General features: G+C 35.0%; 20 protein-coding genes, 2 long non-coding RNA genes and 1 other non-coding gene across 30 annotated transcripts; 8 read left to right on the top strand and 15 right to left on the bottom strand.

Moving 5' to 3' along the window:
• Nucleotides 1-3,778: 3,778 nt before the first annotated feature.
• LOC106351680 lies at nt 3,779-5,739 on the bottom strand. 2 transcript variants are annotated; one of them, XR_007314291.1, is made up of 6 exons: nt 5,578-5,739; nt 5,357-5,473; nt 4,727-5,061; nt 4,577-4,632; nt 4,421-4,487; nt 3,779-4,043 (listed from the first exon to the last, which is right to left on the bottom strand). It is a non-coding gene; the product is annotated as an uncharacterized LOC106351680 (long non-coding RNA). The 2 variants fall into 2 exon arrangements; XR_001271361.3 differs by having other exon boundaries at nt 4,727-5,473.
• Nucleotides 5,740-9,354: 3,615 nt separating this feature from the next.
• LOC106351681 (putative respiratory burst oxidase homolog protein J) lies at nt 9,355-16,195 on the bottom strand. Its single transcript, XM_013791445.3, has 13 exons — nt 14,962-16,195; nt 14,713-14,875; nt 14,469-14,631; nt 12,383-13,192; nt 12,096-12,191; nt 11,864-11,979; nt 11,668-11,770; nt 11,217-11,320; nt 10,973-11,132; nt 10,711-10,878; nt 10,318-10,446; nt 10,123-10,201; nt 9,355-9,723 (listed from the first exon to the last, which is right to left on the bottom strand). Exons 1-13 carry the CDS (start codon nt 15,392-15,394, stop codon nt 9,614-9,616), a joined length of 2,634 nt encoding a protein of 877 aa, XP_013646899.1. The 5' UTR covers nt 15,395-16,195; the 3' UTR covers nt 9,355-9,613.
• A 4,089-nt stretch (nt 16,196-20,284) lies between these two features.
• Nucleotides 20,285-21,592, bottom strand: LOC125609939. Its single transcript, XM_048781563.1, has one exon. The coding sequence runs from the start codon at nt 21,590-21,592 to the stop codon at nt 20,285-20,287; it is 1,308 nt and encodes a 435-aa protein (XP_048637520.1).
• A 5,601-nt stretch (nt 21,593-27,193) lies between these two features.
• Nucleotides 27,194-31,242, top strand: LOC106347515. Of its 2 annotated transcripts, none has more exons than XM_022687459.2 (3): nt 27,194-27,319; nt 27,432-30,752; nt 30,940-31,242. In XM_022687459.2, the coding sequence occupies exon 2, from the start codon at nt 27,498-27,500 to the stop codon at nt 30,747-30,749; it is 3,252 nt and encodes a 1,083-aa protein (XP_022543180.2). In that variant the 5' UTR covers nt 27,194-27,319; nt 27,432-27,497; the 3' UTR covers nt 30,750-30,752; nt 30,940-31,242. The 2 variants fall into 2 exon arrangements, with proteins under 2 accessions (XP_022543180.2, XP_013642529.2); XM_013787075.3 differs by having other exon boundaries at nt 27,432-30,772.
• Nucleotides 31,243-44,687: 13,445 nt separating this feature from the next.
• On the top strand, nt 44,688-46,512 carry LOC106347516 (WAT1-related protein At3g45870). The gene is made up of 6 exons (XM_013787076.3): nt 44,688-44,997; nt 45,078-45,194; nt 45,286-45,565; nt 45,651-45,806; nt 45,879-46,030; nt 46,134-46,512. The coding sequence occupies exons 1-6, from the start codon at nt 44,756-44,758 to the stop codon at nt 46,333-46,335; spliced, it is 1,149 nt and encodes a 382-aa protein (XP_013642530.2). The 5' UTR covers nt 44,688-44,755; the 3' UTR covers nt 46,336-46,512.
• A 360-nt stretch (nt 46,513-46,872) lies between these two features.
• LOC106347518 (bifunctional peptidase and (3S)-lysyl hydroxylase JMJD7) lies at nt 46,873-48,629 on the bottom strand. The gene is made up of 4 exons (XM_013787080.3): nt 47,903-48,629; nt 47,652-47,827; nt 47,374-47,444; nt 46,873-47,265 (listed from the first exon to the last, which is right to left on the bottom strand). Exons 1-4 carry the CDS (start codon nt 48,560-48,562, stop codon nt 47,129-47,131), a joined length of 1,044 nt encoding a protein of 347 aa, XP_013642534.1. The 5' UTR covers nt 48,563-48,629; the 3' UTR covers nt 46,873-47,128.
• A 2,158-nt stretch (nt 48,630-50,787) lies between these two features.
• Nucleotides 50,788-53,311, top strand: LOC106347519 (protein root UVB sensitive 1, chloroplastic). The gene is made up of 7 exons (XM_013787081.3): nt 50,788-51,501; nt 51,574-51,849; nt 51,929-51,985; nt 52,063-52,261; nt 52,336-52,451; nt 52,571-52,747; nt 52,825-53,311. The coding sequence occupies exons 1-7, from the start codon at nt 50,833-50,835 to the stop codon at nt 53,122-53,124; spliced, it is 1,794 nt and encodes a 597-aa protein (XP_013642535.2). The 5' UTR covers nt 50,788-50,832; the 3' UTR covers nt 53,125-53,311.
• Nucleotides 53,312-53,371: 60 nt separating this feature from the next.
• On the bottom strand, nt 53,372-55,025 carry LOC106347520 (girdin-like). 3 transcript variants are annotated; one of them, XM_013787084.3, is made up of 4 exons: nt 54,260-55,025; nt 54,125-54,171; nt 53,868-54,060; nt 53,372-53,778 (listed from the first exon to the last, which is right to left on the bottom strand). In XM_013787084.3, the coding sequence occupies exons 1-4, from the start codon at nt 54,809-54,811 to the stop codon at nt 53,431-53,433; spliced, it is 1,140 nt and encodes a 379-aa protein (XP_013642538.1). In that variant the 5' UTR covers nt 54,812-55,025; the 3' UTR covers nt 53,372-53,430. The 3 variants fall into 3 exon arrangements, with proteins under 3 accessions (XP_013642538.1, XP_013642536.1, XP_013642537.1); XM_013787082.3 differs by having other exon boundaries at nt 53,372-53,781; nt 54,260-55,018; XM_013787083.3 differs by having other exon boundaries at nt 53,372-53,781; nt 53,868-54,057; nt 54,260-55,015.
• A 3,782-nt stretch (nt 55,026-58,807) lies between these two features.
• On the bottom strand, nt 58,808-60,990 carry LOC106350173. Its single transcript, XM_013790095.1, has 4 exons — nt 60,602-60,990; nt 59,920-60,259; nt 59,407-59,850; nt 58,808-59,221 (listed from the first exon to the last, which is right to left on the bottom strand). The coding sequence occupies exons 1-4, from the start codon at nt 60,988-60,990 to the stop codon at nt 58,808-58,810; spliced, it is 1,587 nt and encodes a 528-aa protein (XP_013645549.1).
• Nucleotides 60,991-70,151: 9,161 nt separating this feature from the next.
• LOC106347525 (histone H4) lies at nt 70,152-70,644 on the top strand. The gene has a single exon (XM_013787088.3). The coding sequence runs from the start codon at nt 70,218-70,220 to the stop codon at nt 70,527-70,529; it is 312 nt and encodes a 103-aa protein (XP_013642542.1). The 5' UTR covers nt 70,152-70,217; the 3' UTR covers nt 70,530-70,644.
• Nucleotides 70,645-71,559: 915 nt separating this feature from the next.
• Nucleotides 71,560-71,633, top strand: TRNAV-AAC. Its single transcript has one exon. It is a non-coding gene; the product is annotated as a tRNA-Val (tRNA).
• Nucleotides 71,634-71,732: 99 nt separating this feature from the next.
• On the bottom strand, nt 71,733-72,344 carry LOC106347524 (histone H2B.7). Its single transcript, XM_013787087.3, has one exon. It carries the CDS (start codon nt 72,257-72,259, stop codon nt 71,846-71,848), a length of 414 nt encoding a protein of 137 aa, XP_013642541.1. The 5' UTR covers nt 72,260-72,344; the 3' UTR covers nt 71,733-71,845.
• Nucleotides 72,345-72,792: 448 nt separating this feature from the next.
• LOC106347523 (actin-depolymerizing factor 2) lies at nt 72,793-74,413 on the bottom strand. Of its 2 annotated transcripts, XR_007314290.1 has the most exons (4): nt 74,210-74,413; nt 73,365-73,624; nt 72,883-73,254; nt 72,793-72,851 (listed from the first exon to the last, which is right to left on the bottom strand). XR_007314290.1 is itself a non-coding variant. In XM_013787086.3 (3 exons), exons 1-3 carry the CDS (start codon nt 74,369-74,371, stop codon nt 73,104-73,106), a joined length of 573 nt encoding a protein of 190 aa, XP_013642540.2. In that variant the 5' UTR covers nt 74,372-74,413; the 3' UTR covers nt 72,793-73,103. The 2 variants fall into 2 exon arrangements, 1 of the variants encoding a protein (XP_013642540.2); XM_013787086.3 differs by having other exon boundaries at nt 72,793-73,254.
• A 10,600-nt stretch (nt 74,414-85,013) lies between these two features.
• On the top strand, nt 85,014-86,862 carry LOC106350174 (40S ribosomal protein S15a-1-like). Its single transcript, XM_048734784.1, has 3 exons — nt 85,014-85,684; nt 85,772-85,932; nt 86,288-86,862. The coding sequence occupies exons 1-3, from the start codon at nt 85,549-85,551 to the stop codon at nt 86,411-86,413; spliced, it is 423 nt and encodes a 140-aa protein (XP_048590741.1). The 5' UTR covers nt 85,014-85,548; the 3' UTR covers nt 86,414-86,862.
• Nucleotides 86,863-87,969: 1,107 nt separating this feature from the next.
• On the top strand, nt 87,970-89,693 carry LOC106347527 (ras-related protein RABE1c-like). Of its 2 annotated transcripts, none has more exons than XM_013787091.3 (9): nt 87,970-88,158; nt 88,243-88,321; nt 88,487-88,559; nt 88,641-88,741; nt 88,831-88,896; nt 88,977-89,074; nt 89,157-89,219; nt 89,289-89,381; nt 89,462-89,693. In XM_013787091.3, the coding sequence occupies exons 2-9, from the start codon at nt 88,249-88,251 to the stop codon at nt 89,543-89,545; spliced, it is 651 nt and encodes a 216-aa protein (XP_013642545.1). In that variant the 5' UTR covers nt 87,970-88,158; nt 88,243-88,248; the 3' UTR covers nt 89,546-89,693. The 2 variants fall into 2 exon arrangements, with proteins under 2 accessions (XP_013642545.1, XP_013642544.1); XM_013787090.3 differs by having other exon boundaries at nt 87,988-88,149.
• Nucleotides 89,694-89,835: 142 nt separating this feature from the next.
• Nucleotides 89,836-91,410, bottom strand: LOC106347528 (zinc finger protein ZAT8-like). The gene has a single exon (XM_022687456.2). The coding sequence runs from the start codon at nt 90,713-90,715 to the stop codon at nt 90,095-90,097; it is 621 nt and encodes a 206-aa protein (XP_022543177.2). The 5' UTR covers nt 90,716-91,410; the 3' UTR covers nt 89,836-90,094.
• Nucleotides 91,411-92,928: 1,518 nt separating this feature from the next.
• Nucleotides 92,929-95,059, bottom strand: LOC106350176. The gene is made up of 4 exons (XR_007314289.1): nt 94,134-95,059; nt 93,807-94,066; nt 93,575-93,714; nt 92,929-93,495 (listed from the first exon to the last, which is right to left on the bottom strand). It is a non-coding gene; the product is annotated as an uncharacterized LOC106350176 (long non-coding RNA).
• Nucleotides 95,060-96,502: 1,443 nt separating this feature from the next.
• Nucleotides 96,503-98,209, bottom strand: LOC106454035. The gene is made up of 6 exons (XM_048781561.1): nt 97,968-98,209; nt 97,666-97,792; nt 97,304-97,591; nt 97,058-97,226; nt 96,907-96,938; nt 96,503-96,814 (listed from the first exon to the last, which is right to left on the bottom strand). Exons 1-6 carry the CDS (start codon nt 98,207-98,209, stop codon nt 96,503-96,505), a joined length of 1,170 nt encoding a protein of 389 aa, XP_048637518.1.
• Nucleotides 98,210-99,312: 1,103 nt separating this feature from the next.
• LOC106442352 lies at nt 99,313-103,036 on the bottom strand. The gene is made up of 5 exons (XM_013884049.2): nt 100,921-103,036; nt 100,324-100,846; nt 100,150-100,249; nt 99,693-100,068; nt 99,313-99,614 (listed from the first exon to the last, which is right to left on the bottom strand). The coding sequence occupies exons 1-5, from the start codon at nt 103,034-103,036 to the stop codon at nt 99,313-99,315; spliced, it is 3,417 nt and encodes a 1,138-aa protein (XP_013739503.2).
• A 1,152-nt stretch (nt 103,037-104,188) lies between these two features.
• LOC125575732 (zinc finger protein ZAT8-like) lies at nt 104,189-105,131 on the bottom strand. The gene has a single exon (XM_048734782.1). It carries the CDS (start codon nt 105,029-105,031, stop codon nt 104,453-104,455), a length of 579 nt encoding a protein of 192 aa, XP_048590739.1. The 5' UTR covers nt 105,032-105,131; the 3' UTR covers nt 104,189-104,452.
• A 4,843-nt stretch (nt 105,132-109,974) lies between these two features.
• Nucleotides 109,975-111,299, bottom strand: LOC125575731. The gene is made up of 5 exons (XM_048734781.1): nt 110,920-111,299; nt 110,589-110,852; nt 110,353-110,492; nt 110,195-110,275; nt 109,975-110,097 (listed from the first exon to the last, which is right to left on the bottom strand). Exons 1-5 carry the CDS (start codon nt 111,200-111,202, stop codon nt 109,990-109,992), a joined length of 876 nt encoding a protein of 291 aa, XP_048590738.1. The 5' UTR covers nt 111,203-111,299; the 3' UTR covers nt 109,975-109,989.
• Nucleotides 111,300-112,113: 814 nt separating this feature from the next.
• LOC125575730 (zinc finger protein ZAT8-like) lies at nt 112,114-113,046 on the bottom strand. Its single transcript, XM_048734780.1, has one exon. It carries the CDS (start codon nt 112,948-112,950, stop codon nt 112,372-112,374), a length of 579 nt encoding a protein of 192 aa, XP_048590737.1. The 5' UTR covers nt 112,951-113,046; the 3' UTR covers nt 112,114-112,371.
• A 24,261-nt stretch (nt 113,047-137,307) lies between these two features.
• LOC106347529 (transcription factor MYB48-like) lies at nt 137,308-138,959 on the top strand. 2 transcript variants are annotated; one of them, XM_048734778.1, is made up of 3 exons: nt 137,308-137,983; nt 138,052-138,181; nt 138,284-138,959. In XM_048734778.1, the coding sequence occupies exons 1-3, from the start codon at nt 137,785-137,787 to the stop codon at nt 138,789-138,791; spliced, it is 837 nt and encodes a 278-aa protein (XP_048590735.1). In that variant the 5' UTR covers nt 137,308-137,784; the 3' UTR covers nt 138,792-138,959. The 2 variants fall into 2 exon arrangements, with proteins under 2 accessions (XP_048590735.1, XP_048590736.1); XM_048734779.1 differs by having other exon boundaries at nt 137,732-137,925.
• The last annotated feature ends 979 nt before the right edge of the window (nt 138,960-139,938 follow it).

Raw genomic sequence — 139,938 nt, 5'->3', positions numbered from 1 at the left:
GAAGCAGACCACAAGACGAAGGAGAGAAGGGAGAGATCATCACCATCACTAATCCTCAGAGAACTGCAACTAGTCACCTGCTCCACCGGAGAACCAAAAAACCCCCACAACTCGCGTTTGATCAAGGACCTCACCCACGGATGAAGAATCGTTAGGAGCAAAAATTTGGAGCGAGGTGCCTCTCACGACGCCAAAAGCGCCAGAGAGGCAGAAAATAAAGTAAGTTGAACGGCAGCTAGGGTTTTAGTTTTTGATTCTAGAGAGATGAGAGAGTATTTTCTCTCCTTTTTTAATTACTCTACAAGAAAAAAAATCAGAAAATTGTCGACATGGTTAAAAATTCCAGATATCATTTCCATACTCACTTAATCACACCAGCTCTGACAATGAAAAATTGAACATCTTCGAGACATTGATACATTTGTTCTTTTTACTCTTGCAGCTCTAGTGAATTTTCTTATACCATTGGTCCATAATCCATTGTTAATCGATTGCACTCGGTCGTGAGAAACGCAAAAACATAATGCCAGTTCCAAAAACATAAAAACGGCCAAACTCGGCCGTGAGAAACGCAAAAACAACAAATACATAAAAAAAATTATCTCTTGAAAGAGACTGCAAACCATGATCGTCTTCGGGCTCTTACGCCTCACCTTCAACCACCACCTCGTCCAAACTCGGAACCGCTCCGCCCTCATCCTCTCCAGCTGCTGGATCATGTCCTTCGGGTTCACCCGGACACGGCAAGGAGCCACACTCCAACTTCGCGACAGTAAGGATTAACCCAAAGTCCCCGTCGACGGTAGCAAGCTCCTCCTTGCGAATCAACAGTCTAGCCTCTTCGGCCAATGGGGACAAAATCTCCTCGATCTTAAACAACTGAGCCTCGCTGATCCTAACATCTACATTCGCTAGGCCCAGGTCCCTGTCATGAACGGTCACCAAGGAATCGAGGAAAACGGTAATCTTCGCCAAACGGGCTTGAAACTCAGCACGGAGAACGTCAGCGGCCATCTCGGCATCACGACTCTTCGATCCCTCTTCGCTCTGGATTTGATTCTGGAGGCGACGAACCTCAGAAGGCTTAGCTTTCCGAGATTGCTTCTCCTTGAGTAGAGAACTTGCAGTTTTCCCAAGATCCCGCTCAAGACCCCCAATCTGAACCTCTAGCCGGGACACTTCAGCAGAATGAGTATCCTCGTTGTCTGTCAGCTTAGTTTCAAGTTGAGAAGACTTCTCTTGCGACTTCGACAACTCTTTTGAAAGGCGCTCAGCTTCCGACCCACACTCATTAATCAGCTCGTCGATCAAAGAGACAAACTGTACAAAGGCAACATAAGAATTTAAAAACTTTTACACCACTTTAAAAAAAAAAAAAAAAGGGTGGTAAAAACGTACCTTTGCGCGGTGTCCCGACACTAGACTCGATCCTCCTTGTTGAGAAGATTCTCCATTGTTGCCCCTGGTGCATCTCCTCTTCTGATCTTTCGGGGGAGCAACCGGAGTAGCACTGGGAGCACGTAGAGCCAGAAAAATCCCTCTTCTAGATGGAGGAGGAGGCACCGACTCGGTGGCTTGCTCCTTATCATCCGTCGGCACCGGCGTCGTAGACGAACCAGAAGGTTGCGCCAGAACGTCCACTCCTACCTGAGCTTCGGCGCTCGGTAAAACCTAGACATCGAGCTCGGGAGTTGGGACAACAGTTGGGGCAGAAAGAAACAAAATCTCAACGTCAGACCCCTTCTCAGCATTGCGCCACGCCACCTTATCTCTAAAAGAAAGGAAGCCGGCCGGTGCCCCGTTGGAAGGAAGCGGGTCTGGCGTGGTGGCAAGAGGGGCGGCGTTGCTCATCTCAACGTCACAATCTTTCTTTTCGCCTTGGGGAGAAGACATCTTGAGAATGAAAGCTTAAGAGAGAAGTCAGAGAGAATCAAGAGAGAGGTGAAGGTGTGAAGAAAATAAAGGATGAGAGCTCACTACTTATAGAAACATGAACAGGAAGCATCCTTTCAAAAAAAAAAAAGCATACATCCCTAACCATGGATTCCGATTTCTTAAAAATATGCAACTCGCGCGCAAGAATCGTCTCCGAAGCTTGCAGGCTAGGGGCTAACTGTTGAGGTCAAAAATGGTTATCTCGAAATCAATGGTTAAGGATACTATTTCGGGAAAGTTTTTCATAAAGATTTCGATTTTTAAATACTTGGAAAGACTTATCCGAAACACCAAAACGATCAGTCGTCTAAAAACATGCTCGGAGCAACCAGACCGAACTCACAGACAGCTCAACGATCGTCGAGTGGTCGGCCCAAGCAGGCCACTCGACGATCCATCGAATCACTCAACGATCGTCGAGTGGTCGACCCAAGCATGCCACTTGACGATCGTTGACTGATCCGACCATCGAACCACTCGACGATCGTCGAGTGGTCGGCCCAAGAAGGTCACTCCGACCATCGAACCACTAGACGATCGTCGAATGGTCTGTCCCGAAAAGCCGATCCAACCCGAAACTGTCGGGACGACACCAATTCATGCACTCTCTTCTAAACCTCGATAAGACCTCTTACGAACTACGGCTATACTGTCCCTTACTCCTAAGTGGAGTTGTCGTCGAGACATTACGATAAAAACTGCGGTAACTTATTCGAAAATCGTAATAAACGAGATAAGTCCAAAAACGGCCAAAAGAGACCTAAAATGGGTCTAAGAGCCCACTTACGATTTTATTCGGTAAAAGCCCATCAGTACTACGACTGTTTATATTTATTTATTTTTTTGTCATCGTTTATATTTTATCCGCGAGAATGGATAATTACGAAGATCGAGGAAAATAGAATATTTCCGAAAGATGCTAAAGTCGGCCAAAGGGCATAACAGTAAAGCTTAAACCGACCTTGGAGGGAGTATATAAGGAGTTCTAGGCGAGAGGCACAAGGAGATAACTTTTTTAGAGCAAACTTAGCACTTAGAGCATTTAGGCAACTTTCTGTTTTTGTTATTTCGAGCTGCGACTCAACTAGGTTTTGCAATCTTAGGTTGTTAGAACTAGGATTCTCGCCGGCAATTCTCATAGCCGAGGTTTCTACCTTATTTTAACACTCATACGCGAATTCGGAATAAGACTCTTCTTGCTCTTTTTTTACGATTTCTTATTTCTTTTCGTCTTTATTTTCGTGTTCTGATTGCTTGGCGTGTGGTTTAGCAGATATTCGGGATCTCTGGGAAATTAGGGTTTTCCTAACTTTTCTAATTTGAAAGGAAATCGACGGTGTGAATTTTGGTTCCTACATAATATATATATCCCGCAGTTACACTGTTTATTATACATGTCATCATTTATACTTTGTTTTGAACCACTTATCGTAGTTATTTCACAATATGTGTTTCTTTTATACAAACCGCAGTTAAACCGTACCATATTATCTAATCTGATTGTCTTGCACCGCTTGGTGTTACCATAGAGCCATAAGTGTGAAATCAGAAAGATATAACAAAATAAATAACATTTTGAGGATGTGAGTTTGTTTCATATTCTTCGAAGTAGGAATGGACAAACAGATGCGCTAGCAAAAGAAGCAAGACGAAAAAGATATATTTTTTTCCATATAGATCAAACACGGACATACGGAGATGCTCCTCGGATAATCAGCTCGTCTACCACCACTTGATCTAGTATAAATGGATAGTTGACAAAAGAAAAAAAACAAAAAATTACTTTCAACGAAAATCAGACTAAACATTTTTTTTAACTTTTTCACCTGATTGACAAGAGAAATCGATAATTGGAGTAAATGTCACGTTTTACTCTACAATCTAAATTATTAAAACAGAAGTTCGTAACCCTGATTTTTTCTAAATAATTATATTTCCATGCCGCTGATATTAACCCTATACATTCACTAATTTTTAGAAAAGGCTTTCACGCCATAATACATAATGATCGGACAAGCCCATTGACATTTGTTTGACCCAATAATTACAGTTGTATCTCTCTAACGATGAAATGGGATTCATCTTTCGTATCACCACAATTCCAGTATCTGCATGAAATGGTTTAAATAAATTAGAAAACTGAGATTGTTAAATCAAGTGCCAAAATATAATTGAATTAAAGATTACAAATCAGAACTTTTACAAAACCTAAGTAATGTATTTGTTGAACACATCACTAAACAGGATCTTATGTCTTACATGAATTAGATACAACTATAAAATCATTCGGTTTAGCAAATGAGGCGTTTTGATCTAAACTAATACCAAAACATATTATGTAGGGTGAAAATCCACGCTCCATGCAAAAGGCTGTCTTTCTACTGCATTTCTAATCCTATATGTTCTATATTAATTTCATCTCGTGGACTAATCATATAATAATTCATTATTATAAGAGTTAAAAATTGTATAGTAGTTTACTAACCTTGTGTTGTTGCTGTTGTTCAGTAAGTGTGTTGTTTTCTTGAAATTGCAGGCTGAGTATCTCAGGTCTACAAAAACCAAAGTAGACAATCTCATTATTTTGCATAACATATAGAGATGAAGCTGAGTTTGTTTTCAGGATTGCATAAAAACATACCAGTTTTCTTTTTATCTCCTTGACGGTATGATAATGATCAAACACATGTGTATTACCTCAAATGTGAACATAGTGTAAATAAATCAGAAGTTGTGAACTTAAAAAATATAAACAAGGACCTTTAATATTTGGCTATATGTTTTAACTCACTACTTTGGTCTCGCTATGTATCATCGCCTCTGAGCCTTTCTCTCTTTTCCTTGGATCTCATGAACAACAGTGAAATCATTTTAAAAAACTTATAGTTAGTACATTTATATGAAATGCACCATCCTATGTAATTCATCAACGTAAACACAAAAGCTGATACTAAAGAATATAGATAAGTAATATCATTCTAACTGACATATTCAAAAATAAAGTTGTCAGACTAACCAGCTTCGAGTCTAAGACAAACTATAGTCTGAAATTAATTAAGTCTCAGCCATCAGCTTTTAAGCGACCCAATACAGAGAAACAAGTGGTATTCCTTGAAGATAATAAACCTAAAATGAAACTATTTTAACTCAGAAAACTGTAATTGCACAATCAATCAAAGGTAAGCATAAACATTGATAACATAGAATACATGAGAAAACAGAACTCAATAGTAACCAATACCCACATAAACACTAATTCAAAACAAAACCATAAACACAGACATAAGCAGCTTCAAATAGGATATCCTAAACAAAATAATATAGACGACATGAAACAGAGAGTAGCTTCGCTCAAATCTATACCCGACATTGCTAAAAAGAACAGAGTAATAAAAACACTTTGCTTTGCTGGAGACCTTACTCTGATTTGAATCTTCTTAGAAGTGATTTGGTTGGCCTTCTCTGTCGAAATTAGTTTAACCCGACACAAATGTTATTACATCCCAGAAATTCCCAATTGACCATTGATTCCTAACATCTGAAAGTGAAGACCATGTTCATGAAATCCATCAGGCGCAGAAGAAAATATCAAATACAAACCGAACATAAGCTATAACATCAAAATAAAAACCAAATCCGTACCTTTTTAATACGATTTCGCCATGGATATCATCTTTGTGACTCGTGAAAGGACTTATAAGCCATTTCGATGGATCGTGAAGGAAAAAAAACTAAATTTCCCCTCTCGAATCGTTCTTTGACTCTTTTTTTTTTTTTGTAGAAACGTTAACCTAACAAATTTTTTTCTTACGCTAATTAGTTAACTTTCTAAATGGGCCGGCTGTTAGATATTCAGGCCATCAATCTATCATTCTATCTTTAGGCCCATTATCTTCATAAAATAGATTTTTGGAGGTTGAAATATGTTTTTTGCTGTTAAGAGTTAATATAATTATGAAAAGGAGTTAATATAATTATGAAAAGGAGTTAATATAATTATGTTATTTATATATATCACTTTTTCATAATTAATATAATTTTTAAATATATTTTCACATTAATAAGAAATAAAATTTTAATGTTAAAAATTACTTCAAATTAATAAACTTATGAGTGTTGTAATTTGAAATTTATTTGGCATATAAAAATGGTGAGACATTGATTTCCAATAATATAAATTAACAAAATATATAAATTTTTTTTTTAAAAATATATATTGTGGTAAATTTAAAAAGACTAATTTGCTAGGTTCATAAACAATATAATATAATTTTTTCCAAGCCAAATATTGTAAAAAAAAATAAAAAATGACCAAATTGAAGAATAAATAGCTTATATAATATCTAATATATTTTTGGATCTAACAACAATACAATATGAACAGGATAAAACATATACCAAAACATACTAACCAAAAAAATTATAAATATGCCTAAATCAAGGGATCTAAGCAGCTACAAGCAACAATAGCTACACCCACCTAGGGACAACTCGCAGAGAGAAAACATGCTTTTTCCTCTCACTTACATTACAAACTAAAATAACATCCACGTGGGTGCGAGAGTCAAAGTATAGTTTTACTTTAAAAAGGTTTTTACAGTGAGACCCATATATTACACGAGGCATTTAAGACATTCATAGTGTGAGGTTGCTTGAAGGAATATAAATAAGTAATCAACATAAAGATAAATATATTATAAAGATATTATATTTATACGGTTATTAACAAATGCTACCAGATTATATTTCATGACAATGGTTATAATTAAACTAAACCGAATAACAAATATTAAAACCAAACAGAGATATAGTTCAAGCTCTCCCTCGGCTTCCTAAGTTCAACTTCTTGTGTGTTGCGAGATTGCCAAGAATTTTGTTTTGGTAACCATAAAATACTGACCCAATTTTGTGGATCATTGTTGCTGTAAACGGGAAATCCATCTCTTCCATACTCAATGAAAATCTATATTCTAATAACTTACCAAAAATATAAATTAATATTAAATGCAAATGTTTATTCACAATTAGATTCATTCTATGTCATCATTTTTACTAAGATATATCTTTTTCTAATAAAAATAAATGTGGTGATGACATATATAGGCAAACTTTTAAAAATCACTTGGTAAATAATGTTTAAAGAATTAGTATTAGTATATATATATATAAATATATATATATATATATTAACTGGTGTGATGTATGATCGTTCGAGTACCCGTTCGGGTTCAGTTCGGGTCTATTCAGGTTTCGAGTATTTGGAGATACAGATTTCAGCTCAACAGGGTATTTATAAATTTTGGTTCGGATTCGATTTGGACTTTTGCGGGTTTTGTTCGGGTTCAGATAACCTGTTTTAAATTATTTTAAAATTTTTTAATTCATATATACTTTAAATTTTCCAAAATTTTAAAATAAAATCATATATTACATATAATTTTGAATAATGTTTGCAAAATACCTAAACTTAACATATAAAATGCTTTAGCTTGAATATTTTGATAAAAAGTTAATAGATATTTTTAATATTTTTAGTGTTTGAGTATTGTTTAGCTAGATCTCTGGTTTGTAAATGACTAATTAAATGGGTTGGAACAGGGTCATCTATTTCAGTTTGGAATGACCCATGGATCCCATCCACTCGCCCGAGACCAGCTAACAAAAACTTTCATAACAGTTACCCGGACCTCACAGTGGATTCTCTTATTAATCAGGAATCCCGAACATGGAATTAACAGGCAATTAGGACTTTGGTGGAATCACATGATGCAAAAATGATTGAAAGTATTCCTTTGAGTAGGAATCAGATGGAAGATAGGAATGGATGGCATTTCACTAATAATGAAAAATACACGGTTCAATCATGGTATCAAATAGAAAGGATATATCCTCACAAGGAAAAACTACCAGGATTTTATGAACCCAATGTGGATATACTTAAGACATTCTGCTGGAAAGTGAAGTGTCCTCTAAAGTTAAAACATTTTTATGGCAGCTGCTGACAGGTTGTATAGCGGTTACAAAAAATCTAAGAGCGAGAGGCATACAAGGAGATACATGTTGTGCAAGGTGCGGAGATCCGGAGGAATCAATAAATCATGTGTTCTTTGAGTCTCCCCCGGCACGGCAGGTGTGGACACTATCTAAGATCCCATCGAACCCAAACTTTTTTTCTATTGGCTCGCTTTTTGCTAATATGGACCATTTGTTTTGGAGAGTTACCCCAAAAATGGAGGATCATCAGTTTGCATGGAAATTATGATACATTTGGAAGGCCCGGAATAATAAAATTTTCAGTAACCTTGATATTGATCCGAGAGAAACGCTTAATTTAGCAGAATTGGAATCAACACTTTGGGCTGAGGCACATGTAATAAATACTCCCATGTTGGTACATGAGGCACAGAACATACCGAATTCAAGGACTACAGGAAGATGGTGTTACATAGACGGTTCTTGGAAGGATAAAAGATTTATTTTCAGGACAAGGCTGGTTCAGCACGCTACCGGGGTTTTAGGGTTTGTTAGGGGCCAGGAATGTAAGGGCATGTCTCTCACCTCTTCATGCGGAGATGGAGGCACTCATTTGGGCCATGGAAAGCATGAGAAATCTAAGACAATTTAGGGTTACGTTGCTATGGATTGTTCTCAATTGGTGAAGAAGGTTTCAGAACCATAAAAATGGCTCGTATTTGAAAGTTACCTGGAAGATATTAAGCTCTTGAGAAGAAGCTTCATCAACTCATATATCGTTCATGTTCCAAGGACGGAAAACATAAAGGCGGATCGCTTGGTACACAGTACTCGAACACAACCGTTTTTCGTCGTACACATGGATGTAGAGTTGTCACATTGGTTTACAGAGTCAACATGAGTCTGTGAATGTTTGATGTCCAAAAAAAAAAGAGTATTGTTTAGCTATTTTAGACATTTACTTATAACGATTTGTATATATTTTTTTATTATTTTGGACTTTAAAATATCTTATATATTTTGGATATTTTTATATATTAAATCTAAAAATAATTAATATATTTAAGTATATAAATCTATTTTGGATATATTCGGATACTTAAAATACTTCGGTTTGGTTCGGGCTCGATTCTGGTTCTCTAAATACCAAAATTTTGAACCCCTTCAAATATTTAACAAATTTTGGTTTGGGTTTGGTACTATTTTTGGATTGAATTCGGTTCGGTTCTTCGGATTCTGATTTATTGCCTAGCCCTAGATTTATCTATCTATATTTTTTATAAATGTCCCATCTGTGTATACTGACAACATTAGTCAACATTACATATCAAATTTGTTATGTTTATAGTCAATAATTAATACTATAATATCTCACTATAAACTCTTAGAAAATATGCATGTATATCAACTGTTTTCTTGTTTGTTATAGATAATTCATAATTACGTAAAAAGATCATAATATGTACATATATGTATATATACATTACTTAAGAAAATACTACGTACATGTCACATGTGATTTGAAATTTTGAACTATGGTATTGACGTCTGAAGGACAATTACTGTTAGAGTTGACTGAAACTAGTGCTATAGAGCATACTTCATTCAACCAACTAAACTACAACATGTCCTTATAACCAAATGAATAATTGAATTCAAAAATTTGTTGTTTTACTTAACCGAAAACATTTTAGGGGGAAAAATGTCAGAAATTCTCTTTGTGGAAAGTAAAGCGAGTGGACGACTCGAGACTAAACTCCTGACAAAGTGAATTCAATGGTCGGACAAGCGCTGGACTTCCACAGTAGAATACGCCTGAAACCATACAAATTCAGGTTTGTCATAAATAACTGCAACGAGAAAACTAGCTATTTTATAATCAAAACGTCTCGGATTTATACCCTAACTAAAGGCCAATTCTAGGTAGAAATGTTCAAAGAAAAATATGGCGAGATATTACTATTATTGATAGAGTTTTCTAGTTTATTTTAAACTTTAATTTTCTTTTGAATTTTTCTTAAGCAATTTTGCAAGAACGACCATACTAATTTTCATACAATGCAATTAATTGATTAATAAAATACAGCATAAAGGTAAAGACTTGAAAAATTCTCTAAGTTTCATACGTACATGGAATGATAGTTAATTAATGAGGGCCACACAAAACATTTTACCTGTAATACCAAAGAAAAAAAATAAGAGAACGCATATTACCTATGCGAGAAGTTTCGTGCTTGCTTGACAATTCAGAGAAAACCTTCCTCCAATTGGGTCTTGCAAAATGTGTTCGTATCTAAATCAGATTGTACTCATCCGTTTTAGTACCGATAAATTATAAGTATATAACTAAAGGTTAATAAAATTGTTAGTGGACAACAAAGAAAAAAAGAAAAGAAAAAGAAAACATACTCGGCTCTCAGAAACAATGTCAACACCGTTTTTGGCATGTTGAAGTTTTTGAACCATAGCGATTAGAGCAGATCTTGCATCTCCTGCTTCGTACATACTTGTTAAGTAGTTATGCATTTCTATCACATTCTGCCAATACAAATAGACAAACTCATTTAAATTAAGTAATAGATAACAAAAAAAACACATGTTCAATGTTCATAACATAATTAATATTTTTGGTCTAAGAATTAAGATGTTACTAATTACTACTTGAACTTATTAGTAGACTATCCGAAATATGTAAGATATTATATATAATATATGATATAAACAAAAATTATAAGAAGATCATATTTATGTGGTATTTTATGGTATTTGTGTAGTAAAGACTAAATTAACATAATAACTTACGTTTTTGTCATACACGGCGATATCATCCATAACTCCTTTGAACCATTCGAAAGAAGCTTGTTCTCTTGTCACCCAATAAAAATATGCTCTTTGTGGAAACTTCCTACCTCCATTTACACTAGATCCTCCTAAGCTCTCACTTCCTACACTTCCTTCGCCCCTTTGCCCCTACATTTTCAAATTTTCAAAACCACACCCCATTACTGATCTGTATGCTCTTCCTTTCTTCAAAAACTTTTTAATATGGTCATATATTACTTACGGGTTTTGGAGTACCAGGTTTGAGATTATTCAGCATGTCTTTTAGGATACTTATGAATGGGGTTGCACCAATCCCTAGCCCGATCAACAAAAGGATATCGAATTTCTCATAATTTTGTGCCGGAGCACCATATGGTCCTTTGATGAATATTTGTGGAAATCTGGTGAATCGGATGTTATTATGTTTCAATCATCTAATGCAAGAACAACCTCAATTGATCGGGTGATAAAAGATTTTTACTTACAAGATTTGCGATTCTTCAATGTGAGGATTTTCACCTCTTGCTCTTGTTTCCATCCTAACAAGATTATTTGGACCAGGTTTCGATGCTTGAGGTGGCTCGCATGTCTACAAGAAACAAGAGTTAACTCTTTAACCTTTAATTTGGGTTAAAAACCGTTATTGTTGTAAATTGATAAAAAGGGTAAAATATCTTTAGACGAAACAGACTAATTCAAATTGGCACGATTACATGAATAACTTGGTCAATGAGGCTCAAGTGCCCAAGTGAATCATACATGACGGGACCAATAACAGACTAACCGACAAGTTTGCTCAAATCGGACAAAAACAAACTTATCTATGTGTTATATACGTACATTCTATTTGTATTCACGAACTACTATTTCGAGGCCATGTTCATACAATCATACGTCATATGATTTACAAAATCAGATGTTAAAAATAGAAGTTACCTCGGCAAATCTGTTTCTAAGTTCACTTGTCCAATCTCCCAATGCTCTTATATGAACGCTCAAATATTCATCTCCGGGTGCAGAAGTGACAGAGAATGGATGCCTAGAACATTAAAATGATGGAAACATAATATTTATTTTGCGAAGTTATAATATAATGATTGGTTACATTTTCTTTAAGAAAAAGTATTCTTACCATTCGAATTTGGAGATGTCCGGGCACTTGACAAACATGTACATGCCACTTTTGTACTTGAACCCTTGAGGTTTTGTCATATAGAGTGCAAGAACATTACCTGAATATACGATAGCCTAGGCACAAAAAATCACGAGGAAAGCAAACACAATAAAAATAGCGATAGTTATACTTCATACATTTATAATTTAATAATGTTAAATGAAAACAATAACTTTCTTAATTAACTTACCTTGATAATGTGGACACGATGGTTGTGTTCTTGAACTCGCGAGAAAAGCCTTTCGCTCGCGTACAACACCATAGGTACAGCCACGTACATCCATGTCTAAATTCTTGCACACAACAAAAATGTTACTTAAACAGTTACAAAAAAAAAATGTTACTTAAAAAGAAAAAAAAATAACACACACAAAAGTCATTAACGTTTAGCTAATTTAAAAAAAAAGAGAGAGTATATGTTCAGTTTATACTTAATTAATACTAACGTACATTGGCTTTTGTATATAACAAACATACCGTCTTTTGGTACCACGGCTTCTCGATGATAAGAATGTAACCATGAATGATGAGAAGAGCGTAGACAACAACCAGCAAATGATGAGCATACCAAAATGAATTAAATCCAGCAAGAACATTAAACGGCTTAGGCAATTTCACAATGTTCCTTCTGAAGTAATGCATGGCGAGCGTGAAAGAGATACACATGAAGACGATCATCAGAAGTCCCGTAACCGTAACCGGGGTTAGCATTAGACCTAAATAGGTGGGTTGCTTGTGCCCCAAGAGTTTTCCTCCGTACTCAGAGTACACGTCGTAAGGACAAGTGCTTAGCCTGGGGTAGTTGCATAGCAAGTGTAGTGCCGTGTGTAGCAAGGAAGTGAGTGCGATCGCCACGGCTATCAACTTGTGGAAGTTGATATTATCGTCGAATGGGATCACGTGGCTCAAGAAAGAAGACCTGAGGAACGTTAGGGTTCTTCGTAAAACGGGGACCAAGACCAAAGCCATGTTGAATTTGAGCATTTCGGCGGTTCCTTTAGCGACGGAAACGCAACGCCCCGCAATGTTATAAAGAGGGTTCGATGAGAACTCGGTGTATTTCCAAGTGAAGAGGCAGGCGTTGACAACGAGCCACAATATAACGACCCAAATCTTCTTCCAGTGTTCGAGCATTAGCTCAGCGGTTACTGAAACGTACTTGCTCGTTGGCGTTCTGTAACGTTCAGGGATCATGGCTCGCGTTAGCGTTTCAGATTTCCTCACCATCTTTTTGTTGTCTGCAGGGTTTGCTACCATTCCTGTTAATAGCACCTCGAGTTGCCACATCTGGTTCATGTAAATTTATACAACTGTCAGAGTGAACATATATTTACTGCAATAGCCTTTATTTTACTTTTGAGTTTCAAAACAAATTATTGTTTATGTTTTTCAAAACCTATCTTATATATTAAAACATAAGTCACAACCTTGATTCATGTGTGATTTTTTAAAAAAATTGACAGACATATTCCTAGAAAGTATCTTACATTTAATCTCTAATTTTATCATTTAAATTTTGTGCATACCAGAAATTTTTATTAGGCTATCAATAATTGGATTTAAACAATAGATGATCCATTGAAATTATGGATTGTATAAATTAAATAGATATAATTTAATGTTGTAATATTATACTTCCATATGTTAATTATTTTAATATTTGTCGATGTTAACTTTTAAAATTATAAAGTTTTTTTTTAAAATAAGAAAACTCATATTATCTTACAATGATTAATATTTACTATATTAAACCAATGAAAACAAATTTAAAACTATATAGTTTATTTTAAAAATTAAACAAAAACTAAATGTTTAATTATTTACTCGATAATATAAATCTATGAAGCGAAAAGTTTAATTTTTTTTTAACTTTCTAAATTTGTAAAATATTATAATATCTTTGAATATGACAATAAAACAATATTTTACTAATCTTTATATATATAGTTACAATTTTAATAATGAAATAATAATCCAAATATATATAGATATAGAAAAAGATACAAATACATGTGAAAGTTTGAAAAAATCTATTCAATGAAAAAAATATACCGTAAACTTATTATGTTTCAAAATTTGATATACATATATATATATTATAATATATATCAATTTAGAATTGAAAAAAAAATTATATAAAAATAATTGAAAACAAAAACCCGTGCGGTTGCGCAGATCGAGATCTAGTTTTATATTAAAATGAAAATTTATTTTGTGGATTAAACCAAAACCAACCACTACAAAAAATAATGTAACAAATTCTTAGTAAAAATGATTTCTAATCAAAACATTAAATTTGGTTTAAATCTAAAACGGAAATAAAGTTGGTGAATGCTAATTTTTTTGGTCTAAAACATACATAGTTTGTTTTAGCTGGTCGATCAGGTTTCATAATTCTGTTAACTTAATTTTTATCATATGATTGATAACTTCGAATTGATTGATCAAAGCCTAGCTCCAAAACTATGAATGTGGATGTTAAAAGGGCTAATATATTATGAACCGTTAATCTCATTAGCCAGTTGATCTAGTTTGAGGATGAAAATGACAATAAGATGGAAACCTCAATGTAACCATGGTGATCAGGGTCAAGTTCCTCCATGATCAAAGAAGCATAAGACGCAGCGTTCTTCTTGAGATTCGCGAGCCTATTAGCCGATGCACTCAAGACCATCACCTCTTTAACCTCTTCTTCTGTTAGCTTCCCATCTCCGTCCTTGTCACACCTAAACCACAACTGTTAATTAATTCATTTGCTATATTTTTTTTTTTCATAATGAAGCCAAAAGAACAAAATTTGGTTTTACATGTCAAAGAAGATCTGGAGGCGACAATCTAGATCTTTCTTGATCATATCTTCCCAAAAGAGCTTCAATTGTTCTTTATCGATCCCATTTTCGGTGTTCATTTGTCTTCTCCTACTCAATGCTTCGTATACTTCTCCCGCAAACTCCAATGTATCTCCCATTCCTTACACACACACACACACACACATTATTATAAAATCCAAAATATTATATGGTCACGTGAAAAAATCAAAGTATCTATAGTTATACCGATGCAAATGCCAAATTTTTCCTTGGGAAGCTTTCCATCAACGGCGAACTGATTGAAACGGTTCTCGATGGATCTCCATGAGTCACGTTCCCGTCCTGTGACGGTCCGATCAAGGAACCGGAGACTCTGTAGTCCCCTAGCCGCACTAGACGTGGTCCTCTCAACTCTTTGTGGCCCTTGTTTCTTTTCTAGGGCAACAGGTAGCGTAGGCCCCAAGTTTCCGCTCTTCCTCGTGTTATGAAGACCGAGATTACCGCTCTTTTTAATCGATCTGATTATTGATCCCACACCGAGATTCCTCGACACATTTTTCAAGATCCCACCTCCACTACTCTCGGCATTATTGCTATTGGTTGTGTTTTCGCCATTTGGATCTATCTCGACGCCCTCTAACATCTGTTTCGAGGAATCTACGTTCCTGTTGTTTTTCATATTGGCTTATAGCTTCTTTTTCTCCGATGATTTACCTGTAAACGCTCATGAGGATATTCACTTCTACTACTTTTTGTTCTTCTGGCCGAATAGATCCTTGTTTTTTGGTTGGTAAAGTATCATGAGAGATCTTTATATTTTTCTCTCTCGTTCTCTCTTTGTTCTTGTGAATTCTTGCTCCTATTCTTTTTTGGAGATTTCGCGTAGGTAATTTTACGAGCTAAGACTAAGAATAGCCTCCTCATTTTGTGTTGTTTGTAGCATTATGCGTAGTCTATTTGGTTGGGAAGAGTGACACATCAAAAGTTACTAAATATAGAATTTCCCAAGGAAAGTTAAACTTTTAGGTCAATCACACAAAAGTCGCTACAAGTATAATGAAATATCGAACGAATGGAAACTTATACACACAATAGATCAATGTTTTCAAAACAAATTTAAGAAATAAACCCGTTATTAACTAAAGGTGTTAGACATAACACGAACCATATCTGATCTATAATATAATGAGACAGTTTTCTCTTTTTTGAAGCACCACGTCAGCAAGTTGTGGGACCCACGCTTTTTTTTGTTAAATATGTTCTGTTATGGGCTTCGTGTTTGTGTTGTGTTATGGGCCATTATAGATTTTCTTTTGTGGGCTTCACCGGCCGTAACCGGTCGTCGACAAAGAAATCTTTCAATTTTTCTTTGTAAGCAAAAAGATCTCGAAAATACGAGAGAAGACATAATAGTAAGTCGTCTAAAGTTCAAAAGTTAGTTTTGCAATTGACCGGATTGTGTCAGAAGTTTAACTTTATCTAGATGACTTACATGGAAGTCTTCCGGTGTAAGACTTCCATGTAAGTCTTCTGAACTCTCGGTGGAAGTTTTCTTACTGTTGGTGAAAGTCGTATCAGGTTACTTTTGCAATTGAAAAATAAAACTTAAATATTTAATTTTAATTAGATGACTTTCATATAAGTCATCCGGAAGATGAATTACACGGAAGCCTTCCAGAATTTTTTTCGAGATTCTGTTCAAACCTTGGTTATCACAGAAAACTTTCGTGTAAGTCTTCTGCCGGAAGACTTACATGGAATTCGTCTAATTAAAATTAAATATTTTAGTTTTATTTTTCAATTGCAAAAAGAACCTGAGAAGACTTCTATGTAAGTCGTATAGTTAATGTAATATTTAAGTTTAATTTTTTTTATGGAAGACTTCCATGTAAGTTTTCTAGAAAAAGTCAAATTTCTGACACAAATCGGTCAATTGCAAAACTAACATTTTTATCATAGACTACTTACCGGTAAGTCTTCTCTGGTATTTTGAGATTTTTTTCAAAAACAAAAGTAAGCCGATATTTATAAAGGAAGACTCCCAAAGAAATCTGTTGTAGAGTAGACTCCCAAAAAAGTCTGATGTAGAGTAGACTTTTATGGAAGTCTTCCTTTGTAAATTTTCAATTGGAAAAATGACCTAAATGTAAGACTTCTTGGAAGTCTTTTGTTGGACGACTTCTGTGGAAGTCTTCTACGTCAATGTTTAATAAACTTTCATTTTCTCTAAAATTATAAAGGGTTTTTAACATTTTCTTGTTAATTCATGTATATTACTCGATATTGGGGCTCCTGATTGAAATTCATAACTTAATTGATTTTAATTATGAGGTTAGCAATATACATTTTTATTAATGTTTCTAGCTAATTCGAGAAGATTTCCACTGAAGTCTTTTACGTTAGCTTTTTGTAAATTTGTTAAGTAACTTTAAGATATTTTTTAAACTTTCAAAAATGTTAACTAACTTCAAGATTATCAAGTTATATGGTTTAATATGTCTTCTTAGATCATAAGATATGCTTTTAAATTTTCATGAGATTTAAAATTTTAATTTTCACTTAAACTTTAAGTTTTCCGCCTAAATTTTAATTTCCCACTTATATTATATTTTCCCGCTTAAAATTAAAGTCTTCAGAGAAGACTTCCTGAAAGACTTCCCGGAAGAATTCCGAAGACTTTCCGGAAGATTTTTCGGAAGACTTCCGAAGGCTTCCGAGAAAACTTCCCAAAAGACTTCTATTGAAAGTTTTATATGTTTGAACTTATGTAATGTTTGATATTTTTTTAATTTGACTAAGTTTACTTAGAAATCTTCTCCCTTAGTTTTAGTAAATTTGATTAATTTTTTGTGTTATTTTGTTTTGCTATTGAAGTTGTATCAATAACTTAATTAAATTCAAATATTTTTGGCAAGATAATATTGTAAACATAAACATATTTACCACAAAAATCATTTATATAACTAAAAGAGTACAACTAAAAGAGTACACACATAAATCACAAAACATGCCATAAATAAAACTATTATACATGGAGTTAGAGATTATTCCTCCATAAAGATAAAGTTGGACTCCACTTGACATGGGAGAAGCTACATTAGAAGACTTCCAAAAAGTGTTCTAGGGAATATGTTTTAGAAGACTCTGTCTAGTAGAAGTCTTCTAGGGCTTATATTTTGGAAGACTTCCGAGAAGATTTCCAAAATCTGGCTCAGATCTCAAAACTTGCATATCCAAAAACGTTCAAATGACTCCAAAACAGAGAAAATGAGTAAAAATTAGATAGATTTATTTTTATAGAACACACAAAATTGATATATATATATATATATATATATATATCTTTAAAAGAGCAGAAGATGAGAACCATGTAATAAAAAACTTGCAAGAACAAGATAAATTAGTGAGAAAGACATGAGATAAAAAAATAAAAAATTGATATAAAGTTTGGTGTTCCCAAGTTCAAAAAGATTAGAGAGTGTTAGTATGAGAAAAAGGTAAGAGCTTTGTGCAACAAGAGGTTACCTAATGAAGAAAAATCACACATGGAAACTTACCAAAACGCTCAAATCTGTTATGATAGAAGAGACATGAGAGAAGACTCCACGAGAAGACTTCCAGCATGAAGTCAGTCTTCTGGTGTATAATATTTTAGAAGACTTCTAGAGTCTGACCCTGATCTGGAAAACTTGCATATCCAAATCCATATCTGAAAAAACCTGTATATCCAAAAACGTTCAAATACCCATATCTGAAAAACCTTTATAGAACAAAAAAAAAAATAGATATCCAAAATTTATAGATTTATGTTTAAAGAAGTGGAAGATGAGAACCATATGATATAAAATCTGCAAAAACAAGATAAATTAGTGAGATGAAACAAAAAAAAATGAAAAATTCATATAAGATTTGATGTTTTCAAGTTCAAAGAGATTAGAGAGAGGTTTGAGAGTTTTATTGGGAATCATTACATTTTTGTTGCAGCCATTTGAGAGGAAAATAGAGAATATGTACATTTTCCTTATATATGGAGATAAAAAAATTTCATTTACGTTACATATTTTCGATTCAGAAGACTTTTAAAGAAGTCTTCTACCTCTAAATATACTACTCGCCCAGAAGAAGTCTTATAGACCCTAAATTTATACACTAAACTGAAATAACTAACTAAATAAAAGAACACTTCACTAAACTTAAAATATATTTTGAAATTGTTTAATATACACGAAACTAGACATATATAGGTTAAATTTTAATTTTTCAAAAATGTTAAGCTTCCAAAATCTAACCTTAAAAAATACAAACAATACTACAACATATGTTACCAAGCCTTAAACCAAAGAATACTATGATTCACTACATTCACTTATATGTGTTGAAAACTTTTCAATTTTACTATATCATAATTTATATCATTTACAAATCTTTATAATACATGATTTAATTTTCCCCTATTAAAATAATTTTAATAAAATTTATAAATTATTTTTAAGATCAACAATATGAGAAGATTTTCTGCAGAAGACTTACAAAGCCTCCAAAAGACTTGTAATTTTAATTGTTTGGTCATAAGAGGTGACTTGTAATTTCACTAGCCTTTTGAGTTAGTTTTTCATTTGCTTCAAGTTAAGGTATACATTTGTGTTTAAAATCACGTTATGGTCATATTTGGCAATTTCTCCAATAAAAAAAATCTATGAATGTGTAGTCGATAAATTCATCTTACGGGAGACGACAACAATATGAAAAAAATATGATTAGTAAAAGTTTGTTTGGTAAAACCGTAAGTCATTGGTTATTGTCTATCAAATTTTCGATTTATTTACATAGTTTTCGGAATATCAGTAACTAACCATGGTTGATATATAGTAATAGGGTTATGTTATGAATATTGGTTGTATATAATAGGTTAAGTCTAATTAATAGGTCCAACAATTTTTTTATAGTAGATTTCTAGAATGATAAGTTTGAATCTTTTTATATTTTATTATGGATTATGTATATTTATTTTGTTAATTATTATGTTGTTGTATTTTATTGTTTAATATAAGTTATTAGTGCATTTAAATTTTCAGCTAATTTAATTATTAATTTTATGAATTTAATGATATTGAAAAGTATAAAGTTATAATATATAATTTTATTAAGGTAAAAATGAAAACTTGTAAAAGTGAGGGACCATTTATAAAAAAAATTCAACTTTAAAAATAGAGTAAATGAATAGTCTTACTCTTGTGGGCTTTTTTCTGTAATTTACTTTTGTTTTTGAGCTTTGTACTTGGTTTTGTTTAATATTAATAAAGATGGTAAAAAAAATAATGTACTCTATTTTTTTTTTAACTCTGAGAAACAAAAGAAGTAGCATAGAAGCAAAGACAATGATCAAAGATCAAAATAAAATAGAAACATAAACCGAGCCAAAAACTCATCCATGTCGACAGCTCCAACAAACCCCACCCATATCCTTATCATCATTCCATAGCTGGTAAACTCACAGTCTTCCCTCCATAACCCTGCTCCTTCACATACCCACGTAAGGAAAACGTAATTTCACACACCACACAGTTCCTCACCTCCTTGCCCTGTCTTCATCAAGAACCCGTCTCAACCATTCCGGCTCTCCTTGTGCCACATAAGACTGTAAGCGTTGCTCCTTTGTCACACTTCTCGCCATCAAGAAAGCACATTTATTTTCCTCTCTTGAAATAGACTGCAGCTCCCACTCACCTATCCTCTGTAACACCTCAAGAATCTCCGCACCATAGCCCCTGAAGGCAGGCCAAGCCCGAGGTCTCGTAATCGCACCCACCAAATCAGGAGCTTCTACTTCAAAAAACACCTTATTTATCTTATGAAAAGCCATGCTTTCAATCGCCCACACAAGAGCAAGATGTTTAGCTTCTACTAATGAGTCAATTCCACTAAAAGCTCTCCTGCTATGCAACTGAACCACCCCTCTGCTATCTCGAGCAAACCAAGCCGCCCCAGCTAGTTTAGTACTTTTAGTCCAGGCGACACCTACGTTGCACTTTAAAAAACCAGCACTAGGAGCTTTCCACTGCACCTTACTATTCCTTCTGCGACAAGTCTCCTCATTGTTCACCGTGGGGAGATGAACCTGAAACCATTGTCTTGCATCATCTTTAATTTTCTCCACTGTAGCCTCAACTGCGTACTCTTTACCTTCAAACTCAAAAGCATTCTTATTTTTCCATAGCATCCAGAGGACCCACGGGAAGATACGAGTAAGAGCATCAGGGAGCTCCTTATTCGATTTGATTTCCAGTAGATAGGCAAAATTCTCCAGTAAAGTTCGGTTCTCAAAACCTCTGGGAGGAAAAGGGAACCCAATTTGTGCCCATAGTAGCCTCGCAACCGGACAAGAAAATAAAATATGATTAATCGATTCACTCGAAAAACCACATCTTTGACATCTTGAGTCAATCTTCATCCCCCTAGCAATCAACTCATCCGTCACTGATAGTGCATTAGATAAAGCTTTCCACAAGAAAATGCGAATTTTTGGCGCTGTATTGACCTTCCACACTTTACTCCTGAGCTCATTCAGAGAAGGTCTTGCCAATGCCTCCTTGCGAACCTCCGACTGATCCAAAGAACAGGCTAACCAGTACCCCGACTTCACTGTGTATGCTCCCCATCTGTTATGCACCCACTCGTAAGCATCCTTCTCCCCCATAGCCGGTTTCTGTTTCAAAATCAGTTTTATATCCGCATCAAAGAAGTTTTCTTGTAACTTTGCCAGGTCCCATGTCTTAGTTTGAGGGCAAATCAGATCACAAACACGCAAGTCCAGATTGAAAAGGACAGGTTTCCTCAGTGGTGCCTTCGGAACATCATCAAACAACCACTTATCCATCCACACATTGATATCCTCCCCTGATCCAACATCTCGACGAAGTCCTTTTTCCAACAGTATCCGACCAAAGATGGTCTAGATCCCAGACTAGCCGATAAGAAATCACCATTAGGATAATACCTGCTACGCAGGTGTTGGAAGTAAGCTTGAAGTAACTTGAAGAGCAAGTAATCCTAATCTCATCTTGTTTTGATTATTTATAAAGATTAGGAAATACCTTAATAATGTTAAGTCTATTAGAAAAAGGAAATTATAACCCTATATAAGAAGTTGCAGACTTGTTGCAACCTGAAGAGATTTTGGAGGTGATTATATTAGGGTTCTTGAGTTTTGAGTGATTTTCTCAAGAGATTAATAAGAGAGCAAGTTCTTATTAAACCTATTCTACAATCAGTTGAAACTATATTTGGTATCAGAGCTTCTAGGGAAGAACTAACGATACAACAAACATGGGAGACATTGTTGTGTCAAAGGCAAAAGAAGGAGGAGGATCCTCTAAGATAAGTTGTCCGGTCCTTACTGAAACAAACTATGCGGTGTGGACGATAAGGATCAGATTAGTGTTGAAGATAAACAAAGTTTGGGATCTGGTGGAGAATGAATCAGATGATAGTGAAAAGAATGACCTAGCTACAGCTCTAATATTTCAGGCACTACCCGAGACGCTCATATTACAATTGGGAAACTTGGAGACGGCAAAGGAGGTTTGGGATGCTATCAAAGAACGATACTTAGGAGCTGATCTAGTTCGAGAAGCAAGATTGCAAACACTAGCATCTGATCTTGAGAGATTGAAGATGAAAGACAAAGACACCATTGATGATATTGCTGGAAAATTGACCGAATTGTCATCCAAAGCAACCGCTTTAGGAGAACCTATTGAGGAACATAAGCTTATAAAGAAATTTATGTCTTGCCTCCCACGCAAGAAGTACATTCAACTCGTTGCAACAGTTGAGCAGTTTGTCGATCTCAAGACCGCAAAGTTTGAGAATATCGTTGGAAGATTTAAAGCTTATGAGGAGAGAGTGAAAGACGAAGAAGAAGAAGAAACTCAGAGCAAACTCATGTATGCAAGCAACGAAACTCAACCTCAATCTCAGCACACACACTCTACCTCGAACACCAGCAACCGTGATCAAAATAGTAACTTCAGAAGTCGTGGTCGAGGAAACCGGTCTTACAATAGAGGAAGAGGCAGAGGAAGATATAATGATAGATACCAAGATCGTTACCAAGATACCTTTGACATGTCCAAGATCATGTGTTTCCGTTGTGATAAGATGGGACACTTTGCTTCAGTATGTCCTGATCGTCTCTTAAAGTTGCAAGAGGCGACTGAAACAAAAGATAACGATACTACGGAAGCAGAGGAGCTGATGGTTCATGAGGTAGTATACCTTAACGAAAAGAGCGTTAATCCACTAATATTTGAGACAAGTAAAGACAATGATAAGGTATGGTATCTAGACAATGGGGCGAGCAATCACATGACTGGTGATAGGAGGTATTTTAAGAGCATAGACGAGACCATCACTGGCAAGGTAAGATTCGGAGACGACTCTCGTATTGACATCAAGGGTAAAGGACCAATATTGTTCTACACAAGAGATGGGAGCAAGAGGATATTGGCTGATGTCTACTATATCCCAGACTTAAAGAGCAATATAATAAGTCTTGGGCAGGCTACAGAGTGTGGATGTGATGTACGGATGAAGGATGACTATCTCACTTTGAAAGATCGCGAAGGAAAGCTCATCGCTGAAGCCAAACGGTCAAGAAACCGTCTCTATAAAGTCAATATCGAGAGAGATGATCGATGTTTAGTGGCATCGGCTAGTAATGAATCAACAACATGGCATGCACGGTTGGGTCATATAGGAAGAGAAGCAATCAGGTTAATGGCCAGCAAGGAACTCGTATACGGCCTACCGAAAATAGTAAGTGATAAAGAAACATGCTCTTCTTGCATACTTGGAAAGCAAGCAAGGCATGCTTTCCCAAAATCAACTTCATACAGAGCTGATACAGTACTTAAACTCATCCATGGTGATCTGTGCGGACCCATTACGCCACCAACGTCATCACAAAAGAGATACATCTTTGTTCTGATCGATGATCATAGTCGATATATGTGGACGGTGCTCTTAAGAGATAAAGGGGAAGCGTTCGACAAGTTTAAAAAATTCCAAGCCATTGTTGAGAAAGAAAGCGAAGCTACAATAAAGACACTTAGGACAGACCGAGGTGGTGAATTCACATCCAATGAGTTTAACTCATATTGTGAAGAACACGGAATACTAAGGCATCTAACGGCACCGTACACTCCACAACAAAACGGGGTCGTAGAGAGGAGAAATCGAACGCTTCTCAACATGACAAGAAGTATCTTGAGGCATATGGAACTACCAAACTATCTTTGGGGTGAAGCGGTTCGACATGCTACATACATTATAAACAGAGCAGCAAGCCGTGTCATCAACGCCAAGACACCATACGAACTTTTCAAAGGCAAGAAACCATACATTGGTCATCTACGTATATTTGGCTGCATTGGATTCGCAAAGGTGGAATCACAACATCTAAAGAAGCTTGATAATAGGTCAAAAATGCTTGTACATCTCGGGATTGAACCAGGATCAAAAGCCTATAGACTCTTTGATCCAACAAGTAAAAGAGTAATGGTCAGTAGGGATGTAATATTTGATGAAAGCAAAGGATGGACATGGACGACAAGCAACAAAGCAGACACAAGTGGATCTTTTCACGTCAATATCGGTCAATACGGCAATCATGGCATTGATGAGAACATCACAACGCCTAGTCCAGAAGAAACCGCAGCTACACTTGAACCAAACACGATAATGGAGGATGAAGAAGACGAGGAGGATAATGGTGATGACGATGATGAAGCAGAGCCCGTGTTGAGACGCTCTCAAAGAGAAAGAAAACAGCCTGGTTACTTGGACGATTACATCTTGTTGGCTGAGCTTGAAGGAGAAAGACTGTTATTAAGTATAAACGATGAACCTTGGAGCTACCAAGAAGCAATAGAGAAGGAAGAGTGGAGAGATGCTTGCCAAGACGAGATTAAATCGATAGAGAAAAACAGAACGTGGGACTTGGTAGAACTTCCGGCTGGAGCAAAAGCAATAGGACTCAAATGGATCTTTAAAATTAAGCGCAACTCTGATGGAAGTATAAACAAGTTCAAAGCAAGGTTGGTAGCAAAGGGTTACATACAACGACACGGTATTGATTTTGATGAAGTGTTTGCTCCGGTGGCTCGCATAGAAACTGTCCGTTTTCTGTTAGCTCTGGCGGCAGCAAAAGGGTGGCAAGTGCACCACTTAGACGTAAAAACCGCTTTCTTACATGGAGACCTTAAAGAAGAAGTATATGTCTCTCAGCCAGAAGGATTCATAGTCGATGGTCAAAAGAATAAAGTGTATAAACTACGGAAGGCTCTCTATGGTCTACGACAAGCTCCAAGAGCGTGGAATGAAAAGTTAAACAAGGTACTCAGTGAACTAAGGTTCGAAAGATGCTCCAAGGAACCAGCATTGTATCGACGAGTGGATAAAGAACATCTGCTACTTGTGGCTGTTTACGTTGATGATCTTTTGGTAACCGGTTCAAGTCTAGAGATGATCAAAGAGTTCAAGAAAGGAATGGCCACAAAATTCGAGATGAGCGATTTAGGCAAGTTAACATACTATTTAGGTATTGAGGTTGATCAACACAGTGAAGGGATTACATTGAGACAGGAAAGATATGCAAAGAAAATCTTAGAGGAAGCCGGAATGCAAGCGTGCAATGCAGTTCATGTTCCATTCGATCCAAGTTTAAAACTGTCTAAGGCTCACGAGGAAACTAGTGTCGATGAGAAGGACTATAGACGAACTATTGGCTGTCTTAGATACCTTCTCCACACACGGCCTGATCTTTCCTTTGCAGTTGGTGTCATGAGTAGATATATGCAGGCTCCAAAGATCTCACATGCTGCGGCTATAAAACAGATTCTACGGTACTTGAAAGGATCACTTAGCTACGGCTTAACATTTAAACGTGCAGCAGAAGTAAGGTTAGTTGGCTATAGTGATGCAAGCCATAACGTGGACGAGGATGATGGACGCAGCACAACGGGACATGTGTTTTATCTCTTAAACTCGCCCATAACATGGAGTTCGCAGAAACAAGAAACAGTTGCTCTCTCGTCCTGTGAAGCGGAGTTTATGGCGGCAACTGAAGCAGCAAAGCAAGCTATTTGGCTCCAGGACTTGCTTGCTGAAGTCATAGGGAAGAAGAGTGAGAAAGTAGTACTACTTATTGACAATAAATCTGCGATCGCATTGACAAAAAATCCAGTTTTCCATGGTAGAAGCAAGCATATACATCGACGATACCACTTCATTCGTGAATGTGTTGACAACAATCAGATTGAAGTACAACACGTACCAGGGAATGAACAAAGAGCAGACATCTTGACTAAAGGACTTGGAAGAATTCGATACAAAGAAATGAGGAGCATGATTGGAGTTGAAGACTTGGAGACTTCAAGCTTAAGAGGGAGAATGTTGGAAGTAAGCTTGAAGTAACTTGAAGAGCAAGTAATCCTAATCTCATCTTGTTTTGATTATTTATAAAGATTAGGAAATACCTTAATAATGTTAAGTCTATTAGAAAAAGGAAATTATAACCCTATATAAGAAGTTGCAGACTTGTTGCAACCTGAAGAGATTTTGGAGGTGATTATATTAGGGTTCTTGAGTTTTGAGTGATTTTCTCAAGAGATTAATAAGAGAGCAAGTTCTTATTAAACCTATTCTACAATCAGTTGAAACTATATTTTGGACAATATCGTACTAATCGGATAATATAGAGTTGGACACGGGATTTCACAATCCCAACAATTGGTATCAGAGCAGTTGACGAGAAATCTGCAAGAAGACCGAAATACCCTTCGAGAGATGAATGGTATCCTATGAGTTAGGAATGAGAGGTGTGTGGCAGAAATCAAGTCAGAAGATCCTGGAAGTCAGTTGTGGAACACGAGATGAATGTGATCCTTAGTTTGAAGGGGAGAATGTGATATAACAAACTAAGTCCCACATTGGATAATTAGACAAGAATTGTCTAATATATAAAGAGATGTCCAACTCTAATAGTACGAGGCCTTTTGGGATGGAAACCAAAAGTAAATCCATGCGGGCTTGCCAATTAGGCCCAAAGTGGACAATATCGTACTAATCGGATAATATAGAGTTGGACACGGGATTTCACAATCCCAACAGCAGGAACCATGCACATAAAGAATCCGAGTTCATAAGCAATCTCCAAAAAATAATGTACTCTATATTTGGCGTAATATTGAAATTACTTTTATTTTATATTGTTTAGAGGGAAAAATAGAATACCATCGGGAAGCTCTAGTAATATTGTTAAATGTGTCTTACGAACAAGAGAATAGAAGAAGCTCTAATAATTTTGTTAAGTGTGAAGCAGAGAATAGATAGAACAACTAAAGCCCATTAAGGGATTAGTGGAGGCCCAAGTTGTGAACCCAGGCAGCTTGTGAACTTATCAGTCATCTTCAACCCTTCTAATAATAATTCACCGTCTTCTTCGATCTCTCTCTCTCTCGCTCCCCCTTGAGTTTCTTTCTAGGGTTTCCTCCAGATTCTCACGCAGAAGCATCGAAGCTCTCAATTCTGGAGAAACTTTGAGGTAATTTGATCTCAATTCATCGAATTGGATTCGTACTGTACAGATTACAATTCGTCTCTCAACTATCTTGTTTCGATCTCTGAGTGAGTTTATGGTGCTTCGTTTGTGTTAGGGTTCTCTCGTTCACTCTCCATAGAAGAACTGTTTCGTGGAGTTGGGATTAGTGTTTCTATGCGTGATGGCGATCGAGAAGAGTAACGTAAAGCTCTCTAGGTTTGATTCGGACTACTCTCATGACAGTGATGAATCTATGTCAAGTTACCAAGGAGAGGACAGGCTTGAGCTGCAACGTAAAACCTCAGCGGATTCCGAGGATGATGATGATGATGATGATTCTGGAGCAGGCTCTGATGATTTTGATCTGCTTGAATTGGCCGAGTCTGGTGCCGAGTTCTCTCAGGTTGGGAACGTGACTTGTAGCGTTCCTTTTGAGTTGTATGATCTCTCTAGTCTTGAAGATATACTCTCTGTTGATGTTTGGAACGAGTCTCTCACTGAGGAAGAACGGCTTACCCTCTCATTTCATCTTCCTGACCTTGATCAGTTCACGTTTATGCTTACTCTGAAACAGCTTTTTGAGGGTCGTAATTTCCACTTTGGCAGTCCGGTTAAGAAACTATTTGACATGTTGAAAGGTGGCCAGTGCGAGCCGAGGAACGTGCTTTATCTCGAGGGCCGTAATTTGTTTACAAGGACAAAACATTATCATACTCTGAGGAAGTATCATAATGACATGGTCGTGAATCTTTGTCAGACAAGGGATGCTTGGGCAGGTTGTAGAGGGTACAGTGTCGATGAGAAGCTCCGGGTCCTGAATATCGTGAAAAGCCAAAAGACTCTAATGCGCGAGGAAAAGGACTATTATGAGGAGGATTCATCAGAAAAGGAAGAACCTTTTGATGGGCCATGGAGCAGAAAGGTAAAAGATAGGAAGTCTGCGCAGAACAAAACTGCCCGTCATTCAGGTTATGTTGTTGATTCAGGTTTGGAGTTTCCTAGGCAGTGGCAGCCGCAGCCTACGGTTGTAGAACAAGATAGATATGGCAAACCAAAGTCCAAACCGAAGACAGCAACACTGAAATTTCCTTTTGATAAAACGTCTGTTGGGCCATATGCTTCAGGTTGTAATGGGTTAGGTATGACCTCTGCATACAACACCTCTTCTCTCGCTAGGCGCAAGTATGGTTCTCATTTGGTTCTTGGGTCAGAAGATAATATGGATGATGATGACCAGGATCCACTCTTTGGAACAGGTTCTTGGCGGGATCAGGATATTGTTGTTAGAAAGAAATCTGGATTCTTGAGGCTTGGAAAGAAACATAAGTTTTCCAGGGAGGGAGAAATGAATTCCGAACATTTCATGGGTCCACCATATTCAGCAAGGCAGTCCCACAGCAATGTTGCAAAGTCAAGCAAATATGCAAATCAAATGAAGCCCGTAAAAGGTAGTCTGGCAGACCTTCGTGGGGACTTCTATCGGCATGGGAAGTATCATGGAGATGGATTTTCGGTTGACCCCAGATATATATCTGATGACGTGAATGGTAAAAGCAGAAAAAGGAAGTCTGAGAGGGACTCACCTGATACTAGTTTGAGAACTTATAGAGCTTCTATGCAGCAAATGAATGAAAGGTTCTTAAATTCTGATTTTCGTGAGAACCAAGTGCAGGATGGTGAAAATTTAGATGCCAGGTTGGTTTCTTGCAGTTCTGGGTCCAAAAGGAGAAAGGTTAGAGAGTCTTTGATGGACATGGAGAGGAGGGAGGATAACGGTGAGATGCGGCTTTATTCTGACATCCAACAGCCGGTTTGTGATATTATTGCCTCAAAGAGAAAGGGAAAGAAGAAAATGGAGGTTGATGTTGATTTTCTCGATCTGGAAACCTCTGAAACACCAAAAGTAGGAAAGAGTGCAAGTGAAGCAGAGGTGGAAACCAAACCGCAGAAGAAGCCGTATGTGTTGATCACACCGACAGTTCACAGTGGCTTCTCCTTTTCCATTATGCATCTTCTTACAGCAGTGCGTATGGCAATTACAAGCTCTTGTCCTGAAGATCCATTAGATGTTAGCAAACCTATGGCAGTGGAGACTACAGAACATGAAGCTGGAGAAAATGGTGCTCCCATTCCCAAGGATGCAGAGGATAACAAGTCTCCACAGCAGGGAAGTGAGAACTTGCCATCCCTCACTATCCAGGAGATTACTAGCTGTGTCACGTCAAAGCCGTTAGATCCTTTGATCCTCAAGGCACAAGAGCCGCTTCAGGATTTGATTAGAGGAGTTCTGAAGATCTTCTCGTCGAAAACCTCACCTCTAGGGGCAAAGGGTTGGAAGCCACTTGTAGCATTTGAGAAGTCCAAGAAATGCTGGTCTTGGATTGGCCCTGTTCTCAGTCCTTCGGATCAAGAAACTGTTGAAGAGGTAACATCGCCTGAAGCTTGGGGTCTCACGCACAAGATGCTTGTCAAGTTGGTTGATTCATTTGCAAACTGGCTGAAAAATAGTCAGGAAACTCTTCAGCAAATAGGCAGTCTTCCCGAACCACCATTGTCACTCATGCAGTGTAACCTTGATGAGAAAGAAAGGTTCAAGGATCTGAGAGCACAGAAGAGTCTTAACACGATTCCCCAGAGTTCTGAAGAAGCCAGAGAATATTTCCGCAAAGAAGAGTTTCTGAGGTACTCAATTTCTGACAGAGCGTTTGTGTACACGGCTGCTGATGGTAGGAAGTCGATTGTTGCTCCTCTGAGAAGAGGTGGAGGGAAGCCAACCTCAAAAGCCCGGGACCATTTCATGTTGAAACGAGAGAGACCACCACATGTCACAATTCTCTGTCTTGTGAGAGATGCCGCTGCCAGATTGCCCGGTAGTATTGGGACAAGAGCTGATGTTTGTACCTTAATAAGAGACTCACAGTATATCATGGAGGATGTAACCGATGTACAAGTAAATCAAGTCGTTAGTGGTGCATTAGATCGTTTGCACTATGAGCGGGACCCTTGTGTACAATTCGATTCTGATAGGAAGCTGTGGGTGTATCGACACAGAGACAGAGAAGAAGAAGATTTTGAAGATGATGGTACTTCGTCCACTAAGAAATGGAAGAGGCCGAAGAAGGAAGCAGCAGAGCAAACAGAGGAACAAGAAGCTGTTGCTTTAGCGTTTAATGGGGATGAAGAGCAAACAGGAAACGAGATGGGTTCAGAAAAGAAGACTGTGGAGCCTGCTGGTGTAGACTGGGATCAAGGAGCAGCAGGCCAACTTTGTAATGGGGCTGAACAAGCTGCAGAGGAGGAGCAAGATGGTGAGAACACTGCGCATGGGAATGAGACAACGATGTGGGAGCCTGTTGTTTCAAATCGTGTTGAGGATAACACATTTATCTGCCAAGAGAACTCAGTGGCTGATGATTTTGACGATGAAACATGATTGGTGAGATGCATTGATAACATGTAGGTTTCGAACTCTTTTTCTTTCATATTTTGTTTGATTGATCAGTCATCATACAGAGTCCAAGTTCATTTCCATTGCGTAATATTGTGTTTTGTTTTTAATGATGGTTTGCCAATAGTGAATCCTTCTAACAAGACAACACTTTGTCATTGATTTGTATTTTCAGGTGAAAATTCCAGAGGTTAGTCCCGTAGCAGAGAGATATGGTATGGATTTTAATGGCGACATTGATTTGGGTTTGGTCCCAAAAGATGTCAAAAAGAGTGAGATGACACAGGCTCTGCCACAAACATGTTGAAAAGGTTATTCATGTTGTTCTCATGCTATATATCTTGTTATTTTTTAGAAAAGGGGAAGTTAGTGGTGGAGTTTAGTGAATCACTAACCGTCAATAATATTAATGAAAAATGTTTGATCAGGTAAAATTTAATATACAAGGTGATATTCATATAAAAATCATAATTCGTTATGATGACTGATGACATTCATGCATTTCGTTAAATGTATTCTCGTAACTGGATAAGCCCCATGAAACACGGATGGTTGATCTCTTATGGTGATTCACCGTATTCCTTGTGAAACAAGACACGGTTACAGAATCGTACATCAATAGTAGCCTATGCAGAATTCACCTTCTTGATATTTAATCATATTTGTTATGTCAAGTTCGTTATTGTTGCTCTGATATAGCTGCCGCCCTTAAGTTATTAAGAACTAAAAAAGAAGAGAAAGTGGACAAGATTTTAGTTTGACCTCGATTTGATTTTTCATGTGTGAAGCAAACCAGTCTTGTAAAACAAAGAGAATTTGCTTTTCATATACACGAAGTTTCGTGTATTTTCGGTGAATGACAAACGAGAACCCCTATTCATATACTATACATATTACTTAATAAGTCAGACCCTAAGTTTATACCTATTAACTGTAGCTGACATTATGAGTTGTTCAAATGTGATATCGACTACATGCGTAGAACTTAATAACTTCACCCACCTCCTACACCTATATATTCCTTACATATGTCTGTCTAACAAAAACACTTCACTCACTCATTATTATTGCCGTTATTTACTGTTTTTGTATTTGTCTATTTCAAAAAACTATATTTACTTCAAACACATCTAATTCTAGTGTTATTCAATTGCTACTTCAAACAACTACATAAATGATAATTATTAAGTAGTTCTTAAAGTGTTGTTGGCAAGATGAACATATCCGGACATTATTATAATATAACAGGATAAAAGTATTGTTAGTCACCAGTTAAATGTGATGGTTCTTTTGTATACATATAAGTGTATATTGTACCAAAAATTGGTGTTAAGAGATCTTGAGTTGAATTAGCCAGATGAAAATATCCAGACAATATCAGTATGTATCCAGATAGAAGTATTGTTATCCGGTTAAATGTGATGGTTTTTTTTTAGAAGTAAATGCATATTTTACAACAACAAAAAATGTGTAAAAGATCTTGAGTTGAGGCCTCAAAATTTATTGTTTACGGTTTAGAATTTATATTTTACTATTTTGGAACGTGCGTTTGTAATAAAAAAATAGGAATTATTGTTTTGTAGTTATATAAATATTTGAAATCAACTTTAAAGTGGTACACTTCTGAATTATTTTTAGTTTTGTGAAGTAGTAACATGTGTCAAAATTTTATATTTTTGAGTGATTTGTACTTTAGTATATAAAGGATATCGATTTGGCAATGGTGTAAAACAAGGACACCTAACCATAAAAATACATATTACCGTTTCAAATTCAAGTGTTAACCTTTTGATAGTAGACTAGGGCGACACAAATTGAATACTTAAAACTTTAGGGTATTTGAATTCAAAAGATGTTCATCTAAATCTAAAACCTATTAGTATCCACAAATATACATATCCACATTAGTTAAAATTCACTCAAAATAACTTGAACTTTAAATAAATTATGAAAATAAACATTTATTTATGAAAATATTGAAATATTTTAATTTGTTGATATTCTTATGTATGTTATATTTATTATATAAATATTTATTATACATTAAGAAAACTCTGCATAAAATGGGATTGATCAAAACATTTGATTTTTAGATTTAATTATCTAAAGTAGTTAAATAGACATATGCAACGCCAACATATGAATTATAGTTATGTCATGTGTTATCAATTTTCTTTTACATTTTTATGCCCATAATTTAATGACCTATGTGCTTTTTAAGAAATATTATACTTATTTAACATGATCAAAAGATTATACCGTTAATTTGTTCGCTCCAACACTAGATGAAACACATCTCTTTGATCCCAAAATGTTGTCATTAGTTGATAAATATACATTAGTTTGATCTTAAACTTGTAAAATATTCATTTAACAATTTGTGTGCGATCTCATTAGTGATATACAAGACATTTATTCTCACTTTCAAAAGCATAATTATTTTGACAAAATTTTAGTTTTAATAAAAATCAAATTCTGATCCGCATGTACGCGTGAGTTTTTTATTCATATTTATTAATATAGCTTCATATAGATATACATAAATTTATGATATTTTTAAAACTTACTTGCTATATGTTCTTGAGTGACGATTAAGTCTGTCAAGCGTCAGTTTATAAGCATAACTGACTTGATAGATTTACTGTTTTGATATGTTTGCTTTACTATGTTAAATGAGACAGGATGACCGCACTCACAAAGAAAATTTGTTGCTTACACCTACTTTGTTGATGCAGATCAGGATCAAACCCGAAAGGGTAAAGACATAGCTTGATCACATAACTAAGGCATGAAGGAGGGAAGGAGGATCCAGGTAGATTAAGGCAAGTATTAAATATGTAATTAGAAAACTGATATATTGTAAGTTTAACCAAGGAAGTCAACTTAGATTCGTACCAACAACATAAAAAATGAGTCGGATCCCTTCACAAAACCTATAGTTCAAAGGCACAAAGCTAATAAAATCACACATGCATAATAGTATCATAAAATCGTTTGGTCCGTACTCACAATTCCATCGGGATCTAGCGACTAACAAATATTTTAAATTTTTTTAACACAAATCCAATTGTTCTGCTGGACTTGTATTTTTGTCCACTAACTAGAAGATAAGTTAGTGACATTCACCACAACGTATACAACATTACTGGAATTTTCTTTTATTTTGTTGGACTCTTTAAAGACTATAATAATTCAATATTTTTAACATTTAGACTCCGAATGGAGACAGCGTATCAAACGTAGCGGACCGAGCGGAACAAGTGTGAATTAAGCAGATTTAGCGGTTCAAAACATAGGTTTGAACGGTGAAAGTGTATAAAAGTGGTCTAAAATCTGTACAAATTTAAATTAATCTATACAATAATTTACACTATTTGTTTTGTAATTAAGAAGAGTTATTTTTAAAAAAAATACTTTATAAATAAAATCATTATATTTCGCTAAAAAGGTGTAAAATAAATTTAAAATTATTTCACAAAAATTATTTTCATTTACTTTTCTTGTTAAAATTATTTATTTCTGAAATAGCTTGAATTCAATGAAATATAAATAAATATTATGTTTACATAAATCATCAAAAAATATGAAAATATAAATTTAAAACTAAAAAATTGTTTTACTAATTAAAAGTGGATAAAACCATGCTTTGATAATGTATAGTACAATTTGAATGGTGGAAGAGGATAAAATAAAGTTCAAACTATAATTTTATAATACATTCTATAAAATATATAAAATTTCTATTTAAATTTCATTAAATGTTTTCAAAAACAAATACTAAACGCAACAAAAAATGCTTCAAATTCTATGCTCCACTCAACCAACTCTCTTTATTTGAAAATAAGAGTTCCTCCATCATTCTTGCTAAAAAAACAAAAAAAAAATTAGAACTATGTCTCTAAAGTTATGTTTGTCTTTACAAATATTATTTGTGAATGGAGGAAAAAAGCATGTTGTTCCACTAGTCGATGGTCCACCTTTTTTTCCACTCTCCATTGTAAACATTAATGTTTGAATGGTGAATCAGTACAATGACAAGCAACAATTCACGTTCTTTGAAGTTCAAAAGACTAGAGTTGTCAAATGGGTTAGTCCACGTCTATTTTTTCATATATATTTGTCCATTTGTTGTTTGCACACAAAGAGTAGCCATGTCCATTAAGGACCGAGTCCATTAAGGACCAGGCCCATTAACGCCCATGTTAACATGGGTTGCCATGGAGACCATTACAGTACTATATAGGAAAATCGCATACAATACAAATTTGCTACAAGGTTTGTTTCAAAACATCATAACTTTTTTTTTCGAATTTGGCGGAAAAAAACAAGATTCCTTGATTTTAACCGGAATACTTGTTTTGTGGCTTTAATGGGAAAAATAAGATTTTGTGGGGAAAATTGTTTTTACGATTTTAACGAAAACTTTTGTTTGTGGTCTTGGCCAATATTCGATTTTGGTCGAAAACTTGATTTTGCGATTTTGTCAGAAAACTTGATTTAAATATTTTAGTAGAAAAACTCAATTTTGCGATTTTGGCAAGAAACCTCAATTTTACGATTTTGGCAAGAAAACTCAATTTTACGATTTTTGGCAAAAAAAAACTCATTGCGATTTTAACGGAAAAGTCGATTTGAAGATAAAATTTTGATTTGAGAACGAGAAAATGACGAAAGATAAAATAAAGCTCAAATCCCTAAAGTTTAGAAACCCTAGATTTTTGTGATAATTGGGCCGTTCATGTTCAAAAAGTCCGATCTATTGCCCATTGGTCTTGGGATTCATGTCCATTTATAACACGCATGAACAAATTGGTGTCACCAAAATATACCCATTTATATTTGGACATGGACAACCAATGGTTAACCCACCCATTTGACAGCTATAAAAAGAGAAAAGCAGAAGAACTGCACAAAGTACTAACTTTTTGTCATTATTCTATAGGAAAAAAAAGTTCATTTGTATGCAGTTTTATTCACACTACTTTTGATGATGTTCGGTTATTCGACCTCCCTTTTAGCCAATATATACTTTTCTTTAAAATTAAATTAATTCAAAATAATCAGTAATCATCTATAAATATAATTACTTATTACTTCTATAATTTTGACCCCAGAAAAAGTAGACGCCTCGTGATGTGTTGTGTTGTGTTGTGGAACTTCTCCTTCTTTCCTTACATCCCATTTTAAGGTAATACTAGATTTTGACCCGCGCTTTCAAAGTGCAGGTTTTATGGATTATGTACAAAGTTGTATATGAGATAGTATTTTGAGTATATTGTGTATTATTATGTTATAAAGTCGTATCATATCGAATACATAAATTTATTTAAAATTATATAACTTATGAATAGGTTTATTCGAGATTTTATATATACACTTATGTAATTCTTTCTTAAGTATGGAAATTTTACCTAAATTTGATAAACGAACCAAACCAATACGAAATACAGGTTGAGGTTCGGGATTGGGAAAAAGTACCTATTAGATTTTTTGGACATGCGGGTCTCTGTTGGACTCCGAGTACCCAAAGTATCTAGAATTTTTTGTTCATAATATTTATATTTGAGTAATTCATATATGTTCTGAGTATAAAAATATTACTGTAAATTTTAGATTCGCTTTTTCTGTTATAGTTTCAGGTTTTGGGTAAATTCCAAATTTTAAAAATATATTTAAAATATGGGTATTTTTTTAATGAAAGGGTTTTAAGTACTCGAACGGAGTTAGACTCATAACGTAGCCAAATTACTAGTAAATTTTACAGATACTTGAATTATTGACTCAAACTGACCTGGAACTAAAAGGAACCGATCTGAACAAAAAAATTCAAATACCTAGTTGGATATAAATTCCCAAGACACAAAGAACTTGGACCTGAAACAAACCGATTTATATTTGACCCGAAGACCCGAATGCCCAAATCTAACATTTCATTATATTTTTGTGCATTTTACAAAATTTACATTTGTTCAGTTGGTGAAACTTAAGATTTATTTGAGAGATTTTTGGCTAATTTAATAGTATAGATTTGTAAGTTTTTTGTTGAGCAGTAAAAAAAGATTTGTTGGAGTTTTGATAATTTTAAACTTATCTTAAATACTAAATTGTTATTTATCAATAAAATAAAATTAACATAATATATAATTTTTAAACTTATCTTAATTATGAAGTTAATGAGACATATTTAGAGAAGAGTATAATAAAGTGTATGTGATATTATATTTTCGTGAACTAAATTTATGTGGTCATATATATATGGTACAATCTTTTCGTTTACAAAAAGATATGGGTCCAATAAATAAAAGTTTTGACTAAATGATTATTAGAGAAATTTAAGGTAACATAGTATTTGTTCAAATCAAAGTAAGACCAAAATATTATTAGTTAATGAAATGGTCCAAACAACATTTTTTAAATATATTTATTTAAACTCTTTCCGTTTTAATAGTATTGATAGTTGGAGATGCTATAAAAGTATTAAATGATATTTATTTAAAAACTAGTTCTTATATTTATACCAAACTAAATTCATAATTTAGAAAAAAGATAATTTTTTTATCTGATCTAGGTATAATGTATTTCTTTAAATTCCAATTCAATATATATATATATATATATATAATTAACAAATAGGGTTCCTCTACACAATCGATTATGTAGGTTAGTTAAATTTTCTTATTAGTGTGATATACATGAAAAAGAGTAATGAGAATGAACGTGGAGATTATAACAAGAAAAAGAAAATTTAAAATAATATTTTTATTTTATAGAAAACAAATAAAATGTCACATTCAGTATTATCCTTTATGTTTGTTGTTAATGCAATTTTATTTACATTTGGTGTGGCATCCTACTATAAAAATATTATCGTAATTAATAACTTTGGCTAATGGAGATGAACCAAGTGAGCTAATGTATCTTATTTTAGATTTACTAGAAAAATTATAATAGATATTTATCACGAGTCAGTAAAAATATATCGATAATTTATTTAAAACAAAACCAAAGTAATTTTAAGACAAAGGGTCGAGATATTTATGGTATATTTTATGAAATATAGTTTATTTAATTGAAAAACTTTATATCTATGGTATATTTTATAGTTTTACCTATAACATGCATGTTAAAAATAATATATTTGCATATGTATGTTTATATTAATCAAAAGTATAAAATGTGTTATTATTTAATTCATACATATTAAAAGCAAAAAATAAATAAATATAGAGATATTTTCAAAAAAATAGTTTTAATTTAAAAAATATTTATATAATGTACAATATTTACATTAATATTACATTTTAATTCACATATATATATATATATATATATTTATTTATTTATTTATTTATTAATTTATTAAACTATCATTGAGCTATCAATTGCTATTTTGAAAGAGGACCAGTTCAAACGGATGGTGGTTTAGGATGAAGAAAATTTTGACGTCGACTATAAGAAGATGCTGATTCGTGTCTTCAATTAATATGAATGTCTCTTGATCCTTTCATGATCTTTATGTGGCATATTGAAATCAAATTATGGTTTACAACCTACTCTCAATGTTAGCATTGAAGAGAGTGTGGCATGTTTCTGCGAATTTATGGGCACAATGACGTTCAAAGAGATGTTGGATTATGAAATTTGGATGGGCACAAGATACGAAAATAGAAATTTTTTTGAAGTTCTTAGAGCGATGGAAGTACTTGCTTCTGATTATGTCAAGACTCCAACATAACAAGAACTACATCGAATTCCTGAAAGACTACAAATGGACAGAAGATATTGGCCATATTTAAGTGGATTTGTATGAGCTATGAATGGAATTCATATATGCGATAAACTGAAGCTTGAACTTCAAGTAATGTATTTGAATCATCATGATACGATTTCATTTAATATTATGGAAATACATCATCTAAATTTGTTGTTTACATATATTTGGAATGGAACATCGGATCATGTCAAGATACAACAGTTCTTACGATGGCGCAAAATAGTGATTCTGAATTTCCTTTTCCTCCGGAAGTGATGTGATCATGGACCAGCTAGCTGATGAAGATATTTAAAGCTTGGAAAAGCCGAATGATGGAGATGCCGTAGTCATTCCTGATGGTCCTATGACTCACTCGTTCCAGAACCAAGAAACTCAATGAAGCTTTTGGAGGATTACTTAAGATGTCATGGAAGCAAGAATCATGTCTTGGTCAAAGCTTGATTAATCAAGACACACTCATCACCATTCAAGATGTTTCACCATCAAGCTGATCATCAATTAGGCAAGTAACATATGTGTGATTTTTTTCCCTATCTTTGATTTTGTTCCACTGGGTTTTCCAAAGATAGATTTTTAACAAGGCCATATGTTGCTTCCAAATTACCTGATTGATGACCTCGGTCTAACCTTATCTCGGACCAACTTATCTACCTTAAACCTAAGTTCTTATGTTATGTTTTGCTTTCAAACTTGGTCTTTGTTTTGTTTTCCAAGGGAGCGTGTGTCTTCACTCCCTTTGTCATTCTCAAAAGCTTGTGCATGTACAAGTCTTTCCTTTATATGTGTTTCGAACTCATCTATCTACGTATGCAATCTCTTATTCTTAAAAATTTGTTCTATCTACTACTTGCAATCGAGTTTCTGAGTGTTCTTGTTGGTGTGTAATATCCAACAGCCTAAGGGGATCTATATCGGTGTGTCATATCCGATCTATCCATCTAGGAGTATCAAGAGATCAACCCCTCTTGTGTCACTATCCTATCCATTTGCTTAAGGAATTTGAGTCTTTGATTCGTTTCTTCTAAGGATTATCTCATCTATTCCAGAGCAACATCCTAGGATCTCATTAGGAAGACAAGTATTGTGTAGTTGATTCTATGTATCCAAATAAGCAAGGTTTTTTAGCTCCCTATAGATCTTTTCGGAATGGAGTTATTAGGTATCACATGTCTCATTTCAACAATAGTCCTTCTAGGAATAAACAAGAATTTTTTAATCAATGTCATGCATCTCTATGTTCTGTTGGAAATTTGGAGTTTGGAAGAAGAAATGAAAGATTCGTGTGATTTTTCGAGATAATATTCATGTTCAAAAAAGAGTCGCATTGCTACTATGAGACTACATATTTTTTCAAAATTTCAAATTATTTTGATGAAGATTTTTTTGAAGTAATGGGACACGCAAATATCATCAACGAAAATTTAGAAAGTGATCTAACTGACATGGTGACAACAAATATGGTTGATGGAGATCATATGACAAAAACTAGAGATAATATTGCAGATATGTCATGGAAAAATGAAATACTTTTCATTAAATTATTTACCTTTTTATGTATTGTACTTATATTCTATGTTTTGGTTTTTTGTTGTAATTTTTGTAATTTAAATATATGATCTCCATTTTTGAACTGATTTTTAACCATAAAAATATCTTATCTTCTTGATCTACATCTGTCCCACATGACCTGTTTGATCTGCATTTATCTCACTTGATTTGCATGACCTTCACCGACAGCTTTTACCATTCAAAACTTTAGATTTCAAATGGGAAGCATTATAAAAGACATATCTCTCGTACAAACAGTTTGCTCACCCATAATTGCCATTCATACATAAAGTTAATGATTCTAATATAAAATTAATCAATGTGGAGGTACCATCTGCGGTCAAAAATTGTAAAGAAAATTTGATATACAGATGTTATATGTCTTTTTAATAAATATCGAGTGGATATAAGGCATATCTTTATTTTTTTCATTTTTAGACAAAATTATTGTGTCACTTTTTAAATTCTGAATTTAATGTATTAATAATCATAATCTTAAACATGAAACATAAATAATTTATAGTTATATCATTTTATGCTTTCCAAAACAAATTTTATCAGTTTTATATTTTTATGGAATGAACTTATTAATGCAAATAAATGGTTAATCTGTTTATTTTTAAATTGTGCGCTCTTAAAAATATTTTTACTCTGATAGATAATTGTATATTTTGAAAAAAAAATGGTCTAAAAGATAAATAAATCTTGTGTTTCCCTTAGAGAATAGCGATCTAGACGTTTTTCATATGCTTATTTTTCTAGGAAATTTATTAATGGGGAAATTCGTGATAGAAATTGACTGGTTTATTCAAAAAATGAGGATAAGTGTTACTGTTTTTGTTGCAAGTTGTTTAACTCTGGTATTTTCATAAGTTCATTAGCTAGTGATGGATTAAAAGATTGGAAGCATCTTAGTGAGCGGCTTAAACACCATGAAAGAATTGTTGATATATCATATGACTAACATGAAAACTTGGAATGAATTGAAAGTTAGATTGAGGAAATACTTAACGTTAGATAAAGAATTATAAAAAGAAATGTCAAAAGAAAAAAGAGCTTGGAGGCTTATTTTTACTAGAATAATTGCTGTAATGAACTTTCTTGCTAAACAGAACTTAGAATTTAGCAGAAAATGAGAAACTTTATAAGATAACAATGGTAATTTCTTAGACTCTATTGGAATGGTTGTAAAATTTGACTTGGTAATGCAAGATCATAATAGACTCATTCAAAGTCAAGAAATCCATCATCATTATCCTGGTCATATTATTTAAAATGAGTTTATGTCTCTTTTAGCTCATAATGTTCAACTTTCCTTAGAAGTCAGTAAAGAAGCAAAAAAAATATTCTGTCATTCTTGATTGTATACCGGATGTGAGCCACCCAGAGTAAATGACTAATAGTACGATGTGTAGATTTTTCAAATAAAAACTAAGAGCAAAAGAGTACTTCTTAAAGTAGATGACCCATTCGAGGACTCTTTGAAAAATTGTTAGATGCTTTAAAGTCTTTTACTCTTGATGTTGGTAATATGAGAGGTCAAGATTATGATAATGATTCTAATATGAAAGGAAAACATCAAGGTGTTCAGAAAATATTTCTTGATATAAATCCAAAGAATTGTATATGTCATGCGTTTGTCATAGTCTTAATCTTGTGCTTAGTTATATGGCTCATTCATGTGCAAAAGTCATTTCAATCTTTGGAATTTTACAGCACATAAATGCTTTGTTTTCTGGTTCTACAAAGAGATGGAAGATTTTACTTGACCATGTTCCTTCCTTTTACAATGAAATCTTTATGCAATACTCGTTGGGAGAATCAAATCAAAAGTGTCAAAGCCATCAGATTTCAAGCTCCAAAAATAAGCTCGGTATATTGGAATTATATGAATCATGTGATGATGCTCTTACAAAAAGTGATGATGAAAGCTTAATCATGTGATTTGATAATTTCAAATGCTTACTTGGCTTGGCATTTAATATGAAATTTTGTTTGTTATTAATTCTGTGAGTAATAATTTACAAGCTAAATCTGTGTGCATTGATAATGCTGTGAAACAATTAGAATGTGTAGTTTTGTTTTTGGAGAAGTATAGACATGAAGAATTTACCTCTAATTTGAGTACAGCTCAAAGTATTGCTCATGATATGGATGTCGATCATATATTTCCAAACAAGCGTGGCATTTTTAGGAAAAACAATTTGAAGAAAATTAGTTAGGTGAAGAAGCACTAACGGGTGAAGATGATTTTAGAGTTAATTATTTTTTAGTTGTGGTGGACATGACAATATCTTCAATAAAAAAATTTTGATCAAATGGTGAATTTTATAAATGTTTTTGGGTTCTTATTTGATTTGAGAAAACTAAAAGCATTAGGTAAAAGTGAACTACAAGAACATTGTACTAACTTTCACAAAACAAATCTCATGGTAATGTTTCATATATTAATTTAAATGATTTTTATTCTGAATTGAGAATCTTGCAAACTACTTTACCTGATGTCCTTTGGAACCTAGTGAATTTTTTGAATTTGTTGAAAGTGTGAGTTATTATCAAAATGTTTCAATTTTTATTGCATTCTTTTGACTATACATGTGACTGCAGCTTCAGCGGAAAGAAGTTTTTCAAAATTAAATTACTGAAAAAAACATTTACGGTTTTCAATGTCTCAAGAAAGAATAAATGGTTTAACTATTTTATGCATTGAAACATAAATGTTAGAAGACATTGATTTTGAAACTATTATACATGATTTTGGATCGAGTAAAGTTCGAAAAAATTGTTTCTTATGATTTTTTGTTTTTGTTTCTTATGATGACTACTGTTTTTCTTTTCTTTTCAGGTTCAAGAAACTTGACTAAGTATGAATCATTGGTGGAAACAAATGGTTGCGAGAAAGAAGATGCAAAAAAATTATTTTATTTGTGTGTTGCTTTTGCTAAAAATTGTTGTTTAGTATTTTTGTTGAACTAACAATTTTATTATTAGTATGTTTTTTATACGCTGGAAGGTCCATTTCAGAATTTTTTTTCTTCTTTTCCCCAGGATCTATCAAATTGTCTAAACCAGTTATGTCTGCCTTTCTCGTTCGAAACCTTAATAAAATGATGGTTTGTTTACAGTCTACTAAAGAATGTTGGGAAAACTGTTTTTTTAGAGCAAAAAAATAGTAACTATGTCCCTTTAGACTAATCTATATTTTGTGTCATATTTTCCTATAATACCCTTTAATATTTATGAAAATAATTTTAATAAATAGTTTTACAAACAAAAAAAATTTGGAAAAATAGTAACATTTGTTAAAATACCTATATGAACTTAATGGTATATTTTCCAGTTATAAAAAAGTTATAATTATAAATTTCAGATTATGTTCTAAAAAAAGTAGAAATGACATTCTACGAAGTAGAAAACGAAATCTACTTTTTTTCATTGAATCTACAATGTTTAGAATACGTGATCTACGTAAATAGGAGTATTCTACAAATATGTAGAATACACATTCCGCGCTTAACCTACCATTCTAAAATTCTTAGAAATCAAAATCTACACATTAATCTAATTCTAAAACATGTAGAAACCGACTTCTACAGATTTACTATAAATCTAAAACATGTAGAAATTAAATTCTAAACATTACTATAATTCTAAAAAACTGTAGAAATTGATTTCTACATATTAGTTGTATTCTACGGATAAGAAATCAGTTCCTAAAAATATGGAAACAAAATATTTGAGAATATTCACTTTTATTTTTAAAAAAAAAAATCGATTTTTAAAAAAAAAAAAAAAAAACGAAAAAGAACAAAAAAAAACGACAAAAAATACCTTGGCAACCTTCTTAGCCGTCTTCTATATTTCATGCTTGGTCGGTTCAAATCAAGTGGAAATCAACCCGGATATAATCATACAAAACCAAAAAAATCGATTTGGGATTCTTTCCTGGGCACGGGATCGATCGATCTATACTTAGTGGATCGGTCGATCTGTAAGGAATCGACCTTCGCCGATCGAGTGAAATGGACCAGGTCGATCAGTATATATTTCGCGTTTTTTTTGTTCTGAATAATTATCGGGATCGATCGATCCACTGTAACTTGTAAATCTGGATCGATCGATCCCGCTTGTCGAACTCATTATTTATCTTTTTAAAAAAATTACAATTTTAAGGGCATTACTGCCATTTTCGAAAAAATTAGTCTAATAGGACATAAAGTAGTACAGATTAGTCTAAAGAGACATAGTTACCTTTTTTTTGCTCTAAAAAAAACAGATTTCCCAAGAATGTTTTAGTTATCTCAATAACTTTGTATGCATTTGTAGGATATTTTACCGTATGCCATATTTAGTTTTACTTTAGGTTCTATAAATAAAAGAAAAATAAGGGAAGCCTAGTAGAGTAATCAGGGAAGGGCGGGTAAATAGGATCAAAATCGCAATTCATGCTTGTGTCTGAAGCCAATGACTTCACTGTCATTTGTTAGTTCCTCTGTCTCGTTCAATCTTGAAAACCACATTTCGACAGAAAGAGATTCGCTGAGCAATCAATTTCAAGATTTTAATATTTCTTTAAATAAAGTCTTTTTGTCTTTTAATTCCAGTCACCACCCTGGCTTTCATCTCTCTCTCCGGTAACAAGAACCGTCGGAAAAGAAAATACAGGCCCATGGAGAGTGAGGCGTGGAAGGCACACGTGGCCATGGTCTGCGTGCAATTGTTCAACGGAGGTTATCACGTGATAACCAAAGTAGCTCTCAACGTCGGCGTAAACCAACTGGTCTTCTGCGTCTTTCGTGATCTCATTGCTCTCTCCATTCTCGCTCCTCTTGCTTATATCCGTGACAAGAAGACAAGACCTCCTTTGAACCGACGCTTTATCTTAGCTTTCTTCTTCCTCGGCTTAACTGGGTATTTGAAAAGTTTTCTTCTTTACTCTTTTCTGTAATCTCCATGATTGTGTGTATGTATGTTGGTTTTGTTGTGATTAGGATATTTGGGAATCAGCTCTTGTTCCTGGTCGGTCTCAATTACACCAATCCCACTTATGCTGCAGCCATTCAGCCCTCTATTCCCGTTTTTACTTTCATCTTGGCTCTCATTATGGGGTAAATATTTGATTGGTTGGTCTCTGTCTTTACTCTTGCAAGATGAGAGAATCATCTATGCCTTCTTTCCATTTTCGATGTGTTGATGCAGAACAGAGAGATTGAATTTATTCAAACTAGAAGGTCAAGCTAAGGTAGGAGGTACGCTGGTCTGTGTCGCTGGGGCCGTGTTGATGGTTTTGTTTCGCGGACCGGCTTTGTTTGGGGAAACAGAGGTTGAGTTCTTGGGTCATGGTGAAATAAGACACCCTGAAGCATCTGGATCTGGACACTTGGTGTCTAGCTTTCTCAGTGGAATTGGGAGATGGAATCTGGGAGTTTTGTGCTTGATTGGGAACTGCACTTGCATGGCTGCTTTTCTTGCTATTCAGGCATGTGTCCTTTTGCTTCCACATAGATCCAAGCACCCCCTGTTTCAGAATATCTTATTGTCTTTGGATATGAAAATATGATCAGGCTCCAGTCCTAAAGAAGTATCCGGCAAATCTTTCAGTGACCGCATACTCGTATTTCTTTGGGACCATGTTCATGGTGACATCAGCTTTTTTCATGACCAATGAGTCAACCAACTGGAGTCTCACACGATCCGAATTCTTTGCAGTTGTCTACGCAGTAAGTTCCTCACACTATATATGTTTGATCTATAGACTCCAAATCAGTAACTCTGCTGCTTCCTCTGTCCAGGGAGTAATCGCATCTGCCCTTAACTATGGTCTCTTGACGTGGTCAAATAAGATTTTGGGTCCTTCCTTGGTTGCTCTTTATAACCCCCTTCAACCTGCAGCCTCAGCCTTCTTGTCCAGAATCTTCCTAGGAAGCCCTATCTACTTGGGGAGGTTAAAACTCTTCACTCCTTTTTTTTTTCTTTTGGATATTCTCAGCAATTGATGGGATGTGTCTGAAGTTACCTTACTCACTCATCTTTTTCCTCTCTCTTAGCATTTTAGGCGGATGTGCAATCATCGCAGGTCTTTACAGTGTCACTTGGGCGTCTTACAAGGAAAAGAAAGCTGCAGCAACTGGTACCATCCCGATCACCTCAAAGGAAGCTGAACCCTTGATCTACAAAGACCATAAGAACAAACCAATGGGACATCTATTCACCAACATTCCCATCTCTTCACCAAAATCTGCTGATTGAACCAAAAGCCCGGCTTCTTGAAATAGCTTGAGCGTGCTGTGATGTTTTCTTGATCTCTTTTTGAGGCACTAGTGACTATTATACTTTTCAAACAGTATATATCTATGTTTGCGTGTGTGTGTGTGTGTGTAAGCACGTCAACATTTACATGGCTTAAGCACAACAGTCTCTTGACTATCAGGTTCATCATCTAGCTAGAACAGCTAGTAGTCTTTCACCTCGTTCACGAGTCTGTTATACACTTCGATGCCGGCCACTTTCATCTGATAGAGAAGCTTAATGGCCTCGACGTGAAACCCATTCCGCATATAACTGGCGGCCATAGCGTTGGAGCAGCTAAAACTTTTCTGCATCTTTCACCAACCCATCCTTCCTGTACATACCAACCAGCTTATCTTGTATCAACCTATTTTATTCAAACCCACACTTTATGGCCTCCACTGATCCACATGCTCTCACTGCCAAAATCTAGCACCATCACCAACTCAAGAACAAGTCTTTAAGACCCAAGAAAACACTGGTACGTTTTCCTTGAAGTCATCAACAAAGAAGTTATACAATTCATAGAATTTAAGAGCTTTCATATGATTCCATGTTTCTAAAGAACTTCTCGGAGACAAAAAAAAACATACGGAATAGTCGAGAAAGAACCAAATGACATGGCAAGGATCAAATAAACAACATCCAGACAATTCTCAATCTTAAGATTTTCCAAATGCAACGTTCAGATCTCCAAGCTTTTGCTATGACTGGTAAAACTTGAAATGAGGAAGAAAAATGTTGTTTCAATTCTTCATACCTTTCCATCACCAGATTCCGAATCTTCATCTTCTCTCCAAGAAAGAATTGGACTGAGTGAAGATGACCCATATGACACTGATTGTAAGAAGTTGAAATAAGCATACTTGATGTCGAACTGCATGTCATACCCTGCAAAGTAGATGCATATTTAGCATATTAGAGGCAGGAGAGCCTGAAAAGTACTGGTTCGCCACCAGACGACAAACAGAGTATGGAAGCAAAAAATAAAAGTCTTACAATAGTTGACCGCAATGGTATAGCCACCATCTCCTGGGGTTTGACTAACATGGTGAAACCACATGCTTGGCCTGCAACATCCAGATCTGTTATATGTCTGAAACCACTCATTTACTCAAAAGTATCTTTGTTTCTTGCAGTAAGAAGCCAAAGTAAGACTGAAGCATATATACAGCAATGATTAAACTATACCGAAGACGATCATGCCTAGAGGAAAATCTGTTCCGAGATTACAAATCAATGGAACATGGTAATGAACAAGAGATTGCGATTCTTACAGGTAAAGAATTTCCCCAGCCTTGAGAGTACAATGAAAGGGCTTTGGGCCATCAAAATAGAAAGGATATTTCAATCTCTCACTTGCTTCCCTCTCAGGCGAAGGGTATGGATCAACACTGCACCATGGCACATGCCTCAGTGGCTGCTCAATCTCAAGCTTGAACGTTTCAGTATCCTACAAAAAATTTAAAACTTTATCTCATCTACCCGCTTCCAAAGCCATTGAATATGAGGTGAGAATCTCACAGACTCGATGGTAAGAGTAGTTGGCAGCTGGATATGGTTGAACATAGAGGCGGTGTACATCGGTGGGAGGAAGGAGAAGGAAATGTTTCTCCCCTGAAACGACGGCGTATAGATTCTCGTAGTGGTCTTTGTGGAAAGAAGTAACGGAGAGATGAGTGCCTATCCAGAGGTTTACAGCTTCCGGGGAACAACCCAGCGCCTCCGTAGCCCACGCGATGTCTCCGTCGCAGTCCGAAGCAACAGTTGAGTACTCGGTTCTAAAGCAATCGTTTTGCTGTTGTAAATATCCAACGGTCTCCCGCTCAGACGAGGAGGATCGAACGGCCTGAAGAGCTTCCGGGAAGGGAACTTTCTCGACGTGAGCCGAAGCGAAACAGAGATCTCCGGCGCTCGTAACCGGAGTGACGGCGTCGGCGGAGCCGTTAGGAGTGAGATGGAGTGAGACATAGTCATTCGAGAGAGCTCCGGAGAGGTAAGCGGGATGAGACCAGAGTTTGAGAGCCGGCCAGTGAGAAATGGCGTTGGAGATGACGCAAGGCTTGCTCTGAGAGACGTAATCTCGGAGAAAGTGAAGCGGAGAGGGAGGAGAATGAAGGCGGTCGATTTCGGAACCCAAGCTCAACTCCCTCACTTCTCTCCACAATTTCTCTATCTCCTTCCCCATCCAAATATCTTCCCTTCTTTGAACCCCCCCCCCCCTAATATTCCACACAAATATTATCAGAACCCTAATTTTATGCTATCTACTTTTTTTAAGTTGATTTATTACGATTATGATATAGGAAAGATTACATCGATTCGACAACCGATAATATTAGCTGCTGGATTTATGTCTAACTACATCACCTAAACTATCTTATAAAATCTACGTCTTGACCATATTTATTTGCATCATGTTGAAAATCCTTTGTATTGTTTTAATAAATCGCTTTCTCTGAAACTTGAAACCTAAATTTGCATAGTTTGAGATTCGAACCTTAGACTTAAATGTACAAGCTTTTTTTTCTTTTGGAACACGAGTGTAAAAGCCTTGGACTTTAACTCCAAATGTCCTTATGGAAAAAAATTCATTCTTGTTGTCCCTTCTCTTTTCCCATTACCTATTTATCTTTGAAATTCCAATACTAACATTTCTTTCTTTAATATATTTTTTCTCCACTTCATTAATTCATTTAATTTTTCAATTAAATACACTCAACCAAACACAACAACTAAATGGGGTCCACAAACAACTTTAACCAATCAGATTTACCTTGGCCCACATGTCTTCATGTTCCCTCTCCTCTCTCCTCTGTCCGCGTTAAGAGCTCTTCTTCTCCATCCTTCATTGGCGATTTTAAAGCTTAAACATCAGGTAATTCTTGTATGTTTTTCATGAAATTTTGTGTGAAATATCTTTTAAATGTTTGTGTAAACCATGGGTAACCTAAAAAGTAAGAATTGATGAAAATTTGAAAGAAAAAAAATGAATTTAATCACATCAACTATGTTCTTCACACGGCACTTGGTCTGAATCTTGCAAGTCTTCAGGTACTGTGTGTTCTTAAAGTACATTTCAAGGGGCTGTGGTGGTTGTCTTTCCTGCAATCAAATATATATGTATTAGTCATTTTTTACTAGTAAGACTAATAAAATAAATGATTAAAATGAATGCAAAAATTACTTTGGAGGAAACAGCAGACATGCCTTCGCTTTCGGTATCAAGTGAGAGCGAAACTACAGTCGTTCCTCTCACTGGATTACTCTCTTCTCTAACCGTTTCATTCCCATTTGATACCGCTTTTCTAGCTCTAGTTCTACTGGAGACTCCACCTCCAATAGATAGACGCTTTCTTTTTAGGCCCTTCATTCCCTGTACAAGATGTTAATCACAACAACTCAGTTACTCTTCCCAACATCAATAAAGCTTCAATTCAAAACTAATACACAACAGAATATTATACCTCAGAGGGGGGGTCACACATATCATCACTATTGTTTCCGTCTGATAGCTCTCTTCCACATGCTTTTCAGCAACAGAAGCTGTTGTGGATTTTCCACTTTTCTTTGTAGTCTTTTTTTTTCCTCCACGGTTACCTGCCATTATCTACTTCTTCTGAACATCCAAAAACAACACAACAACACACATTTAGGCATAATCTAGAATTATTACTTTGCCTAATCTCAAACCTTTCATTCACTCAATAAATCACCTACTTCATTTCAGTTTACATTTATCATAACAGTCAAAGAGATTTCGGTTTCATATCACAAACAATAAACCAGAAAAACCAATTGGATCCAATAAGAAAGAACCCATAAAAATCGCAAGCTCTTGGTTTTTTGTTTCAATTTATACCAATTCTACCGTTTCAAGATGTTTTCCCCAATTTCAAACCACAATCTCGCTTACTAAAATCTTACCAAACTTTTCGACTACAATTTACAAGTTCTCCCTAAATTTTATCTGACCTGGATACAAGATACAAATAAATCAAGGTCAAAAAATAACTTACCAGAATGAAGGATGTCGATTCAGAAGATGAAGTCTTGATTAGAAAAGAAGAAGAGACGAAGGAGAAGAAGAAACGATGAAGCCGGAAGTTTCTGGAAATCAGAAAGAACGTCTGAAAGAACACGAAGAGCATGAGAGGAGAGAACGACAATTTCTTTTTTCTCTTTTCTGTCTAAACGCGGAGTTTAGGTTTAGGAAAAGGGTTATACCCGTATGTGTTTGGGTGGGCCGGGTTTGAGTGGTCGGGTCATGTAGTTATGTAATTTTGTTATGGTTATAGATGTATTTAACCTATTTTCCTATTTTAAAATAAATAAACAAAAAATTATATTTTATTGATGGAAGATTTGAGCATTTTTCATGAGTCAAAAGGGAGTAAATCTCCTTTTATTATACATAGGGGGGCATTGAATATATTCCAAGTCTTGGAGAAGAAGAAGATGAGCTGCTCTTATCTATTTACTGGAGACGCTTCCGTCGCCTCGCGTCGGTGGAATGATGTTTCTTTCCGGCAGCGTGTATTTCTCCCACGGCAATCACTCCGGCAACCGCTTCCGTCGCTTTCCCAGTTCCCTCCATTAGTTGCCACTGCTTATGACAACTTTACTCCTAATCAATCGCTGTTTGCTGGAGGCGTCGGCGGCAACAATGATAATGGAAATGGCTCCGGCGGAGACGGCGGTTGGTGGTTTAACGGTGGCGATAATTCTGATGACCCTTCTCATAGTTTTAGATTTCTCTGCTTGCTGTTCTTGGTCTTGTCCTGCTTCTTCCAATCACAATTATCAGCCGCTCTCGCCAAAGCTCCCGAGTCGGAAAGTAACGGAGATACAGCAGAGAAAGACACGGTTTGGGAAGTGAGAGGAAGCAAAAGGAAGCGACTTGTCCCTGATTACTTCAACGATGAGTTCGTCTCTCAAGAACCTGCCTTCGAGTTATCATCTTCTTTGACTCCTCAGAATCTCCTTACCCAATGTAGAAACCTTCTGATTCAGTTCCTCCTCCCCGAAGGCTACCCAAACAGCGTCACCTCCGACTACCTCGACTACTCTCTCTGGAGAGGCGTTCAAGGAATCGCTAGCCAGATCAGCGGTGTCCTCGCCACTCAGGTACATTTCCCTAAGCTTATCATCTCTCCTGGGCATTTTCACGAACACGTGGTGTGTGTTTTTTTTGGGTAGTCTTTGCTTTATGCAGTTGGGTTGGGTAAAGGAGCGATCCCTACAGCTGCAGCGATCAATTGGGTGCTTAAAGATGGAATTGGGTATCTCAGTAAGATTATGTTATCCAAATACGGACGCCATTTCGATGTTCATCCCAAAGGATGGAGACTCTTTGCTGATCTTCTTGAAAACGCTGCCTTTGGTATGGAGATGCTTACACCGCTCTTCCCTCACTTCTTTGTCATGATTGGTGCTGCCGCCGGTGCTGGCCGCTCTGCTGCTGCATTGATCCAGGTTCTCTTGCATATACTTTACCTATAGCAGCTTTGGTTGATGCCTATACTATTTTACCTTATCATTTCCTTATCTGCAGGCTGCTACTAAAAGTTGCTTTAATGCTGGCTTTGCTTCTCAAAGGAACTTTGCTGAGGTCTACTACAGTCTTTTTTTTATATATATATGGCTTTTTTCTAGTATTCTGTGCATCATCAACAGCTTCTTCTGTAGGTAATTGCCAAAGGTGAAGCTCAAGGAATGGTGAGCAAGTCAATGGGTATCCTGCTTGGAATTGTTGTTGCCAATAGCATTGGAACCTCAACAAGTCTTGCACTTGCTGCTTTTTGTGTTGTGACATCGATCCATATGTATACCAATTTCAAATCTTACCAGTGCATCCAACTCCGGACTCTAAACCCATATCGTGCAAGTATGTCTTCATTCAATATTCATCAAATTCCCTCTGTAATCACGAGAAGTAACATCTCTCTGTTTACTGTACAGGTTTGGTTTTTAGCGAATATCTCATCAGCGGCCAAGCTCCTCTAGTCAAGGAGGTCAACGACGAAGAACCAGTCTTCCCAGCTGTTCGGTTCTTAAACATAAAATCTCCTAAAAAGGTGAAGAATACTATTCTCCTTTCCTTATCAAACCCTCTGAGATCTCTTATCAACCAGTTTAAAAATTCAAACTTTCGTGGATGAAGAGACAATGCTTGATTGTAATCTGCTTTATTTAGATGAAAGAATTCGTCTTGTCATCAGAAGCAAAAACAGCAGCAGCAGACATAGAGGAACGGCTTCAGCTAGGTTCAAAGCTCAGCGAGGTCATCCACAACAAAGAAGAAGCATTAGCCCTCGTTGATCTTTATCGGAATGAAGGCTACATCCTTACAGAACACAAAGGCAGATTCTGCGTAAGCAATTGATAAAACCTTTTCATTATTTGTTACTATCTGTCTGAATCTCTCACCAGTTTTTTTGTAATTGTCAGGTGATGCTCAAGGAAAGCTCGTCGCCACAAGACATGCTCAGGTCGTTGTTTCAAGTGAACTACCTCTACTGGCTAGAGAAGAACGCTGGAATCGAAGCCACAAACACTTACTCAGACTGCAAACCGGGTGGTCGGCTTCACATTTCTTTAGATTATGTGCGAAGAGAGTTCGAACTCGCCAAAGAAGACAGTGAATCGGTGGGTTGGGTTACCGAAGGACTGATAGCTAGACCTCTAGCGACCAGAATCCGTCTAGGTTATGATAGTGAACCCTCATCTTCTTCTCCTTCCAGTTCATGAACTCAGAACAAAACTAGGGCCAATGGACTCTGTAGTAGATTATGTTTCCAATTCGGTATAGAATAGATACATTGTCTCTGTTCATCTGCCATTAGTCTCTTTTTAGAGCATTACATCTCTCTCACATCAGATCAAGTTTTTACACAATCTGTTTATTTATCAGATCAAATCTAGATTTCTGCGGTGATCTCTTGCAGGTTAGCCACGGTTACAGAACATTTAAACTTCCCAAAAGCATAAGAAACAAAAAAAAAAAAAAAACTGCGAGTTAGACTTGAGAGGTTACAGTACAGAGATGTTGTGATTCTACTGAACAAAAGGGTAACGGGAAACGTAGAATTCTCTAACACACGAAGCACCGTCTCTAGCAAGAATGCCTTCGAGATCTCCAATGATCCTAGCCAGCCAAATCTCGAGGTTTCTCTGAACCTCTTTCAAGTTGTTCTTGATCAAATCCAGTGACCTTCTTGTGTTCATCTTGGCTTGGTTAAGTTGATCTCCTTGGTTGCTCCTCGTGATTTCTGTCTGCAATGCAACTAGCTTCTGCCCTGTCTCCGATGCTCGCTGCTGAAATCTGAAACACTCGAGCAGAAACTCCGTTTGACTCTGTGTCCTGAACTCGGGTCCTAGTGTCGCATCGCAAGGATCACTACTCTGCTGAAAAACAAACACATAGCAGCAGAACAAGGTTAAGCCTTTTTTTTGTTAGCTCTTAAGAATGTGTTACAGAATAAAAATAGTACCATTCTTCTGCATAGATCATCGATCTTCCCGACAAGAGCTTGGTACCTCTTAGCCTGTTTGCTCAACAAAGAGAGAACCTTTGAAGTGTCACTAGGACAAACCTTCTCAAGATTTAGTAACTCCTCTTCTAGTAACCTCAGTTTCGCAGAAACACCTGTTGCTTCACTATCTATCTTCCATGGTGATTCCCTTCTGTGGGATGTAAAAATTAGGTTACAATTTCTGATCATCACACAATCAAAGAAAAATATGTTACCTTGGCACAAATTGCTTCATATGGTACACAGATTCATACTGTACATCCTGCAATCACAAGCAAAACCCTAAATCAAAAAACTCCAATTCTCTCTCTCTAAGTCATCAAAGCATCATGAGTTATAGTAATAGAAACCTGGAAAGGGTTAGTGTTATGCGGCTCTGCCCAGAACTGATGAGAGCTTGGATAAGCTGTAGGGGAAGAAGATAGAGTGTGGTAACGTTCAGTGGAATTATCATCATCTTCTTCTTCCTCAATACATCTTCTTGACATGAACCCAATCATCTCATCCCTCTCGCCCACTTCCCTCTCCAATTCGTGTATCCTGTTCATGAACTCTTCTCTCTCTTCCTCCATTTCGTGAATCCGATTCTGCAGACGCCTCTCCTCTTCCTGCCACGCGTTCCTGCGGCTAGTGAATATCTCCACCACGCGCGCGTTCGCTTTCGAGTCCTCCACGCGCCGACATTTCATCTGTCGGACTTGCTCCTCCGCCGCCTCGAGCCCTTGTTTCAGCTCACTGACCTCCCTCGTCAGTCGCGGAACCAGAGATAGCGCGTCGCTAGGGAGATGAGCTAGCATCACTGAGAAGCTCAGGCCTAGAAATGACGTCGCTAGCTTCTTCAACTCGTGCTCGGTTCTCGTCATTCTCAATCCCGATTCTTCAGCTTCAGGAACAGTCGCCATTGTTTTCTGGATGGATACTACAGAAAAGACAAAACCTTTTTTTATTTTATTTCCCTTTTTTGCGACTACACTTTTTAAATCTGTATATCAGAAAGGAAAGGCCTCTTTTGATGTATTCAGCTTTTCATTTTGACGAATCTAGAAAAAAAAATTGACCATACAAAAAAAGGAGTTGGGAATTTAGACACTTTTTGTTTATCATATTATATAATATATAGTTGATGTTAAGAAACTTATAGTTTATAAATTCAAAAAATAATAGATGAATGGTCGGTTGTCTCACTTGAATGGAGCTGGACCATGTAAGATAAAGGGAGGCGTCGTCTCTTCAATGCAACAACAAGAAGATGAAAAAAGATCAAGTCACGGACCCGACTAATCTCCACCTCCCAACAGCCACATGATATCTCATCATGTCCCTAACACAATTATCTCTCGTTTGCATTCTGACTCTTAAGACTTTGATCAGTTTAAAGTTGTGCATGTATCAGTTTGTTCCTATAAGTTGTTTTTCCCTATAAGTTAAACAAAATCGAGACATGATAATAAATTTGGATGTCCAAGTTTTATTTTCATGCATTTTTTTTGCTAATAAACAATAAAACAAGATTAGAGATAATTGAAAAACATTTGTAATTTGCAAACATACCTAAACCAAATACTACAAGACTAGGTGGAGACTGGGTCGTGCCTGACTTTTTGTAGGTTAGAAGCGAGACGAATTCGAAGATGTGTTAAAATAAAGTCTAACCGCCAAGGCAAGTTCCGGAAAAATAACCAATGGAGTTGATTACATTGTGAGTAAATGAGGAAAGACTCCCTGTTTTAATATACAATTTTAACTTAAAATAACTGATAAATCGACAGCGGCTGTGATGGAGGCTGTGATGGAGGAGATGTTGTCAGAGTGGGATAGGGACGAAGGCGACTGTTGATCGGAGATTGTTCTATCTCTGTCTGTCGTCATGAGAGAGATACCCGACAAAAACAAAGCTTTGTTTCTTTTCTTTTTTTTGTCGATGTTTTCTTTTAAATTTAACATATATTTTCCTTTTTTTAATTTATATATGTGGCAAATTTGTAGTTACTTAAATTAGAGATGGGCTTTTAGTAATTTGCTTATATCTCATTTTAGTCTAGTAATTAAAATTTAATATGAGTCATTCTAATAATTATTAGATCAATTAGAGTCATTCCAAGTAATTTATCTTTAGTTAATGGTAAAGTTGAACAAATGTTAATTAAATATACAAATATGATGAAATTTTTTGAAACATTTATATCTAGGGTCACTTTATACAATTTAAAATACATAATAGAACAATTTGCATTCGAAATAAAAAATTTCTAACTTTAGTTTAGTTAACATGTTTTGTGGTTGCATTTAGTAAACATGTTTTTGTTATGTTTATTAGTTGAAACCAAAATAAATTGTAACTAGTAGGTCCCAATTTTTCTCTATCCTTAGACTAGTTCCATCCGACGTTTTTCCATGAATATAAGATATTTTAGAAAAATAAAAAATGATGAGAAAATAGGCAAGAGAAACGTAAAAGTTTATGAGAGCAGAGCTAGTAAGATACTTTCAAAACACAGTATTCACATCTGGCCTTTTTTGATTGATCAAAATAGGAAAGAATAATAAAAATTATTTTCAAAACTAAATTACTATTAAAATATTATTTTTGGCATTAAAATTTTCAGAGGAGTTCTCCACTGTTGGAGCTGCTTTTACCTTCTTTTTTCTCAAAATCAACCATTATTTTTTTTTCTAATCCAAAAACGTTTCCACGAAAATAAAAAAAAAATCAGATAAATATGTGACTCTAAGTGACGTGTGTGATTCCAAAACCTGAGACGAAAAGAGATATTAGGATTGATTCATATCTTGGGCAAGACCCATAAATCTCTAAGAAATCTTCAATCATGGTCACTTTCATCCTGATGGATCCAGCCTGTGGTGACATCTATCTCGATTCATCTCTCCCTTGTCTACAATGGCTCGGCTTCTTTCATTTTCTCGTGTTTCTTTGTCAGTGCCGCAATCATCTTCTCTCACTCGCGACTATTCCTTCATGTTCAAACTCTCTCTCTCTCTCTCTCTCTCTCTCTCTCTCTCTCTCTCTCTCTCTCTCTCTCTCTCTCTCTCTCTCTCTCTCTCTCTCTCTCTCTCTCTCTATCTCTCTCTCTCTCATTCTATGATACACCTATGCCTTGAGTTCCTACACGCAATTCAAAGTTGTGGCATTGGTTCTGAAGCTCTGAAATTTTCGTCGCTTTCCCTTTTCCGTCACAGCCACCACTTGTGAGTAGTTCAATAGAAACAATGGGCAACTTTGGCATTTTCAAAATCTGATCCATCATATTTTGTATAATTTGTTTTTGACCTGATACTTTCTATTTGTGAAGATGTCTCCTCTATTTTGCTCTCAAACTTCTAAATATAGATTTGTTTTGTTATGGTTAAGTGTATCAACATTACAAACAGAGAAAAAGAGAGTAACATTTGGGGGTTGACTAAGTAGATATTGACGTGCAAAGACACTAACTTCATAGAATTTACATGTGGATACTATTTTATATGATTTACATGTGGATATTTGTATTCCAGTATACATATGGATAATGAAACATTTTATCAGAAAAGAATATGTTTGTATGGAAGTGGATGTAGATACAATCATGTCGGGTAAATGGCTTATTCCCCTATGAACTTAGCCATCCCTGCTTTTTCACACACGAACTTTTAGATTATGTCAAAACCCACACGAACTATTCTTTTTTTTTTAAATACCTACACAGACTTTCAATTTTAATCTAACTTCCACAAAACCATAAATGGTATGATGTATTTGATCTGGTTCAATTTCTCATTTATTTCTGGTTTAACCAAGAATAATAAAACACCTTCGTTTTAGTCTTCTTCTTTAATTGGGATTTTTATCAGAATTAGGGTTCCTAGTATCGAAATAAGCTGGAGAACGAACCAGAGAAGGAGAGTCGAGCGAGAGATTCGAGTGAAACAGCAGTAGGAGAATTGGAGAATGGACGTTAACGGAAGAGGAATTCCGACTCATTGCAGATGTGGAGAACGTGTGAGGTTGCTTACGTCTCGAACAGTTAAAAATCCAGGAAGGCTTTTTCATTCTTGTCCATACGGAGATGAGGTAATGTTACTGGCTGTGTATTTCTGGGAATTGGTTCGAGTTAACATGATCTGGTTGTGTCTTTCTGGGAAAAAATCGATTTGTTATGTTAGCTAAAACTGGTTTAATTTTTTTTTTCTAAAAGGAATGAAATTATCGTTTGCTTCTTATAGAATAGTTGGTTTCATTTGTTCAAGTGGGCGGATCGATCAGCCCTTGAAGAGATTGAAGATATGAAAGTGAAATTTGGTGATCTTGAAGAGCTTCAAGCAACTTAGAAAAGAATATTGAGAGCTTTAATTCAGAGTTAGAGACTCTTACAATCGAGATACGCACTTGTGAAGCAGTTGTGTACGGTCTACAAAAGGAGTTACAAGGATTTGAGAAGGAACTTCAAGATTGGAAGATGGAGGTGAAAGGGTTAAAGAACATGGTTGTTTGTGCTGTTGTAATTGTTTTTTCTGTAAATTTGTAATGCAGCTAAGTGTTGGAGATGGAGAGAACATGGAGGTGTTTCTGTATTGTTAAACGGGTATGGTTAAGAGGGATGATGGAGGTTTTTCTGTAATGTAAAATAGGCGGCTATGGCTTTTGGAACTATTTTAGTGTTGTGGTGATGTACTTTGGTGGCTATGACCACTTGTAATATAAATCTAGAACTGTTTCATTATGTAGAACTTAATAGGCACTACACTGACCATTTCATAACATCCTCAAAATAAAACCTAATTCAGAAACCGTGAAGCGTTAAAATAATCCACATGAAGTCTTAAAACAAACAAAAGAAAGCTTTAAATCAAACCAAAAAAAAAAAGCCATAATCAAATTTAGAAACCATGAAGCTGCCTTGTTATTCGAACACTAGACTTTGTGGTTGTTGACTTGATCCTTCACCTTGTGTTACATTCTTCTTTTTGGGGGGTCTTTGAATTGGAACTCCAACATTTGCACACTTCCTTGAGTTATGTCCACCTTCTCCACATCTACCACAATGAATGATCCTTCTCTCCCTTGAAACCTTTGAAGGTGACTCATTCCTATCCTTAGTCTTCTTCTTGCTAGGAGATTCGTTCCTCCCTTTTATCCGCTTAGGAATCTTCCTCCGTCCTCTTGATTGTTCAGGTGCTGTTGGTGGTGGAATAATCCTTGCATCTTCTGATTTTTCCCAAAAAGTTATCCCACAGACAGCTTCAATGGGTGTTTCATATTGCTTTCTCCATGTCGAGGTGAGGTAACAGTCAGCCATATAATCTTCTTGCTTGCGCTTTTTTACAGAAATAATTTTCAAAGCATGACGATAAGGTAATCCCGACATTTCCCACTTTCGACAAGTGCAACTTCACTCAAGCATTTTTGTTTTGTATGCAGTATTTTTCTCACTCACCTCAGATACATCATTTCCGCAAGGATATATTGTGCAGCGCCGGATTTTTTTTGCTCTTCACTGACTTTTTCCATTGCTTTAATACTGAACTTTCCTCTATGACTCTTTGATATCAACTTCCTTGCCTCAATGCGCAACATAGCTCTACTGCGAATTGTTTCCAGCATTTCCACTAGTGGCATTGCTCTAGCAGGGTCAACTGCATGATTAAAAGACTCAGATATGTTGTTGCTTACGTCGTCACACATAGAGGAAGTAGTAAAGAAGGCGAGGCTGCAGTTTTTGGGATTCTTCATCATCATTGAATCATATACACTCATGTTATATGCCTTCACCTGATCCAGCCTCTTGTTGTATTGTGCAATGTTGTAGCTCTTAGCGACCTTCCAAAATTTTCCTTTCATGTCAGTCCTATGTGGATGGTTCTTCTTTAAGTTAGCGTAAATGTGTCTTGCACACATCCTGTGCTCAACCATTGGCAAGAGATTTGAAACGGCATTAAGTAGGCCCTGTAAATGAAGAACAATTTCGTTTATATCCTCATACTAAGATAACAAAACTAAAATAGGTTATTTTACCTTTTGTCTATCTGATATGACTGTGAAGCCTTCACCATCATGAAGATTTAAATCTACCTGCAACTTCTCAATGAACCAGACCCAATTGTCTTCACTCTCCACCTCAACAACAGCCCAAGCTATAGGAAACATCTGGTTTTTTGCATCTCTGCCAACTGCTGCTAACAACTGACCCTTTGTTGTGCACTTGAGGAAGCATGCATCAAGACCAAATATAGGTCGGCAGTGGGCGCACCAAGTCTTTTTCAATGCAGAAAAACAGACATAAAATCTATAGAAAACATCTTCATCATCATCTCCGTAGAGTGTCTCGAGCTCAACCGTTGAGTCCTCATTTGACCTTGTAAAACAAACAAATAATAAGTATAAATAGTTCATGAAACTACAAAAAAAAAAAAAAAACATGAAACACACTTACTCTAACAGCTCAAGCCGGTAATCTCTAAGCGTTCAAAATTGTAGATCATGCTCCTCTTGGATCATTTCTAAAGCCCTTTTCTTTCCGTTTCTACATTGATCTATGGTTGCAGTCAAATCCCAACGCTTCTGAATATCTGCCAAAATCTCCTTCGGCTTTATCTTGGGATCAACCCTAAGATCATTTATGAACAATTTTGCAATGACTTCTTGTGTAATCAGCCTTGAGTATCCACTTTTACTGCAACTATGATCCTTCACTTACACTTTAACCATCCATTTTTGCAATGGTGCTTCATAGGAGCAGTATATCCTCCACATACAAGCTTCCTCTCCTTCTTCTGCTTCACTAGCACATTTGAGTTCAGATTTGTCTTTATCCCAGCGGATATACTTCACATTCCAACCATATTTTAACACATAATCTACCATCGCCTGCTTGAAAGCATGTAAACTATCAAAGGCTTGTCTTAACCGAAGCTCACCACTGCCTTTCTTGTATGTCAAGTAGCCATCTCCTTCATTATCATCTTCATCATCTGAGCCGACAGGTGTAGCAAACAAATCAACATCTTCGTCTACAAAATCCCTCACATTTCTCTCAACTCTTACTTTCAAATCACATGGAGTCCTATCTCTCTCATCTTCCTCCATCTCTGTGTCGTGTCTCTCTGTTTCACACTCCAAAAATATGTCGCTACTGCAAAAATAAAAGTGAGGCCATCAAAACGAAAGTAACACAACCAACCCAGTTCATAGAATTTCAGAGAAAAACAAAGTCCACTAACCTCATTCTCGAACTCTGTCTCTTCACAGTCCACCAATCTCAAAACTTCACAATCCACCAATCGCAAAATTACGTCTCTGGCTAACGAAAATACCGATGAGAATTACCTTCACTCTACAGAAAATTTTCAATCACGATTTGCATCGTTCCCTCTGTTCTCTAGATCGTTACTAGGAACCCTAATTCTGATTTAAAAAAATCCCAATTAAAGAAGAAGACTAAAACGACGGCGTTTTATTATTCTTGGTTAAACCAGAAATAAATGAGAAATTTAACTAGATCAGATACATCATTAACGGCTTTGTAACACCGTTTATGGTTTTGTGGAAGTTAGATTAAAATTGAAAGTCTGTGTAGGTATTTCAAAAAAAAAGAATAGTTTGTGTGGGTTTTGACATAATCTAAAAGTTAGTGTGTGAAAAAGCATGGACGGCTAAGTTCATAGGGGAATAAGCCATTAACCCCAATCATGTCATATAACTATGTTTTTTTGTTGGTAATGGTATCTGCATACTTATCAGATAGATCGTTTAAATCATGAATTTACTCTTCAGTTTTGTTTAATAATACATTTGTATATGTGTACCAAGAATATAAAATTTGTATGTGTACACCAACAAAATTATGTACACAACAGAAATTGTACACATGTACACACATATACCAAGAATATAAAAGAAAAAAAATCTCAAGACCTATAGTATCAAGATCTAAAATAAGTTTTATTCACAAACATGAAAACTCCTCATTTCACGTAAACCAGACATTCACATGCTTTCCTATAAAGGTTTTTTCCCTTTTTCATTTTTCACAAGTCTCACATGTACATGTGTACAATAACATTATATACACATCCAATGTCTTTGTGTACAAAACATGATGTACACAAAATAAAACATAAATGCAATACACAATTTGTTTGCTTATAGAAACAAGGATGTTTTACAATTTGTTTACTTAATAACAAAATTACAGATATATAACATACCAAAACATCCAAAGTGTACTACACATTACATAATAATAAAACACATATGCACAACCAAGTTTATATCCTTAAAACCAACAAATTTTGTACTACTTGTATACATATTCAAACAACAAAATAACGGACCAATACAACGTTTATTTTAATAAAAAATGATTATAATATGATGTTTACGTGTATGTAATCAATTAATTAAGTATGAGTGGTTTACTGATTACTTGGCTGGCTTCAGTCTCTATAGTCCCGACTTCGATTCACAGTGGCTAAATTTTTCTTATTTTAATATTTTCAAAGAGTGACAATTATATATTAAAAATCACCATCTTTATTTTAGGGCTTCCAACGTTTATGTAACTCTTTTTCGAAGGAGGCATTGATTTTCTTCATTAAACCTTTATTTTTGTGTGTGTTTATCCCCAAAACTTACTAATATTGTATATATTATCCGATTTCATCCAAAAACAAGCAAAATTTAGTTTCTCTTTCATTTGTTTTCTCATCAATTTATTTCTTATACAGCCTAACCAAAGACGTGATCAAATTGGAAAAGATGTGTCGATGACACCACCGATTTACCGCTACTTTTTATGTGTCTACTTCGTCACATATCTAGGAAGCAAAAAGCGAGAAATCAGATCAGCTATATTGATTTTTTGGACCAATAGATATCTGCAATCAGAAAAAGTAAGTTAATGATATAGAAAATTAAAGAGAAGAGGAAGCTACTATGGCAAAAAGAAATGATTTGCAGAAAAAATGTGATTTACAATAAAAAAGGAAGAAGCATGACATATTTCTCGACATGAAGAAAAACACCTTGGTGATGAACAAAGAGAGGTGAGAGATAATGCAGGTGGCGAAATGTGAGACCATTATGGTTAGATTAGTTAAGGTAGTTAACAATTATTTGGTTTTAGTTATAAAAATACATTACTAGAAATATATTCTCTATAAAGTGTAAATCATTCAAAAAGGTTTATGGTTACACTTTTCTAGGGACAGCAAGGTCTTAAACCACCTAAAACTACTCAAGTAGCACAAAGTGATCTATTGTGTAATAAAAGTCAAAAACTGACCTCTAATTAGGCCTGGAAATTTGAGTTTTAACCCACGGATCTCGCCCTGTTTGACCCGCCGTGGGGCGGGTGCGGGTCGAGCAATTAAAAAAAATCGATTTGCGGGAGCGTGTTATCAATATTTTATACGGGGCGGATGTCGTTGGTGGATTTTGAATTGTGGGTACCCGCCAACCCGCAATTGTTTTAAATAAAAATAAATAAATAAATGTTTTTTTTGTAAAAAAGTATATATTTTAGAAAAATACGGGAATTTTAAAAATAATAATTATAAATTATAAAAAATATAAAATATAAAATTTTAATTATAAATATATTATTTACAGTATTTTTTAAGAAGTATTAAAAAAAAAATATTTTTAAAAAAATAACATGTGGGTCTCGCAGATTACCCCTAGAATTAAGCTGGGCGGATGCGGGTATATATATATTTGTTCACGGGTTGTGTGGGTCATATTTTTTGACAAAAAATAATTTGAAACCTGCGGATCAGCGGGACGGATTTGACCAGTAACCCAACCCTACCTATAATGTACATCGCTTTCTTAAAAAAGTGGAACACACGCAGTTAAAAAAAAACTTTTTATTGAATGGTAAGTTGTAGATGGATGCTATGTGTTGGTAAAATAATCATTTTTAATTTCTCTTTCCATACAAACCCTTAATCTTAAATTTTGAAAGTAAAAATTAAAAATGTAGATTATATGGACACAATGTTTTTCTGCATAAAATCACTATACGTCTTTTTATGTTTTTGTAATACATAAGGTCTGAATGGTAACCGAAAATTTGATAATATAAGCGGTACGGAATTAAGGTTCATGTGGTTTGGAAGGTAAGTGTGGATTTTATAGGAAAATTAGTATTGTGGTTTTGATATGAAATAGAATGTATAATAAATATATTAATATGGTTTGAAATTAAATTTGTTTACTTAGTGACATTGTCATAATATTTTATAATCTTAAATATTTATATTAATTTGGAATAAAAATTATGATTTATATTTATTTTTTGTTAAATTTAACTACTAAATTCTTTTGAAATAAAAATACAAATTGAAAATTTTGTAAATATTTTAATATTTTTACTTAAATTAAATATAATAAAATGATTTAGAATATAAATTATATTTTACAAATTCAATATCAATTAAAAATTTGATCCCCTGAAATATTTAGATATGAATATACATGAATTGATTTGTTTTTGTGGTATTTGGTTCAATAACTCTTTGATTCACCATTTCCCCCGGTTTGACTCAGAATACAAATTTTAACACAACATGTAATTGAATAGAGAAATAAGTTACGGTTCAACCGATCGATCCTATCCTGTTTTCAAAAATTGAATAATATCATCAATCTGACGAGTTTTTAACACAACTCGTAGCCGACTAGACAACGAGTCATGGTTTGACCATTACAAGTTTTTAAAAATAAGTTAAATTTAAATACAAATTAAATTTTATGTATAAATTAATATATATATATATATAAGATTATTTTAACAAATATAATATTTTTATTCGTATAGGAAGATTAGACTGAGCACATATATCCAGAACCGAAGAACAGAACCAAAAATATATAGTTCAATTCAAATTTGGATATTATAAATTACCCAAGCATGTCTTATATGTCTAAAATCCAGAAACCAAAACTGAACTAGAACCAAACTAACAACTAAATAGGTATCCAAATTTTTATAACCTAGTTTATGGTTCTGAATGTTAAAAGTGGGACAAAAGAAACGCACCACATGGACAAATATATGATGACATTCAAATATTTTTCTATTGCCACTTTTGTAAAAATAATAATTTAAAATTAAAATAAAAATGGACTGCAGGACACATGTTAAAAAACCACAATTGAAAACGAATAGTGTAGACTTATTTATTTATTTATAACTATTAAATACTACAAAATAATAAATATGCAACTACTCCTTGATTTTTTCTATCTTATTTTAATGTTATTGCTTTTTTCAACAAAGTTTATTGTTATTGATTAATTGAAAAAACATATGCAATCAACTTTTCATATTTTCTATTTGACCTTTTAGAGGATATGGAAAATATGATCTTGTATATTTTTCAATTTTTTGGTGTTTAAACAAAAACCAAAAAATATTTTATCTTCAAACTATAATACATATTATAATTTATTTAATTTTTTTTAAATGACAACGAACACAACTTTGACAGTCTATACACCAACAAAAACATGATATATTATTTTGAAATTTATATAATAACGATTCAATAGTAAAGTTTTGATATTGATTTAACCACATTTTAATTTTTAAATAACAAACTTAAATTATTATTTTTTAAACAAATAACACAATTATAAAATTTAAAATAAATTAAGATATTGGCTAAAAAGTCTCACTAACAGCATATTGAATTTCATGTTTCAGATGCATATAATTTTTTTAAAATATATATTATATTTATAAAATTTTATTAGATGTATTATGCAGTTGTTTCGTAGTGTGTGTTTCTCTTATACAAACTGCAGTTAAACTGCATCACAATATTAAATTACTTTAATAAGTACTATTTCAGGTTTTTATAAAAGTAATTTATAATAAATTCTATAATATTTTTACATTCAAACAAAAAAAACAAAAAAAATATTAGAAGGTGATGAAAATATTATTTAAATAATATGATTTTATAGTATCTTGATTGAACAATTAGTAACATATATTATAAAAATGCATTAAAATATTTTAAATCAGATAATTATAATAAATATTAGTAAATTAAGAAAAACGCACACAGAACACAAAACCACATCATAATTGAGCGGGTCAAAAAGTAAGTGTGGTTCATTCTAATATAGAACAAACAAAAATTGATGATTGGTGACACTTGATAAATTGCGAACTTATTATTACAAATATGCTCCGTAAATAAGTTTCAATCACTACCTTAATAGAAAGACATCACAAAATTTTGTGTGTTTTTTTAATACATATAGCCCGACAAAAATACACACATATAGGCTACTCGAATCCGAAGAACCGAACCGAACCTTATCCGAAAAAGTTGTACCGAACCCAACCAAAATTGATTAAATATCCGAACAGGTTTAAAATTTTGGTATCTAAAAAACCGACCCCGACCCGATCCGGAGTATTTCGGGTACCCGAATGTAGTTTCCGACATATATTTATACATCTACATATATTAAATATTTTTAGATTTAATGTATATGAAAAATCCAAAATATATAAGATACTTATAATTTGTTGAAAATACTTGAAAATATATACAAATAATCAAAAGTAAATGTTTAAAATAGCTAAAATATACTCAAACACACCAAAAATACTTGAAATATCTATTGATTCTCTATCCAAATATTCAAACCAACCAATTTATATGTTAATTTTATGTATTTTGACATGTTTTATTCAAATTTATATGTAATGTATTATTTTGTTTATAGATTTTGAGAACTTTTAAGCATATAATGAGTTTTTAAAAAAATTAAAAAAAATTAAATGGGTTATCCGAACCGAACTCGCAAAGATCCAAACCGAATCCGAACCAAAATTAGAAATATCCAAATGAGACTGAAATCATTGAACTCGAAAACCCGTAACCCGAATAGATCTGAACCGAACCCGATTGGATACTCGAACGTCCACCCTTACATATAGCATGAATACATCTATCCTGCATAAAAATTGATGTTGTTCACCCATTAGTTTTATTGTTGGACAATACTATTTTCTTAATAATTTATTTTAAAATACATTTTTTTTCTTCTATAAATCACCACATTTGCATTCCACTTTACTTACTACTTTAATAACAGAAAAAATCTTATCTAATTATCATCCTTTCTTTAAGGTAATTTGAATTACATTCATTTAAGTTATATTTCTATAATATATGTCTAATTCTCATCCACACTTCTATAGTTTTGTTTATGTATTGTATTTATGTATTTTGCGTTTTGATTTTTCTTGTAATTTTTAATTTAGATATATGGTATGCTTTATTTAAACTGTTTTAATATTTAAATTATAATAAACTACTTGATCTTCATATGTCTGATCTACACTTGACTTATTTTATTTTTCATAATTTACATGATTTTTACTGCTTTAACTTGAACTGTTTTATTATTGGGAGTGTGGTCTTACTTAAGTTTTTTGCAGTGATATTTTACACGGTAGAAAGATACCGAACATACCACAACAAAAACGACAATGTCTAGTCAAACTTAAACGGCGTGTATCTATACTATACTAAAAGGGATATATAAGTTCCTCTAAAAGTGTCCACGTAGGCACAAAAAATCGTCCAATCAGAGAGTCCGAAGTTGCCACGTCATCTCATTTATTTTTTTGTAAAATATGAAAAAACAATGCAAAGGAAACGATCAAACCCGGGTTAGTATGACATAAATATACGGCAGATACCACTAAGCCATTGAAACTTTCTTGGACACATATACAAGAATCACTAAATATGTAATCACAAACTCTTATGTACATTTACAATAATATGGATTCAACTTTCAAGACTCTGATACTTTGTTTTGTAAAAAAAAATAAGTAAGTGACTAAGCTAATATATTCTTTGAAAGTGTGAGAACATTGACAAATATGAAAAATCATAGATTTTTGTTTTCGTAAAAAATTTAAGAATTTTGTAAAACTAAGTTTAACATAAAAATTTTCGTGACAAATATGAAAAAGCATAGATTTTTATACAATTTTGACAAAACAACTCAAAACATAGTTCTCTAATGTCTTAATAAAATATTATTTAAGGGTGCAATAATTAAATATATCAATTCAATATGTTTTGTAATTTATACACAAAACAATAACACAACAAATTTTAAAACATGTGTTTAACCTATCGATTTCTTTTCATGAGAATCCAACTAAACAAGATAAAAAAAATAACTAGATTTAATTAATTACCATTTTATTCAATTTTTAATAATTTCAAATTGTAATAATGTATCTTTTTGAAGTTACAAAAAAATAATTTTCTTTCTTTATTACACTAGCATTATATATAGATTTCATATACACAAATAAATATAATATAACAACATAAGCTTGCTTTCCCGATTCATATGAAAACTTTTTAAGTTATCCACCAAAGCAAATTAATTAAATCAATCAAATTGTTAGAATACAACAAATTGATATATAATTTTATTTTAAATTAAATTATTTAAAAAGTGTATTTTCATTAAAAACAAAATAATAAATAAGCAAAACTGATTTGATGGTAATTTTTATGACATATATATATATATACATATATATATATATATTATGTGAAAGAAATATAAACTTAATATGGAAAAAAATCTTCAATACAAAAAATTCTAAAATTAACAAAAAAATCAATAAAAATTAAACTATGATATCAATTGAAAGATTCTTAGACAATATTAATAAAATATTTAAGCGATAATTAGACAAATTTAAATTTTTTTTGCGAGCCAAAAGTTTATTATTAATTAGCATCAGTTATTTCAAGATGTTTAAAAAAGGATGGACTTAAATGATATATGAACTATGAATAGTAGTGCTTTGTAAAGCTGACTTAGATAACACATCTGCACATCATTTCCAGTCTTTTTTTATGCCTAAATTCAATTTCTTCAGAGCAGTTATTCCATAAAAATATAGTATGAGATATTGTTTTGATATTCACGTTTGTTTCTTGATTGTTAAGAAGATTGATAACTGTGAAAATGTCTTCTTCGAATATTATATGTCTATAACCGAATCCCCAACATGAGGCAACTTTGTTTAAAAAGTAAATAATTTCATTTTTCTTATATTATATAATAAATATATATTATTTACTTATAATAAAAATATAGTTATTCATCTATCACAAATATCTATGCAAATATGTGAATCAAGTACAACAATCAAACAGCATAATGATTTCCATAAAGAAAATTTAAAAAACATATTTATGTTAGGTAGTCTTATTTTATTTTCTTTAAATAATGTAATACAATATCATACATTATTTTTAGAATTGAGAAATACATATATATATCAGTTAGACAAATTAAGCGATAATTAGACAAATTTGATTTTTTTTTGCCAGCCAAAAGTTTATTATTAATTAGCATCAATTATTTCAAGATGTTTAAGAAAGGATGGACAAAAAAATAGGATGGACATAAATGATATATGAACTATGAATAGTATTTTGTAAAGCTAACTTAGATAACACATCTGGACATCAATTTCCAGTGTTTTTTTTATGCCAAAATTCAAATTTTCAGAGCAGTTATTCCACAAAGAGATCGTATGAGATATTGTTTTGATATTCAGATTTATTTCTTGACTGTTAAGAAGATTGATAACTATAAAAATGTCTCATTCGAATATGATATGTCTACACCTAGTTCCCAACATGAGACAAGTTTGTTTTAAAAGTAAATAATTTTATTTTTTTATATTATATAATAAATATATATTATTTACTGATAATAAAAATATAGTTATTCATCTATCACAAATAACTATACAAATATGTGAATCACGTATAACAATCAAACAACATAATGATTTTCACAAATAAAATTTAAAAAATATATTTATGTTATGTAGTCTTATTTTATATTATTTAAATAATGTAATACAATATTATACATTATTTTTTTAGAATTAAGAAATACATATAATATCTTATCCGCGCTACGCGCGGTTAAAAAATCTAGTTTCAGAAAGAAAAGGAGGGAAAAGAGACACGCAAGAAGAGAACGTAAAATATATTCCCGCTATAATTTGGAGAACATTTTGAAGAGATTCGTGTATCACGCGGATCGACTGTAAGGACCGTTTGATTAATACTTAATCAACGGCCAATACATAATCATTAATATTCATCCGGATTGAGATATAATAAACACATGCGATTACATTACGACTATATAATACAGCCCCCATTGCTCTCCTCATTAATACACAAAACCAAAACAAAAGATCTTTGAGAAAATCTGAGATTTAGCGTTGTTGAAAAATGTCGGGTCGTGGAAAGGGAGGCAAGGGTTTGGGGAAAGGAGGAGCCAAGCGTCACAGGAAGGTTCTCAGAGACAACATCCAAGGAATCACCAAGCCTGCGATTCGTCGTTTGGCTCGTAGAGGAGGCGTGAAGCGTATCAGCGGTCTGATCTACGAGGAGACTCGTGGCGTCCTCAAGATCTTTTTGGAGAACGTTATCCGTGACGCCGTCACCTACACCGAGCACGCGCGGCGGAAGACGGTGACGGCCATGGATGTGGTGTATGCTCTCAAGAGGCAAGGGAGGACTCTCTATGGATTCGGCGGCTAGGGTTTTTAAAATTGTTTTCGTTAAATCAAATCTCAGATGTGATTCTATCTTTAGTCATTTCAGCTTCTCTTTATGGTTTTGTATCATCAAAATATATGAAATTCACATTTGACTATATCACTATCTGTTACATTGTTTTATGATTCTCTGATATTGAGCTCCGAACTTGTATCTCTATCTCCCTCTTGCTCAACCTACTTCGTGCTCAATTTGATGTCTCCGTCCCACATCAAAGCCTGTTTGTGGTGAGAGAGAGAGAGAGAGAGAGATCTGGCCGTTATAGCACCACATATACCATGTGAGTGAGTTAGACAATCTGCTCTCAAATCTTTGAATCTAAGCATGAATGATGGTGATTCATGGTATTGCTTGTCATTCCCTGCTAAGTATCTTTTACACACTTAAAAACTGCTAAGACTGGACACTAGAGCAGAAGTTGGCTGGTCGTGCGTATGAGTATCATCAGAAGTAGCTTAGGAGTTGTTTACTCTGAGCAGCTCACACAGGTTCGTAGTCCTTTAGCCCGGCGCTCAAACATTACTACTCCTAGTCATTTAAGACTGCTTGAAATCTGCGTTTTCTCGTTAAGAAACAAAACTGGTCACATAAATTTTAGAATCAGTGACTTTAACTGTGAACTATCTTGTTTCTTTTCTGATTCTGTCTTCTCGATGAGAACTATTTTGTTCTATTTTGTTAAGAAACGATTAAGGTAATCAACTATCAAGAAAAATGGGCAAGAGATCAGTGTTGTGATCAAACTCGGGTTATATAGAACAGCTAACGAATCAATTCTGAACGTGGAATCAAAACATTAATTTGGCTCTCTCAAGTAAAATGTAGCATAATTAAGGACATCTAGATACTAAAACCAGGGAAACTAGCTAGACTCTTTTGAGAAGAATCAAAAGTTCTTTATGTTATTTTAAATTGCTTTTGGTGTATATTCGCAGGCATCAGAAGTAGAGGAGGACGAGAGCCAGATTCAACTAAATACTTTTTCTTTTGTGTAACACATCTTTAACAAAACGGTTTCGTGGTGTAGTTGGTTATCACGTCAGTCTAACACACTGAAGGTCTCCGGTTCGAACCCGGGCGAAGCCATTCCTTTTATAGAAAAGTTTTCTTTATTTTTTTAGTTTCTGGAGAAATGATTTAATCTAAATTTCTCGGTAAAGCAATAATTAATCTGAAGAACTCAAATACGAATTTCATGCATTGTGCGAAAACGCAAACATTTTAGATTCCAAACAGATTCATAGAACTAATTACAACTGAGATTGAAATGAAACTGAAACTTAATTTAGATTGGATGTTCAAGAGCTGGTGAATTTAGTGACGGCCTTGGTGCCTTCGGAGACGGCGTGTTTGGCGAGCTCTCCTGGAAGAACGAGCCTAACAGCAGTCTGAATCTCCCTCGAGGTGATTGTCGGCTTCTTGTTGTACCTCGCGAGTTTAGACGATTCCTGAGCGAGCTTCTCGAAGATATCATTGATGAAACTGTTCATGATCCCCATGGCTTTACTAGAGATTCCGACATCTGGATGAACCTGCTTCAGAACCTTGAAGATGTAAATCTTATACGTCTCCACGCTCTTCTTCGATTTCTTCTTCTTCTTCATGTCAACGCCTGCACCTGCTTCCTTGGGCAGCTTCTTCCCGGCCTTCGGTTTCTTCTCCGCCGGAGCTTTCTCCTCTACGGGCTTCTTCTCTGCTGCTTTTGGAGCCATTGCTTTGACTTTCTTTCTGGGTTAAAGAAGAACAAGTACAGATCTGAGAATGCAATAAACCTATCTCTCGTTTAGCTTTTATAATAGATCGAATCATTGATATGATTGGTTGTTAAGATATCGACGAGGATCGATAAATAAAACGATCTTTACCGTTGATTGTTTATTTAATCAACGGCACATAATAATATATGTAATCTCTATGCTAATTGCTGACGTGTCCATTTTCGGCGTCGGTTTAAGCGCCGCTTGAAAGAAAAAAAAATCAATTCCTAATGGCCTTTGTTAGGCCTATTTCCTTTATGATCGAAAGTGGCTTGGTTTCGAGCCCGTCCAGGCGATTTCATGTATTTTGAGGGTAAAAAGACATAAATGAAGTAGTATGTTGATGCATTCATGGCAGCAAAGAGCCCCATCATCGAACCTGATGTGATCTATGCAGTTTATCAAGAATCTAAAAAGGTTGATTGAAGCTGTAAGAAAATCATGGGGTACGGAAGCTGCAAAAAGCTTTTACGTTATAGCATACATCAAATCAATAAACTCCAATCTGTTTTTTTCAAAGTATTGTACATAGATAGTAAACTGACACATGTCAAAAAAAAAAGATAGTAAACTGACACAAAAGATTGCCAACCACCACAAGGCAAGGCAGCACAATCTCACAAGTTCATAGATGATGAAAACACATCATCAAGACACGAAAGACAATAACAATACCCAAACCGAATGAAGATGTTAAAAGTTTCATAACCGTCAGAGGAAACAGTTAACAGACACATAAAATCACTCCAGAAACAAATTTATTCAAGTCCCCCCGGTTCACAGGGGGGGTGTTTAGGCTTTAGTTGGTGCGGCTCTTGAAAACATCAAGACCCATCTCGGTTGGATCGGTTGCTTGAAGCTCCACTTGAATCCCATCCAGTTCTCTCTTGAACCTATCCTTAGAGCTTGCGTAAATCATCTTATCTCTCACTTTGGCAGTGTCAGGAGACCTTACCACAAACACGCATTATTTGTGATGATCATATGATATTAGCAAACCAGACACATGAGTTCTTAATTAGCAAAACCAGATAGTAATTAATTAATTAAAACTGTTTACCATGCGATGAAGAAAATCTTGCTCTTCTGGCAGTTCTCCTCAGTGACAAAGTCGAAGTCATAAATGGCATAACGGCATTCGTTCTCCGGAAGACTTGCTGCAAAGTCATCGTACGATTGTTCAGGCTCACCGAGTTTCTCCACAATCACTTGCTTGTCCTCAATCTTGTAGACTATGGTACGGAATGTTCTTTTGGCTTTCAGTTCCAAAAATTTGAGCTTGCAATCATCATGCACAGCCATTCCTGATGCCGCGTTAGCCTGTTATCAATATTAATGTCAATAGTACACACACATAAAAAGGAAGATGCACATCTCTTCAAAAAAAAAAAGAACAGCCAATTTTTGAGAAATAACTTAGGACACGAATTTGGGTTATACGATCATCTCTAGCATTGCTAACATCACATGTAAGAGAAGCTAACAAGCTTCCACGGTCGCAATTTCGAAAGAGATTTATAGCAGCCACAAACCCGTCAATATATAGAACTTCAACTGAGACTCATCAGGAGACGTTCTGACTTGAAAAGACGAGTTTGAAAACTCGTAAAAAATTCAACTTATATATGAACTTCAAGTGAACAATTACAGTTTCCTCCTGATTTCAGACAGAACAAGGATACGAGTTCTTGGTCGGATTTCAATAAATTCGATCACACAAGAGACGAACTATCTTCAAGATCGGACACGGACACAATTCATCTACAGATCTAACGAGCGAGAGAGGAGAGCTATCAAAAAGAGATACTATCCAACCAAAACGGATTCAGACTCAATTCCACAAGCAAAATCGATATCATAACGAACAACTTTAAAACAGTAAAAAGAGGAACTTCGAGAGCTCACCATGGCTAACCGATTCCAACGATAACTCTTGTTGAAAATAAAGAAGCGGAAGAAAGATATTTTTCTCCGGTCGGCGAAACACGATATGACTTGTGTTTTTTTTGTTTCTTCACTGTTTCGTCTCCGCGTTATTTGTAAGCTATCCAGAATATATTCTTCCATTTTTTATATATAGAAACGTATTTCATTTGCTTACATTTCATAAATGATGGTTAAGTAAAAATACAGATTTGATCAAAAAAAAAAAAGTAAAAATACAGCTAATTTTTAAGTCAATTTTTTCTGAGGTAAAATATTATCTCAAATGATTACTTACAGCTGATTATATTTATATTTTCTGAGTAAGATTATTTATTTTCAAAAAAAATAGAATAAGTCTTGGTAACAAAAATAAATAATAAAATAATTTAAACTTATGAGATTATACTAATAAATGTTCATTAATAAACACATAATGGTAATAACATATGGCGGAAATACAACAAATATGGGTCAGCGCAACCACCGGTCAAAACAACGAATCCAATCATAATCTTAAAAAGAATGATTGCTCAATAAAATCTTTAAAAATGATATTGTCGTTGATTAATTACAACATGACTCTCTAATGGATGATTGAACAGATGATTGGTTCACTAATTGTTTTGTTCTTAACAAAACTAGCCCAAACCAAGTTTGATTTGGGCCTCTATAGAAACTAAAGTACATAGTAGGTTGTTTTTTTTATCTTTTTTATTATGAACACATGAATCATATCGTTGGATTAGAGATGTCATATGGACCGATCCACGTCCAAATAGCCCAATTCGCAGCGGGTTCGATTTTTCTATGAGCTGTGCAGGTACCAGTTTGTATATATATGTTTAAGCCGGCCCCGCTTAGCTAAGCGATTTTGCGACGAACCCGCAGATTTAAAATATATTATGTAGTTTTTATGTTGTAAATGTCATTTCAGAATATGTTAGGCAGTTATAAAAAAGTTTATACAAATGTCCTTTTGTAAATAATATACACTAGTGTATTAAATTGAAACATTCAATCTAAAAAGAAACGGTAAAAGAATTGTAGAAAAACAAGAGAGTATAAACAAATATATTATAGAATACTCTTATCAGTTAAATTATTTACAAATAACATGTTTGTTTTCAATTATCATCTAACACTTTTATCCAAAAATTAACAAAGTTAGAGTATAACCAATTTATTATATATAATGAATTGAGATGCAAAAGCACAAAAAACATCCATAAGCCTACTATATGAGCTGATACAAAGCAAATGAAAGTTAAAGTGTTCAGATAGTTGATTTACAAGATTCATTTTGTTGTGTTTGTTGTAATAACTAGATTCCAAATTTTCTAAAAGAAACGTAAAATAAGGGGGTTGCCATCAACATAGATGATGAAGTGGTGATTGTTGATGAGAAGATCAATAACGAGATTTTGGAGAAGATAGTGGAAGCCAAAGGAAAAGGAAAGGCTGGAGAAGAGAAGAAAACAGTTAAGGTTGGTGAAGTTGTTACTCCAGCAAGTGAAAGTTCTTTTGTTCCTCCTCCCTATGAATCTAAACTTCCATTCCCAGGTCGATTCAAGAGGCAGCTGCTAGAGAAGTACAAAGTTCTATTTGAAAAGCAAATGAGTGAAATCCAGGTCACAATGCCCATTATTGATGCTTTCATGCTGATTCCTCAATACAACAAGTTCCTGAAAGATATTGTAGCTGCAAAGAAGAAAGAGATGGAGGGCATGGTGATTATCACTCATGAGTGTAGTGCCATCATCCAGAGGCTTGTTGTCCCAAAGAAGCTAGAAGATCCAGGATGCTTCACATTACCTTGTGCTCTTGGACCTATGGTATTTGATAGATGTCTCTGCGATTTGGGAGCTAGTGTCAGCTTGATGCCTCTATCTGTTGCCAAGAAGCTTGGTTTCACTCAGTACAAGAAGTGTAGACTTTCTCTGGTATTGGCTGATCGTTCAGTGAAGTACCCTGTGGGTATCTTGGAGGACCTCCCCGTGATGGTTGGAAACTATGAGATCCCTACAGACTTTGTGGTGCTTGAGATGGGTAAGGAAGCTCAAGATCCTTTAATCCTTGGAAGGTCTTTCTTAGACACAGCATGAGCTATTGTTAATGTGAAAGAAGGCAAGATTGATCTCCACTTGGGTAAATGGCACATTCTCCACTTTGACATCAAGGAGGTAATGAGGAGGCCAACAGTTCAAGGGTTCTACATTGAAGAGATGGACGCCCTTGCTGATGAACTCCTTGAAAAGTTGTCACTAGAGGACCCTCTACAGCATGCTTTGACTATAGAGAGAGAGGTTGAGGTGATTGAGAACCTGGAGAGTACTGCTTATGGGATGATGCTGGATTCACACCAGGGGTTTGTCAGTAAGGATCAGTACGAGGAGCTTCCATAGATGGTTCACCAAGAAGTCTCAGTCACTCAATAAGAGGACACCCAGCAAGATGACTGAAGTGAGCTTAAGGCACCTAAAGTGGAGCTTAAACCTCTCCCCCATGGTGTAAGGTATGCATTCCTTGGTCCTAATGAAACTTATCCTTTCATTGTGAGTAGTGAACTTACTGAAACTGAGCTATCTGAACTTTTGAAAACACTTAAAAGATTTAGAAAAGCAATAGGTTACTCACTGGATGACATCAAATGAATATCACCCTCTTTGTGCATTCATAGGATACATCTTGAGGATGAATCAATGACTTCTATCGAGCATCAAAGAAGGTTGAATTCTAACCTGAAGGATGTTGTAAAGAAAGAGATTCTTAAACTCTTAGATGCTGGTGTTATTTACCCTATCTCAGATTCTAAATGGGTATCTCCTGTGCATGTTGTACCAAAGAAAGGTGGTATCACTGTGATTAAAAATGACAAGGATGAATTGATACCAACAAGAACCATCACAGGTCATAGAATGTGCATTGATTACCGAAAACTAAACTCTGCATCTAGAAATGATCATTTCTCATTACCATTTATTGATCAGATGCTTGAGAGACTTGCAAATCACCCATTATATTGCTTTCTTGATGGTTACTCAGGATTTTTCCAAATCCCCATACATCCCAATGATCAAGAGAAAACGACATTCACATGTCCCTATGGTACCTTTGCATATCGAAGGATGCCATTTGGTCTATGTAATGCTCCAGCCACTTTTCAGAGGTGCATGATGTCAATCTTCTCTGATCTGATTGAAGATGTTATGAAGGTGTTTATTGATGATTTCTCTGTCTACGGATATTCGTTTTCTGCTTGTTTGTCAAACTTGTGAAGGGTCCTACAAAGATGTGAAGACACCAACCTTGTGCTGAATTGGGTGAAGTGTCACTTCATGGTTAAGGAAGGGATTGTGCTGGGACACAAGATTTCAGAGAAAGGGATTGAGAGGGATAAATCCCAAATCGATGTTACGGTTGGTTTGCCCCCACCAAAAATCCCAAAACTTTTTCAATTCTCACCCAAATCAACAAGTTATTGTTTCTAAATCTAAACTTTCGCCCCTGTAGTCTATTCCTCACCACCCATTCACCATTTCCTTTCATCTAAAGCAAGGTATTGTGTTTTTAAATTCAAATTCGTAGGTCCATGAACCCTAGAATTTGAAAATCGAAATTTGGTCATTTTCTTGCTAGATTGTGGTGAAATAGACTAGAGAAAGCTTATCTATCAAGTTGGGTTGTTGAATTAGTGGTGAAATTGAGTTCAATTTGCACTTTGGCAAAATTAGGGTTCATGGATTTGGGGCTTTTCGAATTTGACCTTAATTGGGTGTGTTTGTGGGTGAACTAGATGTGTTAAGGTGTTACAAGATTGAGAAGTGTAATTCTTGCTCTTCACTTGGTCTTTTAGTGCTAAATGTGTGAATTTTTTGCATTGAGTTGAACTTGAGCTTAAATTGCTAGTTCATTTGTTAAGTTCACTTTTGCAACTTTCATTTGCAAAGTCTTGCTCTTCTTTACTTCTATCTACTTATCACTTTTAAAGTTTTGAATTTTTCTGGTGACAATGGTTAAGAAGACAAAGGGAAAGTTGGAAGCTGAGAGGCAAGAAGCTGAAAGAAAAGAGTCTGCACTAAAAGGGAAAGCTTTAACCTCCGAGCCAACTGGCTTAGGGACGCAGAGGATTGTTTGTCAGCAGACCTTGGCTGCAAGGAAATCGCAAGAACAAGAGAAGAGGGCAGGGAAAAGTGTAGCAGTCCCCACTCATGAGGAGAGTGAAACTGAGAGTGGTGATGAGCAGGCACCTACAAAGAAAGCCAAGATGTCCAAAGGGAAGGCGGTTGCTGTTGATCGGGACTGGGCGAAAACTCCTTCTGTAGAGGAGCTGTATGATAACTTGATGAATGGGGTCACTTGGACTCCAACCAGGTTCGCCGACCTTGATTTGCTGAAGGAGTTGGGTCTTGAGTCTGATATTGAGGCGATGCTAGGACATTTGAAGATGCCAAAACTCCTCACCATGGCTTACCCTCTCTACAAGGATGTCACTTGTCAGTTCTTATCTTCCCTTGTGGTCACTAACCACGAGACTGCACATGTGAGGCAAGGATGAGACAAAATCAGGTTCAAGGTCAATGGAAGAGAATACAACATGAACTTCAAGGACATTGGGAGAGTCATGGGGTTCCAAGACCTAGAAGACCACTCCCTTCCCAAGTGTGAGAACCTCCCCACCGAGCTTTGGAAGTTGAACACTAGAAACAAACACTCTAACGGGGCTGACAAGAACTCACATATCCGACACCCGTCAGTACGCTACCTCCACATGATGCGCGTCCATGCATTCTACCCACAGAAGCAAGCTGGTAGTGTCACTGAGGAAGTCATGCGACTGCTCTGCCCGGCTATCCGCCCCTACGCTCTCCCTGGAGTGTTGCCCCTTCCCAACACCAACATCTATGCTACTTTTAGGATGGTCAGTTTCTTCGTGAGTCGTCTCCAGCACTACAGAGACTGGGCATGATACACCTCTGATTCGCGCCCAAAGGTTGGGATAGGCGGGATGATCACACCACTACTCCAGTTTCTGAATGTTCCCTTGGGAAATGACGCAGCAGGACCTAAGTTCATTGATGGCACCTATTTGAGGATTGCCACCTATTTCAGTGGGATGTATGGGAAGGACTACGTCTACCACTATTACTTGCAGGGCAAGCCGGTCGAAGTGGTTCTTCCAAACCAGAACCTGGCGAGCTTAGAGAGACCTGGAGCTATCAGCTTCAACATATCCTAGGAGGAGTTTCTTGGAGAAAACGGGTCTCTCGATCCCATTTCTCCACCATGGAAAAGGAGTGTTCCTACGCGACCTGACTCACCTGTTGCAGACACATCTGAGCCTATCTATGGACCTCCGCGCTACTACTTCAAGCCACATGACAGAGTTCTTCCGCCTGGGGCTCTTCGTGATGCTCATGACCACATTGGTCGCCTTCAGAGATGGAACAAGGCACAGGACAGGACGATAGAAAAGTTGAAGGATAAGTGCAAGGCGCTTAGCAAGACTGTGAAGAGGCAGGCAAAGACTTCAGCCAAGTTCATGAAGAAGGTTGCTGATGTCTTAACCAGGGGAGGAATAGCTGGATGTAGCTTAGCAGACTTCGCTTTCGCGAACACATCAAACCCCCAGCCTTCACCTCCGCTTGATGCTCTTGGTTTCCCCCTCACTGCTACGCAGCTTCAGCGTAAGTGGAGGAACCCACCCACTCAACCCTCCACCTCCGGAAGTTGAGAGCCAACCATGGTATGGAGGCTACGGCTCAGCATCAGGCGGTTACTACACCACCTTCCCACCTGACGACGACGAAGATGGGGCATCTGCCCCCACTCACTATCCGTAGGAGGTACCTCTTTCTTTCCCTTGTATATACCATTTCATTTTTGCATATTAGTCTTCTTTTCAGTATCTCTCTCTTTCCTTGACAACACAGAGACTGTGTAACTCAAGTTTGGGGGAGGTACCAAGCATTTGATCATGTTTGCTTCGATGTTGTTTCATTGAGTCATGCATTTCATTGAGTCATATATTTAAAAAAAAGCCATTTAGTTTGCATCATTTGCATTTCTAGGAGAGTCTAGAGCATATAGGTTGCATTCACTTGCATTGGTAGCCATGATTTTAAATGCCTTGTAAAGAACACTACGTTGCACCTGAGTAGCTATACACCTCTCAAAAAGAAAAGACTTGTATGTTTCGAGCCTTGAAAACTCTTCCTGAAACTTGTTGATTGCTGAAACTTAGTCTTTGAAGCCAACTACAACCTTATTTGAATTGAACAAACTTAATTCTTCTTGCTCATGGTCCCTTGTGTACTGAGTCATGGCTATACACACTTGAATTGTCACATCTTTTATGCCGATTTTTTTTGACAAACTCTAGTGGTAGACTACTCCCAAAACCCTTCCCTCCTTTTAAGCTTTCATTGTTTGATGAGTGAGGCCTTTTTCGGAAAGTCTTACATGTGCATAATGTTGAGAGTATCAGGAACGACAATGCTTGATCTTCATTCTTGCTAGATTGGACACTTTATTGTCTAGCTATACGTGGAGGGGGGGGGGGGGTGAGTGTTGTGCTTATGATTTGGGAACAATGAAAAAGGAAAAGAAATGGCTCTTTGTGTTTAAGAGAATTGTCTTATTGGGATAAGTAGAGAAGCCTCTAGCTCAAGTTATGAAAAGTTTTGGCCCCCAGCCTAAAAAGAAGAATGAAAAAGAAAAAAAAAAGAAAAAGAAAAAACAGAAAAGAAAATGAAAAGAAAGTAAAGGGGGCTAGCAAAGTTGTTAGGAGCTAAGAAATGTTTTGAAATTGTGAAATATCCCTTGTAGATTTCAAAGAGAAAGAGCTGATGTTCTTAGGATCTTTTGGTGAGAGATGTGAGTTGGGTTTGACATTGGGAAATGATTGTGTAATTGTATGTTTGGGAAAAGGGTAGAACAATGGAGATTGAGCATTGTATGCATGAGTTGATCTCTTTCTTAGATATATTATGTTTAATGTCAAGGCTACTTTTATTCAAGTGAGTCAAGATGTTCAAAATATATGATCTTTAAGGTGGTTTATTCTCGAAACAAGTAGCCTTGACATTGAACATAATATATCTAAGAAAGAGATCAACTCATGCATACAATGCTCAATCTCCATTGTTCTACCATTTTCCCAAATATACAATTACACAATCATTCCCCAATGTCAAACCCAACTCACATCTCTCACCAAAAGATCCTAAGAACATCAGCTCTTTCTCTTTGAAATCTACAAGGGATATTTCACAATTTCAAAACATTTCTTAGCTCCTAACAACTTTGCTAGCCCCCTTTACTTTCTTTTCATTTTCTTTTCTGTTTTTTCTTTTTCTTTTTTTTTTCTTTTTCATTCTTCTTTTTAGGCTGGGGGCCAAAACTTTTCATAACTTGAGCTAGAGGCTTCTCTACTTATCCCAATAAGACAATTCTCTTAAACACAAAGAGCCATTTCTTTTCCTTTTTCATTGTTCCCAAATCATAAGCACAACACTCACCCCCCATCTATAGCTAGACAATAAAGTACCCAATCTAGCAAGAATGAATATCAAGCATTGTCGTTCCCGATACTCTCAACATTATGCACATGTAAGACTTTTCGAAAAAAGCCTCACTCATCAAACAATGAAAGCTTAAAAGGAGGGAATGATTTTGGGAGTGGTCAACCACTAAAGTTTGTCAAAAAAAGATTGGCATAAAGGATGTGACAACTCAAGTGTGTATAGCCATGACTCAGTACACAAGGGACCATGAGCAAGAAGCATTAAGTTCGTACAGTTCAAATAAAGTTGTAGTTAGCTTCAAAGACTAAATTTCAGCAATCAACAAGTTTCAGGAAGAGTTTTCAAGGCTCGAAACATACAAGTCTTTTCTTTTTGAAAGGTGCATAGCTACTCAGGTGCAACGTAGTGTTCTTTACAAGACATTTAAAATTATTGTTCCCAATGCAAGTGAATGCAACCTTTATGCTCTAGACTCTCCTAGAAATGCAAATGATGCAAACTAAATGTTTTTTTTTTATATATGACTCAATGAAATGCATGACTCAATGAAACAACATCAAAGCAAACATGATCAAATGCTTGGTACCTCCCCCAAACTTGAGTTACACAGTCTCTGTGTTGTGAAGGAAAGAGAGAGATACCGAAAAGAAGACTAATATGCAAAAATGAAATGGTATATACAAGGGAAAGAAAGAGGTACCTCCTACGGATAGTGAGTGGGGGCAGATGCCCCATCATCGTCGTCGTCAGGTGGGAAGGTGGTGCAGTAACCGCCTGATGCTGAGCCGTAGCCTCCATACCATGGTTGGCTCTCAACTTCGTCAATCTCGACCTCACTATCAGAAGAAGCGAGGGATGGGGACTTGTTTCCGGAGGTGGAGGGTTGAGTGGGTGGGTTCCTCCACTTACGCTGATGCTGCGTAGCAGTGAGGGGAAAACCAAGAGCATCAGGCGGAGGTGGAGGCTGGGGGTTTGATGTGTTCGCGAAAGCGAAGTCTGCTGAGCTACATCCAGTTATTCCTTCCCTGGTTAAGACATCAGCGACCTTCTTCATGAACTTGGCTGAAGTCTTTGCCTGCCTCTTCACAGTCTTGCTAAGCGCCTTGCACTTATCCTTCAACTTTTCTATCGTCCTGTCCTGTGCCTTATTCCATCTCTGAAGGCGACCAATGTGGTCATGAGCATCACGAAGAGCCCCAGGCGGAAGAACTCTGTCATGTGGCTTGAAGTAGTAGCGCGGAGGTCCATAGATAGACCCAGATGTGTCTGCAACAGATGAGTCAGGTCGCGTAGGAACACTCCTTTTCCTTGGTGGAGCAATGGGATCGAGAGACCCGTGTTCTCCAAGAAACTCCTGCTGGGATATGTTGAAGCTGATAGCTCCAGGTCTCTCTAAGCTCGTCAGGTTCCGGTTTGGAAGAACCACTTCGACCGGCTTGTCCTGCAAGTAATTGTGGTAGACGTAGTCCTTCCCATACATCCCACTGAAATAGGTGGCAATCCTCAAGTAGGTGCCATCAATGAACTTAGGTCCTGCTGCGTCCTTTCCCAAGGGAACATTCAGAAACTGGAGCAGTGGTGTGATCATCCCGCCTATCCCAACCTTTGGGCGCGAATCAGAGGTGTACCACGCCCAGTCTCTGTAGTGCTGGAGACGACTCACGAAGAAACTGACCATCCTAAAAGTAGCATAGATGTCGGTGTTGGGAAGGGGCAACACTCCAGGGGGAGCGTAGGGGCGGATAGCCGGGCAGAGCAGTCGCATGACTTCCTCAGTGACACTACCAGCTTGCTTCTGTGGGTAGAATGCATGGACGCGCATCATGTGGAGGTAGCGTACTGACGGGTGTCGGATATGTGAGTTCTTGTCACCGTTAGAGTGTTTGTTTCCAGTGATCAACTTCCAAAGCTCGGTGGGGAGGTTCTCACACTTGGGAAGGGAGTGGTCTTCTAGGTCTTGGAACCCCATGACTCTCCCAATGTCCTTGAAGTTCATGTTGTATTCTCTTCCATTGACCTTGAACCTGATTTTGCCCCATCCTTGCCTCACATGCGCAATGTCGTGGTAAGTGACCACAAGGGAAGATAATAACTGACAAGTGACATCCTTGTAGAGAGGGTAAGCCATGGTGAGGAGTTTTGGCATTTTCAAATGTCCTACCATCGCCTCAATATCAGACTCAAGACCCAACTCCTTCAACAAATCAAAGTCGGCGAACCTGGTTGGAGTCCAAGTGACCCCATTCATCAAGTGATCATACAGCTCCTCCATAGAAAGAGTTTTCGCCCTGTCCCGATCAACATCAACCGCCTTCCCTTTGGACATCTTGGCTTTCTTTGTAGGTGCCTGCTCATCACCACTCTCAGTTTCACTCTCCTCATGAGTGGGGACTGCTACACTTTTCCCTGCCCTCTTCTCTTGTTCTTGCGATTTCCTTGCAGCCAAGGTCTGCTGACGAACAATCCTCTGCGTCCCTAAGCCAGTTGGCTCGGAGGTTAAAGCTTTCCCTTTTAGTGCAGACTCTTTTCTTTCAGCTTCTTGCCTCTCAGCTTCCAACTTTCCCTTTGTCTTCTTAACCATTGTCACCTGAAAAATTTAAAACTTGAAAAAGGATAAGTTGATGGAAGTTAAGAAGAGCAAGACTTTACAAATGAACGTTGCAAAAGTGAACTTAACAAATGAACTAGCAATTTAAGCTCAAGTTCAACTCAATGCAACAAATTCACACATTTAGCACTAAAAGACCAAGTGAAAAGCAATAATTACACTTCTCAATCTTGTAACACCTTAACACATCTAGTTCACCCACAAACACACCCAATTAAGGTCAAATTCGAAAAGCCCCAAATCCTTGAACCCTAATTTTGCCAAAGTGCAAGTTAAACTAAATTTCACCATTAATTCAACAACCCAACTTGATAGATAAACTTTTCCTAGTCTATTTCACCACAATCTAGCAAGAAAATGACCATATTTCGATTTTCAAATTCTAGGGTTCATGGACCTACGAATTTAAATTTAAAAACTCAATACTTTGCTTTGGATGAAAGGAAATGGTGAATGGATGGTGAGGAATAGACTACAGGGGCGAAAGCTTGGATTTAGAAACAAGAACTTGTTGATTTGGGTGAGAATTGAAAAAGTTTTGGGATTTTTGGTGTGGGTGAGTTTGAGAGAGTACGAGTGTTTGTGAGAGGAGGGGAGAGTGAGAGAGATGAAATGATGTTAGGAGTTTTAGTATCCCTCAGAAATGATTTCATTTCAAATGATTTCAAGGTACTTGCATTCGTCAATTTTTTTGTGGTTGCCATGTTTTGTTTTGATTGTTTTGTTTATCTTTTGTTTCTTAAGTTTGCCATGTTTTAATATTGACTATTCGATTGCGGAGAGGCTTAACGGGAAATGTTAGAAAAAGATATCCATAACGGACTACAATGGGCCGAATATATATGTAGTATAGGCCAAGTGGATCATGTCCCTAACCCTAGTTTCCAGCTCTTCTTTTTATCTCTACTTCCAGACTAACGAGAGGCGTCGGCGCGGCTGCTACTTCAATCTCAAGGTCAGAAATTTCAAATAAACAAAAACGACTTTCTTGATTTGATATATATTGCCTTTTGGATCAAATTCTCGTAACAATGCTTGAATTGATGTTTACTTGTTCTTTATCTTTTTTTTTGACCAATACTTGTTCTTTATCTTATGAAGTTTGTATTCGGAAATGCCAATATCATTTACAAAGATTCGTTGCTAAGCTCAATTTTTCTCTCTCTTTCTGATTTGCAGTTTGAAGAATGGTGAGAATCAGTGTCCTAAACGACGCTCTGAAGAGCATGTACAATGCGGAGAAGAGGGGAAAGAGGCAGGTTATGATCAGGCTTTCTTCCAAAGTCATCATCAAGTTCCTAATTATCGTCATGCAAAAGCACGGTATGGTAGTTTCCTTGCTTCTTTTTTAACCTTGCTATAATAGTTTCATGTGTAATGATGTTTTGTTCCAACTCTTTTGATTGGTAGGTTACATTGGGGAGTTTGAGTATGTTGATGACCACAGGTCTCGTAAGATCGTCGTTGAGCTTAATGGAAGGCTGAACAAGTGTGGTGTTATCAGTCCTCGTTTTGATGTTGGTGTCAAGGAGATTGAGGGTTGGACCGCTCGTCTTCTTCCTTCCCGTCAGGTTCGTTGTTTGTCTATAGACAATATTGTTTGCATTTTACGCTCTATTTTTTTTGTGTTCAAAATACTACCACTAGCATATAGTTAATGCCTATGAGAGATCAGAGCAGCAAGTCTCATGCTGTTCTTGTTCCGTTGCGGGCGTAAATCGATTCTGTATCTTTTCTATGCCTCCTCTTGAAAGTACTCTTTATTACTTCAAATCGGAAGGAAAGATCCCACATCGTGAATAAACTGTTTATATCAATTCGCTTGGTCAATTTTGCTGTTCCTGTTAAGGGTTTAATCGAGTCTTAAGACTCATACTCCTTGATCTTGTAATATGACAAGTGATTGACCCCATGTTCTTTGTGCAGTTTGGTTACATTGTCCTGACTACATCTGCTGGAATCATGGATCACGAAGAAGCAAGGAGAAAGAATGTGGGTGGCAAGTTCTTGGCTTTTTTTACTGATGCAGCAGCTTCACGACTTCTTGTTTAATCGGGTTGTATTTCACTGTTTTTTCGACTCGTCGATTGCTCTTTATGAACTCAGATGCGTTAGACGCTTATAGGAGAAATAGACAAATTTATTTCGGTTTTTGAGTTCGTTAGGCATTACTCAACGTTGAAATATGAGAAAATGGTTATTAGAACATTGAAATAGCACAATTTGGGAAAAAGGTATATCTTGTTTGTTAATTCAAAAACATAAGAATTTTTATTGTGCTAACTAAGCTAGATTTTATTTAGATCAAACCTCTAATTCTGCTTACTAAACATTACTCGAAGTTAAACATGCTGAGACGTTTTCGAACATAAAAAAACTCCGATTCGTTAAATTTGTAGTCCTTAAATCTCATACACGATTGAACTTGTGTGATGACAAAACTCCAGATTTCTATTCCGTTGGAGACTTTAAATGATTAACTGAATTTCAAACTGTTTTTTTATATTGTTTTGAAATATAACAGCGAGTTGTCGAAAAGAAATACAACAAGGGATATTATTGAATTAATAAATCCATTGGCATTGAATTAATGAATCCAAACAAAAAACAAATACGAATCAATTTAATTGAAGTTTCCCAACCATAAAGCCCAAAAACTGAAATTGAAATCAGATTAACTTGTTTGACAAAAAAAAATAATATCGAGGAGAGTCTTGAAAGAAATCCATAATTAGAAAACGATTATTTAAGAGTTATAAGAAATTAGAGATTTAAGAGTTTTTTCCAAGATTTTGAAGCGATTATTTTAATAATTATTAACAATAAACGGTTCTTAAATAAAAATTATTATTGTCTAAAGTGATATCAATTAATATAATTTTGTATGTGTTCTAATAAATTAATTTAGTGAAATTGTGTAAATTAAATACTTTAATGACAGGTTTTTTGGTATATTTGATATGTGGTGTTCAGTCATTTGGATGTAGCAGATATTTAACATTGTTTTTTTTTTTTTTTTGACTAAGAGATATTTAACATTGTTATCTACAAAGCTAATCAAAATACATTCTTTGAGTTGACAAATATAATCCAAATGGTTGTACAAATTTCATCTTCATAGTCTAGAATCAAGAAATTTCTACATTTCATGTTGAATGTCGGTTGGAAACTTCCAAAACGGAAAAAGACCAGACAGTTGGATCAAACGTCCACATTCTGACTTTATGTGTGTTAGAAAAGTTCAAAGTTGTTGACAAAGAAGTTGCAAAATTAAAATTTTAGCTAAAGCCGTAATGAAATGTGAGAAACCAATACATTTTGTTTAGTAAAATGTGAATTATGAAAATTACACAGCCTAGTATTACGCAGGTAAACGTTCAGTTAAATAATCTTTAGTTATTTTTTTGGAAATAAAGACGTTATTTCTTTCCCAACTATTATGATTGTTGCAATTTACTTTCCAATATATATTCATTGTATTCAAAGATGTATGTATGCCAGTCCATCACTTTAGAGACTAGCCATAGACGGGGCGACACATGGCAGCTCGGGGGGGGGGGGGAGGCAATTGAGATGAAGACAAGTTGGTGATTTGGATATATTAATAAAAGGGCCCATAAGGCTTCGTGGGCTTCATCGTTCCTTTTAACGTGCGCGTGGTATCCTATCGTACACAGCGAAGAAGCGGGGGAAAAGAGGAATCTAAATCGGGAGTTGGGCGCATTTTAGCCGTCCTTCAAATCCTTTGCTCCGATTACATCGGTTTCGTCTCTGTTTCCTTTGATCCGGTACTGTAGGTACGTGTTTTCTTCTACGATTTGGTTATTCTGAAGTATTTCGTTTATCGATGAAACATGGTTTGATCTCTGAGTTTTGTTTAGAATCCGATGGCTGCTCCACCTGCTAGGGCCAGAGCTGATTACGACTATCTCATCAAGCTTCTTCTGATCGGAGATAGCGGTATGTCATCTCTGATTCTCCTCCCAAGTTTCTATGGATTCGATCTAATTAGTGATGACTCTCATTCGTCTGATCACACAAGTTTTTTTTTCCGATTAGATTTGTTTGTTAGGGATCTCTGAAATTTATGATTCGTTCTTTTTATTTTTATTTTTAATTTTGCAGGTGTGGGTAAGAGTTGTCTGCTTCTACGTTTCTCTGATGGCTCCTTCACCACTAGCTTCATCACCACCATTGGGTTTGTCTTTTGAGAAGCTAAACCTATTGATCATCTACTATGTGTTTAATCTCATGGAGTCTTCTTTTTTTGTTGATGTAGCATTGACTTTAAGATCAGAACCATTGAGCTTGATGGCAAACGTATCAAGCTCCAGATTTGGGACACTGCTGGTCAAGAACGTTTCCGCACCATCACCACCGGTCAGTGACTTCCGCATCTGTTCCTTTAACACCAATTTAAAGATTTTCTTGATCACATTTTTTAATTTTCCAGTTTTGCATTTTGACAGCTTATTACCGTGGGGCGATGGGCATTTTGTTGGTCTATGATGTCACTGACGAGTCCTCCTTCAACAGTAAAAGCCCCCCTCCCCCAATTCTGTTAACCAAATGATCATCTCTGCTTTTACACTCAAGATTGTTGATATTATTGCAGACATTAGGAACTGGATTCGTAATATTGAACAGCATGCGTCAGATAATGTTAACAAGATCTTGGTTGGGAACAAGGCTGACATGGACGAAAGCAAGAGGGTAATGATGATCTGATCATCCCCCACTTCCCCTCCACTCCTCAATTCACTATTTTGAGTTAATAACAGTTTCATCACCACAGGCGGTTCCTACAGCAAAGGGTCAGGCTCTTGCTGATGAGTACGGAATTAAGTTCTTTGAAACTGTAAGTCTCTCACTCAATCTTCACTTTTCTATCGGTTCATTGCTTACATCTCTCTGTATATTGCTGCAGAGTGCTAAGACAAACCTAAACGTGGAAGAAGTTTTCTTCTCCATCGGGAGGGACATAAAGCAGAGGCTTTCTGACACTGACTCCAGGGCTGAGGTTTGTTTACATCTCTCCCTTTTTCACATCTCTCTGCATCTGACAACGCATTCTTACATATTTTGTTCCTCTGATTGCAGCCTGCGACGATCAGGATAAGCCAAACTGACCAGGCAGCTGGAGCTGCGCAGGCCACACAGAAGTCTGCATGCTGTGGAAGTTAAAGACAAATTATATAAACTGAAGTTTTCAAGTAAAAAACAAAAACTAAAATGTCGCTGGGTGCGTGCTTCTGTAATTTTTTTTATGTTTTATCCTCAAACATGTCTGATTCGTTCTAAATTGCCTTTTCCTATTGCTTTGCTCTTTTTATTTGATCTCTAAACTTCTAAGAGTTGTCTAGTTATATTTTTACAATATGCATAACCAATACAAAACCACTAAAGCGACAGATTCAGAAAATGCATGCTATTCTTTTTTATTCCAACAAACAACTATATTTGATTACGCAGTAGCTTTTCCCAAATACAAACATCTGTTCTGAATTGTCAGTGATCATGAAACTTTTCAAATTCGGTTGTGGTTAACCATAACAACTAGACCTGTCACAATAGTTATATTCTAGTTTCAAAACTACTGCAACATTCATATCTCAACCCTGCGAGCTTTCATGTAAAATCATATCCCATATACAACGACTCTATGCAAAATCAAGATGCTAGCTTACTCTATAAAACTAAGGAATAGCAACTACAGTAGATGAATATGGAAAATCAGTACATGCTACTTCCTAACTCCAAGTTCAAATTGATGCTACTCTCCACAGAATCTGGCCCCAAGTCAAAACACGCAACTCTTTTCCCACTACTCGATTTCTTGAATGTCGTAATCATCGAAGTCGCCGCCTCAGGGAAAAAAGAGCGTGTAACCAACGCGCCGCTAGCCTCTTCCTCGTTCCTATGCTTCCTCATGTGACCACCAAGAGCCTGTCCTATCGGAAACTCCACGCCACATATCGGACAACGATGCGACCTTGTTGTGTTCGTGGTCTTCCTCTTGGTCTTAGCGATGGATCCCGAAAAAAGTGACGACTGTTCGTCGCTGCTGCTGTTGTCAACGTGTTTATTGTGGCTTGCGCGATGGCCTCCTAAAGATTGGAACGATGAGAACTCTTTCATACACGTTTTGCATCTGTAAACACGACTCTCTCGGCCTCCTCCGCCGTTTTCCCCAATTCTTGATAACAGCATCAGACAGTTCGCCGCCTTACCTTCCACCGTCCGATCAAGTTTCTCGTTATTCCCCGCCGTACCTTCCACAGTCCGATCAAGTTTCTTGCTATCCTGCGCTCTATTTTCCACCGTCCGATCAAGATTCTCACTTCTTGCAACCATGGTTGATTGTTTTGAATTGGATTTGACTGACTTCACTTTTGTGTGTTTCTCTTTGTAGTTTGTGTTGTTTCACTTGTGGTGGTTTGGTATTTATAGGGGAACAAGGTCGGGTGTGTAAAAATATTATTAGTTAAAGAAAATGACTTGGTCTGCAAGCTAGTGAAAGTGGTATTCTTGTAATTCACCGTCATCGATAAAATGAAACTAGTCATTCCTTTTTTTTGTCAACTAAAGCTAGTCATTCCTTAAAAAATGGAAATCTACGTTTGGAGCTTGATTGTTTTTAGTTTTTGAAATGCTTTATGACTTTTGTTTTTGAAAAACTATTTTTTTTGCTGATCAAGATTTTGGAAAAAATGATTCCCTAAAATGAAACTAGTTTTTCAAATAACCACCTATACACAAAAGCCAAAGCGCTATGTTTTTTTGAATTGAGACCAACGTAAGTTCTTTTATTCATTATTTTCTTTTACAATCTTTTATTTTTAATTTTTTTATAGTTATTCCATGTTTATCTCCTTTCTCAACTCCCACACATTTGTTTACCATTATGTTATCAATTAAACTATCCAATAAATCACTAAAATGAAAAAAATGAAAAATAAAATTATAATTTATTCAGAATGAAAAATGGTGGATGATTATATTCATGTAATTTCGAGTTCCACAAAAATATTTTTTTAAAATTAAGTTATTGGAGTTTTGTTTAGCTAAATTAGTTTTATAATTATGTAAATAATATTTCATACTATTAAATTAATTATAACTGCTAATTATAAGAATTATATATTTATTAAATAGTCATTCTATTTTTACCATATTTTAAATTTAATTTTTTTTTATTTTTTTTTTACTATATTAGCTATTAATTGTTTTGAAGATATATAATTAAAGTTATTTTAAATATAGCTATTAGTTTTTATTCGATAATATATTTTATAAACTTTTAATATAATTTTATTTATTTTAGTGATAATAATTTTTTTTGTTTTTAATGGTTTTTAGAAGAAAATTTTTATATTTATAATATAATTTATTTCAAAAACACAAAAACCAAATCTAATGTCACCAATCAAGCTTTTTGAAAAACTAAAATCTACAGAAAATTCAAAAACTAAAAACTAAAACCAAAATCTAAAAACTAAAAACTAAAATCCAAAAACCAAAAACTAAAATCTAAAAACCATGCAAACAATCATCACTTTAAGGTTTGAAACGTTGGATTTGAAACGCCGACAGAGGTAGATATATAAGCAGTACGTACCATTTAGGGTTTCTTAAAACTTAACTTTATATAAACTTTTTTTTTTGTTAAACTGTAAATATCATTTAACTAAATGAAAAGTTTGTCCTAAACAAGCTAAGACTTTTACACACTTATTTCTTAACAAAAATTAGATAAAAAACAAGAAAGTCAGTACTTATGGAATCAGAAGAAGAACTCATCTAATCCAAAGGCACATGAGGCCTCGAAAGTTCCTCTTGTGCTGTCTCGCAGTGATGGCATTCCTGATGTCTCTGTCCATGAGCTTAAACACTTGTAGAGGAGAGAGATGAACGTTGTTGTGTAGTACGTTGTTACGTTGTCTCCATAAATGAAAGACCATTCCATGAGTATATAAACTTTCTATGGGCTTATTATCTTTTTTTTTTATAAGCAGTACGTAATGAATCAACCGCCAATCCGGATCAGGTATGCAAACATTGTTATCACCTCTTCTTATAGCTTCAGAGGCGCATACGGAGGTTAAATATATATATATCGCAACCATGTTGTTGGCTGAAAGTTCGTCGGCTTGTTTGGTCTGTTTTTAGTTCATTGACCCCACCTTTTCTCTGGTTCGAAGCCCTTTTATACAATTTTTTGACCATTATTCTTTAATTTACTGTATTATGTCGGGCAAAAGCCCAATTCGCGAACCCATTAAAATTTTATATATGGAAGCAAATAAACAATGCAGTAATACGGATGGATGAAATTTAAAAAAGTATTTAGCTAGCATAAAGTTAAAAACAACAACAAAGAGACAAGGCAGGAAAATGTTTAAGAGGACATGGTAGTAGCAGCATTCTTTGGAAGGGAACACTCAGCTTCTTCTGCAATAGCCAACCTTTTTGACTGCAAACAACCAAGGGAAAAGAGAGATGTAAAATGTCTTTGCAAGTCAAAGTCGTTAATGAGAAATCAGTAGATTTGTTAGAAAAACTTGCCTTTGATGGCTTCTTGGGCTTGGCAGTAGCCTTCTTCTTAAGAGAGGAAGCCTTGCAAAGAAGGGCGGCCTTGAATTTTTTCCCCTGCAATCATACAGTTGTTAATGAGAAATCAGGTTTTGATTAAGAAAGTAAAGAATGTTTGGTTAAGAAAAAAACTTGCCAAGTTAGGCTTCGTCAAGCGGCTCCTTTTGGACTGTACAAAATAATGAGTAGAGCTGACGAGTTGTTTTATGGAGAAAAAGATTTATATTTATGTATTTAAAAAAAAAAAGAAACTCTAACTTGCCTTCTGAGGCTTGGGAGTATCATCCTCATCATCAGAATCATACAAGCCGAACCACGTTACAAACTCTCGCCTTTTTGCCTCCACTTTTGCAAGATAAGACTGAAACAGTAGGAGTCAGAGATTAGATATTATCTCTATGTGAAAAAACAACTCTGGTATTATAATAAGAATGAAGAAGAAGAAAAGAAGAAAAACTTGCCTCTTCAAGCCTAACGGCGGACTCAAAATTTTCTAAGACCCGATTAAACCTCCCCGCAAGGTAACTAAGATACTCATGCATCTATAATGAAAAGGAAAAACGGGGGAGATAAGAGGATGAAAAATTGTACTTAAATTTAGAGGAGGCAAGAATGCTTTACCTTATCTGCATGTTGGGGACTGTCGAAGTGGGCTTTGAAATCATCAAAGCTGTCGGAAGAAAAATCGTCGCATAATCCGCAACAATGCGATTCACAGCCTGTGTCCTGTCTTCTGGTATCATAGTTGGGAGACCCTGGATCTGTAGGGGAGAAACAACAACAGCATAACTAATAATAATTTGGTGGTGTAGAGGTAGAGAGAGAGAGATAGAGAGGGAGAAGACAAAACAACCTTTCAGTAAGCCAAGCCTATCCCAGACCCACTCTCCACCAAAGTTGTCGACTAGTAGGGTTGGAGGCTCTGGGTCTGCATGTTCGGTAACGGCTGGAAAAGCCAGCAGAAGATTGTAACGGGGGCCACAATTAAAAAACACGCAAATGACATCTTCCAATAGCTCGGCATGGACGGCAGTTATGAGCATCATTGACGAGGTTCAAAACGAGGTTCTCTCGAAAACAAAGCACGGCGCACACAGCTCATCATGTCGGATCCTGAATGCCAGTTGAGAGTCTAAACCTCTGATTTTTTCAAATTTTTTTTGAGAGATTGATTTTTTACCTAGTGGAAGCTGTTTAATAACGACTCCACCAGAAGAGAGCGCTATCAGAAAGTCATGAGGGACTCCTTCCAGGTTACCAATGCCAATTATGGTGAGCGGACCATTGTAACCTTGATTCTTCAACTCCGTGTCTATTCTCGGACCGACTCGACTTGGCTCATAACCATTTGGGAGCGGACAGCTGTCCATGTCCCACCACACGATCGTTTTAGAGTCGCCAACTCTGGCGTCGCCTTCCTCACCTTCTTCATCATCATCTCTTTCTCTTCTAAGCCTAACATAGTTCAACACTGAGGCAAACAAATTAAACAGACTGAAAATCACCCACCTCCGGTCTGCAAACGCCGACGGAGAGATAAGAGGTATAGATAAAATAAAGGCCTATTTAGCTCAATATCAAAATTTGGCGTGGTAATTGCAGATCTATGCAAACTTTTTAATAATTTGAGAATCTTGTCATTTAGCGCATCTCTTTCTGATTCTGTCCTCGAAACCACACGTGATTGAATAATACAAGTAACCTGCAACCGACAGTTATGACCATTTATCAGTTTTATTTTTGAACCTATTGAAAAAGTAAACAAGTGTATAAAATCGGTTATATTTTTCCAAATTGGTGAGAGAAGAGTTATAAGATATTTTCATAGAGGAGAAGTGAAGAGAAGAGGAGAAGATATTTTCGGTGAGGATAAGATATTTTCGAAGAGGAGAAGAGAAGATTTGTTGCAACTGTGATTCGTGTCACTGTTCATAACGTATCCGATCACACCTTCATACCGAATAGGTTTCTTCATTCACATGGGCGTCCGAAACTTGGAGGTCAAAATATGTAAACATCATAAACCGGGTACAAGATAAAGAAACCATAGTTGCCTATACATAAAAACCGGGTACAACTAATAGAAACCAGATTTGAGTATATACATAAAAACCGCGTACAAAGTATAGAAACCGGATTCGAGTATAATTGTCTGAATACTATTTTTGTCGACTTACAGAGACTTTGTTAGGTGATCCCGGTGGAGATGAGTAATGGCTGAGATTTGCGAACATTTTTTCTCTTATCTTACGATTCTCGTACTCACCTATTCCCGTAGGTTGTTTGGAGGAACCGGGAATTGAATCTGAAACTTTTTCTTTCGTTAGGAGAAAAAAAATCAAAAGCAAAAGTGAAAGAAAAGAAACGAACTTTGCTTGAAGAAAACATAAGAAACAGGGGACATGTTCGTTATTACACACATGAAAGAAACAACAAAGGTCGTTGTAATAAGGAGAGAAAAGAGACCAATTTTAATGACGGTGACTTGGAATCGACATGATTCGGGGAATAATATTATTACAGATTCCTTTAGTTTTTTTTGCATAAAAGAGAAAGAAAGTCTTGATTCTTTGCATTATTGACATTTTTTGTGTGCAACCGCCTGTTTTAAGTAATCACGTCTGACGTGTAACATGTACTATGCTTTGCTTTTTGTATGGAAATAAGGACAGTCTTGGTATTACCTAAAAAAAGTACAGTGTCTTATCCATCTACCTAATTATCTTCTATATTTTTGCTATCTAATGCAAATCCCCTAAAATAAAAGCCACGACTTCCCCTCACTAGTTTAGGGTTTTCTTTTATAATTGCACTTCATTTTAGGATTTTTATGGGCTTGATAGCCTGCCCTGGTCCAGGTCAATCAGACACTTGCAAATTCATTATCCTTTCAGAGTTTCTTCCTCTTCTCAACCGAAAATTAATATACAATAGTAAAAAACTTTCGCATAGCCACTACAACTCTGTGGCTATAGAGGAGAAATTCGTGGCTTGGGAGAAAAGAGTCACGGTTTTGGAAAGGAGAATTACCGTGGCTATAGCCTCGTGGCTGGAACTAAACCGTGGCTTTTCGTGGCTATTAGCCACGCTTTTCCCACGCTTCTTTTCGTGGCTTAAATAGCCACGCTAATAACTCCTTTAGCGTTGCTAGTTTTAGTGGCTATAATAGCCACGGTTTTACAACTTATTTAAAGTGGCTGTCGTTACCACGGTTTTGCCACTATGTATTCGTGGCTTTAAAAAGCCACGATTTTTTTTTTTATAAACGTGGTATTGGTTAGCCACGTTAATAACCATTTTTGTAAATGGTTTTCTTCTTTGATTTGTTTTAATTTTCCAAATTCAAAATTTTATATTTTCATTCAAATATTAAAACATTGCACATATAATTAAAACAGAAATTGCATATATATAAAAGAGTAGGTTCAATATTACACAAACTTAGATAATTATACAAGGAAGAAGAGTTTTAAAGAGTCTAAGAAGACTCTACAAAAGATGAGCTAGAGTTTGATGAGCTTTGTTACAAAAGAGAAGACATGAACCTACTTAGGGCTGAGGAGTTGGGACTTGGGGCTGAGCATAAGTCTGTTCAGTAGGTGCTTGTGGGGGACGAAGCATTTGGAGGAGCTGATTGATTGCATCTCTTGTTGATGCAAACTCCTGCTTCATCTCGGACACATCCTGCTTCACCTCAGACACGTCCTCCCTCACACTTTGGAGGCTTGTCTCAAGACCTCCCACCCGCATCTCCAGCTCCAGGTTGCGCGCAAGACCATTAGGGACGCGTGAAGAAGGTGCTTGCTCCCTGTATTGGGCACTGCCGAGTCCATAAACATGCCCCCTCTTACCCTTAGCATTCTGTTGAACATAACAGAAAACAATTTTAATAAAAGCTTTCTTCACTGTAAATAAACAGAACATGCACAGCTCTAAGTCATATCTAATTCTACCCGCAAATAACCAACCACATTCTTAAGCAGCTCTAAGTCATCCAAATCCACATACAAATCAGAACATAAAACAACTGAAACCTAGTGTATGAAAGATACCTTTAGAGATAAGCTTTGTTTATCTTGAGGCGAGAAGGAGTAGATGATGCACTTGGACTCCCGGGTGATCCGTCAGTGTTAGAGAGTTGTGTGGCTTCCATCTCGGCTTGAGTAACCAACTCTTCAGCACGGTAGTCCACAAAAGTTCCATCTGGTCTGGTGTGTGTCGCCCTAACTAGGTCGGTGAATGATGGCCTCTCATTAGTACCAGAAGCCACCATCTGCACAAAAGGAAAATAATTACAGTAGATTAGAAAAAAAAAAGAACATTATTAAGAGTATAGACATGGAAAGATACCATGTTATACTCAATCCTTGCAAAAGACCGAGGTCCTGCATTATGCTTGTGGCAGCCTTTACCCACAGGATCAGACTTGCGAGATTTTGCAGCCTTCTTGCTCTTCTTTTTAGCTGCCTCGGTCGCCCAATACTCTAACAGGAGAGTCCAGTCAGCTTCATTGATGTACTTTGGCTTCTTATGTTGCCTCTTCTTCTTGCTTATCCTTTCACCAATGGTTGTCCACGTTTCTTTCTTCCAAAGACCGTAGACTAAGTCATTAAACTCAGGGTCCCAATAGAAATTTTGCTACAAAAGAAAGAAAAACAGTTAGCGATTTTAAAACATGTTAACAGCATATACAATGTATACTAGTCACTTACCACAAAGGTTTGCCACCATGATTCCCTCCTTTCATCAGGAACCGTCCTCCAACTCTTCCAAGGCCCCATGTAGTACGCTTGCCAAGTTGCCCGAATGAAAGAGTTGACACATGGGTCAATACCAAACCTAAATCGATAACCAACATCAGTAACAGAAACAATACATCACAAAAAATCCTAAAAAATAAACAATCATCGCTAACAATCCTAAACAGAAACTATCCTAAGCAATCACAGCCATAAAACAATTAACATAAACTATTTTAGTCTAAGAAAGAGATGGAGACCAAATGTAATCTTACCATAAAGCTCCATTGATTTTATCTGGATGGAGATGAGGCTGTGCTAGCCTAGCAGGTGAATTGAGCATGGCATTGAGAGTCATCCGCGGGTAGCTATTGGAACGAGAAGAGGAAGCAGCACGGTTCGAAGCCGGTCCAGTAGCACCAGGAGGCATAGAAGCCGGTCCAGTAGCACCAGGAGGCATAGAAGCCGGTCCAGTAGCACCAGGAGGCATAGGAGGAGGTACTCTTGGTGAGTTCATCTGTTAACAACCAATGACAAAGAAACATTAGTATACAAACAAATATAAACAGAGACAAAGCGAAACAAAAGAGACAGAGAGAAGAACATGAGAAATTTAGACAATTTTTTTGGTCACAAGAACACTAACTAGACAGAGACAAAACCCCTAATCGAAACCCAAGTTTGGAACGAAATCAAAACCCTAGATTGGAACGAAATCGAAACCTTAAATTGCATGTGAAATCGAAACACACACAGAAGCGAAGAAATCAAAACCCTAGAACATCTAATCGATTCGGGATCCTAAGATTTCTGATTTAGCGGAGGAGAGAAAGAGGTTACCTTGAGAAATGAGAGACGGGAGACGGTGACGCTTGGAATGGGAGACGGTGACGCTTGGAATGGGAGACTTGAAACCGGAGAAGACGACGCGTTTCGTCAGTCGCGAGTCGAGAGAGAGTTTCGGTTTCTCTTCTGTGCTAAGTGTTAGAAGCAAGAGGAAAACCGATATAAACTCTTTCAGCAGAGCCACGAAAACAGCGTGGCAGATCGTGGTTTGGTTTTAGCATTAACCACGAAATGTCAAATAATTGGAGCCACAACCGAATAAATTGGAGGCAAACCAATTGGCAAACCAAAATTTCCAATTAGCCACGACAATGCCACAAAAATGTAGTGGCTATTTTTAATATAAACCGCGAAACTAAAAATAATTGGAGCCAGAACCAAATACATTGGAGGCAAACCAATTGGTTTTTTCCAATTTTCACATAGCCACTAAAAAGCCACGAAATAAGCGTGGCTTATTTCAAAACCCGAAACCACGAACATCTAACACCTAAACTATAATCCTTAAACCCTTTCCCTCAACCTTATACTCACACAACAACTTACATACATATTCCAAAAATCTTACAATCTATTTTAAAACCTTACAATATTTGTTTAAACCATATATTTTACAACCTTACCATTTATTTTACATCTCACAATATATTTCACAACCTTACAACTTATTTTTCAACCTTACAACTTATTTTACAACCTTACAACTTATTTTTCAACCTTAAAACATATCTTACTACCTTAAACACATATTTTACAGTCTTGGAATATAGTTTTCTATTCTGAATCATCATCTGAATCACGGTCTGCTTCTACATCACCATCAGATACATATTCATCGTTTGGAGGATTCACCGGAGCAATATCATAATCAGACACATCATCAACAACATGTGTCTCCACCCGTAACAATGAACTTTCAGCAACCTGATCACGTCTATCATCTTGCCATGCCGTTAACGCAATTTCTGGTGTTTCACGGATTCCTCGGGGAATAATTTTTGCGCATGCCCACCAATCATCGACTGACTGTCGACGTACCCGTGGATAAGGAATAAAACATGCTTGATCACAATTACCTGTTTATAGTACAATAACATCATAGTTTCATCAATAATATCAAATCCCAAAGAAATAATTATATATTTTTCACTTACCTGATAATACAAAAGGATCATATTTTGCATATTGTCTTCGTGGTGAGACATCAACAAGACCAAATGGATGTATTCTCATACCGCGATTTGTTGTGTTGTCAAACCACGAACATTTAAAAACCATGACTTTCAAGCCAACATCACCATGATACTCTACCATCATGATCTCTTGTACAAGACCATAGTAGTCTGTCTCGTTGGTTCCAGGTACACATACACCATAATGTTGAGTTCTCTTATTTTGACCATGGTTATGAGTGTGGAAAGTGTATCCACGTGTGTGGTATATTGGCCAAGACCTGTAACTACGCCTTGGACCTTGTACAAAATCCAACATCCACATAGGAAATGTGTAAAACTGAATCGCATCATTAATCTGTAATACAATAACATTGTTATAAAATACAAATTTAATTAAAAAAATTGTGAAACTTTATAATATAAAACAATAACTCACGTAGTCCTTGCACCAATCAGCAAATTTGGTGTCTTTCGCTTTTTGCATTGCAACTGGAGTAATATCAGGAACATTTAACGTCATATATTCTTCAAACATCCTGCACACAGACAAATCATAGTTATGTAACTAGAAATATGTATTTATATTATATTCTTCATAATATTAAATTACCTTTCATATGGAGCAAATGTTTCACAGTTGAGCATCATAAATGTCTGAAGAATAGTGTTATCTTCATCATTCAACCAACCAGTTGAGCATTGACCACTAATTCTCCCTTCATGGTAAAACAAGGGGGGTACATCCGGATAATTGTATGTGAAACGAATATCATTCGGACCTTCTGGAATGCTCATGATTTCAGGATGCCCAAAAAAATTTGAGGACGCATTAGAAATCTCCTCATTTATCCATTGTGCAACTATTGAACCTGCAATACGTGCTTTGTTTTTGACCATCTGCTTCAAATGATACATGTATCTCTCAAATACATACATCCACCTAAAATGGACAGGACCACCTAAGGCTACTTCATCTGGGAGGTGCACAAGAAGATGTTCCATAACATCGAAGAACGATGGAGGAAATATTTTTTCCAAGTTACAAAGCTTCACACCGATATTTGCCTTTAATAGGCCAACATCTGACTCTTTCAAAATCTTCGAAGAGATATCTCGGAAGAAGAGAGCAATATCTGTAAACAAAATATTTAAGTTAATTATAGCATCAATTATAGTAAATTAAAAAATGATACAAACAAATAAATACCTCTAATCGCTGTGTGAACATTTTTGGGAAGGAGTTCAGCAAACGCAAATGGATATAGTCGTTCCATTATGACATGACAATCATGACTTTTCAGTCCATGTAACTTTAAATTGTTTTCGTCAATACATCGACTAAATTTCGAGGCGTATCCATCGGGAAATTTTATGTCATTTTTCAACCAGAGAAGAAATGCTCGTTTTTCCGCATTAGGCAGCCTGAATATTGGCACAGGCATCGTTCCATCCTCCTTCATCTCTAAATCCCGCCTTTTGCATAGTCCTGGAAGATCCAATCTGCTTTTGATGTTGTCTTTCGTCTTTCCAGGAGCATTTAACAATGTGTTCGTCAGGTTGTCGAAGAAGTTTTTCTCAATATGCATGAAATCAAGGCTATGCCGAAGAAGATGATTTTCCCAATACGGTAACTCCCAGAAGATACTCTTCTTTACCCAATTGTGAGTAACTCCATATCCAGATATTGTCTTGGATGGGTTATCATGTCCATTCCCTCCACATTCCACAGATGATGATAAACCTTCGATATTATTTATCCTTTCACGCAATATTTCTTCTCCGGTCAACCATGGTGGAGGAGGATCTAAAACTGTTTTTCCCCGTCTAAATGCTTGAGTGTTTTTCCGGTAAGGATGATCTGCATCTAAGAACCTTCTGTGGTAATCAAACCATCTATGTTTCCTTCCGTTAGATAACCAGAATGCACCAGTCTCATCTTGACAATATGGGCACGCCAACCGACCATGAGTCGTCCAACCTGAAAGCATTCCATAAGCTGGAAAATCGCTTATCGTCCACATCAAAACTGCTCGCATTTTGAATCTTTCTTTCATTGAAATATCATATGCCTCCACACCATTCCTCCACAACATCTGTAATTCTTCAATCAATGGTTGAATGTAAATATCTAAGCTTTTTCTTGGGTGTTTGGGTCCAGGAATTAGCACCGAAAGGTAAAGGAATTCTCTTTTCATACACATTCCCGGCGGTAAATTGTATGGAGTTACAATAACGGGCCAAAGGGAATGTGCTTCCCCATTCATACCAATCGGATTAAATCCATCGGTCGATAGGCATAGATAAATATTCCGGCTTTCAGCAGCAAATCCAGGATATACCTCGTTAAAATGTTTCCACGCTATAGCATCAGATGGGTGATGCATTTCGCCTTCCGGAGTCACATGTTCCTTATGCCACCGCATATTGGAAGCTGTCGCCTCAAGTTGGTATAGACGTTTCAGACGATCTGCAATAGGCATGTAAAACATTCTCTGCTTTGGCTTGTTTTTTCCTTTTCCATTGTTCGGATAGTAGCGATCTTCTCCACAAAGCCTACAACTAACCAACTTCGCATCTTCTTTCCAAAATAGCATACAATTCTTCACACAAACATCAATCTTCTGAACGGGTAAACCAAGCCCTCGTGTCAGTTTCTTTGTCTCGTAGTATGTTGCTGGAGCATTATTCGGCTGCGGAAGCATTGTTTTAAATACTTCAGATATCTCATCTACACAAGTTTCCGCCAAATTATAATCCGTCTTCATTTTCAACATCCGCGAAGTAAGAGAGAACTGACTTATTCCGTCTGCACACCCTTCGTAGAGAGGTTGACTGGCAGCTTCAAATGCTTCAAAAACATTGTCACGATATGGCTCTGCCACATCCGTCTCTGCTGGTGGTGCAATGTCTGCTGGTATGTATGGTGGCGCAATGTCCGCTGGTACTTCTAAATTATCCTGGTAGTGATCTTCATGAGCATTCCAATTAGGATTTTCCCACATTTCTTCTTCACCCGTTGAATGATTCGCTCCAGAACTCTCACCAACAGTGTAGAATTTCTCTCCATGACTTGTCCAAACATAATAATTTCCCTTAAAACCGTATAAGAATAGATGTCTTGAAACAACTTTTGCATCTCGTTGCTTCACATTTTTGCATCGAGCACACGGACACAATAATGTTTGCCGCTCTTCATAATCGGCTTGATTACACGCAAATTGAAGAAATGCATTGATGCCTCCAAGAAACACTTCTGAAACAGAATTACTCTGAGGATCAATCCTTTGATCCATCCACTCTCTTGAATCAAAGTAGAAAGACATTTTAGAAAATTTGGTTGAAGAACAAAACTTCTAAATGTCTCATACGGGAAGTGAATATATGTTTGACATAGCCACGCCACAGCCACTTAAAGTTCGTGACTATAAAAAAAATATCACTTCCAAACGAATCTTTCTCTGTTTCGGTCTTCAAAAGTTAACTTAGCCACGATACAGCCATGAAAAAAGCGTGGCCATGTACACTGTTGCATAAAACACAGGCGTTTTGATGTCGGCACAAAAAAACAAGACGTAGCCACGACGCTTTAAAGTGGCTATTTCGTGGCTATTTTAAGTTTCACGTTATAATCGTTGCTGTACCGTGGCTTTTTTAGCCACGTTTTGTTTTCGTGACAAATTCGTGGCTCTTTTTTGCGTTTACCGTGGCTATATCTTTTCGTGGCCCTTGCGTAGCAATTTCGTGGCTTATTTTTTTATAGCCACGGTTCTGTAGTGGCACTTCCGTGGCTATGCGGTAAATTTCTACTAGTGATATAATATATATATATATATATATATATATATATTTTTACAGAATTTTTAGCTTAGTCAGTTTTAGTTTACAATTTTTTAAACCATTATTTACGTGTGATGTTTACGATACTGAGAAGCAAAATCGTTATATGCTTGACTCAAACAATAACATTAGACTAGGATAAGACCGTACCTTGCACAGAGTGAAATTTGATGTTTAAAAATATTTACATGATCCATTATAAATGAATGAAATGTACATGTGTGTTTTTCTTCTCAAAAGCATTGAATCATTTAATTTTATAAAGTTTCATTTGTTATCGACTTGCAACAATTGTTAAAAATCCACTAAAATGTGATGCATTGATTTTAATATTTTCAGTCAAAAGGCATTAGTCCAAGCATGATATCGTCGTCCAGATAAACATATGATATTAGGTTTTTGTTATTTAGAGTAATTCAATTTGACAGATGATTATAAATATATTAATGATCAAGATCGTATATTTATCACAAATATAAACCCATCATCATTTGTATAGTTATTAGAAAAAAATTTCCAACCATTGATCACAAATATATTTTTAAACTTTTTAAAATATAACAAATAAAAAAATGTATGCTATTCTTTTTTATTCCAACAAAAAACTATATTTGATTACGCAGTAGCTTTTCCCATTGACATTACTCAAATACAAACATCTGTTCTGAATTGTCAGTGATCATGAAACTTTTCAAATTCAGTTGTGGTTAACCATAACAACTAGACCTGTAACAACGGTTATATTCTAGTTTCAAAACTACTGCAACATTCATATCTCAACCCTGCGAGCTTTCATGTAAAATCATATCCCATATACAACAACTCTATGCAAAATCAAGATGCTAGCTTACTCTATATATAAAACTAAGGAATAGGAACTATATCCAGATGAATATGGAAAATCAGTACATGCTACTTCCTAATTCCAAGTTCAAATTGATGCTACTCTCCACAGAATCTGGCCCCAAGTCAAAACACGCAACTCTTTTCCCACTACTCGATTTCTTCAATGTCGTAATCATCGAAGTCGCCGCCTCAGGGAAAAAAGAGCGTGTAACCAACGCGCCGCTAGCCTCTTCCTCGTTCCTATGCTTCCTCATGTGACCACCAAGAGCCTGTCCTATCGGAAAATCCACGTCACATATCGGACAAGGATGCGACCTTGTTGTGTTCGTGGTCTTCCTCTTGGTCTTAGCGATGGATCCCGAAGAAAGTGACGACTGTTCGTCGCTGCTGCTGTTGTTAACGTGTTTATTGTGGCTTGCGCGATGGCCTCCTAAAGATTGGAACGATGAGAACTCTTTCATACACGTTTTGCATCTGTAAACACGACTCTCTCGGCCTCCTCCGCCGTTTTCTCCAATTCTTGATAACAGCATCAGACAGTTCGCCGCCTTATCTTCCACCGTCCTCTCAAGTTTTTCGTTATTTCCCGCCGTACCTTCCACAGTCCGATCAAGATTCTCACTTCTTGCAACCATGGTTGATTGTTTTGAATTGAATTTGACTGACTTCACTTTTGTGTGTTTCTCTTTGTAGTTTGTGTTGTTTCACTTGTGGTGGTTTGGTATTTATAGGGGAACGAGGTCGGGTGTGTAAAGATATTATTAGTTAAAGAAAATGACTTGGTCTGCAAGCTAGTGAAAGTGGTATTCTTGTAATTCACCGTCATCGATAAAATGAAACTAGTCATTCCTTTTTTTTGTCAACTAAAGCTAGTCATTCCTTAAAAAATGGAAATCTACGTTTGGAGCTTGATTGTTTTCAGTTTTTGAAATGGTTTATGACTTTTGTTTTTGAAAAACTATTTTTTTTGCTGATCAAGATTTTGGAAAAAATGATTCCCTAAAATCTAAGGAAACTAGTTTTTCAAATAACCACCTATACAGAAAAGCTAAAAGCTATGTTTTTTTGAATTGAGCGTAAGTTCTTTTATTCATTACTAGGACCGGCCCGCCCTACGGGCGGGATGATAATTTAAAAATAATTTAAATTGTTAAAGTAAATATGTTTGATTTTTGTCTAATATTTGTTTTATTTTAAAATATTTTGTTTTATATTAATATGATTCATCATTTTATTGATTGTTAATATTTATTTACTTTCATTCGCATTACAATTAACTAATTTTTTCTTAGGATTAATAAGATTGTTTATTTGAAGTTTTATTATGTTTTTATTTCAGTGATGTAGAATTGTTGATTTATTCATTTTTACATTATTTTATATCGTGTCTCTTATTCGACTATATAATTATATATTTTATTTTTAAGTAATTGTGAATCTATGTTTATATTTACTTTTTTTTATTGTCGATTAGAGTGTTGATCGTAGGAAGAGAATGTTATGGGTTGGTTACTATTTTTTGACTCTTTCCGTATATATTATTTATGAAATTTAAAAATGTTATTGATTAATATACATGTCCTTACATTAGAATTTGCGATGTATACTTTTTTACCTATCAATATTATGGGTGTACAATCTATTTCTATTATTTTTATATGTTTGCACACATGTTAGATAATTTATAGTATAAAATGAGAGTTGTATGTGGACGAAATGTAAAAATGTAAACAGAGTGAAGAGTCTCAAAATAATAGTGATTGTAGTTTTGCAATTGAGGTTGTTGCCGAAACATTAGAGTGGATGATAATTAGTGGGATGCTACCTATTGTGTCTTCGTGAACCTGTATCCAAGACATCCAAGCATTAGAGCCGGTTGCTTTCACTGCAAGTAATGAGATGTTTCAAGTACCAGTGCCAAGTAATGGGTGTTGTCAGTTCCTGTAAACGAAATCATAGGAATACGAATATAAGGATCCGGATGATACGAATATAAGCTGTTACTTATTATAAATGGAATCTCAATACCTCCAACCATCTTTGGGTCAATCTAAGCCTAAGTAGAGGGTTTGAAGGCAATGAAAAACAAACAGGAATAAGATTAATCAACAACTAAACAGATGAAAATGAATTGAAACCAGAAAGCTGTATAACACTAACTCAATTGTTGTATCACTGAATTCTAAGTCATTAAGAACATGAAAATGAGAACCGAGCAGCATATTCACATCAATCTTATAATCAAGCTCACATATCTAAAGGGAACTTTATTTTTTTTCAAAGAAAAGGTATCTCAAGGGAATTTAATACAGATGAGTGTCATAATCCATAACCACAGTGTTGTAAGCTCAGTAATACCTACCTGGTTTCCGGCTTTCCAGCGAGAGACGGACTTGCCTTGCCAATGAATTCGATGGTTCCGAGAGCAGTTGAGACCAGGGTAAGAGCTAAATCCAGATGGTGAAGAGTAAGAACTAAGTCTCTGCAGAGCATCAGCGATTCAGAGCAGTGCCAAGAACTCTATCTAATAAGAACCTCATCGCCATAAACTATTCATCAGAGAAGAACCTCTGGCGTACATGATGAAGAAACCAAGCCAGTTTTGCCGTGCTCTTGCAAAGACAATATTTTGCGTCTCTACGACTTCCCATCGTAAGTCCTGCAAAAAATATTTGTTTTCCAAATCTCTCCGACTCTTTTTTCTATCTTGTTTCCCTACATATATCCTGTTTTGACGTTTGAGTTGTTTTAAGGGTGAACTCGGAAAATAATACGGCAAAACCTTGGGCAGAAGCTGGAACCATCGTATAACTCGCCATTAACACACCAACAGAAGCGTTATTCTTAACTTAGTCCACAAAGACCACCAAAGACCATCGTATAACTCGCCATTGATACAGCAACATAATAATAACAACCTTGACTACTTTTGAGAACAAAAAAAAAACGTTTGGTCTTAATTCCATCCGAATTGCTGATGCTCTGTCTCAGTTTCTTCTCCCTCTAATTCATACTCCTTTCTTTCTTCCAAGCTACTTCTCCTGGTTTTGTATTTGATCCGTTAATCAAATTTTCAACTTTGATTACCACTTCAAAGATAGATCCTAAAATTTTGAAAGTGTGGGACGAACGAAGTAATGTAATGATGAACGTATGAGGAGAGAAGAGGGAATAAAACAGAGAGACTAATAACAACAATTATTTCTATGAAGAAATCTCCATACTGAAGCAAAGTATTATGATGATTGATGAATTTCGGCGAAGCTTACCTCATTATTTATAGAATAACTTTTGTAACCATCGAGGAGGGTGAAGGTGCTATTGAATGCGAGTTAATGAAGGTGGTGGTTTAATGGAGTGAATGAGAACGTAGATGACGGAGATCCAATGAAAGCTTAGACCGGTACACCTCTTCTGGTAAGAGGCGGTGGCCTGTACTTGGATCGACGCGGCAGTGACGTCTTCTTTACGCAGACATAAAAACTGGAAACATACTTGGGTTTATACGTACAACATGAAAGCCCAGATATAATAAAAGCCCAAACAAATTGTATTTACGTTTTAATGAAACGCTGCGTACGCGGACACGTGTCAACACTATGGACTTCGACTTTCTGACGTGGCAAAGCAGGAGAGACTCCAACATTTTTTTATATAATTAGATTTTCTTTTACAATCTTTTTTTTCTTATTTTTTTTTTATAGTTATTCCATGTTTATCTCCTTTCTCAACTCCCACACATTTGTTTACCATTATGTTATCAATTAAACTATCCAATAAATCACTAAAATGAAAAATATGAAAAATAAAATTATAATTTATTCAGAATGAAAAATGGTGGATGATTATATTCATGTAGTTTCGAGTTCCACAAAAATATTTTTTTAAAATGAAGTTATTGGAGTTTTGTTTAGCTAAATTAGTTTTATAATTATGTAAATAATATTTCATACTATTAAATTAATTATAACTGCTAATTATAAGAATTATACATTTATTAAATAGTCATTCTATTTTTACCATATTTTAAATTTAATTTTTTTTTATTTTTTTTACTATATTAGCTATTAATTGTTTTGAAGATATATAATTAAAGTTATTTTAAATATAGCCATTAGTTTTTATTCGATAATATATTTTATAAACTTTTAATATAAGTTTATTTATTTTAGTGATAATAATTTTTTTGTTTTTAATGGTGTTTAGAAGAAATTTTTTATATTTATAATATATTTTAGTTCAAAAACACAAAAACCAAATCTAATGTCACCAATCAAGCTTTTTGAAAAACTAAAATCTACAGAAAATTCAAAAACTAAAAACTAAAACCAAAATCTAAAAACTAAAAACTAAAATTCAAAAACCAAAAACTAAAATATAAAAACCATGCAAACAATCATCACTTTAAGGTTTGAAACGTTGGATTTGAAACGCCGACAGAGGTAGATACAGAGCCGACCCTTAACGGAAGCGTACAAAGCACGTGCTTCCGGCAGTGAGATATTATCAAAAATGCCGGCCGCATTTTTGTTGAACATTTCTTCAGCTAATTTGGTGATGGTGCTATAGTTACCTTGACAAGGTCATGGGTTCGAGATCTTCTGTCTACATTTTTTACAATTTTTTTTTATTTCTAATATTTAACAGGCCAAAAAAAATTATTTGGCTTGTAGCCCAAAGATTCCTAGGACCGACTCTTGGTAGATATATAAGCAGTACGTACCATTTAGGGTTTCTTAAAACTTAACTTTATATAAACTTTCTATGGGCTTATTATCTTTTTTTTTTATAAGCAGTACGTAATGAATCAACGGCCAATCCGGATCAGGTATGCAAACATTGTTATCACCTCTTCTTATAGCTTCAGAGGCGGATACGGAGGTTAAATATATATATCGCAACCATGTTGTTGGCTGAAAGTTCGTCGGCTTGTTTGGTCTGTTTTTAGTTCATTGACCCCACCTTTTCTCTGGTTCGAAGCCCTTTTATACAATTTTTTGACCATTATTCTTTAATTTACTGTATTATGTCGGGCAAAAGCCCAATTCGCGAACCCATTAAAATTTTATATATGGAAGCAAATAAACAATGCAGTAATACGGATGGAAGCAAAGTATTTACAACAACAAAGAGACAAGGCAGGAAAATGTTTAAGAGGACATGGTAGTAGCAGCATTCTTTGGAAGGGAACACTCAGCTTCTTCTGCAATAGCCAACTTTTTTGACTGCAAACAACCAAGGGAAAAAAGAGATGTAAAATGTCTTTGCAAGTCAAAGTCGTTAATGAGAAATCAGTAGATTTGTTAGAAAAACTTGCCTTTGATGGCTTCTTGGGCTTGGCAGTAGCGTTCTTCTTAAGAGAGGAAGCCTTGCAAAGAAAGGCGGCCTTGAATTTTTTCCCCTGCAATCATACAGTTGTTAATGAGAAATCAGGTTTTGATTTTGAAAGTAAAGAATGTTTGGTTAAGAAAAAAACTTGCCAAGTTAGGCTTCGTCAAGCGGCTCCTTTTGGACTGTACAAAATAATGAGTAGAGCTGACGAGTTGTTTTATGGAGAAAAAAATTTATATTTATGTATTAAAAAAAAGAAACTCTAACTTGCCTTCTGAGGCTTGGGAGTATCATCCTCATCATCAGAATCATACAAGCCGAACCACGTTACAAACTCTCGCCTTTTTGCCTCCACTTTTGCAAGATAAGACTGAAACAGTAGTCAGAGATTAGATATTATCTCTATGTGAAAAAACAACTCTGGTATTATAATAAGAATGAAGAAGAAGAAAAGAAGAAAAACTTGCCTCTTGAAGCCTAACGGCGGACTCAAAATTTTCTAAGACCCGATTAAACCTTCCCGCAAGGTAACTAAGATACTCATGCATCTAGAATGAAAAGGAAAACGGGAGATAAGAGGATGAAAAATTTGTACTTAAATTTAGAGGAGGCAAGGATGCTTTACCTTATCTGCATGTTGGGGACTGTCGAGGTGGGCTTTGAAATCATCAAAGCTGTCGGAAGAAAAATCGTCGCATAATCCGCAACAATGCAATTCACAGCCTGTGTCCTGTCTTCTGGTATCATAGTTGGGAGACCCTGGATCTGTAGGGGAGAAACAACAACAGCATAACTAATAATAATTTGGTGGTGTAGAGGTAGAGAGAGAGAGAGAGAGAGAGAGGGAGAAGACAAAACAACCTTTCAGTAAGCCAAGCCTATCCCAGACCCACTCTCCACCAAAGTTGTCGACTAGTAGGGTTGGAGGCTCTGGGTCTGCATGTTCGGTAACGGCTGTAAAAGCCAGCAGAAGATTGTAACGGGGGCCACGATTAAAAAACACGCAAATGACATCTTCCAATAGCTCGGCATGGACGGCAGTTATGAGCATCATTGACAAGGGAGGTTCAAAACGAGGTTCTCTCGAAAACAAAGCACGGCGCACACAGCTCATCATGTCGGATCCTGAATGCCAGTTGAGAGTCTAAACCTCTGATTTTTTCAAATTTTTTTTGAGAGATTGATTTTTTACCTAGTGGAAGCTGTTTAATAACGACTCCACCGGAAGAGAGCGCTTTCAGAAAGTCATGAGGGACTCCTTCCAGGTTACCAATGCCAATTATGGTGAGCGGACCATTGTAACCTTGATTCTTCAACTCCGTGTCTATTCTCGGACCGACTCGACTTGGCTCATAACCATTTGGGAGCGGACAGCTGTCCATGTCCCACCACACGATCGTTTTAGAGGTCGCCAACTCTGGCGTCGCCTTCCTCACCTTCTTCATCATCATCTCTTTCTCTTCTAAGCCTAACATAGTTCAACACTGAGGCAAACAAATTAAACAGACTGAAAATCACCCACCTCCGGTCTGCAAACGCCGATGGAGAGATAATAGGTATAGATAAAATAAAAGCCACGACTTCCCCTCACTATTTTAGGGTTTTCTTTTATAACTGCACTTCATTTTAGGGTTTTTATGGGCTTGATAGCCTGCCCTGGTCCAGGTCAATCCGACACTTGCAAATCCATTATCCTTTCAGAGTTTCTTCCACTTCTCAACCGAAAATTAATATATAATATATATATATATTTTTTTACAGAATTTTTAGCTTAGTCAGTTTTAGTTTACAATTTTTGAAACCATTATTTACGTGTGATGTTTACGATACTGAGAAGCAAAATCGTTATATGCTTGACTCAAACAATAATATTAGACTAGGATAAGACCGTACTTTGCACAGAGTGAAATTTGATGTTTAAAAATATTTACATGATCCATTATAAATGAATGAAATGTACATGTGTGTTTTTCTTCTCAAAAGCATTGAATCATTTAATTTTATAAAGTTTCATTTGTTATCGACTTGCAACAATTGTAAAAATCCACTAAAATGTGATGCATTGATTTTAATATTTTCAGTCAAAAGGCATTAGTCCAAGCATGATATCGTCGTCCAGATAAACATATGATATTAGGTTTTTGTTATTTAGAGTAAATCAATTTGACAGATGATTATAAATATATTAATGATCAAGATCGTATATTTATCACAAATATAAACCCATCATCATTTGTATAGTTATTAGAAAAAAATTTCCAACCATTGATCACAAATATATTTTTAAACTTTTTAAAATATAACAAATACAAAAATGTATGCTATTCTTTTTTATTCCAACAAAAAACTATATTTGATTACGCAGTAGCTTTTCCCATTGACATTACTCAAATACAAACATCTGTTCTGAATTGTCAGTGATCATGAAACTTTTCAAATTCAGTTGTGGTTAACCATAACAACTAGACCTGTAACAACGGTTATATTCTAGTTTCAAAACTACTGCAACATTCATATCTCAACCCTGCGAGCTTTCATGTAAAATCATATCCCATATACAACAACTCTATGCAAAATCAAGATGCTAGCTTACTCTATATATAAAACTAAGGAATAGGAACTATATCCAGATGAATATGGAAAATCAGTACATGCTACTTCCTAACTCCAAGTTCAAATTGATGCTACTCTCCACAGAATCTGGCCCCAAGTCAAAACACGCAACTCTTTTCCCACTACTCGATTTCTTCAATGTCGTAATCATCGAAGTCGCCGCCTCAGGGAGAAAAGAGCGTGTAACCAACGCGCCGCTAGCCTCTTCCTCGTTCCTATGCTTCCTCATGTGACCACCAAGAGCCTGTCCTATCGGAAAATCCACGTCACATATCGGACAAGGATGCGACCTTGTTGTGTTCGTGGTCTTCCTCTTGGTCTTAGCGATGGATCCCGAAGAAAGTGACGACTGTTCGTCGCTGCTGCTGTTGTTAACGTGTTTATTGTGGCTTGCGCGATGGCCTCCTAAAGATTGGAACGATGAGAACTCTTTCATACACGTTTTGCATCTGTAAACACGACTCTCTCGGCCTCCTCCGCCGTTTTCCCCAATTCTTGATAACAGCATCAGACAGTTCGCCGCCTTATCTTCCACCGTCCTCTCAAGTTTTTCGTTATTTCCCGCCGTACCTTCCACAGTCCGATCAAGATTCTCACTTCTTGCAACCATGGTTGATTGTTTTGAATTGAATTTGACTGACTTCACTTTTGTGTGTTTCTCTTTGTAGTTTGTGTTGTTTCACTTGTGGTGGTTTGGTATTTATAGGGGAACGAGGTCGGGTGTGTAAAGAGTTATTCTTAGGTTCACCCCCTAGAGTGAACCTTTAGGTTCACCAACCAATAGAAAATTGTCATTTTAGATCTAGTATCTTTTAATTAAGGAAACCAAATAATTTGGCAAATTATATTATCTTTTCAAAATAAAATTTAAAAATAAATAAAAATAATATATAAAAACGAATTCAAAAAAAAAGAAATATTGTCAACAAAACACTAAACCCTAAACTCTAATACTAAACCCTAAACTCTAATACTAAACCCTAAACTCAAATCCTAAACTCTAAACCCTTAGGTAAACTCTAAACCCTTGGGAAAACACTAAACATGTTGTCAACAAAACACTAAACCCTAAACTCTAATCCTAAACCCTAAACCCTTGGGAAAACCCTAAACCCTTGGGTAAACCCTAAACCCTTAGGTAGACCCTAAACCCTTGGAAAAACACTAAACATTTGGATAAATTCTAAATTATAAATCTTAAACACTAAACTCTAAATTTTAAAAACAAATATTTTTTTTAAATAATATTTTTTTAGAACTATTGTTATGTTTATTTATTTAATCTTTTATTTTTATTTTAAAAGCATAATATAATTTGGCAAGTTATTTTGTTTCCTTAATTAAAAGATACTAGATCTAAAATGACAACTTTCTATTGGTTGGTGAACCTAAAGGTTCACCCTAGGGGATGAATCCAAGAAAAAGTCGTGTGTAAAGATATTATTAGTTAAAGAAAATACCCTTCGACTTGGTCTGCAAGCTAGTGAAAGTGGTATTTTTGTAATTCACCGTCATCGATAAAAGGAAAGTAGTCATTCCCATTTTTTTGTCAACTAAAGCTAGTCATTCCTTAATAAATGGAAATCTAAAATTGGGAATTTTATTCCTTTTTTTTTGTCAACGAAATTTTTTTCCTTGAAATTTTTGCTTGAATTTTTTTTTTAAAATTTTTTATTTTCACATTATGTATTCGTCTCTGTTCATGCATTCATAAGCCGCCACCTAAATTTTTTTCTTGGTTAAAAAGTATAATTCATAACATCCATATCAACTCTAAAATCTAAATACGTCTAGATTTTGTTTGGTTAGTCAATGTTTTTGTTTTTTGTTTATTCATTAATATTTTTACGTATTTATCTACTCAGCACATATTATTCGTTTTATACTTTAGGAGTTCGTGCCTATTGGACGATACGTCTTGCTCTTGTCACTGCGAGTATCGTCATTCGTCAAGAGAACTTACATACTTGTATATATATGTTGTTATGTTTATCTCTAGATGACCGATTAATTTACTATTTTTTTTTTTGCTTTTTTTTTTTGCTGAAATGTTAACTTTATAACAACAATTTTTTTTTTGTACAATCTCATGATTCTAACTAGGAGATCCAAAGAAATAAGAACAACTAGCTTTTGACCTGCGCGCCCGCACAAGTGTTTGTTTTTTGTAAGTATATATTTTCACTTGTATAAACATTCATGTTACCGATTCATAGGTTATTGAGTTTTAACATTGGTGTATCTTATTTAGTTTGTTTAGTGTCTATTTATAAACTATGCAATTGTATTATTCTTTTATAGTATTTTTATTGCTTTGACTTGGTAAATCAATACTCTAAAGTGTAAAATATTAGAGTATTAAGTATAATTGTAGTGCTTTATTAATTTATACTATAAATATTTCTGAAAAAGTATCACCTCCAAGAGATGTGTTTTGCTTCCATGAATGTAAACCTTTCATTTGAACTCTCCAATTGTTTTTGAAAGGAAGAAATTTTGTGAGAGGAGTAAAAGCTGTGACCATAGGCATTCTTAGGATTTCGGTTTTCTTTGATATGTGTTTGACATAAAATAGAAGAAATATATATATACTGCCCATAGGAAAATTTGGTTGAATTGGAAAAACTAATAAATGATTTGGTTTAAATTATTAAATATCTATTCCTTTTTTATTTAATCTTATTGAAAACATCATACTCCTCCATTTCGCAAAGAGTGTCGTTTTAAGATTTTATTTTTGTTACATAAAGAATGTTGTTTTGTATTTTCAATGCAAAATTTTAAATGAAAGTTCAGTTTTATCCCTATTATTTTAATGCATTAATTATAAAGAGAAATTTATTTAATATGTGAACAAAGGGTAACATAGATTTTTTAGATGATTTCTTAAGACTTATTCTTGAATTTACCCCTAAGGTGAACCTAGAGGTTCACCAATAATGTAAACCTCCCAAGGATGATGCATTCTAAGGTGGTGAGGGGATAAGCTTTGCATCCTAGAGACTGTGAAATCTCAAAGATCAAAGGATGTGGATTGAATAGAACACAAAGGTTGCGGAAATTCCTTTGATTCACCAGTGGATCGATTCTCTAGATATTACACACCAAAGAAATCGACAGCTTGCTGGATATGACACACCAACAAGGAATGGATAGAGAGATGGATTGAGAGACACCACAAAGATCTGTGAAAGGATCTATGATAAGTCTAGACCAGCCATTAACATAGATATGACACACCATCAGTGCCGGACCAACCTTTTATATTGCCCCAATCAAAATTTAAAACTATGCCCTCGTACATGTTTTATCAAGATCACAAAACAGTATTAAAAGTAACTTAAATTTTCATTAAAAAAACCAGATTTCATAATATGTTTATAAAAAACATTGATATAAAAACACTTATTGTTGAAATATAGATCTTCTTGCATTTTTTTCTGCAAAATCATCCATTAAACTCTTATAGTCAAGTTTTTCGACCATAACAGTCTCAATTGATAATATAGCCAACTCATTCAACCTAAAATATAATTTTACTAATATATTTAAAAAGTTTGACAAATCTTATAATAACTAAATATGCACAATAGATAATATTTTAACAGAATAATCTACAGATTTTTTTTTTATGTATATACTACATACTAATAATTTTTTTTTTTTAAACATATGCCCCACTAATTTGGATGCCCTAATCCTTGGCTTGGATGGCTTCCCCTCAAGGCCGGCCATGCACACCATGAACATGGAGTTCCAAAAATTACAAGACATCACATCTTGAAAGAGAGAAACTTCTCTAATTTTCACTGAAAAACAAACTTATTCTTATTCATGATTTTTGGGCTCTTTTTATAGAGAAATACAAGTAATTTTCGTCCATAAAAGTATCCTAACATGCAGCACCACTTGAGAGTTGAAATTCAAACTCTATTCTGCATGCAAGAGAGAGAAACACACTTAAATAAATGCTATTTTAAATCTGGACGAAAATCAGTCTTCTTTTGATATTTTTGGGCTGAATCCACTTTTATGGGCTTCTCTGATGTACCAAGATTGTAGAACAATTGGGCTTGTGGCTTAATTCCATCTGGGCTGGTCGGAATTGTTCATTGAATGCACATAGGTCCAAATTCGCATAAACTGAAGATCACCTGTTTTGTAAATTGCGTAACTCCTTCATCTGAAGTCCGTTTGATCTGATTTTTCTTCGAGGAGCTCCGTAATTGAGTTGAGCACATTTTCCAAGTGATTTCATGCGTAGAAGCCTCGTGGTTTCGAAGATATGAGTCAAACAATGAACGTACATCTTTACTGTTTCCCATGATCATATCATTCCCTTCCTCTTAAAAAAAAGATTTGCTCACAAATCTGGTTCGTATAAAAGAAGAGTATCTAGTAGCACTTTCTCTCTGACGAAATAATTATAAAAATAGAAAGAAAGAAAAAAAAAAGAAATAGAGAATGAAAGATGAGAAGATGATTGAAAGAAGATGAATAGGTGAGAAACTGATAGACATATGGAATGATAAAACCAGACTTAGAGTGTTGCTTTGATACCAAATAATGTAAACCTCCCAAGGATGATGCACTCTAAGGTGGTGAGGGGATAAGCTTTGCATCCTAGAGACTGTGAAATCTCAAAGATCAAAGGATGTGGATTGAATAGCACAACAAAGGTTGCGGAAATTCCTTTGATTCACCAGTGGATCGATTCTCTAGATATTACACACCAAATAAATTGACAGCTTGCTGGATATGACACACCAACAAGGAATGGATAGAGAGATAGATTGAGAGACGCCACAAAGATCTGTGAAAGGATCTATGATAAGTCTAGACCAGCCATGAACATAGATATGACACACCATGAACATGGAGTTCCAAACATTACAAGACATCACATCTTGAAAGAGAGAAACTTCTCTAATTTTCACTGAAAAACAAACTTATTCTTATTCATGATTTTTGGGCTCTTTTTATAGAGAAATACAAGTAATTTTCGTCCATAAAAGTATCCTAACATGCAGCACCACTTGAGAGTTGAAATTCAAACTCTATTCTGCATGCAAAAGAGAGAAACACACTTAAATAAATACTATTTTAAATCTGGACGAAAATCAGTCTTCTTTTGATATTTTTGGGCTGAATCCACTTTTATGGACTTCTCTGATGTACCAAGATTGTAGAAAAATTGGGCTTGTGGCTTAATTCCATCTGGGCTGGTCGGAATTGTTCATTGAATGCACATAGGTCCAAATTCGCATAAACTGAAGATCACCTGTTTTGTAAATTGCGTAACTCCTTCATCTGAAGTCCGTTTGATCTGATTTTTCTTCGAGGAGCTCCGTAATTGAGTTGAGCACATTTTCCAAGTGATTTCATGCGTAGAAGCCTCGTTGTTTCGAAGATATGACTCAAACAATGAACGTACATCTTTACTGTTTCCCATGATCATATCATTCCCTTCCTCTTAAAAAAAAGATTTGCTCACAAATCTGGTTCGTATAAAAGAAGAGTATCTAGTAGCACTTTCTCTCTGACGAAATAATTATAAAAATAGAAAGAAAGAAAAAAAAAAGAAATAGAGAATGAAAGATGAGAAGATGATTGAAAGAAGATGAATAGGTGAGAAAATGATAGACATATGGAATGATAAAACCAGACTTAGAGTGTTGCTTTGATACCAAATAATGTAAACCTCCCAAGGATGATGCACTCTAAGGTGGTGAGGGGATAAGCTTTGCATCCTAGAGACTGTGAAATCTCAAAGATCAAAGGATGTGGATTGAATAGCACAACAAAGGTTGCGGAAATTCCTTTGATTCACCAGTGGATCGATTCTCTAGATATTACACACCAAATAAATTGACAGCTTGCTGGATATGACACACCAACAAGGAATGGATAGAGAGATAGATTGAGAGACGCCACAAAGATCTGTGAAAGGATCTATGATACGTCTAGACCAGCCATGAACATAGATATGACACACCATGAACATGGAGTTCCAAAAATTACAAGACATCACATCTTGAAAGAGAGAAACTTCTCTAGTTTTCACTGAAAAACAAACTTATTCTTATTCATGATTTTTGGGCTCTTTTTATAGAGAAATACAAGTAATTTTCGTCCATAAAAGTATCCTAACATGAAGCACCACTTGAGAGTTGAAATTCAAACTCTATTCTGCATGCAAGAGAGATAAACACATTTAAATAAATGCTATTTTGAATCTGGACGAAAATCAGTCTTCCTTTGATATTTTTGGGCTGAATCCACTTTTATGGGCTTCTCTGATGTACCATGATTGTAGAACAATTGGGCTTGTGGCTTAATTCCATCTGGGCTGGTCGGAATTGTTCATTGAATGCACATAGGTCCAAATTCGCATAAACTGAAGATCACCTATTTTGTAAATTGCGTAACTCCTTCATCTGAAGTCTGTTTGATCTGATTCTTCTTCGAGGAGCTCCATAATTGAGTTGAGCACATTTTCCAAGTAATTTCATGCGTAGAAGCCTCGTGGTTTCGAAGATGTGAGTCAAACAATGAACGTACATCTTTACTGCTTCCCATGATCATATCAACCAACTAATAAAATTTTGTTATTTTATATTCGATATCTTTTAAAAAAGAAAACAAAATATTGTCAACTTATAATGTGTTTTTAAAATAAAAAGGTAAAAAAAAAATAGCAGCAACTACAGAAAAAATAATTTTAAATTTTTTTTTTAATGTCGTCAGCAAACACTAAACCCTAAATCCTAATCACTAAACTTTAATTCCTAAAATCTAAACCCTTGGATAAATCCTAAACTCTAAATCAAAAATACTAAACACTAAAACATTCAAGGGTTTAGGGTTTAGAATTTAGGGTTTAGTGTTTTTGATTTAGAGTTTAAGATTTATCCAAAGGTGTTTTGCTGACGACTTCAAAAATATTTTTTTTTAAAAACATTTCTGTAGTTACTACTATTTTAGTTATTTTTTTACCTTTTTATTTTAAAAATATAATATAAATTGATAATATTTTATTTATTTTCTTAAAAGATATTGAATATAAAATAATAAAATCCTATTGAATGGTGAACCTAGAGGTTCATCCTAGAGGATCTAGGATGAACCTAAGAATAACTTATTTCTTAATATATGTGCAAAGCTTTCAAATGACATTTATTATGAAACAGAGGGAATATACTTTATTAAATAAGGAAAACGTGTTTTGCAAGTCGGACATACATAATATAATGATTTCTTAGTTAATTGAAATCATTAACTGATTTGTGTGACTGTGACAAATTAGGAAAATAAATCATAATGTAGAGCTGTAAAATGGGTGGGCTGTCCAAGAGTTGATTTCTCTGTAAGACACATTTCTCTCTTTTTTGACACTATAAGACACGTTGTGCTGGAGACATACATTCACGGTTTCCTAGATGTCTTTTTGACATGAATACCCTTTGCTCAGCGACAGAAAACAAATGAGTGTAATTGTTTTATTTTGTTTTTTTCTATCTAGTTAGGCGTCTGAAGTTATTAAGGTTGGTGTACATGATAAAGTGTCAATTTACGACCATTGCTTTATATTTTTATTATTATTCATTTCCTTTTCTATTTTTGATTTGATTTTTCTCAGATTTTACGATACACAAAACAAGTATAATTGTTACAATAAATTGTATTTTATTTTTTTCTATATTTTAAGATCCATTTTCATATATATATATATATTTTATATATTTTAGAATTTATATAAATAAATGCATGGACATAAAAAGTGTGGATGAGAAAAATCTAAAAACATGTACGAAAAATATATAAACAAAAAAATCTGGACATGGATGGATAAAAAATGTGAAAAACTTTAAAAAACTCTAACACAAAAATTGTTTGTGTTCGTAGTTGAGAAAGTTTAGCAAAAAAAAAAATGTGGACGAATCTTGTTTTAACAGGTTGGAGGTTGTAACTTCGTCCAGCAAAGCTTTTAATGGTTTTTCTTTTCTTAGTCAGTATGACTAAATTTGTGGACATTGATACAAAAAGTATGAACAGACAGCTGCAGATTTGTTGTGTCCTTAGAACAAAGCAACACAATATCTGTTTTAATATGTGGATGCAACATCTCTCCGGATTTACTTACAAAAAGTCTAGAGTTTGTGAACTTTTGTCTCTTCTCCTCTGTTTTCATGAGTGAAAACACATCCTAAATTTAATTAACCATACAAAAATAGCATGTTCAGTAAACAGAGGGCCGATTGTATTACGAGGCTCTTATGTAAACACTTCAAAATCATGAAGGATTTATAATAGTCAACAAACAAGAGCTTACATCATCCGTAAAATCTCTAATAGAAACATCACATAGCATATCCACGAACTCATTGTGTGAAAAAAAAGAAGAATCTGGTGTTTTTAAAGCAAACAGAATCACAAGCCCATTGTGCTTTGGATTTTATGGATGAAAAAAAAAGAAGAAGAATCTGGGGAAGATGTTCAAAGGGAAAGCTTCAGCGACTGATACCGTAAAAATTGAAAGCCAAAGAACCCAAAACCTTTGTAGCTGAAGGTGTAGTGTGAGGAGGGGATTTGGCCACCGATTTCGATGAAAATCACTTACCGGAACTGGCTTCAATATCCACGGAGGAGCTCAGAGGGTTTGATGGAGGTGAGTTCAGTGACTTTGGAGACGTCACTTTTGATTTGACGAACGAGATTTGGCGACTCCATGGCTGAGAGATGGAACGAGAGGTAAGAAGAGCTTGGTGATGAAGATAGGATTCGAGAGAACAGAGCCGGACGGCGACGCCTCCGCTACCAGTGACGTCAATAGAGCGGTCGCAGGGAGAGGAAGGAGAAGAAGAAAGGGAATTGTCACGATTAGGGTTCATAAAATTGGGAAAGTGATTTTGAAAGTCAATCGTAAATCGAAAGAGGAGAGAGAATAAACCTTTTTGTATATTTTTACTTTATTTGTTTGGTAACAGGAGAGTTTGTGTTTAGTTAGGAAAATAGAAATGTGTTTTGGTAGCTTAGTTGAGAGTACAAATGACAAACCATCTAGAGAAAGTGTTTGTCATGCAAGAAGTGTCTTTATGTGTAAATGGAAAGTGAGAATGTGTCTCTAAGTGTAAATTTTTCGCTGTCCAATGGGCGTCCATGTCCAAATATATTTGGGCTTCCATTAGTTATACCCATATTTCCAGATGGGCTTTAAATGGTCAAAATTGGGAAACTATTTAATTTATGGGTGTTTGTGGATTTGGTTAATATGGACATGGGCGGCCCAATTATAAAAAATTCTAGGGTTTCCAAAATTTGAGGAAAAATTGAAAAATTTCATTTCATCGTGAAAGAGAGTTTATGCGACTCATTTGGTGTTTTGGTGATTGAACTGAGTTCCATCGGATAAATTGAGTTTTCCCGCCAAAACCGGAAAATCAAGTTTTTCCACCAAAACCAGAAAAATCGAGTTTTCTCGCCAAAACCAGAAAATCGAGTTTTCCCGCCAAAACCGCAAAATCGAGTTTTTCCGCCAAAACCGCAAAATCGAGTTTTCCCGCCAAAACCGCAAAATCGAGTTTTCCCACCAAAATCGCAAAATCGAGTTTTCCCACCAAAATTGCAAAAATCGAGTTTCCCGTCAAAACCGCAAAATCGAATTTTTCCGCCAAAACCGGAAAATCGTGTTTACCGTAAAAAATCATTATGACATAATGTTGTTTTGATATTTTTAAAGGAAACTGTGTAAAATTAGAAAATAAAATCATAATATTGTTTTGATTTTTATAAAAAGAATATCTAATCTATTAAAAGAGGAGTACAAAATAAAAACAGCCCTAAGTTTTCAAAGTTATTGAATTTGAATTAAATAATTTCTGGTGATAATATTGATTGTTTAAGATAGTTTTGATTTTGAATTACATAATTTATAAACACTGGTTTTGATTTGGCAGACGAAAATTAAACCGATGGAATTCTATGGTTAAGCAAAGTTATTAATAGGTATATAGAAATGTATTTATTGACTCATTTGATTCATTAGAAAAAGATGAACGATCGATCAAAGACAATACAATTTCATTTCATTTAGTAATGTTATAAACCGATATGAAGGAAAATACATATTGTATTTAGATGGTTTGCAAATGTTCTGGTTTAGTAATGGTATTGTAATTTAAGGGTTTATTAAATAAACCAAACGGTTAAGGGTTCTGTAAATCAAGCAAACGTCTGTGTTTTAATAATGGTACTAGATTTTGACCCGCGCTTTAATTCTCTTTTAAAATTCTACAAATTTTTTAATTATAAATTTTTTTTTTAAATTATAAGATTATGTATTTTTATATATGATAACCATATACATTTAAAATTTACTGATTGTTTATGTTATAATCATAGATATTAGATATGATATATAAAAAATTTATATTTATATTTATGAAATTATTTTTAAAGAAGTTAATTGCTTAGAAAAATATTGTATTAAAGATATTTTCTCATTAAATATTTTAATATTATTTTTGCACATCTTATTTTTTATTGATAATATTTTATTTGATCATTTAGATGCATATATTTGTTCCACTTATATAAAAATACTACTATATAAGTTGAAAAAATGAATGATCTTTCACATTGCATATTTTAATATTATTCTTTGCAGATTTTAACTTTTAATGATTATTTATTTATTTATTTATTTACTTAGATGCATATATTTTTCCAACCATATAAAACTCAACTATAAAAATTGTAAAATGGAAAGTTTATTATTTTTTTATTTCTCATATTAGGAAAATACACTACAAAAAACAATTCAATTAATTTGTAGCTAATAAATAAATTATATTAGTTTAACTTATTTATTATCCACAAAATTAAGTATATTTCATATGATTAAAAATATCTAATTATTCAAAACAACAAAATAAATCTCTTCGAAATTTTTTTTGCTATGGATATGATAAAGCTTTACATATAGTAAATGCTAATAGTTAATTAGCATTTATGGTTTTTTTTGGTTTGTAAAGAAAATTTATTTGTTACCATAAATATGAGATATTTCTATTATTTTGTAAATATGATTAAAATCCAAGGGTAGAATCCTAAATTTTTAAAATAGGATCCTGCTTTAATAGTATATATGTTGCAACATAACAATCATGACGTTGGGTGATAAAATATTTTTTTATGGTTATTTTTGTATAAAATATCATTGAATATGATCTTATTAATAAATATGTTATACTGCTATTTATGGCTTTGGGACTGAAATAGTGATATACTAGAATGCAATGGTTGAGTAAAATATTAAAATAAATATTTTACTTTTATTTAAACGTGCAGGAATTGCAGAAGATAATTATTTTATAAGATTCGTTTTTCCTTGGCAATCGTAGAAGATTTTATTTATAAATATAGTTGTGTAAATATTGCAATTAACTGATCTTTCCTAAAATGCAGGGAAATAGGCCTAAACAATCTGTTACATTTATAACTATTCCCTTATATTATTTAGGATATGCTATGTGTAGAGATTAAATAATGTGTCTAACTAAATTCTAATAAATAGGTCCAAACAACTTTTATAAGTAGATTTATCAAGACTGCTTCTTTTTTAATAGAATATATAGATACAACGATATTTACTTTAGTAGCAATTGTAATTAGATGGGCTTGTTATGCTGTGGTTTAGTAACGATTTTGTAATATCAATTAGATGGGCTTGTTATGCTTTGGTTTAGTAACGGTTTTGTAATATCACGGATTTGTATTAGGAATAAGTAAAACGGCTGTGTTTTAAAGACAATGGCACAAGGATGTAATTTTTGTGGAAAACTCAGGGCTAAGTACAAAACGTACTCCTGTTTTAATAGATTAGATGAAAAAAATTTCGAGCACAAGAATGCTCTGCTTTTGTTTGGAAAAAAAAGACATAAGAAACATGACAGAAGCATAAGCTATGATCTTCCTGGTCTTTACGCTGATGCACTGATGTTAAGGCAGCACTGTCTTGGTATTCCATCGGCTCAATCCTTCATTTGTAACCCCATCTCCACTTCCAACCTGCAGTGCAATAAGCTGGTTCTGCATTTTGCGATGAACAGTCCGAACAATGTAGGATGAAGATGACGACGTCCGTTTCTTTCACGCCAACTCCAATAAATTAAGGCTTGGAAAACCATATTTACTAGCCGTGCGTCCAACTTAGAGAGTCTGTTGCTTCTGATACTTGAAACTGTCCAAGTCTAGTCGGGATTTATGCGGCCTAACATGAATGGATTCATCAATGTTGTCCAAACGGTATAGGTGCAAGGGCAAGCAAAGAAGAGGTGACCGCGAGTCTCATCCGACTCTCCACATAACAGACAAATATGCGTTTGACCCCACTGTCTCATTCTATCTCCCGTGTCCAGCCTATTCCTACAAGCTAGCCAAGTGATGAACGCCTAGCGAGGAAGTGCTTGAGGAAACCAAACAATGCTGAACCACTCCACCACATCATGAGTTGATCAAAGCTGCTCCCATGTAGCTTTCGATGCAAACTTCTCTTCAAAAAATAGTATTTTTGTAAATAATCCGAACTTTTGGGGTGAATAGGGTAAAATATCATGGGTTATTTTTGTGTTTGACTTTAAGTTATATTTGCAAAAAGCCCAAAAATTTAAGTTACATTTTTGGGCTTTTTGAAATATGACTTAAAGTCAAACACAAAAATAACCCATGATATTTTTACCCTATTCACCCCAAAAGTTCGGATTATTTACAAAAATACTATTTTTTTTCAAAATAAATTTTTTACTCTCTTATCTTCATCTTCTTCAAGTATTTACAATATTGTCATTGCCATCAATATACCAACTATCATGAATAACCAATTTGAAGCTCTTAATGCACCTAAAGATCGATTTTGACTCTTTCTATCTCATTTCTTAGAAACTAAAAACAACATTTCTTCCACTTTCTCTCTATATTCATCCTAAAACCAAAGATTTTGATTCTAAAATTTTTAAGGTTCATAAAACCATTCAATCTCATGATTCGTCGTCATTAACAAGTAGGTTGCTTTGGTGGCAAAGTATTATGTGGTTGGAGAAGCTAAAAAGTTTATCTTACTGGTTAAAGGTACGAAATTAAATCTTTTTTCCAGATTTGTCCATCAGAAGACTTCCGTGTAAGTCTTCACCGAAGAGAAGACTTACACTAAAGTTTTCTTGTTAATGTATATGTTAGTTTTGCAATTGACTCTATGTGTGTCTTTTAGAGACGAATTCTCTGGAAGTCTTCCGGTTTTCTTTGTTATAAAAAAAATTAGAGAAGACGTCCCGGTAAGTCGTCTAGGATAAACAAGTTAGTTTTGTATTTGACCGGATTGTGTCAGAAATTCGACTATTTCTAGTCGAGTTACATGAAAGTTGTCCAACATAAAAATAAAACAAAATATTTAATTTTTACTAGACGACTTCCAAGTAAGTCGTTTCAGGTTACTTTTGCAATTGAAAAATAAAAATTAAATATTTAATTTTATCCAGACGACTTCCATGTAAGTCTTCCAGTAGACGACTTACACGAAAGTCTTCCAAAATTTTATTCCGAGATTCTGGTCAAACCTTTGTTATTACAAAAGACTTTCGTGTAAGCCGTCTGCCGAAAGACTTATATGGAAGTCGTTCGGATAAAATAAAATATTAAAGTTTTATTTTTCAATTGCAAAAGTAACCTGAAACGACTTACATTGAATTCATCTAATTATTTAAATTTTATTTTTATGTTGGACGAATTTCGTGTAAGTCGTCTAGGAAAAATCAAATTTATGACACAATCCGGTCAAATGCAAAACTAACATGTTTATCTTAGACGACTTCCATGTAAGTTGTCTAGGAAAAATTAAATTTTTGACACATAAAGCCAATTGCAAAACTAACCTATGCATTGACCAGAAGACTTCCGTGTAAGTCTTCCAGAAGATTTTTGTGGAAGTCGTCTATGTCAACCTTTAATAAAATTTTATTTTCTCTAAAACTATAAAGACGTTTTAACATTTTCTTGTTAATTCATGTATATTTTTCAATATTAGGGATCCTGAATGAAATTCATAACTTAATTGGTGATATCATGAGGTTAACAACATTCATGTTTATTAATATTTCTAGCTAATGAGAGAAGACTTTTATTTTTAATTTTAAGATATATATTTTCTAACTTTCAAAAGTGTTAAGTAACTTCAAGAATATCAAGTCATATGGTTTAATGTGTCTTCTTAGATCATAAGATATACATTTTAACTTTCATACAATTTGAAATTTTAATTTCCACTTAAAATTTGAGTTTTTCGCTTAAATTTTAGTTTTCCGCTTAAATTTCCCGCTTATATTTAAAATTTCCGCTTGAAATTTAAGTCTTCCAAAAAGTCTTATGAGAAGAAATCTTCCCAGAAGACTTCTAATGAAACCGTTATAGGGTTGAACTAATGTAATGTTTGATCTTTGAAAATTTGACTAAGTTTTCTTGAGAAGTTTTCTCCATTAGTTGTAGTAAATTTGACTAATTTTTTTTTGTTATTGTGTTTTGCTATTGAAGTAGTATCAATAACTTCAATACTATCAAGTACTTTAGGCAAGATAATATTGTAGACATGAACATGTTTACCAAATGTTTTCTTTAATATATTTTCAAATTTACAAAAAAATTCACAACTAAAAGAGTACACATACAAATTACAAAACAAACCATAAACAAAACTGTTATAGCTCATTCCTCCACAAAGACAAGCATAGACTCCACTTGACATGGTAGAAGACTTTGTCAGTAGACTTCCAGGAAGTCGTCTAGTGCAATAAATGTTAGAAAACTTCTCAGAAGGCTTCCCTATAAGTTTTCCAAGTCTGTCGCAGATCTAAAAAACCTGCATATCCAAAAGCATTCAAATGACTTCAAAACATAAGAAAACTTCAAAAATAAGGTAAGAGCTTAAAATAACCAAGAGTTTTCAAAAGGTAAGAGCTTTAAGCAACAATAAATTACCAAATAAGAAAATATAATTTATAGATCTACCTTTAAAGGAGTGAAAGATGAGAACCATGTAATGAAAAACTTGCAAAAACAAAATAAATGAGTGAGAAGACATGAAATAACTATATATTGATATAAAGTTTAGTGTTTTTAAGTTCAAAGAGATTAGAGAGAGGTTGGAGTGTTTTAGAGTGAAAAACATGATGTGGATAAAGTTTAATTTCTGTACCACTCTGCTGCAAGCACAACAGTGTCGATGTAGTAGTAAAGATGTCAATCCAACCTAAGATTGTTTAAAGCATGGAGAATACAAGAAGTAATTTAATCTAAGAAAATAAAGTTGGTTTTAGTGTGATGAACTAGTCTCAGACAACAAACACAAACAAGCACAGATTATAATCAAGGTTAAAGGCTAAACTCATGGGACAAGGCAATCAATTTCGGGTGATAGGCTTCAGACTTAAGATGCTCAACACAATCATCTAACAAGTTTCTTTAACCTAGGAACACAATGATAAGCTAGTCCACTCTTGTGATAAAAGCTCATATGCTAGTCATGCATCAATACTTGAACACATGTTACCAAATCCTAACTAATAGACAATCATGACTTACAAACTATATTTACTTATATATGTGAAAACAATTTAAATTTTATTATATTTAATTTTACATGATTTAGAATGATTTATATTTATAATTTCAATTTATTTTTCATCAAAATATTTTTTTCATAATTTTATAAATTAATTTTATGATTAAATACATGAGTAGATTTCTTAATATGTCTTCTCGAGATGAGTAGTCTTCTGGAGAAGTCTTCCGGCAGAAAACTTTATTGTTTAGAGAAGACTTCCAGTATAATCGAAAATGTTTACATGTTTTTTTGTTTGGTTATAAGGAGATAATTTTAATTTATACAGTTTAAGTTATTTTACATTTTCTTGAATTGACTTATAGATTTTCATTCAAATTTAAATTTTGGGTCATTTTTGGTTAGGTTTCCAACTATATTTGGTATTATAAACATATTAATAGGATTCATTTTTTTTCTTTCTGAAATTGATTTTTTTTTATAAATTTCTTTTTGGGTCAAAAACGAATTCCTAAAAGAGCATTTGATCAAAAAAATATAATATTTTTTTTTGTAATTTTGAATAAAAATGTATAAAAGAGCATCGTTTCAATATTTGCTTAGGGGAATATAAAATGTTAGATCGGTACTTAGTCCAACTTCGCTCACCCATATGAGCTGATTCGCATCAGACGGCCTATTGGCAGTTCGTAGATAATGAGATTCAAACTTCAAACCAACGGTACCTTCTTCTGCGTTGCCAATAGTGTAAAAGTAAATACTTTTCTGTCGGCGTAAAAATAAAAACTTAATTGCAGAAACTAACCGGTGTGCTGCTGCGGCTCTATTTAAAAAAAACTAAAGACTTAATATATCATTAGTACGAATACACTATTATGTAAAAGGGAGAATTAGTCAAGTACCCATATTTGAAGTCCATATTAGATATTTACCATTGAATTGACACAAATGCAATTTGCCTTACCATTTTACCTTCAGTTTGACCATAATAGTTTTCTGGCGTTTTTTCCTTCCTCACATTCTCTTTCTCTCATCTGGCACTCTCTTTCCCTCATGTCACTCTCTTTTCTTCCTCTGCAATATGGTCTTCTCTGTTTTTTTTTTTGGTAGGAATATGGTCTTCTCTGTTGATAGTCTATTTCTTCTTATTTTCACTTTTTTTACTTTTATAATTTCTTTTCTTTCTATATTCTCCAATCCTCCGCTATTTTTATCCGTAAAACACTTCATTCTCTTTTCTTCTTCGTAATATAACATTGATTTTTAAATTTACTCAGTTTGATAGATAAATTGAAAATTCTACAATATTATTTATTAACTGCTAATACCCCTGTTAACAGCTACAAGTATTTGTTAACAGCACCTCTGTTAACACCTATAGTATATGTATTGTTAACGGCTGACACCTATGTTAGCATTTACAATAGTTTTTAATTGATACATCAAATATTAACAATCGACAAATGGCGATTATTGACTGCTATCCGTGATGTTTTACATGTTAATGTAAATTTTAGTAACTAACATATATGTTACATGATAACAAATATATTAGACTAATAGCAAATATTGCATTATAAAGACTGTTATTATATTATTGATTGGCTTAAGCACTATAAATACTATTTATATTGATAATCAAATAAGAACCGATAAAATTGAAGATTCAAAGCCACATATGAAATAAATATTAAAATTAAAATTGAATTGGATATAGAATAATAGAGCTTTGTATAATAATTAGAGATTGGAGTTAGAAACATCACATATGTTTTCAGGAAGAAGAAAAAAAATAGAAGAGAAAATGGCGAGAAGTAAGAGAGAAGAGAGAGAGAAAGAGAGACAGAAAGCTAGTAAAGAATATGTAGGAAATAAGAGAGATGGCTAAATGGTCATGAAAATATTTATGTCAAATCAAGTGTAAGTGGCTAATTAAAGCCTCTCATATATGCACTTTTGCCAATTATCCTACTATATAAAAGGGACTAAATTTAAGGTTTTTGGGACTATCCACATCAGCTAAAATATTATCATCCAAAAAGAATTAGAAATAGATGTCATTTAGAAGATAATTAACTAACATACGACTTTTGATATTTCTAGAAATTTCAAATTTGTAACTGCTAATTTATTAATAGAATCATATACCTATATTGAATTATGTTCTATTTTTAATCGTTAGACTTCAAGGGTAAATAAATTATTAATTTATAATATATATATTTTATAAATTTATATTGTAGTTATAAATAAAGAGAAAATAACCGGGGAGGGTGAAGAAGCTCATGTAAAATTATGTAATTAAAATGGTAAAATGGTGAGTATGATGAGGTGAATCTAAGAAAATTTGTTGTACAAATTATGGTGTTTTCTTCGTCAACTATAATGATTTAAAATAAAATATGTATTCACATATATAAGTCAATATTTGTTGTGTTTTTTTTTGGTAAGATGTTAATATTATCATTTTCTGAAAGGTTACACTGTTATTTTTAAACAACTTATTACAGCAAGCAAACAAAAAACAACCAACAACAACTTAAGGTAAAAAAAACTTTAAGGAAGTCTTATACAGGAAAGATAAAAAGAAGAGGAGAAAGAAGAACTTGCCGGGTAAAGGAGGAGACGGTCACGCAACATACGGTCGAGAGATGCAAGGATGACTGATGAATGTGAGGAGACAGCTGTGAACACACAAGCATTACGCTCTTTCCACAGCAGGTAGATGGCTGACTGAAAGTATAGCTTGATAACTGGAGTAGCATGCGCATCTGCGTTGACGCGAGGTTGATTGATCCAAGCTGCAACAGAGTGTAGATCAGCCGGAGGAAAAATCTAAACTTCAGCAGCAAAAGGCTCCCATATCAAGCGAGAGAAAGAGCACTCAAAGAAGAGATGATGGTGAGTCTCTATTTCCAGATTACAAAGGACGCACGTTCTTGAGACATTTAACCCCCAACGTCTCAAGCGATCCTTGGTTGGCAGTCTTCTCCGCAAAGCCAGCCATGATATAAACGCATTACGTGGAATATGTTCCTTGAACCAAATAGTCTTGTGTCAATATTTGTTGTTGATAGTGTTTATATTCTTTTTTGACATTAGTATCCATATTTTTTAGTAAACTGATCCAAAGAGATTAGTTTGTGGAGCTAACCAAACGAGGATTATAGTGTTTACTTTGGAAAAAGTAATAGGTTGAATGATAGATGGCATGCGTGCCTTTTCACATGGAAATCTGCACATATATTAAAATTGTAAGATTTGTATCATAGAGAAAATATAGTGTATATGACTGAAATTGGGCCATTCCGAAACTAAAGATGGGTAAAATTCTTCTTTGTCAAAATGCATAGATGTGAATTTTATATGAATAGAGTTCTCCATTGCTTATAACTGTGTAATAAACTCCGTGTGTAAAGAAAAAAAAATGTTATATAAGTGAAAACAAAAATTATGATTTTTTTTCTTGTGCCTATAGGCTCTTCGCAATTTGAAGAAGAAAGAACATATTGTATAAAAATCTTTGACTCGGTCAAATTTTATCGAGTTGTTTATAAAACTGTTGTTATCTGATTCATGTAATTTTTCAGTGTTGATTTAAAAGCTCAAAAACCCCATCTATACTGAGTTTTTGATATTTTTTTCTGTGATTTGAATTTAAAAAAAGATAAAACTTTCGATAAGTTATGTAAACTCAGAACAAGTATTTAGCTTTAGAAAACATTTACATGTTTCAAACTTATAATATATACATATATAATGTTTAAAATTATGCATATAAAACCTGTGTAAAATGTGTCTGAATATGTTTCTCTTCTTTAATGTGTTAATCGTACTATATATAACATTATTTTAAAATTTCAAAAAGTTTATGTCACATACAAAAAACCATCAATAAAAAATATAATTCTCCATCTACAACAAAAAAAAAACTATAAACATATAAATTTAAATTAAGAAAAACTAACATTGGAAAAATAAGAAATTAATATAAAAGAAAAAAACCGACAAATAATATTATAAATAAAATAAAATTTATAAGACACAATCCGCGCTTCGCGCGGAAAAAAAATCTCTAGTAAATATTTAAAAGCTACTATAGGAATGCACCTATGTGCTTACATATGCATGTATATCTCTTACGTGTGCAATGATGGTACGTACACGATACATAAAAATTAAGATAATCACATATGCAACACAAGCATGTTTCTTGGACGGCCATGTTTATAATACACCCTACTCAAATTTTAAGTAATGTGCTCCTTTTCTATTATAATTTTTTTTTTAACAAAATTCTCAACTGAAAAAATCCAAAATTATTTATGGGTTTTAAACCATTGCTTACTTTGCATGTGTTTTAGGCCGGGCCTGGTTCTTTATGTACGCAGGGCCGTGCCTGACATCAAATGGGCCCCAAGCACAAAATAATTATATGGCTATTTTAATGAAAACTAAAAATCTATTCTAGGGAAGGGATCCAACTTCTAACCTTTAAACCTACAAAATGCTCTTATAACCAACTGAACTAGGGAAGAATTTCATAAATAATTGGCCTTTTAAATACTTAATTTATCTAAGGCCCCAAACACATGCTTTACTTGCTTTCATTCAGGCACGGCCCTGTATGTACGTATGTACAAACATCTTTAAGAAATGCTCTTTTGAGAAAAATGTTTGCTCTTAAACCATTTGAAATCAAAGGGGGAAAACATTTTCACAAATAAAATCAATTTTTTAACATCGACTGATATCTTTTTCAGTCTTATTCCGGATCACTGGCGGGCAGAGTCGGTCCGGACCAATTTAACATATTTTGACTTGTTTTCACAGCTATATTAGCAAATAGCAAACTGTAGTTACAAATAATCAAATGGGGGCAAAAGGTATATTCAAACTTGCGTCCGTGTGGAGCTCACGAGCCAAGGTGGAGGAACTAGTGGAGGTGGGGCCATAGAGTGTGTTCCTGACGTCTAAGTCCCTCGATCTCAATATTTTTTATTTACTTCCACTATATGATCAAGTTCGAATTGTCTCCATCCGTTTTATATTTTTATGTAACTCCTTTTAAATTTAAAATCCTTCGCATTTACAAATGTATAGTAGAATAATAGTTAGACAAGATGGCCAAACACAACTTACAAAAGAATATTTAGCTACTTATTTTAACAATCATCTCCTAACCATGTTCTTCCAAATGTATTGGTATAATTGCATCTGTTTACCACTTTCTTAAGTGGTCATCCAACTAATAATCATGTCTCACCTCAAATGCAGTATAGATAGATAATGAGAAGTTCAAATGGCTGCTAAATCGTTTGGGATCCAAAGATATAATAGAATTCTTTCGGTTTTATATGCTGAGATGAGAGTATTTTTTTGGGCTATGACGTGTTTGAAGATATGTAGATCTCTTAATCCAGTTTGATACAGACTGCTTATATTTTGGTGAACATGATTACAAATCCAGTAAACGAACAAACTTCTATTCCAGAGTTATCTTCTTTCCGGCTTTTGCATGGTTATTTTGAGAGTTTAATTTTAGACCATATTTTCAAAGGGTTGCAACATTCGTGTTGATTTCCTAACAGAAAAAGATAAAATCGGAAGAGTTTTATTTTCCATGTAAACCATAAATGATCTAATAAAGTTATTTTTAAAAATAATATTATTGTCAACTCAAACTTGGTTTAAAAATACTGGTAGTTAAAAAAAAAGTAATGAAAGAAACCGAAAAAGGTATACAAGATAAGATCAGCTCCATCCAGAGCTTTAGGAAGAGGTTCTTAAGAGAAAAAAAATAAATCAAAAATGTTATAATAATTAATAACAGAGAACCGCTCCTTTATTATGAGGATTTAGGATTGGTAAAAACCCCATACGTGGCGGCTGGGTATTGGTTTGTTCCTTTTACACACGAAAGGGAAAATTTTTTGTCTCGTCTTTCGTCGAACGGGTTTTCTCTCATCTTCGTTGATTCTGTGAAATCTCCAACGGAGATGAAGTTTGATCCGATCGGGTTACGATTATTGGTTGCTGTAGCTCAGGTCAGGTCTTCACGGTTGCTGTAGCTCCTGGAGACGTGATAATAGCTGGAACAGACGGATTGTTCGACAAGCTGTACAAATCACAGCCACAGTGGTTCAAGCGGTGAGAGCTGGAACAGATCCTCAGGTGACAGCACAAAAGATTGCAGCTTTGGCGAGGCAAAGTGCACATGACAAGAACAGACAAACTCCATCCTCTACGGCAACGCAAGATGCTGGATTCAGATACAATGGAGGTACGCTTGATGACATTGTGTATGTAAATAAAAGGAGAAAGAGAACTTGTGTTGGATTATGAATAGCTCGTTAGCTGTAATAGATTCACACACCCACGGGACTTGCGAAATCTATTAACATTTCCCACATACAAGTTGCTTGAGTTTCTCTTTAAGATCAAGCTTTTAATGATTGTGTATTGTGTTTAATGAGACAGAACATAGGTTACGTGTGATCATAGCTTACAGTGTGTATAGTTCTTGTGTGTCTTGTGTGTTTGCAATAGCTTATAGTGTGTATATTGCTTCTGTGTGTTGTGTGTATTGTGTGTATATTCACTCAGACTCGTCTCTTGCTTTTGCAGGTGGAGCCAAGACACACATGTGACAACTAAAAAGACAGTAGCATGTGACACAAATGAACAACAATCTAATCCAATCTCAGTTCCAGGTTTGTTCTTTTTCTATCACTTCTTGTCTCTGTCTCTGGAACTTTGTTGTCGAAACAAAACATTGTGCTTGATTATTAGTGTTTGTGAAACATAGGCCATGTTCGTTTGAATGTTGCAGCACCTACGATCAAAATGTTGTTTGATTGACTTTTGTTTATCTCTGTTTCTGTATCATTTAAATTTGATAACTGAACTTCTAAAAAAAAAAAGTTTTTAAGAATGTCAAAAGGATGGTTAGAACCCATCAGACAACATTGGACATGCTCTAAAAGAAGCCTTTAGAGAAGAAAAAGTCTTTCTCTCATTTATAGATTTTAATTGAATAGAAATGAGAATTTCAATCTCACACATTTCACTATTTAAAAGCTACTCTTTGGAAACTAAACACTCATAACATATGAGAGCTACATCCCAGTACTAAATTCTTCACTCAAATTTAGATACTTCCAATACACCATTATTAGTTAAACTAGTCTAAATTACACTTGGAAGAGTCTATAGGAGGAAAACGAAAACTCTTAACAAAAAAATCTTAGAAACAGTTGAATATTTTAATTAAAGATCGAACCAAATTTTATCAGGTAAACATTAAAAACACTGAAATTTTATAAACGAAATTTGTGAGCAAATACCGAAAACTTGGCAGGTTACAATAAAGATATATATCTTTATAAATTTTCAAACATTGTGTTAAGTTCAAAACACTCGTTTTTGATGTTCTTTATAGCTTTGCACTCCGATCCACACAATCAGTTATTAGTTTCATCACAAAGGAATGATCATACAAATTATTTAGGGAGGACGTTAATACCACCCCCATGCAATTCAACAATCTATACATTCAAATTTACACATTCCATTCTAACAATTTCACAATACATTTTCTCAATGTTTTCTGTCTAAGCCATTTTCCTTTGTATAAAAACTGCTCATATCCATTTATTTTGAAAATAAAATACTATGATAGCGGGTCGTTACAGAAAACCGCTTAATTTCCCTCTTACACGCCTTAATGCTATTCTATAATGACCAAAAGAGGCATCTACATATTCTGTCAATAGTGCTCTTCACCCCCTCAGAAAACGAACACTTACACTACATTTGATGTCTTTTCCTTCCATCGTAGACGTATCTAGGCTGAATAGAGGCCCATAATCCTAAGAGGAACACATAAATGGATATGTGCAATATTATAGTTATCATTATCTATAAAATATATCCTTATCTCTATACTTACCGATTGTTACATCTTTTGCCAATATTTCCCAGTCAATGCAATACAAATTTAAGAAAAATATTCGTAATACTATTTTGTTCGAACAATTTTAAAATAAAATAACTCACCCTAGAACCATCCATCCTAATTTTAGTTTCTGTGACCAGATACATTATTTGAAGTTTCTTTGGAAAACTATGTACCAGTCAGGCTAATTCAGATGTTTTCCTTCTGTTCTCTGTTTGCATTTTATAAGTTTCAAAAGTAAAAATGTATACTTGAATAGACCAAACGAGACACTGCTCATATCCTCACAATCAATGGCCTCTTTAGATTCCATTTTAATTGTACTCTTTTTTCTCTGGCTTGAAATAATAGGGGAGTATATAGTAAAACATACTTTTTGTTGTGTTTTTGGATTGAACTATTGACATTGACATAGGAGATAACGCACTTGCATATTTGGAGAACCTGCCAAAAAAAGTTATATAAGAAAGAGTTCTTATAACCACACACACCCACCAAAAATAGACACAAAATTAATGGGTGTGTTACGTCAGAGTACATCAGTCACTTCTATGATCAATACATGCTTGTTTGCCCCATATGAATGAACCAAAAGACCCGTAATATTTTGGAGATCAAGAGGGTGAAAAAATTATAAAAGTGCACAATATGTCAATATAACTTATATTATGTAAGAGCCATGTTTATTTTAATTCCATGCGTTGGAACCTTAAAGACACAAAAAAAAGGATCAAGATGAGGTTCTTCTTCTAGCTAAGTTCAGGTCCAAGTTACTAATGAAAGTTTAAGCGTAAGAAACACTATGTAAGCATATTAAATATCAGTAAAATTCCCTTAGATTACAATAGGTCCTTTTCAGAGTCTCCTTGGAATAAATCTTGAGAAAATTATGCCAACTTTTTTTTTTGAACACATTATTTTTTTTGAACACATTATTTTTTTTGAACACATTCTCTGATTCCAAGTGCCAGCAGACTATCTCTCTCGAAATTGCGCTACAGCCTTATTTCGCTCATGCATCTATAAGACTCCCTAAAGGGCTAATAATACACACGCGTAACTTAAGCGTTCCCCATTTTACTTTGTACTTGTGAGTGTATTGGGACACGGTTAACCTGCAGAACCAAGAGGAAAAAACCATAAGCCTCAAGACCTAAAGTGATACTATCTAATTACAAGCTCAAGTGCTGATACTAGATACAAAAACTTACTTATCACAGGGTCTTATAACAATATATGACTTTATTTTTCTAAGGCTGACAAAGCCTTTGTCTGTATCTTCTTCTCTATTTTCCCTTTTAGAAACTTCAACAGTTACTACCAATATAACCCTTAATAAAGTCAAGAGACACAATACTTTCATATCCCCACCGAAAAGGCCAAGAAAGATCTAGTGTCGCCCTATGTTTATTTTCGAATTTTTAGCAAGCTTAGATAATTTATATTAAGAGTTTTTCTGGTCTACATAACACGGAACTATAGAAAAACATACCATCTTCTTTTTGGCTTGGATTTACAAGATTTTCTTATGTTAATGATATCCCAATTCGAGATAGTGCTGCCTGCCAAAAAGATATAAGAAAGAGTTCTTATTATCACTCACTCAAAGGCACAGAAGAGAAAAGGCACAATTAATGGGAGTGTTGCGTCAGTAACACCAATCCCCTCTTGACGATCACGTTTTAAAAAATATATAATGGCCTTGTGACATCATAAGAAAGAGACCCTACATTATCAATAGGATAATCCCTCAAACATATGGACAGTATATGATTGGACAAAAAAATGAAATCATTAAGAGTTTTAATATTGTGAGTGTGATATCGCGTGGACACACCACAGTGTTTAGCTTATATATGTAGTGGCCAGAGCATGCCATGGTGAAGCAAGCTGAGAAAGAACATTATAGTAACATTAGTGATAAAGAGAGACAGAGAGAGAACAAGAAGAAAGAGATGAATATGATGCAAGAGGAAAACCGAAAGGGTCCATGGACAGAACAAGAAGACATCATTCTGGTAAATTTCGTACACTTATTTGGAGATCGGCGATGGGATTTTATAGCAAAAGTATCAGGTTTGAAGGTGGAGGGAGAAAGATAAATAGGTAAGGAACATCTATTACTGAGCTAGTTTTGGTTGTAGGTTTGAACAGAACAGGAAAGAGTTGCAGGCTAAGGTGGGTTAACTATCTTCATCCTGGTCTCAAACGTGGCAAGATGACACCACAAGAAGAGCGTCTTGTCACTGAGCTTCACGCTAAATGGGGAAACAGGTCTGAATCATCCGAGAAACAAAGAAAAAGTATATATATCTCATGACTACTGTAAAAGTAAATTTAAATTTAAATTTTTGCATCTATATATATATATCGTAGGTGGTCAAAAATAGCTCGGAAATTGCCAGGAAGAACAGATAATGAGATAAAGAATTACTGGAGGACTCATATGAGGAAGAAAGCTCAAGAAAAGAAGCGTCATGTTTCTCCAAGTTCTTCATGTTCCAACTGCTGCTCTTCGTCTATGACCACTACCAATACTCAAGATGTGTCTTTTGAGTCACGTATGTCGTCAGGGAAAGTAAGCTTTTACGACACTGGAGGAAATAGGGAGATGAATCAAGAAGAAACCAAAGACGGATACTCAATGGATGATATATGGAAAGAGATTGATCACTCTGCAGTAAACATAATTCAACCAGTTAAAGACATCTATTTAGAGCAAAGCTATTGCTTAAGTTACCCCAATATGGCTTCTCCAACATGGGAAAGCTCCTTGGATTCTATATGGAAGATGGAAGAAGATAAAAGTAAGATGTCTTCCTTTGGAAATGATCAGTTTCCTTTCTGTTTCCAACACAGTAGATCACCATGGTCTTCAGGTTAATTAGGATTCCATTCATTCGTTGAAAATCTATATATATTGTATGTTATATAGTTATATAAATACAGAATAAAACCTAACGACTGTAATCGCTTTGTTGATGAACAAAAAAAGAACATCCTAAGTCTCTGTAATAAATATCTCATGTGTAGTTTTGTGCTTTGTTTTTTATTTCGTTTTTTTTTTCGGTCAACTAGTTTGTACTTTGTTTAATATCTTAGTTTCCGGAGTTAGAGCTGCTAAATGGGCGAGCCCATGTCCATTAGCCCATATCCGTTTGTCCATTTGTAGTTTATGGTCAGAGAGTGACCATGTCCATTAAGGACCATGTCCATTAAAAACCAAACCCACTAACACCCATATTTATATGGGCTACCATGAGTCCATTAAGGACCATTTAAGAAATTTTTTGAATTCTAATCTATAAACATATAAATACAAGTTCATATTAATAATAGCTCCATAACTCCATATAAATACAAATTCATGAGTTCATTAACTCCATAACTCCATATAAATACAAATTTATGAGTTCATAACTCCATAACATAACTCCATAAATGTAACAACTAACAAGTGCATATATAAGTTCGTAAATCCATAACATAACATCAGTACACATAAGTGATAAGTCAAGCTACTTCCTTATCTTCTCCTCCATCTTCTTCCATAAACCCTACAAAACAAGTAACCACAGAAAACACATATACGTTAATACAAGAACATCTGCATCCAAGAGCTATTTCCACACAGATTCATCATACACTCTTCAGACAGATAGACTCTACTTCAGACAAACATACTCTACGTCTCTACTTCACATATACAGCGCAAAAACACAAAAACACAGACTCGCAGACTCTACTTCAGACTCTAATACGTTCTCACACACACAATCTATTCACAATCTACTTCAGACTCTACTTCAGACTACCAAGTTCAATGACAAAGAACTTACACATGAACTCAGGCTTGACACTCTCTCTTATTTTATCCAACGCTCCACCAATAACACTCAGTCCATCTTGAACTATCAAGTTCAAGATGTGAGCGACACACCTCACGTGGAAAAACTCTCCACTGCAGACCAGCTCCCTTCGTAGCTGCTTCTTGAGAATGGACTGCATGTTATCATTTGATGACGCATTGT

Source organism: Brassica napus, chromosome A6, assembly GCF_020379485.1.
Source record: "Brassica napus cultivar Da-Ae chromosome A6, Da-Ae, whole genome shotgun sequence".
NCBI classification, from domain to species: domain Eukaryota; kingdom Viridiplantae; phylum Streptophyta; class Magnoliopsida; order Brassicales; family Brassicaceae; genus Brassica; species Brassica napus.
This window is presented reverse-complemented; position numbering and strand designations above follow the sequence as displayed.

Coding starts and splice junctions, on each gene's coding strand:
- LOC106347516 (XM_013787076.3), top strand. CDS start 44,756: ATGGAGAGTGAGGCGTGGAAGGCACACGTGGCCATGGTCTGCGTGCAA. Junction 45,566..45,650: donor CTGCTTTTCTTGCTATTCAG/GCATGTGTCCTT, acceptor AAATATGATCAG/GCTCCAGTCCTAAAGAAGTA. Junction 45,807..45,878: donor TCTTTGCAGTTGTCTACGCA/GTAAGTTCCTCA, acceptor TCCTCTGTCCAG/GGAGTAATCGCATCTGCCCT.
- LOC125575732 (XM_048734782.1), bottom strand. CDS start 105,031: ATGGTTGCAAGAAGTGAGAATCTTGATCGGACTGTGGAAGGTACGGCG.
- LOC106347519 (XM_013787081.3), top strand. CDS start 50,833: ATGAGCTGCTCTTATCTATTTACTGGAGACGCTTCCGTCGCCTCGCGT. Junction 52,262..52,335: donor TCTAAACCCATATCGTGCAA/GTATGTCTTCAT, acceptor TTTACTGTACAG/GTTTGGTTTTTAGCGAATAT. Junction 52,748..52,824: donor AACACAAAGGCAGATTCTGC/GTAAGCAATTGA, acceptor TGTAATTGTCAG/GTGATGCTCAAGGAAAGCTC.
- LOC106347515 (XM_022687459.2), top strand. CDS start 27,498: ATGGCGATCGAGAAGAGTAACGTAAAGCTCTCTAGGTTTGATTCGGAC.
- LOC106350173 (XM_013790095.1), bottom strand. CDS start 60,990: ATGGAGGAAGATGAGAGAGATAGGACTCCATGTGATTTGAAAGTAAGA. Junction 59,851..59,919: donor TCATATCAGATAGACAAAAG/GTAAAATAACCT, acceptor CTTCATTTACAG/GGCCTACTTAATGCCGTTTC. Junction 59,222..59,406: donor GTATTAAAGCAATGGAAAAA/GTCAGTGAAGAG, acceptor TCTGTAAAAAAG/CGCAAGCAAGAAGATTATAT.
- LOC106347529 (XM_048734778.1), top strand. CDS start 137,785: ATGGTGAAGCAAGCTGAGAAAGAACATTATAGTAACATTAGTGATAAA. Junction 137,984..138,051: donor TTTTATAGCAAAAGTATCAG/GTTTGAAGGTGG, acceptor TTTTGGTTGTAG/GTTTGAACAGAACAGGAAAG. Junction 138,182..138,283: donor CACGCTAAATGGGGAAACAG/GTCTGAATCATC, acceptor TATATATCGTAG/GTGGTCAAAAATAGCTCGGA.
- LOC106347528 (XM_022687456.2), bottom strand. CDS start 90,715: ATGGTTGCAAGAAGTGAGAATCTTGATCGGACGGTGGAAAATAGAGCG.
- LOC106442352 (XM_013884049.2), bottom strand. CDS start 103,036: ATGTCTTTCTACTTTGATTCAAGAGAGTGGATGGATCAAAGGATTGAT. Junction 100,847..100,920: donor TGTTCACACAGCGATTAGAG/GTATTTATTTGT, acceptor TTTTGTTTACAG/ATATTGCTCTCTTCTTCCGA. Junction 99,615..99,692: donor TGATCCTTTTGTATTATCAG/GTAAGTGAAAAA, acceptor TACTATAAACAG/GTAATTGTGATCAAGCATGT.
- LOC106347525 (XM_013787088.3), top strand. CDS start 70,218: ATGTCGGGTCGTGGAAAGGGAGGCAAGGGTTTGGGGAAAGGAGGAGCC.
- LOC106347524 (XM_013787087.3), bottom strand. CDS start 72,259: ATGGCTCCAAAAGCAGCAGAGAAGAAGCCCGTAGAGGAGAAAGCTCCG.
- LOC106454035 (XM_048781561.1), bottom strand. CDS start 98,209: ATGAACTCACCAAGAGTACCTCCTCCTATGCCTCCTGGTGCTACTGGA. Junction 97,592..97,665: donor CATGGTGGCAAACCTTTGTG/GTAAGTGACTAG, acceptor TTTCTTTTGTAG/CAAAATTTCTATTGGGACCC. Junction 96,815..96,906: donor ATGTGGTTGGTTATTTGCGG/GTAGAATTAGAT, acceptor TATGTTCAACAG/AATGCTAAGGGTAAGAGGGG.
- LOC106351681 (XM_013791445.3), bottom strand. CDS start 15,394: ATGAAAAACAACAGGAACGTAGATTCCTCGAAACAGATGTTAGAGGGC. Junction 11,980..12,095: donor ATCGTGTCCACATTATCAAG/GTAAGTTAATTA, acceptor TTTTGTGCCTAG/GCTATCGTATATTCAGGTAA. Junction 11,133..11,216: donor ATTGAAGAATCGCAAATCTT/GTAAGTAAAAAT, acceptor CCGATTCACCAG/ATTTCCACAAATATTCATCA.
- LOC106347527 (XM_013787091.3), top strand. CDS start 88,249: ATGGCTGCTCCACCTGCTAGGGCCAGAGCTGATTACGACTATCTCATC. Junction 88,322..88,486: donor TCTTCTGATCGGAGATAGCG/GTATGTCATCTC, acceptor TTAATTTTGCAG/GTGTGGGTAAGAGTTGTCTG. Junction 89,220..89,288: donor GAATTAAGTTCTTTGAAACT/GTAAGTCTCTCA, acceptor ATATTGCTGCAG/AGTGCTAAGACAAACCTAAA.
- LOC106347523 (XM_013787086.3), bottom strand. CDS start 74,371: ATGGAAGAATATATTCTGGATAGCTTACAAATAACGCGGAGACGAAAC. Junction 73,625..74,209: donor GTTGGAATCGGTTAGCCATG/GTGAGCTCTCGA, acceptor TATTGATAACAG/GCTAACGCGGCATCAGGAAT. Junction 73,255..73,364: donor AAGATTTTCTTCATCGCATG/GTAAACAGTTTT, acceptor GTTTGTGGTAAG/GTCTCCTGACACTGCCAAAG.
- LOC125609939 (XM_048781563.1), bottom strand. CDS start 21,592: ATGGATAAGTGGTTGTTTGATGATGTTCCGAAGGCACCACTGAGGAAA.
- LOC106350174 (XM_048734784.1), top strand. CDS start 85,549: ATGGTGAGAATCAGTGTCCTAAACGACGCTCTGAAGAGCATGTACAAT. Junction 85,685..85,771: donor TATCGTCATGCAAAAGCACG/GTATGGTAGTTT, acceptor TTTGATTGGTAG/GTTACATTGGGGAGTTTGAG. Junction 85,933..86,287: donor GTCTTCTTCCTTCCCGTCAG/GTTCGTTGTTTG, acceptor TTCTTTGTGCAG/TTTGGTTACATTGTCCTGAC.
- LOC106347518 (XM_013787080.3), bottom strand. CDS start 48,562: ATGGGGAAGGAGATAGAGAAATTGTGGAGAGAAGTGAGGGAGTTGAGC. Junction 47,828..47,902: donor CCAACTACTCTTACCATCGA/GTCTGTGAGATT, acceptor AATTTTTTGTAG/GATACTGAAACGTTCAAGCT. Junction 47,266..47,373: donor TACCATTGCGGTCAACTATT/GTAAGACTTTTA, acceptor TCTACTTTGCAG/GGTATGACATGCAGTTCGAC.
- LOC125575731 (XM_048734781.1), bottom strand. CDS start 111,202: ATGTTAGGCTTAGAAGAGAAAGAGATGATGATGAAGAAGGTGAGGAAG. Junction 110,276..110,352: donor GTCCCCAACATGCAGATAAG/GTAAAGCATCCT, acceptor TTTTCATTCTAG/ATGCATGAGTATCTTAGTTA. Junction 110,098..110,194: donor CCGCCGTTAGGCTTCAAGAG/GCAAGTTTTTCT, acceptor CTACTGTTTCAG/TCTTATCTTGCAAAAGTGGA.
- LOC106347520 (XM_013787082.3), bottom strand. CDS start 54,811: ATGGCGACTGTTCCTGAAGCTGAAGAATCGGGATTGAGAATGACGAGA. Junction 54,172..54,259: donor ATAACACTAACCCTTTCCAG/GTTTCTATTACT, acceptor TTGTGATTGCAG/GATGTACAGTATGAATCTGT. Junction 53,782..53,867: donor ATGATCTATGCAGAAGAATG/GTACTATTTTTA, acceptor TTTGTTTTTCAG/CAGAGTAGTGATCCTTGCGA.
- LOC125575730 (XM_048734780.1), bottom strand. CDS start 112,950: ATGGTTGCAAGAAGTGAGAATCTTGATCGGACTGTGGAAGGTACGGCG.